Genomic DNA, 117,914 nt, shown 5'->3' on the forward strand with positions numbered 1-117,914 from the left:
ATTTTTCTCTTACCTGCTCATCATACTCAGCTAATTATGTTTGATAAATGTGGAAGTGTTTTCCCTTTCAAAGGTAGTTTAACTTCTCATCAAGAATGTTTCTAGATAAGGTTCTTACTTGCGATAATCTCTTTCAATGATAAGGTTATTTCAGATGTTGATTTTACTCATGTTCATTGAAATATATGTCTTTGAAACTTCTCTACACCTTTTATGTCCTTGATTTTTTCATGTGTGGTATTGAGTATCTGGTTGGTTTTCTAATCTAAGAAAAAAAGGATGAAGTTATTATTACAGATTTTCTTTTTTTTTTCATTTGAGTTTATTTTCAACTCATCATTTCATATATTCCTTCTACGTTTCAAAATTTATATTGATTTAAGACTTAAATACTATTATGGTTCTTATTTTTGTTGAATTTTTTTAATATGGTCCAATTTCCATTTTTTTATCAATTTAATCCATTCTGGTAATAACGAAGTAAGTAAACATAGGTCTCACGTGTCAATTCGTGATTTTTTTTTTATTTTTTATTATTTCTTTTATGTTTTCTTAATTAAAAGAATATCTATGTGTCATGTTATTAGGGTGTCACGTGACAATAACAGTGTCATGTGTCACTGTCGTTTCATGTGTCAATATCTTATATTTAATTTGGTCTTTATATATATATTTTTTTAATTTAATTTCAATTTAAAAAAATGAGCAATTTTTTACGTTCAACTTGAGTCCAAATTTAATTTTTATTAAATTTTATATGTATATTTTTATTAAAATTTCTCTAGTCCATTAAAAATCAACTCTATTGTTTTGCGTTTCTTCCCTTGTTTTAATCTATACTTGTACTTAGAAATTAGGATGTATAAAATTTGAAATATGCTTAAAGAATTTTTATTTTTACTAATTTAATTAAATAAAAATAAAGTTATTAAAATCTTACACCTTGATGAAAAAAATACAAAATAAATAATTTCTAATGCAGGTCGCAAGCTAGTCCGCAAACCGTGGGACAAACATTATGTGGGGTGGTTAGAGAAATTAGTCCGCATTTCTTATGCGGGGCAAACCAGGTCGACCTGCTTTTCGCTGGTCAAATGTGTGCAGGCCAAAATAGAGCTGACCATCCTGCATTGCCAAAATGACTTTGATTATGAATTGAAGCTAAAGTTCTACCCTTTTTTACCTCATATGAATATGCTTCGGTTAAAGGTTAAAGAAGTGAAGTTGAATTCCCAAAATAACTAGTGTCAAAGTCCTTACCTGCACTAGTGCACATAGGACATAAGTCCTCTTTGGCATAAATTATCTTTATGGTCACTTTATTCAACAACACTCTCCAGACAAGATTTGGGCAAGATTTAGGTTGATGGTGTTGTTTTAACCTTCTAAAGTTGCCTAAAAATCTTATCGTCTTCATAATTATCGTTATTATGCAATTTATTATATGTTGATCTAACCATATGTTTACAATTTGTTTTCTGATCTTTTCATAACCCTTTTCTCTTATCCTAATAGGATATTATCTATTTAATTCATTCAACTCAAATTGTTGGTTTGATTCCTCCTATTAACAATTTGGAGAAATAAGATTGATTTAGAAAATTTAGAAGGGAAGTCGGAGAGGTTATGCATTTGACTCCCCTGCTAACAAAAAAAACTAACACTTAACATTTGTCTATAAAAAAACAAAAATTCAAAACGTGATTTTTCTCATTCGAACATTTTTTTTTCCAATTCAAATATCATTCTCAAACATTACAATTGGATCTTCGTGAGACTTTACCATTACATTTTCGAAATAAGAGAATATAATCTCAAGAATACAAATGCTAATTCTCTTTCTCCCAACCATATATCCTCCCAAAATTTTATCTTTGTGTCGTTTTCTAGTATCATGTAGTATTTTTTTCGTATTAACTTATAATCTCTCCTTCTTGATATATTTGTCTTAAGATTCGTCCGCCATTGTTAGTCATTCTTTAACACTGTCGTGTAACCTCCAAAAGTGTGCCTAATCCATATTTGGAATCTAGAATATCTCTTCATAAGTTATGAATTTCAGTTTGCATTAAGAGCATAGTTAAACATGCTCAAATTTAAAAACATGTCAAATCTTACCTCAATTCATGTGCATAAGCACTTAGAACAAATCTAATAAAAAAATTCGATCATGGAGTATATTAAATTTTTCGATCATGGAGTATATTAAATTTATTCATTTTTTTAAGATAAATATATTTAAAATAATATTAACAATAGTTTCTAACAGCATAAAAATATATTATTACAATACATATTCATTAATCTCAACTATACACAGCCCCAATATACCACATCTTGTCGGCACCCCCTAGCTTGTATTTTATTTCTCCCGATTATTTTTTAAGAAAATAAAGAATATTAAATTAGGACAACTGACCCTTCAGAATAGAGAAATATTATTTCTACAATAAAATGTTATAGTAATTTTTCCATGGAGAAGAATAAAATAAACCATGTGATGAAAAATAAAATATAAAAAATAATGTATGGTGAAGGATGTTATTCTTAGAAAAAAAGAATGCGAGAACGTAGAAGAGAATTGAAAATAGTGTTTCCAATGTTTCTTTGTTTTCTATTATTGGCTTAATCTAACTTTCATTGCCCCTTGAAAAGAGTCACTCATGTCCCCTTCATCATATCCATTAAACATTCCCTACCTCTACTATTTTCTTCTGCTTCTTTCTCTTCTAACTTATGTTTTCTTCTTTTTAATTCATCGCCTAAAAGGAATTAATTGTTTCAACTTTAAAATCATATATATTCTTTGGATCAAGACCATATATATATATATATATATATATATATATATATATATATATATATATATATATATATATATATATATATATATACACATATATATATATATATGTATATATATATATATATGTATATGTATATATATATATATATATATATATATATATATATGTATACATATATATATATATATATATGATAGATCTTTTTCTCTTCAAAAATAAAAGAAAAAAATCTGAGAATGAGATATGAGAACAATTTGTAAGAAACTCAAGATATATAATGGAACCACAATTAAGATTCGGTTATAAGAAAACACACAGTACAATATTTTTTTTCTATATTCATGAAATAAACAATTAATATAAAACAGGATCATTAAATAAATTATTAAACTAATATTTCACGAGACCAAAGAATTACCTTCTTCTTCACTTCCATGAGAATGGAAGGAAGAGGACAGAGGATAAATAAAAGCAAAATTAATATTTTTTTTCTCTTCAAAAACAAGAAAAAACAGGTGAGAATGAAATATGAGAACAATTTGTGAGAAACTCAAACCATAATAAATAAAAAAATAAAAAATATCTTGATAAATATTTTTATTCTTTATTTTTTATTATGTTTAATTTAATATATTTTTATTTATTAACATTAATTATTATGTTTATGAAAAAAATAAAATATTTGATTTAATTATAATATATTGTTTAATATCTATAATATAAAAAAATTAAAATATATATAATATAAAAAAAAAATTTAAAACTTTGGGGGGGGGGGGGGCATGGCACCTCCTGCACCAAGCATGCTCCGCCATTTTATATATATATATAACTGAACACAATGACTCTGATAGTAGGTTTCAACAATGGCTGTGATATCATGTTAGGAAATGGATTTAAGTTTAATTCAACCTCACAAAATTGACTTCTAAGAATAAATTAGACTTAAAATTTACTTCTTAACATAATATCATAGTTATGAGTTGGTGTTTCTCCTAGCAAGATTACCATTTGTTCGGCCTATTGTGTCACTCACTATTGAAAAAAATTATTGTTTTTTGGATGTATTGTTCTACCCGCTATTCATTAAGGTCTAGTCTCACGCACGATATGAATATATACCTCGACGTGAAGGAGTCTATTGAAAATCAATCCCACATTGACTAATTATAATGCCACTTTAGAGTATATAAATGGGTATAAATTTCACTTTATAAGTTGATTTTGTGGAGTTGAGTTGGTCTTAAAGTATACTTCTTAATACATTTATCCTTAAAAAAACTATAATAATTAATAAAAGCTTAACCTTTTTTTAATTTTAAGAATATAATTTATGACTTTTTACCGGACACAAGAATTTGAAAGACTTAAAATAAATTTAAAAATAATTTTTTTGAGTTTCTTTTAGATGTCTAAAGTAATTAGTACCAAAATAGATTCAAGATTTTTTTTTCTTGAATGTTTAAAGCAACTAATACTAAAAATACTTTTTTGAAGTTTTATTTTTCTTAAGCATTAAAAGAAGGACTTTGCTTGCTTGTCCTGGCGGCATGCATGCGTATAGGATAATTAAACAAAGTAAAGTGATAGATTTATATGTTTGGAAAAGTGAGTTTTGTTTCTCTCTCTAAGTACAGATGTGAGAGAAGTTAATGAGAAATTTGAATGGTTTTTGGTCTTAAAAGTTGGAAACAAACAGTGTGTCACTGAAGTTGATGAAGATACGTTTTAAAAAGCGTTATCCATATGCTGGCCCCTCCTACAGCTATGCTCTCACATTTATGCCTTCAACTTTCTCTCTCTTATCTCTTTCAATTTCTCTTTGTCTCCTCATATTTCCATCTTTTTCTTTTTGTTTACTCTAATAATGTCCATTAATTATCTCCCCAGTTTCTATGTCTATATATCAAGATATTTTCATTTTTGTTTGTTTTTTACATATATGATTTGTTATAGTGTTCAAATATACAAAACAATTCATAAAAATATGTATGGAAGAAACTACAAAATATAAAACTACAAAGTTTTTTTTTTCAATTTTATTTTCATTATCTACATTTTATGCACTAATAACGTAAATATCTATCTTTTATCTCTAAATTACTACAGCTTCTATAATTATTTTTTATTTTGATCCTTTTTTGATTGGTAAAAGGATTAAAACGCTTTTTTATTTATTTATTAAATATAAACATAAACAGTGGAAAAAGAAAATAATGACAAATTAGAACCAGCATCTTCAAACTTTTAAAAACTAGTCTTAGTAATTTAGATTCAACGATGATTTACACATCGGATAACTATTTGTGTTAAACTAATATATATATATATATATATATATATATATATAATAAATTATGTGCCAAACTTTGTATAGAATATGCATGCGTATCATTACAATACACAAAAGGACAATTGACACTTGAATATCCTATTAAAATTATAATTGACTTTATTTATATATAATATATTATTGCATAAAAAAACTTATTCTTTTTGGTATATACATTTTTCAATTTTATTTTTTAATAAGTCATTATTTTTTAAATTGAAATAATTATTTTATCAATTATATCATTTAAGTGATTTTTTTTTTAAATTTCATCATTTTATCCTTTTTTTTTTCTTCAAAGGTTAACCATTTTTTAAATTACAATAATTACACGAGAATATAGCATGATCATTGACCTTTCTTTCATCAACCTCCATAGATAAAAGCTTTGAACTCCCAAATAACTTTATATATATATATATATATATATATATATATATATATATATATATATATATATATATATATATATATATATATATATATATATATATATGTCTTGTTATTAGGTTCCCACACCATTCTTTAGTCAACTTCTAATTCTTCAACACCTTTCATTCTTGAAGATTATGAAGCTAGCACACTCCATTATTGTTTAGTCTTAGTGATTATAAAAGCCTTGTTTTGTGAATTGTTTCCATATTAGTTTGGTAAGTTTTTGTGAACATTAAAATCCAGAATCCCAACCATTTTTTGTGAAGTAGGTAAATGATGGTAGATATTTATTCTTTGTGGGAGGTTGAGTTATGCTTTGTTCATACGCATATCACAATGGGGGGTTAGGATTCGGCAGCAGTAAACAATTAAGATAGTGGAAACATTTCGTGCTCCTTCTCTTACACCATCACTTATTGCTGGATCAAAATTAAATTATTATCAAACCTGGAAATAAATTAAACTTAAACACAGAAGTTTGAGCAGTGAAACATTAAATCCTGAATCATGTTGAAATCATTTACACTATAATTAGATGCAATCACTGAGGTTTTTACGTACGGATAAATAACGTTGATCCGTTGGCACAATGTGACCTACCAGAATACTCAATCATGCTCATGGGCCTCATTTCTAGAACAAATTCATTTCTTAAATATATTTTTTTTCTTTTTAACATCAGATTTTAAAGCATTTGGTTTTATTTAATCACTGCAAACTACTTTTTTTGTTTTGCCTAATGTATAATTAATTTGATCGCGATATAGAAATGAAATGGGTAAAATATAACGATAGGATATAAATATTTTATTGAAGGCAAAACAGTTAAAAAAAGGAAAAAAGAAAAACGAAGTTGTTGAAAGAAGTGTGAAGTGAGCGGTGTGGGAGTTGAAGAAAGAAAGAGTGAAAAAAGGTTATGAAATGTGTAAGGAGAAAACGGGAATGGGAAGAAGAAGAATAAAGCAAAGCGACAGGGTCACAAAAAGTCATGATTTCAAAATATAAAGTTCAAAAGTGTAATAAATAATAGTCGAAAAGGAGGGTTAGGAATAGAGAAGTTTTGAAGCAGTGGCATGATGGAATGGTATATGTGTGCTGAATTCCATGCAGCAATTATGGCTCTTGGATCGTTTTCAAAGTCTTCCAAGATCTAATCATGATCACATATAACATGGGACCCATTGTCTCATCTTCACTTTCATTCATCTCTTTCGTGGATTGGTTTGGTTTCGTTTGCTTTCGTTAGTTAGGTTTACAGTGCCAAATCGAATCTTCCTCCATCTTTACCAAACTTTTCCAACTACAATATTTCATCATCAAACAATGAATCACTTCTTATTTCTCTTTTTACAGAACACTTGTGTTCAGAGTCTTTTCATAAGGTTAAGAAAAGTTTTTTGAGAAAATTGATAATATTCTATGTTTCTGTCTCAAGGATTGGAAGGAAAATATATATATTTTGAATCATTTTTGAGGATATATTGTTTATTTTTTATTTTCAAGAGTAGACTAATGTAGTATTCTTTCTTGGCTTATCATCAAACTGGGCCTCTTTTCTTCTTACTTTTGGACTTCTTAGGTCCTTCTTAGATGGGCTGCTGTTTACACCCGTTTATTTGGTCTTCTGCTTGTCCATTTTCAGTATTCTTTTATAAAAATAATTAATTAATTAACTTTCATAATTGTATTTTTTGAAGGAAAACTTGACCTAGCATTTTAGCTGTATTAAAATCATAAATTAAGAAGATTGTTTGGTTTCAAAAACATTAAAAAAAAACATTTTTAAAAGAATATACTGTTTTGTTCTTGCACTTGAGTTATGAATTTACTTAACACTAAAATAAACCATATTTAATAGAGGTTGTTTACCAGTAATAGATTTAAGGGAGGTTTTTTTAACTTGTAAACTCCATAACATTTCTTTAGTTTTGTTTTAAACCTCAATAAATAAATAAATACAATTAAATAATTTTTGAATATTTTCTACAAACAAATAATTTTTATTTTATTTTTTTTTTCCTCTACTTTCTTTTTTCTTTTCCCTCTTTCTCTTCGTTCTTTGTTCTAAACCCTACGTTCCACATCAACACTCTAGCACCGCGCATCACCGCGCATCACCGCCGCACCGCTGCACTGGAGCTCGGATTAGAAGGAGGTCAGATTTTTGCGTAGCTTCCATAAAAAGGTTAGGTTTCTTCTCCATTTCGTTTGGATTCCTTTTTTGCATTGGGTATTGTATTATATATTTCTAGTGGTTGGGAATTTGCACTTGATGATTTTGGGTAGATGTGACGAAGAATTCATTTGTTGTTTAAAATAGTTGTAGCAGTGGTAGAAAAACATATCAGAGAAGAGTGAGTGAGTGAGTGGGGACTTATGAGAAAGAAAGAGGAGTTCAATTCAACAGAGAGAGAATAAAATCCATTCCGCTCGACCAGAAGGTGGTTTGGTTTGTCAGTAAACGGTGTCTTTCTTGGTTGTGGTTCCAAACTCTAGTCCTTTGTCTTGTATCAATCCCTCTTATAACCATAGAATAATTGTGTTTGTGCCATAGAAATAAAAAGAAACATTATTAGTTCAGTTCAGTGTCATTTTTAATGAAAAAACTTTTACTATTATTAATTATTTATTGGATATGATAAGAAGATGATCAACAAGACCAAACTAGTAATGGTAATTGGGATTCTGTGTGGGTTTTAGCATAACTGAGGTGTCAAAAGTGTATTTACAATAATAGTGGGATGCAGAAGAAATTGGCTACTGGCCTGAACTGTCAGAGAGGGAAGGTTCTAAATATATACATATTCTTTGAATGATCGCAATACTACAAATATTTCAGATGAAATATATACACTTACTCTGTTTTTTGTAATTGAAGCTCGTTTGAAAATCTAGTCTGTCAAATATCAGTTTATCATTTTGAGCTATATATTCATATTTACTAATATTTTCTCTGGGACACTCATTTGATTAGATGCCTTCAACATAAGGACCCTTCAAGTTAATGAATAAGATGGATTCAAAATAATGACACAGATATCAGCCTTTCTTTTACATGTTGGTTTGTTAACTATTTTCCTTATTCTTAAGGCCATCAAGATTTCAATTGCTTTATTTCTTCCCCAGTGCCACTTTTTCTTCTATGTCTTAGAGATATCATAATTTAGAGATGAGATACATGCGATCCCAATTTATTGAGGCCAAAAGTTACAGAGTGCAAAGAACATGAAAAGATTTTCATAAAAGTAACGCACTGTATTGATTGAATGAAAAAAGATACCAGTGAGTTCGATACATGCTCTATTTATAGAGCTCATTGAACTAGTAATTAACAACACCAAGTTAACCAACTAATCTCAACAGCCACAATTAACCAAAAACTTGTAACAAAAGAAAATCAGGTGAGTAATTTATTTACCTGATCCACCAATTTACTACCTCAGGTGTAAAAACACCTGCTCCTGACCATAACCCTAATTGGTTCTAGTTTTCTAGATGTATGTTTATTTCTTTTTGTTTCTTTCCTCTCTTGTTGTGGCATTATCTGTCATATAAATTAAAATTTGAGCTTCCAAACTACCCATTGAGATAATTCATGCTAACTTCGTTTGAACGCAAAGGTTTCACAACTTCTACCCACCAGAGTTTACTTGGCGGCTAATGGAAACACTTGAAACGAGGAAACTACACAAAAGTGCTTTGCTTGTTTTGCCCCAGAGACCCAAGATGGTCAACTTATGTTGAGCCAATTAGAAGGAAACATTCTTTATATTTTCTGACATGTTTACATATGACATTATTTTGAACATGGATAAGATAACGGAATAATGTCATAATATCATGTCTTAAAATTGTTAGTGGTAGGGGTATAGATTTTCACCGATTGTTGGCATAAATAGTAATGGATCACAACAAGCTCAAACATAACAAAAATAGCAAAAGAAACATAGAAAGCAGAGACCCAAAAGGGAAAGAGAGATGAGGCCGCAAGAACACAATTTTCTTGGCACTTATTACTGCTTTGATCAGAAATGAAGTCATGGAAGAACAGCATGTAGTTGGTGGAAGCCAAGGTTGGGATGCATCCACAGACTTTAAGTCTTGGGTTTCAGGCCAAACATTTAATGTTGGCGATCAACTTGGTATGTTTCTTACACATTTCTTAAATGATGAATTGGAATATTTCCCCAGACAAGCAGGGACCATGCTCCTTTATTATTGTTTTCAATTGAATATTAACACTTTCTTAAGCTTAACATTTCTTAAATTCATAATTTTGGTGTAGCCTCTATTATTATTTAGCCACACTAAATTCCGTAAGGAAGTTGAACCCCATTATTTATTAATGATCTTTGAATTCTAGCTTTTTCTAAGTAATATTAATGAATAAAGAAATGGGAAAATTTGGAATAATGAATTGTAGGTGACAATGTATGGCCATTGTTGATCACGTGGCAGACAACATCACTAACCCCTTTCCTCTTTCCTTTATTATCTTAACCTTATTAGTCACAAACAGATTACTGTTCTACAAATTTGTTTTAGTTACAATGGTATAACAATTGAGTCCATTTTTAAGGGCTGTTCACTACAGTTAACAAGATACCACCTCCAACATGATACCAACTCCTTATCTGCTCTAGCTATTATATATTCATCTTCCTCAACAATGTTAAATAAATTTTGATCATGCACACACTATACAACACCGTCCCCATTTTCTGGTAACAAAGTTTTGGTTTGCCAAATGGTCCGCATATAACCTAGGTAATACCTGTATGTGATTAAAGTATAAACGAGGGCTATTCTTCTTCATGATTTTGACGTCATACAATTGTAAAGTATAGGAATATATACGTGGTTGGTCACGGTCATGTCTATGGTTCAAAGTTACACTCTTGCAGACTTGAAAGCCTTGTGATGATGAAATGAAATTTTAGTTATAATATATATATAATTTATATACAAAATTATTAATTCATCATATATTAATTAGCATCCATTAAAATAAAATTAAAAAATTCCTTAGGATCTATTCCAAACATTAATAACTAACATGAAAGGATTTTCCTTTGCCCCTATTTGATTCTCAGTCTCCTCGTGCTTTTCCTTTGTCTCCCTCTTCAAATTTCTTATACTTTCTTTACCTTTTCAATTTTCGCTTCTGGAACCTTCCTTCCTTCTTTTGCAAACTAGGGTTTTATTTTCAATTAGATCTTGTTAAGGGGATCGTAGAGAGAGAGAGAGAGAGGAAGTAGAGTCCGCACAAAGTCTCGTGGCCTAGAGATTAGGATCGGAATTCTGCCACCGTTCTTTATCATTTCACCGTACTCTGTCGTCGCTCACCTTCAACCTTAAATTTGTAAGTTATCTTTTCTCTCAGTTTTTTGTTTACCTTAACCCCTAACCCCAAGATATTCAAAAGTTCCAAAAAATTTATAAAATGTAAAATTTATAATTGACCTCCTTTTTTATGCGTGATGCAACAATACAGCTAGATTTTTTTTTTCTAATTGAAATAATTTTTTCTCCCTGCTTTTCACTAGTGCTTGTCAAAAGAAGAGAAGGAGTAAGCACATTTATATCTCCAAGATATGAACTCCGTGGCAAGGCGTTTATCAAGCTTATTCGGAACTTCAGGTTACACAACTCAACCCTTCAAAATTCGGCATCATCAAATGCAGCAGCTTCAACAATGCAGAGGCATACGAGTTAGGGTCGTAGATGGGAACTTGGAAATGGCATTGGGATTGATGCAGCGTAAGATGCAAGGAAGTGGGATCGAGAGGATGATAAAGCAGGAGCAGAGATTCCATATCAAAAATTCTGAGAAGCGCGTTTTAGCCAAAAAGAACTTGGAGCGAAGGCTTCGATCTGAGGATTTTGCTAAGAAACTTAAAACCATTTTGGTCAAGAAAGTCAGGTATTTAGCGCTTACACAAAAGACCAAATTTTCTCCTTTATTAGAGTATTATTAAAATCTGCATCTTATCTTTACATCACACTGTTTTCAAGTAATATTTTAAATACATGATGTTTAGGTAAATTGCAATGAATTTCCCTCAACGACATGAATTATTTTAAGCTATGAAGCAGACATTTTTACTCGGGCACTTTGAGATGGTTAAGATCCAAAATGTAAGACACTAGCATAAACCACACATAACCTTCGCTGAAAAGGATAGTAAGGGCCACTATTTGCAAATAATGACTTTTTGTCATTGTAAAATAATAAAAAATAAGATGGATTTTACCATGTCACATGGACTTGTCTATATAGCCTACTCTCTAAACGTAGTGATATATATAGTTTTTTCATAAGAGATCAATTTGGCCTGCAATCTTTAACCTTGAAGATATTAATTTGGGATCGGTTGATTTGTTCCCTAGTTAGTTTGAAGGTTGGAAGTAATGGTATCTTACACGAAAAATCTTGAATATGCCCCTCTTCCTAACCACTGATAAAGTTATTTTATCATTGACATAAGGCTCGAAGGGGAAACATGCAACTTCTAGTCTCATGGACAGATTAATTTCTTATCAAATGTAAAAAATATTTTTTGGTTGTTTGTTTCCACTCATGCTAATGATTTTGTTTCTGTCATGATTTCGGTTAGTGTCATTGACTTTGGAACTGAAAATGTTATTATGTGGCATACAATAATATAGTTGGCCACGTGAGAACTTCATTTTGATAAAAGGCATATTATATCATATCATGCTAACATCTGGATTTTATTCCACTTCATTCCCTTTGCTTATATGCTTTTACCCCTTTGGTCTGTGATGTTCACATTTATAGGATTGTATTGCTTTCTATTTGTTCTGACATTTTGATTATTCTCTTGCAATATCACAGGGGTCTATGAGGAGTTTGCATTTTGCACAAGAAATGATCATCATGAGTTGCAGTTATTTTATAATTTTCATGCGATCACTGCAGTTGACACATTCTTTCCAATTGCCAGGATCGGGTCGTGTCATGTGTATTTTGTAGCTGTTATTTTGGTAGCATATGCATTTGCAAATTGCAACACAGAAAGTATCCATTTAATGATAAGTAAGACAATTGTGTGGTTAGTTCTTGAATCTAGGTCAAGACGTTGAATGTTGTTAAGTTGTGTTTGAAGCAGTTTTCAAGCAACTGTTGGATGCAGCATTTTCCTATGTTTTTTCTTTTTCTGGGATAATTTGTTTAATATGCTCCTTGAAATGGAATTGACTTATCTTATGACCGTATAAAGTAATCCAACAATAGATGTACACATTATACATCCAGATTATTTGTCATGTCCCTTGTTTGCTAGAACAGCTGGTACTCTGGAATCTATCGTTTTTTTTTTGTCAAATAGTGTCAGTGGGTGAATAATGAGTAGACTAGTGCTTACTTTGTGATAAGCTGAACAGACATTATTCGGAGAAAGTTGAATGAATACTGTGGAGAAACAAGGAAAATGAGGTTTTTTCAAAAAAAAATTTACAAAGTTGACAAATTTTCTATAAATAGGATTAATTTTTTATTATTTTCTAGTCCTAAGGATTATTACTTACTAAAGGACAACATCAGATTTTAGAAGATTCAACAGCATTTGCATGATTTATGTTTGAGGAAATACAACAGTATCACTTCCAGTTGTTGTAGAACTTTTCATCACCCCACATCAACATTCTGTTCAAGGGAATCCTAACACCCCTCTCCTTCAAATGCAAGTGCCTTGGCACAATCCTCTCCTTCAAACTGAACCCAAAGTACTGAGGAAACTTCTTCAACTCCTCCAAATCCCTCTCCATTTCCTTCACAAGATACACATACTTCGGCCATAGATTGTTCCCCACGTCATACCCAAAAAGGGCCGGCAACCTCGCACATGCTTTCAGTGCCTCCTCGTACTGAAACCCTAATTCCTGCAAGAACTGAACCTTCGCATGTAGTTTATGCACCCGCGTGTTCAGTAAGTGCGCGTTCCGCGTCGTGGGCTTGTTCAGCCCCTGGATGCCGATCTAAATGGGACTAATACATTAAATCTCAACTCATAACATAATTAAATCCAATCATTCTTCCAACATTTATAATAATTACTTTTAAAATATATATACACATAAGATAAATGGTGTGTAAAAATACACCACAACTAATAATTACTTATTTTATTTTCTTATAATTTAAAATAAAATATGAAAATGAAATTCATGAGTGCGGACCTGGCGGAGAAATTGGAGCGTGGGGCGGAGGCAGAGGTCGACGTGGGAGAAGAGCAGCCTGGGGCATCGGAGGATGAGATAGCGAGACTCCGACGCGGTGGCCGGGAGTTCGTCGGCCAGGAAGGAGAACACGGCGGCGAAGTCGGAGGGGACGACGGCGGTAGTGAAGAGCTCAGGGGTGAGGTAGTTGAGGCGGGGGATGTCGGCGTCGGAGAAGGAGCGTGACTTTAGGAACGTGAGAGTGCGGATGATGTGGTCGACATCGTTCGGGAGAGGGAGGTCCTCCGGTTTGGTTTTGGGGTCGATTATGGTCAACGTTCGAAGGTATCGCAGGTTTTCGCGGTACCTGGTTTGGAACTTTATGTAACCGCTGGTGTTGGGAACGCGGGTTGATTTGTGTGAGTAAGAAGATACAATTGGGAGATGAAGAGAGTAACAGAGAAGCATTTCCGTTATGTAGCGTAGAAGTGAAGTGATGATAAGCAAAGTGGATAATCTACAATGATACTATTCAATTTCATGTTTTTTTTCTTTTTCTTTTTCTTTTGGATTCACTTTAGAGAATCAAGTTACTCAAGTATAAATATCTTTGAAAACATTCATCCATCTAAATGGTCAACAATAAAACACATCTCCTTCCACTTATCATAATATAAAAGTAAATAGATTTATTATATGATACCTTCTTATAATATGAATAAATTGATCTCTTGTGCAAAACTATATATATCACTATGTTCAGGGTTTCAAAAATTTAAGAATGGCATGAATTGCAATATTGAAACCTGATAAGGTTACGTTTGTCCAAATCATTTTTAAAACACCCGACTCCCAAAAGCATTAAGAAGTGGCACTTGAAATTAGCTCTTTTATGATCTTCAAAAGCTACAAATTCATGTATGAATTATATAAACACTTAATTTGGTAGAGAAGCTCGGAGAAAATCTTGTAAGCCGTATACTATGGAACAAAATTTCAAATACATATTACAAATTTTGTGCCAAAAGTTACATGGGAGGATTCTGGATTGCTTAACATTCTAAGTCTTTCAAAAGTAAAAGGTGGTGTTATCTCTTTTACAAGAAAGAACTCATTTGTTCAAATCTTTGAGCTTTCTCTAGTTGACCATTGCGGGTAAGTAGTTGCACCAAAATTGCAAAGTGTTCCTTAGATGCTTCAATTTTATATTTAGGCATTAAGTTGAAGATTCTACAAGCATCATCAACAAATCCAGCTCTGTCACATATAGATAGAATGGCTGCAAAAGTGAAGTGATTCGGAGAAGCTCCCATATGATAAAAAAGGCCAATTGCATCGTGATACAGTTCATTATATCCATAAGCCTTTATAAGAGCAGTCCATGTTATAGAATCTTTAACGGGGACTGCATTAAACACCAACTTAGCCTTGTTAACATCTCCAAATAAGCCATACGTATTTATAAGTTCTGCAGAAACAAAAGGAACTGATGCAAAGTCCTTTTTCAAGATCTGCCCATGAATCTCCTTCCCAAGCTTTACAAGTTTTAGTTCACCACAAACACTCAACATCCTTGCTATAGCAACAGAATCAGGCCTGTACTTTGTCAATTGCATTGACCTCATCACACCAAGTGCTTCACAAAGATGTCCATTTTTTATTAATGAATCAATCATGGCGGTCCACGAAATCACATTCCTTTCTTCCATATTATCAAATAATCGTCTAGAATACTCAACAACACCACACTTAGAGTACATCATCATCAATTGAGAAGTTATAGAGACATTAGGCAGAAACCAACGTTTCAGAGCATAAGCATGAATTTGCCTCCCTTGTTCCAGAGCCCTCAACTGTGCACAGACTGGAAGAACAGTCGCAATCGTCACCACGTCAGGCTTGAATCCTTCTTGCTGCATCCAAATGGTGGACCTCAGTGCCTGCTCAAGTTTTCCATTCACAGCATACCCCGCCATCAGAGCCGTCCAACAAACCACATTCCTCTCCTTGGAACCATAAAAAACCCGTCTTGCCGAAATCATATCCCCACACTTGCAATACATATCAATCAAAGCAGACTGAACCGGCACCTGCTTAGAGTAAGATTTCGTCTTCAAAACATAAGCATGAAACTCCTGACCCAACCTCCTTGCACAAACCTCCCCAATCACAGGAACCGCAATTGCAATCACAACCGAATTCGGGTTCACTCCCTCCTTCACCATCCACCTCACATACTCCAACACTTCCCTCTGTCTTCTATTGTGTGCAAACCCAGCAAGCATCGCCCCCCACGCGACAACATCCCTCTCAGGAATTTCCTCAAACACACGGCAAGCAAGCCTAACCTTCCCACACTTGAAGTACATATCAATCAAACTGGTTCTAAGAATGTAGTTATCCACAAATCCATTCTTAATCAAAAGCGCATGAGTCTTCAGCCCTTCCGAAAACGCCGATGCGCCGGCGAAGCTCTTGATCACATTGGAGAAACTGTACACATTCAGCTGAACCCCCAAAGCCCTCATCTCGGCATAAGTCTTGAGCAACTCAATGTACTGCCTTTCCCCAGAAACCACAGTCCCTCTGAGCAAAGCGTTCCACGGGTAGACACTCTCACAGGGCAATCCATCAAACAGTTTACGCGCCTCTTCTGACGACCCACATGAGGTGTACATCTGAACCAACTTTGTCCGCAAGAAAACGTTGCTTTCGAGTCCATTGATTCTGATATGGATGTGAACTTCCCTCCCTTGTGCCAATGACTTGGTACGAATGCACGCGGCGATGACAGAAGAGAAAGTTGTGGCATCCACGGGAATGCCACGTTGGTCCACGTAGTCCAAGATGGTGAGAGCTTCCTTGAGCTTGTTCTGGCGAGCGAAACGCTTGATGTCTTTGTAGATGAAGATTGGGTTTTTGTTGTGGAGGGGTAAGGAGCACGGAAACGCGTCCTTTTCTGTGAACGGTTTTACCTTCTTGGTCCTGTGTTTTCTGGGAGTGGTGAATCTGGGAGGTCTCGTTTGCTGGGTTTTGGAAGGTGTAAAGCTGAAGACTTGGAAAATGTTGGGTGTTGGGTTTGGAGGGAAACCCAGAGAGAGAGATGAAACAGAGTTTTCCATGGCTAACTCTTAACTACCAAAGGATTTTTTCTTATGCATGTCTTTTAGCATAACATTAGATATCAGATATTTTTTTCTGATGCATGGTCTTTTAGCATAACATTATCAAACTGCTATTTTCTTTTTATTCAGTGTTTTTACTCCAATTACTTCAACCGCCAATAAAACAAAGAACAACTTAATCACAAATTTGATATTTTTACAAATAAAATAGATTGTATTTTTTTAATGAACGTGAAACAGGTGAAAGAAAGACATACACAAAGGAAAATATATTTTTTATGATTATTACAAAGTTATATTAACCATATTTTTTAGTTTTGTAACATTTTACATTGCACACACAAAAATGTAAACTCAAAGAAGGAATTTTGAGGATTATATTATAGTATTATCATCATTGAATGTTTGAATAAACTCGTGGCTAAATTCATTCAACAGTCTCATGCATTAAATATTCAACATCTGTAAGTTCATAGAAGGTCCCCAATTTTGACTTCATTTAGTTGCTTGCCAAATCTTCTACTAGGTGCCCTAATAACCTAAGCACTTAAACAAAAACAAATTATGAAACACTACATATTTTTATTACATTAAATTAATACAGTTCCTAAAAATATATAATTTTGTAAAAATAAGTTAATTTTGTATATTACTTTTAACTAAAAAATTTATATAACTATTTTTTTTAGTTTGACAAATGATACTGGTCTATTAAGTAAAAAATATTTTTATAATTTTTTATGTATAGAGTAGATTTTATAGGAGAATGGGATAATTTCTTTTCAAAATTACTAAAATGTGACGGATGTCAAACAAATTATAAAAGTGTGTAAGTTTAATCATAATTTCATTATAAAGAGTTCTTATCAATGCATTAAGGTGATCTGACATTAATTTAAAGTATTTTTCATGTTAAAGTTGTATCAAATTAGCATAATTTCAACGATAAAAATATTTTAAATTAAAATTATGTTTTTTAATACGACTTTTTCATAAAAAAAAATTGTGTCATCTTTGGCACGAAATTTTCAGTGTCTACTTATCTATTTTTTTTTTTTATTGTTTTAAAATATGTCCCATTTCAGTAATTTTCAAAAAAATTGCAAAAAGTGGTGGTTTTGCCAGATTTTCTACGCCCACCCTATTCATAATTTGAAACTCTTAGTATACGTATATTTCAAGTTGGATGTATGAAGATAGAATGAGTCTTCCATCCAGATTTAGCAGTTGCTATTAGCCCAATGCACACTGCATAATTTTCTTTGCCTCCCTTTGTTTTCTGCATATTCCTTCCATTTGGAAAACAGACGCAAACACTGTTACTTAGTATAAAACAACCTCAGCTGAAACATATTATACTTTGTACCAAAGTAATCTACAAAAAGGTTTTTTTTTAAATTCCAAATCTTGAGACTAATCCAACTTCACAAACAAACAGTTTTGCTCTTTCTCCCTAATTACCAATACTAAAGCAATTGTGATGCCAATATTAATATATCTATTAGTCCAGAACTAGGTAGTTAAAAATTAACCAATAACTACAGAGTTTTATGGTGAAGTTTGTATTCTGTGAGTAATAGTTGACTAAGTCCTCAACACGCAAATTATTTCTAAGTCTTCAAATTGAAAGCTGTAGTCAACCATCTATTCTGAGAGCAATTTCTATGATTCTGCTGTTTACATATTCTATATATGCATCAAGTTGGTTCAAATTAAACTCAGAAAGTTGTGAGCAAATTTTTCATATTATTAGATCTTCAAACTTTCACTTCAAGTGCCATGGCAAACTATGGAGCCAAACAGAGAATACCTTCCTCTCCACCAGCACCATCATCCACTGACCCTCATGAACAAGAACCAAAAGGGTCTCGAGAAATTTTCTATGCCAACTTCCGAATCTACTGCCCCATCAACATACCATCGACATCAGAAGCTGCAGGAGTTCGAATCATGAGAAACATAGGGAGTTTTGGCTTGTACTACACACTCTTTGTGTGGATCATACTCTTCATAACCCTCATCCCTGAGCGTAAGGTGTCCTTGATTCTGCTGGTGATCATGACCTATGTCACAACCATTTACTGTTTAATTCTGAGGGCGTTTCCAAACTCTGTTGTGCTTCACAGGATCATAGATAAAAGGGTTGTGTTGACTTTGCTGGCAGTTGCAACTGCACTGCAGCTGATTTTGACAGAGGCTGGTATTCATCTTGCAGTGGTTTTGGCTAGTAGTGTTCCTTTGGTTTTGGTTCATGCTGTTTTGTGGGCTAGTTTTGATGCCTTTGAGGTTGAGACTGCTTCTGCTAAAGGAGAAATGGTTCCTCTCACTGGCCATGATGAAAGTGTTGCTGAGAATTATTCTGATGCTGTTTAAATTTGTGTGGCCTCAGTCTTTACTGTCATTATTTCGTTCTATCTAGGTCTTTTTTACATAAACATGATGGATGAGTTTTTTTTGTTTTTTGTAGAAGAAAATCATTGTTATCCTTCAAATAATATTACTAAAAGAATTAAATACATGGTTGTAATAAAAGCAGGCAAATGCATCCATATGCCCCAAAGTCCAATTGATTGTGATGTACAACAAAAATGATAATTAATGCATCTTTTCAAAATTTCAGTTCCAAATAATTCATCTCAACAATTCCAATTATGTGATGTTTAGGACTTCTGGGATGGAGAATTTATTATACAGTTAGGAATATCTTTTTGTTAATCTCAGATTATAATTGTGATTACCATTAATTGTACTTTTAAGTCTACCTCACTCTTATAAAACAAATTTCTAAGATAAATTTTATATCTCACCAAACAACAAATTTCACTAGGATAAACTTATATTCTTAAGAAGTGAATTTTAAGTTTAACTTAACTTTATAAAATTAACTTCTAAGATGACGTTTGTATCCACGTATATATTATAAACTCTCCTTATCTCTAATCAATGTGGAATCTCCAACAATTAAAACTTATAATTTTTTCTTACTTGATTTTTTTGAGAGGACACTAAAGAATTTCAGTGGTTGCAAATCACCAGCTCGTTGGAGAAGATTGTTTTCAAACAAACAACAAAGTCATGTCGAAATTCTCATCATTCAAACCATATAATCACCATCTATACACAATGGAGAACCCATATTCCATCTTAATAGTGTTACAAATTCATTCTATTAATTGCATTACAAATGAGATTAGTCTTCCACCAAAAGATATGGCAGGAAAAAATTCAAATACCAAAAAATTTACCACAACACAACACTGCAAAGGCACCAAGAACTCATCACTTTGCTCCTTCATCTTGTTTTGTGCGTCTCCAGGAAGCAAAAAGCACAAGCAAGAGCAGAATAAGAAGGATCAAAGCAAAACCAAGAACCCCTAAACATGCAAACAAGATGCCACTCAATCTAAACGTGCCACAAGCGACATCAAATCCTGATGCTGCAGCAACCAACACAGATAAAGAGTACAGAAGAGCAATGCACAGCATAGAGATAATAGGTACTCTAAAAGCCAAAGACCAAACCACCACTATTGTGTACAAAAAACTCACTATGAACATTCCACTCCATATTATGGCCGGTAAGAACCCACTTGAGGCTTGCCACAGACTTAGAATTGGTGTCTTTGAAATGTTTGTTGAGCTTGTTATGGATTGGGATATATTCTGAAAAGGGTTACCCAAACCAGATAACAGTGCTACTTGAACTCCATACAACTTCACTGCTAGTGCAGCACGATGTTCTTGTGGACAAATTATCTCTGTTGAGCAGAACTGTATGAATGCCTTGCACATGGAAGCACTTGTGTGAGAATCATTTTTTGTCAATCCTAAGCCTCCACGCTGTGAAGTTTTGCATGTGTTTTTTATGTTTATCACATGGGAAGAGGAAGAAGATAAAGCACATTTCTTGTTTGTCTGTCCATAGTAGAAGGAATCAGTCAAATAAGTTACTATGATTCTCACTGATATTTATTCCAATACAATCAAAATTCTCATGTCACTTTGTGTGTCACTAAAAGTAAATATATAACATCTTTCTCCTTTATTTTCTTACGATGGATTTTTAAAATGAAAGTGTGATAAAGTTCTCAGTATAGTCGAATTCAGAATAATTACACTTGAATGTGATTTATCAATACTTTTCCAGAGGAAAAAACTATTCTGTATATTCAAAATTTATAGGTATTGGAAGTGTCCAACCTTAATTAATACTAAGGTACCTTTTTTTCTAGATTGAGCAAGCAAATTAATCAGATAACTAACATTGTCAATGTAGCTGCGTTTCTTTCTCTGGTTTTTGGTGAGTGTGTACGTAGAGTCGTTGTTGTTAGGCTTTTGAATTGACTTTTCAAGCTGCTTTTGGCCTTTTTCCTGGTCGCTTTGTGTGCTCCATTCTTCTTCATCTTCCTCCTCAGTAATACAGGCTTTATTGTTAGGCAATATTTTATCATCCTGCATGCCATTTGGAGTCAAAAATCATATATACAATTTAATGGTTTCAGCATCCCTTCAAAGTTCTATATGTAATTCAAAAGGGTACTGAAATGAAACAATGGTGGTGATCTTACCTCATAGTATATAGCAGTTCTCAAGTACGCTATTGTTCTCAGTAACTCCTTATTTGTAGGGTACTTTAAAAAACATGTACATATATGTTAGAATGAAAACAAAGAAATCAAACAAAACAGAGATGATCATAATGATAAACTTGATAAGAAAGAAGAAAATATCAGGGTAAGAAATGTTTAGACCTTTTAATTTTTGGGCAAAAATGGTCAAACTGATATTTTTGATACTAGTTTTGATATAAATCAATGAACTTGTCTGCTTCTTATTTTAGGGTCAGAAGATTCACATAAGAGAGACCAAGTTCATCATCTTTTATGATAAATATATGATCAAGTCACATTTTTTAAGATCTATGAACTAAATGCATTTTGAACCAAATTTGAAAAATCTAAAACTCATTTAACCTAGAAGATTGAATACATGCTTGAATTAAAGCTAAAAGAACTAATACTTTTATTGCAGACACAGCAACATTTTTCTTCTTCTATTCATACATTAGAATACACAATTCTATATCAAACTTCACTGTGTAACTTCAAATCAAACATATACTAACACTTTCAGACCTCAATTTGTTTCTCTGGAATTCTCCCAGCAGACCCTCGACGCAATTTCCTGTATATGATTGGATTTGGTTGTCTTGCCTTTGTTGTAATTTCGAGATTTGCAGCATAAAAAGACCAGTTAAAGCAAATAAGAGAGTCAATTTGTAATGAGAAGAAAGGTTCATAGAAACTATTAACTGCATAACTTGCAGAAAGCATAAGGCTTGTTTACAAAATTCAGTCCAATTCAACTCTGAGAGAAAGCAAGGTGTACAGAATAACTTACAGGTTTTCTTGGAAGCAAGAAGTTCTTGCTTACACTGTTCTCTCTGGCTTGTTCAGTAACCGAAGAAATACTCAAAGAATCCATGATCATACAAGAGGATTATCAAGATGAAAACATAAAATGTTTCGCTTCCAGCTTCCAAGATCACTCCACAGAAACTTCAAATCCTCTTGTCAATGTCAGTAGTGGAATTAATTTCTTTCTTACTGCTTAATTTCTTCCCCTATGCTTTGTTTTTCAACGACAACTTATGAATTTTCAAAGATATATATGGTGTGAACGCCAACTTTTTTACTACATAGTTTTAATTTTATGTGTACATTTTAGCAGTTTAATACTGACATTTGTTTTTTATTTACAAATTTTGCTATAATTTTACTGGTGTGACAGGGACTATGATTTAGACGTGCAGATGAAATTAAATAATATTCATATCTTTACTATAAATAATATAATAAATAAGAATATTATGTGTTTGTGGGGATAATCTTTTTATACTGTTTGAGATGATTATTTTACTGTTCGAGATGTCCCTTCTGAGTTATATACCAGAAAAGGGTAACTGTCTGCAAAAATATTGTCCTTTGCATGAACCTTGATCACCTATCTCCATTACCTTATGATATGATTGATCACATCTTAGTACCAAGGTTACACATTAAGCATTAAGAAATTTGTGAGAAGAACTTATGATTATGTCTGATTAAGGAACCTATGATTACGAATCAATCAAATTGGTTTATGTCAAATTTTGAGTACTAACAAAAGTAAAAGATAATTATTTGAATTGGTGAACTTTTCTTTTCATTGCTTGAATATTATTTTATAATCTTTGGTTTTTGAGGTAGAGGTAGTAAAATACATGACAACATTGAAACAGTAATAAAAGATAGGAATATACTGTTTTTGATAATTTTTCTCTAATAATGTTTTACCTCAATTGTGTGTGCACCTCATCTCAGTACAAAAAATATTCCACGAAATTATTCATTTTTATTTTGACTAACTAAATCCAATAATGAATTCAAAGGTTTTTAATATCCCATCAACTTAAGTAGTTGTTTTCTTATTACCAGATTTAAAAGTCAACACCGACAAATTTTTTTATTCAAAATGAAAGTTAGACTAAATTTAAAAATATATTTAAATAGATAGATATTTGAATTCTTAAAATTCTTTTTATGAATTTAAAAAAAATCAAAATTGGTAAAATTGTTTTATAACTTTTTAAAACATTAAAATTAGTTAAAATCAAGCACATATTTTTGTTATTACCATATCTGAAATCAAGAAAATAAATACTATTTTATCTAAAAATATTTTCTTAAACTATATAAGTCCCAGGTTACTAAAAAATTATATAAATCCTTATTAGTTTTCTCAAAATTTAAAAATTCAAAATTCAAAATCCACAAAGAAAATTATATACAAGTAGACAGAGATTATAAGTATGAACATTTTTCCTTTAACTTGCAAGAATCCACAACCACTGTCATCTTGCAATGGCAATTAAGACCATATGTACACCATTAATCAAACTTTAAACATTCTCTATGCCCTTAGCACCACATGTACATCTATTATTACTAGCAACAGGAGCAACTTCTCTGGTACAAGAATCATCCTCAATCTCAAAGGCATGGTGACTAACCCACAAAACTGCATGCACCAAAACCAAAGGCACAGCACAAGCCAAAGTCACTGCAAGATGAATCCCAGCCTCAGTCAAAATCAGCTGCACTATTGCTGCAAACACTAGCAAACCCAAGACAAATCTTTTATCAATGCTTCTGTGAAGGAAAACAGATTTGGGGTATGCCCTTAGAACTAAACAGTAAAGGACTGTCACATAGGTCATGATGACCAGCAAAATCAATGAGATCTTACGATGAGGAATGAGGACAATGAAGAGAATGATCCACACGAATAGTGTGTAGTATAAGCCAAGGTTCTCCAAGTTTCTGATGACACGAAGTGCTGCAGCTTCTGAAGTCAAGGGCATGTTGAAGGGCCAGTAAATTTTGAAATCAGTGTATAACTTTTCGTGATGCTCTTTTGGTTCATAAGTGTCTAAGGTGGATGATGAAGGTGTGGTGGTGGTGGAGGGTGTTCTTTGTGTAGCTCCAGAGTTTGCCATAAGATTTGAAGTGCAGTTTGGAGGATCACAGAATGGCTCAATAGCGATACCTCTTCTGTTGAACCACAAATTAGTGAAGTTTATTGCAAATGCACCACAGAAACTAGAAGGGTAGAAGTATGATGGGTACATGTTGTGAAATTGAATGAAATTCATATAGGTATATAGAAGCTTATCTCTTGATTTTATTTTCTAGTTCAGGACAAGACCTTTTTCTCATAAAGACTTGGAGAATGTCATCAAGGAAATTTCGTAAAGAAATGCACAACATTAGGAAGCTTCTTTGCTGTTTCTGATGTTGCCGTCTGAGTTTAACTTTTTGGACCTACGTGACTGTGTCCATCCAAAGTACCTTAAAACTTAAGAAATGTTGTTCTTAATTTATAATTTTAAGAGAGTAAGGGATGAAAATAATGTGTGTTTAGACAAACGAACTTGGATTTAGTGATATTTACACTAAAACTATAACATTGTCAAAAAAAATTCTATTTAATCACCTTGTCAGTACCAATTGAAATAAGTATTAAAAGAGGAGTTCAAACCATGGTTCATATTCAGGAATCCCACACTAAAAACACAGAGGGAGAGAGATTCAGCCCTTCACTTTGAGAAAATTATGGAAGTATTCCGAATGTAAAATTTTACTGAATTCTGAGATCATCTTCAACATTGATCTCCTAAAGAAGACGCTGTCTGAAACAAATAATGAAAACAAGTACATCCTTTTGGTCACACTCCTATCTAGTTTTGACTATGATGTGCAATGTTACAACAAGCAAAGAAATGTAACTAAATTGATCATAAGAATTTGAAGTCGAATTTAATAGGGAAGAAAGCCTACAACTAAAGGCTTCATTCCAAAATTCAAATATTCGAATATAGATAGCTTCATCTGAATTCAATTCATTTCCACGGCCACGGCAAATAATTAACATCAACAAGGAAAAATCTTAGTATCACCATGACTAAATATGATCCCTATCAATGATACATACAAAACAAGAACAAGTTTCTAATGGGTTTAACGATCAATTTTGACGAAACTTAGGCCACACTGTAATTACTCCTGGTCTCATCTCCTCAAAACGGTACCTGCAGCACAATATATACAACCAAATGAAATAAGAATTAAAGCAAACCTTGTTCCTAGAGACACACAATGGTATCTCATGCACTAGGGTACACTTTTTTTTACTTGTTTTCAGTGTTCTTAAACACAGATAAGAGGATGAGATGTGAAGCATGAGGAGATGTGCTACCTGTTTTCATTAAGGAAACTTCTGACAGCTGTAGGAAGGGAGGCCTGTCCCCGACTGTGATTACCAACGCCTGTAAAAATGAAAACACAATTAAGGTCCTCCTTAAAGATGATTGTTGGTTCCAACCAAGGACACAGGTTTGCTAAATGAATACTTAAATCCTAATTTTCTATTCAAGAAAATGATAAATTTTCAACAAATAAACAGATGCATTGAATGGTGCCAGGGAAGCAACAAGTATCATAACTAGAGATTTGGAGAAAAAGTTGAAAAGAATAACAAAGGAGAATTCATTTTGATAAAATGTTCCTTTTCTATAATTTTCCCAAAGAGACTGCAGGTAGAAGAGAACTATTAGCAGAAACAAGAGTGCGACTTACGACAATAAGACTAGTTGCATGCAAAATGATGATTAGTATTTTCACCTTCAAAATTGTTAGAATTCCATGATTAACTTATATGGAAAAAAAAGAAATAAATATTTAATCTTAACAGATGATTACATTATTCTATGAATCAGAGAAGTCTAAAAGTGATAAAATGTCAGATTACACTGGATTTTAAAACATACAGAAGCAAGGTGAGCACTTGGAGAATATGACATACTGACATCTTCCAAACGTTATCAAGAACTTACAAGAGAATACCAAGTAATCAAATCTGAGAATATAAATGGTTGACCAACAAAAAAAGAGAGAGAGCAAAAACAATGGATGGATGTTTATTTATATGACTAATGAAAGGTAGTTAGATTTTGAAGAATGTTTATTTATATGACTAATGAAAGGTAGTTAGATTTTGAAGAATGTTTGCTTCAATCAAATGACAACTAACAGACACTAACAAAATGTCCAAATATACATGAAACAAAACTGTTGAAAGAGAATAAACAGTATAGGAGATAGAGGCATAAAGAAAATAGAATACTACCCTCACAATAGCCTATGCGTATGCATGGTCAAAAGAAGCCAACATACCTGTTATGACATGTAATGCCAATGGTCTAAGCCGTAATGGTGCTTGGATATCCAATTTTGCACTGTTGATAAGAGCAGATTGTCCAAGCCCATTTTGTTTCACTCCATTGGCCGAACTCTTTGAGAAGCCTTGGCTTTCAATTCTGTAGAGATGTTCTTGCAATGCTTGAATAGCTTCAGTTGCATGAAGACCATGCAAATCAAGTCTCCAGATATCATTTTCATTATTCCTGATACTTAAAATTTTTCTGGCTGCATCAGAATTAAGCTCTTCAGCAGTATGCCATTCCACTTGAGCTTTCATTGAATGATGTTGAGCTGACAAATGATCCCCTCTTAAAAAAGCAAAAGAAGCTGCCCTAGAATGTCGCGATGCTGACCTGTTTCATTAAAAAGGTATGAAGTCTCAAGTCAGATTTATGATCTGAATACAGAAATGTGATCTTTCCAATATGACAACCATTGCAAAATTCTCAAATGTTGTCATCTCGAATTGTGGACAAGAATGAAAACCCTATGATTGAAAGTGTTACAAATGAAAATTTGTGAAGAGGAGATATATAATAGCACGGATTAGTCCCTTCGATTCTAAAAGAATGTGCAAAACTAGAAATGCTACCACATAAAATCAGTATTTCTAGGGCTCTTTCTCAAAACGTTATTGCAAATCAATCTAAAACCATATTACTATTTACTGACATAAAGAAAACAGCAGGTGCCACCGTGGAAGTTAACTCATTATGCAAGGGTGTTTTCATTGTAAATGATTAAGGTTAAGGTGAACTGTTAATTCGTTACTTAGTAGTAGTTTGACTTGTCAGACCAAAGACTCCATAGATATATCAGATAACAATAGAGGAATTTGTTCTAGCTATCAACTAAATTATAATGTGTTTAATTTGGAAACTTCTTGATAAGGTCAAAGTAACTCAAGCATTGAACAATATCTTTCACTCACTGCATGAAGATCCCATCTTTAGTAATGCATTTCACTATGTCATCCTATTGAAAATAAGCTACAGAAAAAAATACATAGATTCATACATAAATAAGTATATATATTACACGAGGGAGGGAAAGGCTGATAAATAAATAAACCTATTAAAGAAACACGTAAAAGCAAGTAAGACATAACAACTAACACCGTTTCCAGAAAGAATACAAGTGTTAGAATTCGTACCTCATTGTCCTTAATGCATCCTTTCGATTGCTAATGTAAATATCATCATCCTCCCATTCAGGCTCTACAGGAACAGAATTCAAGAGGTTTTGAATTGAGGAAACATTTCTATTCTCCAAGCCTTTATCGTTGTCTTGGTGCTTATCAAAGGGAATACCATCCTTGATCTTTTCCAAAGTAAGACTTTCATTAGTTTTATTCTTATATGGGGTATCATCTGTCGTAGCTATCACTGCAGATGATACTTTGTAGTCTTCAAAATTCACTGCAGAGGCCATTGTTTCCAATAAAGCTGAGGCCTTATCAACATTGTTATTAACAGCAGCCAATATATCATCTATCAAGCTATGTTCAGCCCAAAGATTCTGCTCTCTAAGCTTTTTGATAGCTAAATTAACATCTTCCTGAGCAGGAGCTCCACAGTATTTTTCATCAGAATCAGAACCTGATATTACCTTTTTGTTATTCAAACACTCTTTCAACGGTGGGAAATTTTTAGTCGGCAGAAGTACCGAAGAGAAAGGCTTTGCAGGAACATGGTTCTTCTTGACTGTAGAATCAGAAGTGCCTATAGCTGGGAAATTATCTTTATCAACTTCAGATTCAAAATTGTTGTTCTTTCTCTGCTTGAGATCAAAAGCTGTCCAACCAGAGGATTGACCCTTAGCCCACGACATCTTCTTAACAGAAGATTGGGCTGAAGCAGTCACCTTGGTTTTACAGCATAATTGGGTCTCAAATCACTTTGCAGTATCTCTGCCAGAATAATTATGCAGATATAGAACTCAGAAAGCCACGATGTCAAGATCTTGCTTGCAAAAGGTCCAAGTCAATAACTGCAAGCACAAAAGCACCATACCATGAATCAGTATGTTAGATAATCACGTTATTATATATAAATGAAAACATGATATGACAAAATATTTGATATCATAGAATGTAGTTTTTAAAATAAATCAGATGGTAAAATGAAGTAAGCTTCTCCTATAGGTTAAAATCAACCTGTGCCCCTTAACTTTTGAACATGTTAGATCATAGAACTTCTGCAGATGTTAATTACGTTAGTTCATTTCAATTTGGGAAAGAACTCAACTCATTTTTCAATTTTATTTTCTTCTCTTGTAATTAGTTTCAAAGAAGTTTATGCAAGAGAACCTCGAACTTATATCATGACATAAGTACTTGCGTATGTACGTGGAATATCTTATAAAAACAGCTTCATCAACTTATTTCAATAAATACAAATAACATCTTGAAAAACAATTTACAATTATGCAGCAACAATTTAAACTTACTCCTCTTTCATTATTAAAAACAACTTATATACAAGCTTACATGATAACAACTTATTTATCCAAGTACATCCTTAACCAGATAAAACTCTATCAATCGAAGCCCAATACAAAAAGTATGTTAATAATTTGAAAACAACACAAACCATATACATCGTTCCCAACAAACCCAAAACTAAATATAAAAAGACAATAAAAGAATCCAGCTAAAAGAAGAAAACCCACATGAAAACTAACCTTTTTTATCTTTTCAGAAGAAAAATTCAGGAGAAAGAAAGTAGCTTGAATGTTATCTGTGACTCAGAAAGCGTAGCCAAGGAATGAATCTATCGAAGGGTTGAAAAAGCGACGGAACCACAAAGTCAAACACTTGTCGGTGGAAAACAATTGCGACGGAACAGTGCTGCAGTGATTTGCACCTGTTATCCATAAATCTTCTGTATAGATATTGCAAAGAGAGGAGGAAGAACAAAACTTTGGGTGTTTTCTGGCGATTCTTCCCAAAGGGTCTCTCAGAGGCCACAAAAAGATTCCGGGGAGAGAAAACAAACACGCGAAAAAAGAGATTTGACAGCCGCCGCGCCGTCACCGTTACCGTCACAGAATCAATAACGACCGTCAAGGAATCAATACGCCAAGTGCAATCATTACTTGGGAATTTACGAAACTCGCCTCCTTGATTTCCGGTACCTATTATGGTATATCCGGTGATTGACAAAATAAATTGAGTTTTAATTGTTTTACTGAATTTTTATTTTATAATTAATTCTAAATATATTTAAATATTTATGATAAATTTGAATTATAAGAACAATATTTATATTATATGATCCACATATTAAGTTATATATGTTATTTAATTATTATAGTCCCATTAGTGTGAGTTAAATTTTGAAAATAGTTATGGAAGTCTATAGATTTAAATTTAAGGCACATGAAATTGAAACTGAAAATAAATACATTTTGAGGATTTTCCGTTTAAACATGTCTTTTATTTTATTTTTATTTTCAATTATAAGAATATAAATCCATTTTACTCCAGAAATCATACAAGAAATAACTGTAATACTTATATATTATACTAATAACTATAAAATAAAATTTATTTTCACAAATTAAAATACCTTATTTAGTTTAGAAATCAATAATACCATTCACTATGGACGGAAAATCTCTCGGAAAGGATTAATTTTCGTAAATAATGAATTAAGTTTCTTTTTCAAAAAAAAAATGTTCATAACTACTATGTTTTATACATTCATTCATACCAATGCTTTCATTATGCATAGAATATAATTATTTTGAAAACGATATCGGTGACAGACAAAAGTTTTACACAACATCACGAATCACAATTTCGGTTATAATAGTATATAATCACATTTGTGGTTATAATATGATAAGTTGGCATATTTAGATTGTTTATATCCAAATTGAAAAAATAAAATAAAACTTTAATTAATTCATTTTTAATAGTTTCAATTAATTTACTTTTTAAATTATAATTCAAACTAAATCAATTTAATTAAAAACCATTTGTATAGGGCACTTGGGATAAATTGTGTTTAACTATATACAAATATATAAATTTTGTTTTGAGACAAAACAATATTATATTATTTATCAAAAATAAAATAAAAACTTATATAGTTCTATTACTAACAATCCGTGATATGATTGGTATAATAAAAAGAAGAGGAAATTGGAAGTCACATTTGGATAATAAAAAATGTAAATAAATGGAGAAAAAAATGTATTTTGATCCACTGAAATAGTTTTCCACACATAAGTCTGAAGAGATGATAAAAAAATAGTGAAACCATTCGAAAAGATAAATATTTTTTTTATATTGTATTTAACTTAATAAACTACATAATTGTTAAAATTGTAAAAGTTATAAGTTTACAATAAAATTTTATATATAATAATTTGATAAAAAAATATCCTTTATATAATTTAACTTTGTTAGTTTTATAAATTACTAATCTTATTTTAAAATCAAGCAGAAAATCTAAATTTTCCAGATTTAATCGATTTGGATAGGATAAGATATAATTAATTTTAAGATCTAAATTAATTAAATGGTCTCGATTTTAGTTAATTAAGTTTATTTAAATCAATTAATATTTCTATTGTATCTATAACTATATATAAAGGGGATTCCCTCTTTTGTGTCCACATTTCATAATTCCAATTTTACCCTTTACAATTTAATTATTTATTAAATTTTTAAAAATTAACGGTTAATTTTACAAGTTTTTATAAAACTATTTATTTATCTCTTTTTTCTTTTTTCTCATACTATTCATCAACAATTATTTTTTTCATATTTTCTCCATACATTTCACTTTAATTTTTATAAATATACTTTTATTTTGTTCATTAACTTAATAACATTACAATATCATCAATTATAAATATAATTCGAAAAATGCGTACACGCAGGCGCGATAGCGCCTGTGTTTACACTAGTATTAAATAAAAGCTTTTAGAAACTAAAATTGGTATTAAGCAAAATATTTTTATTAAGTATTGAAATTAGATTATCAATTTATAACAAATAATGTATACTATGTTACAACAACATGAAGGATTCAACCATAAAAGCAATTCACCATGGAATGAGTTTGAATCCCTATTCTCTTCAGCCATTGAAGCACATCAACTAATTAATGAAGGACAACAAACAAGAAGCTTCACAGTTGATGGAAGATGGCAAGAGAAGGAAGGAGAAAAATGGGAAACTGGCGGAAGCCATTTGAAATGAAAAGGGAAATCATTTGGAAGAACTAAGTTATGAGAAAGCTTGGATGACATGTGTTAAGATAGTGGACACATAGTTATGGACATTTAGCATTGCATGACATGTGTTTGACGGCTTAAAATGTTTGATTAAGCTGAAGCCTCCAAAAGGCTCAGGAGGTGTTTTTAGAACTTATTGGTTTTCCTCCATCAAGATTGTATTGATCGAGCATAGCGATCAAATTATGATTGCTCAAGCAATAAAGTGGTCATTGAAATGAGGAGAACCTTAGGAGAGATATGTTTACAAGGTTGTATTTTACACAAACAAAATAGACACTACATTCTTTATGTTAAAGATATCACTTAAGCCACAATGTGTAAAGTTATATTTAAGGATGACAACGGTCGAGTCGGGTATGGATAGTGCTTACTCGCAACCTGACCCGTAAAAAAAAAATTCATCCGTTACCTGTCCGTTTACCTGTCGGGTATCCATTTAAAAAATACTCGCAGATATTTTTAAAATCCGCAGATAAATGTGGATACTCGATAATCGTAAATATTTAAAAAATATATATTCTATAAATTATTTAATATAAAAATATAAAAATAAAGTATAAATTAAATTAAATTAAATTAAATTTTAATTATAATTAAATTTGTCATAATAAAATATATTGTTAATTTTAATTTTAATTAAATTTAACTTAATAATATATAAATTAAATTTTAATTTTAATTTTATTACGGGTAACGCGTACCCGCGAGTATGGATAGTATGATATCTGCACCCGACCCGTTTATAAGCGGATATTAAAATACCTGTTACCCGCTACCCGCGGATAATAAATACCAGTTACTCGTGGGTACCCACGGGTACTAACTATCCGCCGCGAATTTTATCTGCGGATATCCGCGAGCACTGTAATGTTTTTTGTATTTTAAAAGTGCGTTTTATCATACATGTGGTGATGTTATGATATATAAAATGAGATTAATTATATAAATGCTATGAAAAGATATATGATTAATGATGAGATGTACAAACGACATATCCTTTTTTTTAATCGTAGATCTTTTATGGATTGTTTATATACATGTATATGTGTTGCTATATATACCCTAAATATGTGACGTAGAATTGGAAACTACATGACACTTAGTGGTGACGTAGGCACTAACACAAAAAAGTCTTTTGATGTTCGATATTTTGAGCATTTGACGTCTGTCCAAATCCCGACATCATATAGGGTAACGTCAAAATTAACGTCTGAGACAATGTCAGATGTCACTTAACGTCGATGGTGTGTTAGTCCGACATCTGATAATGTCAGAGAATGATGGTAGAGACGATAAATTTTGCGCCCTTTAGAGCCAAAATACAGCAAAATTTGACATCTGGTGTTGCACTGCCAAATGGGGTAGAAGAACACTACCAAATGGGGACGAAGTGTAAAATGGGCACGAAAACGAAAATTATTCGATTCAAATTTCCTAAGTCAATCCACAAATCAAAACCCAACAACTTTCGGTGGTGGAAAACGAAACAAACTCACATGCAGAGCACATCCTCGTCGTTGTCGGCGCAAAGAAGATTTGTGTTTGCGCTAGTTTTAGAAAAGAAATTAATGTCGGGGGATGGAGGCGTCACCGTTAATTGACGTCGAGCGAGACTAGGGTCGACGTTGTTTGACGTCGGGGAAGATGGGGTCTGATGTGCTTTTCAAAATGACATCGAGGACTACTTGGACCGATATAATTTGACATTGAGGATACCAATGATAGACGTTGAAATTTTCTATTTATTTACAAAAATACTACCGATATTTTTTTTACATTGGTATTCCTTTGTACTTATTTTAAAGAGGAGACGTTAATGAATTTTTTGTGTTAGTGAAGAGTACCCATGATAGTATGGTATCTTAGGTGATAACAACAAACATATAATTTACATTAGTTGAAAGTTCACAACTTTATTATCGTTTAATATATAGGTAAAACTATGAGAACAACTAGACAAATGATTTGATAACATATGTTTTAGGTGTTTTTTTCTTCTTCATAAATTATTTTCAGTTTTATGGAAGTTGCTAATGATAAATTAGCATATAAATAAATGCTTACTTTTTAAATAAATTAGAACAGTTTATTTTTATATAACAAGTATACTTAGATTGTTTACTTCTGTAAATTAATTTAATTAATACAAAAATATTTGCTAATATATTTAAAGTAATTTTTTAAAGTTTTGATTATAAACTATTAATAATTTATTTGATTTTGTTCACTATTATCATATATATTTTAATATTTTTATGAATTCAAATTAAAAAAAATTAACATAACAAATTAAGGTTTGGTTGATTTATTGAAATAAAAAAACACATGCAGACCTTTTTAACAATAAATAAAAATATTATTTTTTGAATAATAATTTAATTAACTTTGATTACTACATAATAATGCATTTTTTAGAAAATTAAAAAATTATTTATATATTATTCATTTTTATGTTGTTTTATATTTAGTTTTTTAATTAATTTTATTAACTTATTGTTTTGATAAATTAATTTATCAGTTCAGTTAAACATTTTTAAACCAATATCAGTTAAGAAGTTAATCAATTATTAACTAATTTTGGGACAGACCCTTAACAATTCCAAATTATAAAGACTAAAATTTTGTTATTTCTTCAATCTTATTAATAAGTAAATAGGTACTTATTAAACTTTCCATTAACATTCTTTATTGTGTTTATCGACAACATTTAATTTTGACTATAATTAAAATATAATTTGTAAATTTTATTAACTAATTCTAATCCGTTATTTTGAGTTTAAATTTAAAATGATAATAAAAATTTCGCAAATTTTGTAAACAATATATATTATTCTCTATAAGGAGTAAAAGTAGTTAGATTGATTTACTTCGATATTCTTTTTTAAAATGATTTTTATAAATATTCAAATACTTATTTACAACAAAATTTTATTCAATATTTAAAAAATCTAAATCTTTTTCAAAGTATTATAATTTCCCTTATTCTCTGTATAAAAACGTCTGTATAAATTATTCTGTTACAAGTTGTGCGTGATAAGCCATTTATTGTTATAAATTTTGAGTTTTAATTATCAAAAAAAACATTTGTCCTATGAAGTAGGTTTTTTTCTTCTTTCAGAAAAAGTTAAGGATAAAGATAAAAGCTTGCACGCATTCATTTACAGAACCATCTTTTACATTTTAATATCACACAAGTTATTATGACATTAAGAAAAAATTATTGTGTTCTCCTTAAAGAAGAATTACTTATCCTCCAAAAGAATCTTCACCATATATTCCTATTGGTTACTAATTAAATGATGCAGAAGTAAAAAAAAAAACAATTTTCATTAAATAAGACCTAAATCCAACTTTAAACAGTGTTGTTTTTTTGTGAAAGATAAACTTATATCAACTAGGATTATAAATTATAATTAGAAAAATCGTTTAGCAAAAAGGTAAAAATAAACTCAATTTAGTTTTGTAAATGTTGTTTGCTATAGTTTGAGACTTGAGTTATTTTAATAACATTGTTGGGAACATACCTTAAAATTCTGAAAAAAGAAGAAGAAAATACCTAAGACCTTGAGAGAGAAGAGAGAGGAAGTAGAGTCCGAACCAAGTCGCATAGCTGAGAGTTTAGGATTGGAATTCTGCCACCGCTTTTTATCATCTCGCCGTCGTCTCTCACCAACAACCTTAAAATTGTAAGTTACCTTTTCCCTCTGTTTTTTCTTACTTTATTATCTTTAAATTCCCATTGGGCATTAAAAAAAATAATCTTTTTATCCCACAATTTGTTTTTCTTTTTTCTTGGTACAACTGCTTTAGTTTCTTCCCTGAGCCTTTGATTGAATGCCCTGAAACCCATTCAAATTGGGTCTCTCAACAAAATTCCATTCTGGGTTTTGTTTCGTGTTGTTGGCTTGGCTTTATACATTTTTCTCCTTCGAATTTACGTGGCTGATGCGTAGTTTCGTATGAATTTTTCAATACATGTAAAGCTCTGGGGGAATTTCAGCATGTGTAATGATATCATTGATTCTTGGCATCGATTTATTGTTTGTGTAATGCTTTTTCTCTTGTATTTAAGATGATTATGTAGATTTGGGGCATTAACTTTACATCAAATTTTCTTCTTGATATTGTTTTGATTAGGGGATTGAAGAAGTTGTGGATATATATTTGTGGTGCTTGGTAGAGGTTACCATAGGTTATTATTCTTATTGTTCTGTTTTCTTTCTTGATTCCTTGCTTTGATTCTTTCTGGCTTTCTTTCTCTATTCATGACAGGAATACATTTTCTTTCTCCTGATGGAAATAAAGCTTTGTTTCCATCTCTTTAACTATTTGACCCAACCTGTATGGGTCGTTCCTCAATCATCCCTTTGTGAAATTGTAGAATTCTGAAATGCAGATTATCATGTCTTTCTTGGCTGGCTATGGAATGTCTTTGCTTAAGAAAAAACTTTTTTTTTTTTTCCTTTTTATGTTATTTGGTGTTTCTTTCAACTTTTATTAGGGCATAGTAATGGGTATGTATTTTGGAAAGCTTCTTTATTTTATTATTTACCTTTCTTCTAGCAGATATTGGCACAAACTTGGTTTGCTTCTATGAGCCAATCCTCGTCCTTTCTTCAGCTTCATAATGGTATTGAAGGGTTTATGTGAAAGGATTGTTGCTTCGAAATGCACTTCTAAAAGCTCAACAGAGACTGTAGATTCTACTCAGGTGCCTGCTTATTTAAAAGCAGGGTCTAGTGACAGTAAGTTTCCCAAGGCTTCCTTATGGTCAAGCATCTTTACATCTGGTTTTTCAGTGGTTGAATCATTTAGTGAATCATCGGCTTCTGAAAAGAAAGCAGTTCATTCTCGAAGTAGTGGGTGGGCAGCTGCTGTGAGGAAAGTTGTAACCAGTGGTTCAATGAGGAGATTTCATGAGCGTGTACTAGGGTCAAGCAGGACTGACATTTCAAGTTCTGATGGTGATATATGGCTTCTAGGTGTCTGTCATAAAATTTCACAGCAAGAATCAAGTGGAGGTGTAGATACTAATAATGGATTGGCATCATTTGAACAAGACTTTTCCTCAAAAATTCTAGTTACCTACCGGAAAGGTCTGATGAATATTTACTACTTTTTTTTCTGGAATATATTAAGATAATAGATATTAGACTAACAAAGTTTAATATGCATACTCTATAGGCTTTGATGCTATTGAAGATTCAAAGTATACTAGTGATGTTAATTGGGGCTGTATGCTTCGGAGCAGTCAGATGCTTGTTGCTCAGGTATTATGTCTACTATTTAATGATTGCTTTTGACAATAGAATTGTTATATAATCGCTGTCTTCTTTCATCATGTTTCTGTTGTCGTTCAAAGTGAGGCAACTAATGTGGCTTTCTTGTGGTGTGCAGGCATTACTTTTTCATAAATTAGGTAGATCGTGGAGAAAATCTGTTGATAAGGTCAGGTGATTGATATGCAATATGTTGTTTCAGTAATTGGACTGTGTTTTCTCCTCTACCCTTCTTTTGTTTATCTTTTTGCATGTCTTGTTTTGCCTTGAGATATATTGCACTTGGGTTGACTCATTGTTGTATTTTTTCTATTTCATTAATTTGCAGCCAGTGGATAAAGAATATTTAAAAATCTTGCAACTTTTTGGTGATTCAGAGGCTTCTGCCTTTTCTATCCACAATCTTCTTCAAGCTGGTAAGGGTTATGGCCTTGCTGTTGGATCATGGGTGGGACCATATGCCATGTGTCGCACTTGGGAAGTTCTTGCCCGTAGCCATAGGGAGAAAAATGACCTTGGAGAACCACCACTTCCAATGGCTATTTATGTTGTTTCTGGAGACGAGGATGGGGAACGCGGCGGAGCACCGGTTGTCTGCATTGAAGATGCCTTCAAACACTGTTCTGAGTTTTCAAGGGGCCAAGCTGCTTGGACACCTCTTCTTTTGTTGGTTCCTTTGGTTCTTGGACTAGATAAAGTCAATCCAAGGTGTGTTACATTTTCAAGGTTCATTGTTACTATTGAAGTGATCACTCAGGTAGACTCATGTAATTATTCATTCTAGGCCTGCAAAAGCCGTTGTTGGCTTAAACTTAATCCATTTTGTGCATACTGATGTAACCCAGATGATTATTGTCCGTCTCTCTAAAGATTTAGTGTCCAATAGGGATAATAAATAGGTGTATTAGGTGTTTGCATGTAGTCTCATAAGCATAGGTAAATTTACCTATATGTTATATGTTTGGCAGATGAAGTTTTTAAAATTTCAATGTTTACTGTAGTGCAACCACTGATAGTTGCATGTATGAGCTATTGTCAGGTATATTCCGTTATTGCACTCGACTTTTAAATTTCCCCAAAGCCTTGGCATCATGGGTGGCAAACCAGGTGCTTCAACATACATTATTGGTGTTCAGAGTGAAAAGGCATTCTACCTTGATCCACATGATGTTCAGACGGTAAGAAAGTATAAATTATGCTTTTTGCACCTTATATACTTTTGAGATTGTGAAATTTGTATCATATTTCTCAAATATGGATTAACTTATTGAATGTATAATTTACTGGCACGCTTTGCTCCATCTTGATTTCAAATCTGCTGTCAATTACTGAAAAAAGGCTATATTACATGTTTTTGTGTATTGATATAATAAATGCTTTCTTTTCCACTAAAAAAATTTTCTAACTTGCTAGTATTTATAGATATTTTTTTAATTTTTGTTGGCACTCTATTCTCAGTGATGACTACCACATATCATAGTTTGGCTTTTGACTATATAATAGAATTATCTTTATGTATGCAAATACACACACATTATATATATATATATATATATATATATAACTATATATATATAACTTTTCAATGATCTTCCTAAATGTTTTGCAGGAATAAAATCATGCATAATTTGTTAGTTATTGTGCCATATTGTGATCTTGAATTTGTAAATGGGTAGCCAACAAGGGCTCTTGAACTTTTGTTACAAATTGTTGACTATGATATAGGAAAAGGCTAGTAGAACTCAGTTGTAGTTATACACATATTTGGAGATTGGCAGAGCTTGCATGGTTTTTGGTATTTAGAGGAAATACGGATCTCTTTGCCAATCTTGAGTTCTAAACAAAATAACAAGAAAGAACCGGTAATCACTAAAAGGAAAGAAAGTATTCAAACAGTTGGATCCATGATAACCTAGTTGTTGGGAGGGAATGAAATCCTTTTTTTTTTACTATTTAAGCACGACTTCAATCATACAGTGTTTAGGTTGTTATTGTGTTGGTGAAGCATTAATAGTTCACTAAGTATGTCTGAAATGGTTTTCAGGTAGTTAATATCAGTGGGGATACTCAGGAGCCTAATAGTACTTCATCGTACCATTGCAAGTAGGCTTTATATGAGCATTTATTGATTTTATTTGATTCTGTTACCTATAATTCGTTCATTCTGGATTGTCTAAGTTTTTCAAAACTCTTATCAGTGTTATGAGGCACATACCCCTAGATTCAATTGATCCATCCTTGGCTATTGGATTTTACTGCCGAGACAAAGGTTTGCTGCTTACTTTGGCTTAATTTCTTGAGTTCAATAACTATGGCTAATATGTAAGCTTTCTCATCATCAATGGTGGTTGGCAGATGATTTTGATGATTTCTGCTCCCAAGCTTCCAAGCTTGCAGAAGAATCAAACGGTGCACCATTGTTCACTGTAGCTCAGTCCCGGAGTTTCTCAAAGCAAGTCTCTGGTAATGATGTCTCAGGTGACAACACCGGATTCGAAGAGGATGCTTTCCTCGGCACCGACCACGACGATAACGATGCAGGAACCAATGAGGATGATTGGCAACTCTTATAAATGCCATTGCCAGACAGAGACTATGACATAGATTCAAAGCACCGCATCAAAAAATTGTTGCTTGATTCTCACGGGCCTAATTGCCACTGCATGTGGGGTTGATCCCCCTGGCATGAGGCTCCCACTCTTCAAACATTGTTTAATAGTCCTGTAGAAAGTAATTTAAACTCATTATGATTCTTTGCCTTAAATCGTTATTTGCTCATTTGTTTATATAGCTAACCAGAATTTGTTGTACATTACAGCAGCTAGTTTGATCATATTTGTTGCCTTTACCCCTTTATTGGCTACAAAAAATGTAGTGGATAGTACTGTGGGGCTACAAATAAATGGTAGAAAGTGGTTCATGCTGAGATGGAATGTTTTCTTTAGAAGACAGTATAAACTAATCACTTGAGTCCCTTGATATAAACTATGGTTCAAGTTTTCTGCTAGCTGTTCTGCAGTGATGTTGCATTAGCCAGTCATGTGAATGATGAGTATGTGTGTTTGGTTAGACATTTAAGCATCACATGTATTAAGAAATCAAATGTGATAGAAGAAATTTGATGCATTTACGTTTAACACATATTCAACATCTTTATAATCACACCTTATGGACATGCCAATAATGCTGTCTATCACCTTGGTTACATAGTTTGACTTTCAACCGAATCTAATGGTTAAATTATAGTAACCCAGAGCCTCTCCAATGAACTTAACAATGACAAAAATATCTGAATAATTTGATGAGGAAAAATCAAAGTTCCAAACTGAGTTAAAGTTTTCCTTTGAAATGTTTTTGCCACTTGCAGAAAATCTGCATAAGCGAATATATGCTGTCAGCATTTGTTGTAAAGCAATGCATCATGTGCTGATAAAGTAGAATCAAATATGTACCTCTTTATTATATTCGAATGACTCAAATCTATCTAGCACAAGCTAGCTAATTAAACTGCTATTAAATGGAATGGAATGGTGGATTCAGTTTGAGCATAGCAAATTAGAAATGATTATAGTCTTCAAAGATACACAGAAGAAATAAGGACAAGAATAAGATGATAGTAAAATGATTCAAATGTGTTTATATTTTAAAAGAGATATATCATGTCACTCTTAATGTATAAAAGGGTATAATATAATTTTTCTAAACATAATTCAAGTGAAAAGATTTTTAATTTATTACCGAGTTTTCAAAATAAATTATTGAATTAAAATTGTTTGAATAGTATACTTGTGAGCCCCTTTTTCCAGCTTATAATTTGTTGGGCCTGGCTTTTTAGTAGGCCCAAGGCCAGCCCAGTAAGGGACCCCAATACCCCTTCCAACTACTCACTATTCCACTTGTCTCTTTTTTAGAAACAGTCCCTTCTTCTACTTCTCATATCTCCAGCAAGGTGCTATGCTAGGGAACAATATTCTTTCGTCTCCAAGCTAGCTCTACCCATTCCACCTCCGAGTAAGTTGAACCTCAGAGTCTTGGGTCTGTTTCCTCCTCTTTACACCGTTTAAGTGTGTTGGTCTGGTTAGGGTTTAATCTCACACCCTGGTTTATCTTGGTTCTATGTTTCAGCTCATTGTTCTAGCCCTTGGAACCGTGGTACTCCTTAGTTGTGGGTTTGTTGCGTTTTGTTAGCGTCTAAGCAAGGTAAGGGAAGCTAGGTCTCTTCTTTTTTTTGTGTCTTGAAGTATGTGGTCTGTTTCTGCTTCTGTTGTATGCATAAAGTGATTTAAAAATGCTTATATCTATTTTGAGTGAACTATATGGATTGTACTTGGCTGTGTTGGATGCTGCATGCGTGAAACAGTGGGAGAGAGTTGGTATTCTCGCCCAAGCGAGCTCGTCTCGCCTAGGCAAGAATAGCAGAAGCTCGCCCTGGTGCTGCTCGAGCATCTCGCTCAGGCGACCAACTCTTGTTTTGAGCGACGCATTACCTCGCTAAGGCGAGAATGGCTCGCCCAAGCGAGCACTCGAGGAAAGCCAGTGTGCTCTGCTCGCATCCTCGTTCAGGCGAGGGATTTTAGTTTTGGGCGAGTGGTGATCTCGCCCAAGCGAGGGCTCGCAGAGTGCCACTGTTACAGGCCTCGCCTAGGCGAGAATGCCTAGCTGAAGCGAGACAGCTATTGTCGCTTAGGCGAGGGCTTCTAGCCCAAGAGAGGACAGCGCAGGTTCAGGCTTTATGTTTCTGTTTACGTTGTGCGTGGATACTTATCTCGAACATACATGATTCATGTGGAATTGCATGAGTTGTATGTGTTATGTGAACTGGAGTTGGTATGCTAGAAGTGATTATTGCATGAAACTGTTAATTGGTGGTGTTGGCATGGGAAGTTGATGTTTGAAATGAAAGTGGTGGTTATGGTATGAGAAATGTGATTTTGGTTGTGAGATAGGCGTAATTCCATGAGTCTCGTGGGGAGATCTCATGGTGGTGTGTAGTGTATATATTAATATAAGAATTTAAGTAACAATTGCATACCGAAACTCTAAAGGGTCAGTGAATCTCATGTAGAGCAAACTGATCCAAGTGGTGAGAGTAGCGGGAGGCCCTAGTCTCTGGCAAGATAATGACCTTAAACGTTTAAAGGCTAACCTTGTGTGTGGTAGGGTGAAACCCATTGGCAATGGCTCTGCAGAGCAGTAGAGGCCACCACAAGTGCAAGCATCTAGTGAATCTGATTTTAATATATTTATCCGGATAATTGAGTCATAGTGTCTTGCTTGGTTGCTCTAACATGAATTGGTGCCTACTTTGCTGCATGCTTGAGAACTGTTTTAAATATATGTGTGCTATAATAGGTTAAATTCGTCTTTCACTAGCTTACCCTTTTGATTTCGTGTTTGTGCTTGTCTTTCTTTTTCTTTTGCGATGATCACCTCTTGGTGGGAGCAGATGAGAGAAACGTTCAAGGTGGGTCTGGTGGTAGCAACGGTGCAGCTTAGAGTATCCTGTTCTTGGTGGTTCTTAGGAGCAGTTTCACGGTCATGGGGCCTTTTTGTAATAGTTGTCTTAGTGACAACTCCTTTTGCAAACTCTTTTACTGTCAATTTCTATGTTAAGTCCCTGGCATTATGTTAGATATGCCCTAGTACATTCTAGTACCTTTATGGATGATTGTAAAAGTACATTGTTTGATTATGATGTTCATCTGATAACTCTGCTTTTTTTATAATGATGTGATGTTTTAATTTAGTTGAATTATTCTATTTAAATGAGATTTCACTGGTACATAATATAATCATGCATCTGTGAGTGTAACATACTCTTATGTAATCACCCTTTTTTTCAATATTTCTCTGATTTTTTGCGTGAAATATTGGTACATTATATTAACACTTATACTCTCACACACAATAATAATAATAATAATAAATAATAATAATAATATTATTATTATTATTATTATTATTAATTTTAGAATAAATAATGTTAAATTTTAAAGACTAAAATCTTAACCAAGATTGTTTTACTCTAATGCCTTAATTTAAGTTTTAACTCTATTATAAATTTGAAATATTTTTAACTGAGTTTCTATTAAATCTTTTAAAATATTAATTACTTAAAATTTGTATATCCTTCAATTAATTTTTTATTATTTATTTTTTCTTCGTTTAGTAATCCGGTTGGTATCCTACTTGTCACCTTGTTTACTTGTATTTTTTATGTTAAAAAACTGTAAGATTTTATGATTAATATAAAATAATATGATATTTTAATTAAATAAAATGATAAATAATTTTTATTATTTGATTACTAAGGCGTAAGATTATTTTATATTAGTAAAAAAATCTAACAATTTTAAATGAAGACAAATATATTAATTTAATTAATACAACAATTAAATGAAAAGAATTGATTAAAAAATGTAAAAGTCTTTACACTCAATTAACAAAAAAAATTAATAAAAATTAATATAAAAACATCTAAGAGACCTTACTCTTAGTTTTATACTTATATTTCTTATATAATTTTTATATAATATTTCCTAAAATTGAAGTGAATGTAAATATTGTCCCAAAATTGTGATGATCGACGAAACATTACTCACATAATAACTGAAACTCGATAGTAATATTTAGGAGTGATTCGTTGTACCATTATCACTGAAGAGAAGAAAAACAAGTTACGTGGTTTCTCTCTTCAGATCTGTCTCACTCTTTCACTCTCATTTTTTCACGCGTTTGAAAAGTCCTACAAACTTTCGTTACTTCTCAAACATTGTCGTGCTGAATTACTGCATCTTTTCTTACTTTCCTTCTTTGCAGCTTCATTTTCTGCAAGATGGATCCGTCGTCATTGCTGTTTAGTCACCTCAAGGTTCGTCTTTTTCTCGCTGATTATGAGTCTCTGGACTTTGAATTTTTCTGGGTCATTGGTACAACCTTTTTTTTCTGATTTTTTTTATGGTTTGTGTTTCTTGGAATTTCATCAGGGTGCAGACCCGTTCTTCCTGCTAGCGGGACCTAATGTGATTGAATCAGAGGATCACATTCTGCGGATGGCTAAGCACGTCAAGAGCATTGCAACTGAGTATGTAGCTATCTTTATTTATGATTAATGTTATTTTTTTTTGTCTCTGGGAAAATAAATGCCATTTGATGGAAATGCCTTAGGACATTGCTACTTAGCACTATGAATTATCAAACACTTATCAGGTGTTGATTTTAGAATAAAGTAGATTTTTTGCAACTCATCTTAGATGTTTCCTTTTCATGAGAAAAAGATGAATACTGGAGTAATACTCATCGGTTTGAAGCCAACTTTTGTTTTGTCTTCAGTATGAAGTTAAATACTTTCTCCTTGTTAATATTTAAAGTAAAAAGCAAATTAGAGTAACAATGGATAAGATTTATTTAGTTTGCGCATGATCTCGTGTTTTTTTAATGTTTACAGCTATCCCCTTATAGGGATACACACTATAATATGTTTTTTGGGTATCGAGGATGTTGATGTAGTATATTTCAAACAATTAGAGGGGTTCGTGTAAGATAAAAGAGGAAGGATTATTGGAGGGAATTAAACGAAGGTTATAAGTGTGATTGACTGTTAAAGTATGGGTATGAATATGGTAAGAACTAATTGAAAAACTGTAACATGACAATCACATGGTTTCCTGATGGTGCAGCAACTTACACATAATTGTCCAAGTAAAAATCGTGAATAAAAATGATTAGTAGATGTGATGTTAATTGTTGATGGCTAACAAGAATATATACGTGTCTTTCAGGGTTGGAATACCTTTGGTTTTCAAGTCAAGCTTTGACAAAGCTAACCGAACATCATCAAAATCATTTCGTGGCCCGGGGATGGTTGAGGGATTAAAGGTTCATATTTCTGCTGTTTTGTTATGATAATATCCTTGTGGTTGGTTTCTTGAGGATTCTAGGTGTTGTAATTGTCCAATAACTTGAGACTATATTAGATCTGTGTAAATTTTTCATGACTTTAAAATAACCCCAAAAGATAGCTTGTAGCCAGAGGTGTTTAGTTTCCAAATCATAGTGAGGGTACTTTGGCCATATATCTTGCCAATAATTTTTAACACGGTCCTTTATGTTTTTTCTGGTTCCACCTATCCTCGAGATTCTGGAGTTAAATATTGTCAGAGTTGGAGGTAGCTTCTGTACACTTTATTGCAGGGCCTTGAAAAATCTCATCTTTCTAGTTTCCTTGTAAGGACATTCAAGGTTCTGAATTAGCAGTGATGTCACCTTGCAGTGCCAAAACAATGAGATACTATACTGGTGGTACTAGTCAAATTAGGAGTCATCTTTGTAGTATGTGGGAATTATACAGAAGTCTTACTTAGGAAGGAATTATTTATGACCTATATAGCCGTTGACACTGGCACTGGTACAGTAATAGACATTTTGTGTATTTTGTTTAAAATGTAAGTTGCGTTACCTAAATCATCGTATTTGTGCTGGATAATGCTATTTTATCCTAGTTGAACGTTTTCCTTTTCTTATTTTTCTGTTTTATTCTCAGATACTCGAGAAGGTTAAAATAGCTTATGACATCCCTATAGTGACGGATGTGCATGAGACCATCCAGGTAAAGTATTTAGTTTTATTGAATTCATGTTTCATGGCCTTCTTGCAGGGGTTGAGGATCATATATAGTACTGACATTATTTAGCATAGGCTAGTATGATTTGAATTATATGTTGTTTCAAAAGGATATCATTATATGTTTATTAGTGCTGAAATAGGAAAATGGAAAAAAGTTTTCTTAATTGCTTCGATAAATGCAATGTGCATCATGAAATAGTTGATACCTTGTTTAAATTCTTATATGTTATTTTCCCTGGTGTAATCAATTTACGTAGAAACAGTAACTTGAAAAACATTTTGCTCAGATCTTCCATTAGTATGAAACCATATCTTATACATCCGAGTTTGGCTCTCTTATTAACGCTGATATTTTCCTTAACAATTTGTTGTACCCATCTAAATTTGAAAATTAAAATGGTTAGCGCCTTTATTATTAAAAATTTGTAATATTATCATATTGAATGATCAAATTTATACTTCCAGTTTATAATTGTGAATGGTGCGTGGTATTTTCTTATGTTAGATTCTGACTCGTAATCTACCTTGGACACATATATCTTTTTTGCCAGTGTGAAGCAGTTGGCAGAGTTGCAGATATCATTCAGATTCCCGCATTCCTGTGTCGCCAAGTAAATAGATATTGCATTCAATTTCATTATCCATTATAATGGGCAATTAAATTTAGTTGATGTGTCACCTTTACTTGTTTCATTCGTTTTGCTTCTAATGACAGACCGATCTTCTAGTTGCAGCAGCCAAAACTGGGAAAATTATCAACATTAAGAAGGGCCAGTTCTGTGCTCCTTCTGTTAGTATACTATCCAACTTTATGAGTTACAATTTCAATAGTTAGCAATGACTTAACTTAAGCCTGGGAATTAGTGTCTACTGACTTTTACCATTATTGTTTCGTTGTTTTCATGTCTATAGGTCATGGCAAATTCAGCTGAAAAAGTTCGGTTAGCTGGAAATCCTAATGTGATGGTTTGTGAGAGAGGAACAATGTTTGGATACAGTGAGTAAATAGCTACTATGTAGAGGTTTTCTGTATGTTTCTGAATTTTGTGAATCTTGCAAGAACCAGAATAATTGATGAGTAATTGCTTTTAAGTGGAGAAAATTAATTGTTTTTCTTTTCATTCTCTAATGCTTCATTTCTAGAGCATTTTGTTGTACTGCAAGATGTGATTTCACTAAGAAAATCCTATCAAGTGATGATAGTTATTGCTGTATGCCCACCTGTTGTATTTTCATAGTAGTCTTGTGTTCTTTTCACTTGTCTAATTTAACATTGCAATCTCAATTTTGTTTTCCTAATCTGTTATCTGCCTTCTTGGCCTCTCATTTTTAATCAAAACTTTTAATGTGTATATGATGTATAATATTGCCTTAGAAAAGCAATCATTGAAATCAGTTGCCTTTTGCATTTTTCTTTACAAAACCCAGAATTGATTAAAATCTTTTCCCTTTTCATGCAGATGATTTGATTGTTGATCCACGTAACTTGGAGTGGATGAGAGAAGCCAATTGTCCCATTGTAAGTAGACCTTTCTTTTATAGTATGTTTTAGGATAAAATATTTGAATATTTATATCCTTTCTTATTAAATGAAAGGTTAAAGTGGAGAAGGGCAGTTTCTTCCAGCAGCTTTTCTTGATGGCATAGTCCCAATCATTTATTTGATGAAAATATTTTAGTTGATTGAATGACAAATCCCTGTGAACACAATCAACCTGATACACAACTTTTGATGTGGACGATGTTGCTTCAATTGCTTACCCTATGGACATTTTCTCTCATGCTCCTATCTCTCCTTTCTCTGCAACTCGTACTGACTTAGGATAAGGTTGATTCCATAGTTCCTGAAAATATTTTTTTCTTCGGCCGGATACATTACCCAGGTTTTAATATGTAGATGACTTTCATTAATAGTCTTTAGTAAATATCCCTAAAAAGCTAGAATTAGAGTGTTTTATTTTGAATATAAAATTCAAAGAATTGATTCTTGTGTGGTTTAGAGGATCTAATTCATTTTTTATTGATCTTTTAGTCAAAGAGGTGTATTAAAATTTCATTTTTTTGCAATCTCAAATTAATATATTAGTTATTTACTCAATTGATGAAATTAAAAATAAGAAAACCAGAGTGCATGCATTTATTTTTAGTATCTATAAGAGTGATACTTAATTTAGTTCTTTACTATATTCCCTTATCATGTAGAACTATTCTTTTACCCAGTCTTTTGTATCAATTTAAATTTCCTCATGGTGAAGTTTCTTGCACCTATCTCTGATGCTGTTTAGTTTTTGGAAAACCCAAATATTTGATATTGGTGCTTGCCTTAGGTAGCTGATATAACACATTCGCTACAACAGCCTGCTGGAAAGAAGGTATGCTTACTATTGTTGACTCCCATATTTGTTTGATATTAACTTCGTTTTGAACAGTCTATTTCATGTGATACTATTTTAGCTTGCAACATAAAATAGTGGAATAAACACTGCTGTAGTATTCGTGTTGACAGTATCTGTTAGAATATTTGAATTGTTATTTTATTTTCCAAGTCTTATTATATTAGCAGTCTTTTTGGGCTATAAGCTTATTTAAGTTTGCTACACTAGAACATGACCGAGATTAAGAGTAAAATCATACAAGTTGGTTCTTTGCAGTTTGTATTTTCCAACACAGCACATTAATCTTCTATCAGCCATTGACAAGTTTTTTCCTCCCTTTCTCTTTCACATCAATTATCTCAATTTCAACCGTCTCTTTTATATATTTGCGTTTGGTATGTTGGTACGTGAATATAGCATAGGCCAAATGTCACTCAATTAATTTCGCTGGGAGAGTTACAGATCACAGTTTTCAGATTTACATTGTCAAAAGCGCATGCATTGCTTCTATGCTTTGCTGATTTATGAGGAACTGAGAATCATTTAGAATCTTTGACCGATGAGATTTTCACTCTCTGTGGGTTTGTTGTATAAACTTCTATGCTATGCTGCATTAATATGTTTAAGTATATTCACTTCTATAGTTCAAGGATTTCATTGACATTCTGAAATGACCTTTCCAAGTCTTACACCAGTTTGGTTGGATTAAGATTCTGTTTTCATGTATAGTTGGATGGGGGAGGTGTTGCAAGTGGAGGTCTTCGAGAACTAATACCTTGCATTGCAAGGACCGCAGTTGCCGTTGGAGTGGATGGGATCTTCATGGAGGTATAGAGAATAGCCTATGCCAATTACAATTTAGTAGTACTTTATAAAAGAAGGTATTTTAGAGTAAAATTTCAGCTATATAATTATGGCTTGCAATTCCAAGATCTTCCATTCAAAGAGTATCTTTATCTGTTTAGTTTTGTCTATTGCTGAGCTTCTAAAAGCTTTCTTGGGCTTTCAGGTGCATGATGATCCACTGAATGCTCCTGTTGATGGACCAACACAGTGGGTGAGTTGTTGCTTACCGCAGTTATTCAGATTAATACACATAATTTCCTCAATATTTCCTTTCCTTTGGATGGTCCCTGTATTTTTTTTTTCAACTAGGGCACTTAACTATGTTCAATATTATCTTATGTGACAGCCTTTGCGCCATTTGAAGGAGCTACTTGAGGAGCTTGTAGCTATTGCTGTAAGTTGTTACTTGAAATTTATGATTCTAAGTCGCATGATATAACCTCTAAATAGGCAATTGGGAAGAGTCTTTATATCCCTATGGCCTAGGAAATATCTTATTGTAAATATATGAAATCTTGTTTGTTATTAAACATCTTACCGACAAAGATGATAGTAAATACTCTTTTAGTATAAATTTCCAACTCATACTATTCTGTTCTGTGATTGGGAGGTTGGTTGATGAGATTGGTACGTCAAGAAGGTTAGGGTTCTAGTTATGAGATCAACAGTGATTGACCAATAAGAAAACGAAGGGTTGATAATGAATCTACTTTTGATTAAGTTAGATTTCAACAAGCTGAATTTGTTACTCTCTTCAGTGAATCCTAAGTTAGTCTTGGAGATCAGAAGATTGTTACACATAATTAAAAGGATTGAGCTTCTCTGTTTTCTATCGGTATAAAAATTTAATGGACTCATGGGATTGGTCTTTATTCCATATTAGAATATGTTTCAAAATAAACTCCTTTGAGTTCAATTTTTTAAAGAGATATACTACTTACTGGCAAATTCAACTTCCTCTCGGAAAGGCTTTAATCTCTTGAATTTGGATGTGATGAAAAATCAGAGTTCCTAGTTCAGTTGATGTATATTTCATATATATGAAAAAAAGGAGTACATTATAAGGAAAATTTTTATCTTGTAACACTCAACCCTTTGTACCCTGTGTTGGTACGTAAGGAGAGGTGGTGGAACAATGTCAAACTATTTTTCAGTTGGTGGAGTCAATAAGCTGCTTTGTAGTTTTGAACCTGAATTCCACTAACACCAGTTTGATATCTTGTAGAAGGTAAGCAAAGGGAAGAAACAGTTCAAAATTGACCTCACGCCATTTCGTGAATAATGGTAAGAAATGCTTTTCTTTCATCATATATTCATTTATGTTTTTTTTTCTCCAGCCAGTTAAGGTTCCTTTTTCTTTGTTGATTTTTGACTAAAATTATATCCTGCAAGCATGTGATTTCACATCTTATTGTGAAAGCATGTTCTTAAAGCCATTTTCACAGGGTCTAAAAATTTTATGTACTACATGAAATATCCATTGATAAAGATAAAACCAAAATCGAACTTTAAAGTCAATCAGTTGTATAAGTTATCCTTGCACTTAATTAAACACTGACCAATTGCTAGATTGTTATCAAACTTACGGAAACATGGAAATGAGATTTTAAATAACCAGAAACTTCTAATGCAAAACCCGACCAGGATTGCAACACATTAATATGAATTCAGAACTAATTATCCTGTTGTGATTTGAGTTAAATCAGAAGTGCTTTACCTATTTTAAAGTATAAATGCATACACATCTTCTAATCCAGACTTTGTTTGCAGGTGATGGTTTTCGGTCATGCTGAATATGATTCTGAGTTTTGATCTTTTAAGATCTCTCAAGGTTGAATACAAGGAGATCTAGTTGATCTCAAAAATATTATTTGATAATCTATGCTTGTTACTCTGAAGTGGTAACACCACCAACTAATGTTGCTCAAATATCATGTGTAGCCTTAATCATATCAGTTGTTAAAGTTGAGACAATTAATTGAACACTGTTTATTAACTAAGTTTATTATCAGGAAATGAATTTATTTTCTGCCATTTCTCCAATTACTTTATTTAACGCTTTCCAGCCATTACTATAAAATATCTCAAAGTAAATTGGCTCTAGTGTACAAAATGTTAGCCTAGTGGCTTTAGTATATTCTTAACTTTTTAGGAGAAATTACAGAACTGATGATGAGTAAATAGTCTATGCAAGTATGATAAGCTTAAATATTTCAATAGTAAATATTTTAAATGTTATATTTAATGTGCTTTTTTTTTAACGAGTGACTCGGTAAATGTTTTCCACTCAGTACATATTAAATTCAATTGACAATATCTTAAAATAACAAGCGAGGATCTTCGTCTTATCTGGTGGCTTTGTGAGTGTCCATCACCCATATCTATGTTCATGTGTGTGTGAGCGGGAATAATCAATTTTATTACAGTAAATATTCGTTTAAGTCTGTATTTTGATCTTAAATATTTAATATGAATTTATAAAAAATTAAGAATTATATAATTACAATATAAAATATAAAATATTATAAGGGTTGAGATCTTGCAGAGATTATAAAAATATAAAAGATATAAAATGTATGATAAATATAAAAGATATGTTACAAAATAAATTTTTTATTTTGTTTTATTCATATTATATTATATATATATATATATATATATAATAAAATATAAAATCAAATGATTTTATGTGATTATTTAAAAAAATTAAGTTATAAAATTATTAATTTGAAAATTTTTCACATTAGATGGTATGCATACTTGAGGATTGAGCGATTGTTTATCAATTCTTGAACTTGTATTAAAGGATGTCGTGTAAAATGGAAAATAGATTAATGTGTGTTATTGTGTGTATAATAATAATAATATATATATATATATAATAATAATAATAACATATATGTATAATAGTATATTAGTTTTTACTATAAGACTAATATAATATATATTATATTATATTTTAATTTATTCAAAACAAAACTATTTATTATATCAGTCAAATAACTCATAAATTTACATCATTTTTATTTTCAAATTTACATATTTTCACTAAAAGTACAACACAAACTTTATCTTCCTTCTATTCAAATTCATCTGCTTTCCTTCTTCAAATTCATCGTGAAGTATATGTTTCTGAAGATGGGAAAAATATGATTATTATACTGTTTAGAAAGAAGTAAAGAAAAAATGCCGAGGTATAATAAAGAAACAAAACTAAATAATGTTGTCTCCAAACTTGCTGAAAACTGAAAAGATTTACTCTAAAATGAGTTATAGTGGAATAAAATTATAATTGATTATGTAGTTAATTTTTTATTAATAATTACATTAATAAGATAAATTATTAAAATAAAAAAATTAAATAACAGATGAAATAAAATTAATTAACTTAAATTTTAATAATTTGTAAACTAATTTATTTTAATATATTAATATTTTAAAATACAATTTTTTATTTTTTAAATTTTATAATAACTTTTACTTTACTTTAACTTTCTTTTTTAACTCCAATTTATGTTTTTAAAATATTTTTACGTCGAAATATTTTTTAAAAATAATTTTAAATATATTAATACACAAAAATCACACCTATATTTTCTATTATTTTTTTATATTAATGTCTTCAAAATTCACTAATTTTAATAAATTAAAACTTTTAATATATTTTGAAACATTGTACATTCATATATTTTTAAAGACACAATATACAAAAAATAAATTAAAGAATTCAAATTTCGCTTTTTACTTTTTTTTTTTATTTTAAACCCTAAGCTCTAAACTTAATATTCCCAAAATTTACTTTGAGTATACAATTTGCTTATTTTATCAAAACTTTTTATGTGGAGGAAGTGTTTGGGTAAAGTTTACTTCAGTTATGCTTTTTCAGTGGTTTTTTGACTTTTGAAATCTAAGAAATAGTTCTTAGGGGGCATAGGAAGTATCTTTTTGGTACAAATTGTACTTTCTTGGAAAGTTGAAGTTGTCATATATATATATATATATATATATATATATATATATATATATATATATATATTTACAACTTTTTATATCTTTTGACCTAAGTTTTGTTCCAATGATATAATATCATAATGCGCTTGTGTTTAAGTTAATATACATAAAATAAGTTTTTAAAATATTTATTATAAATAAAAAGAATATTTTTAAAATAAAGTTAAAAATAAATATGTATAAAATAATTAATTTTAAAATAAAATTGAAAAAACTTCTTTATGATATGTTTTTTTATTATATATTGTTATAGGTAAAAATATTCATTCATTTCACTAGCGTACACACAAGCGCTATCGCGCCTGTGTACGCATTTTTAAAATATTGATGATAGCATGTTAGTAGGTGATAATAATATAATGTTATTAAGTTAATATAAAAATAAATTTATATTTATTAAAAATAAAGTGAAATGAATAAAAAAATTAATTATTGATGAATAAAAAAAGATAAACAATTTTATAGAAAATAAGTAAAAATAACCGTTAATTTTAAAAAAAATTAATAAGTAATTATATTGTAAAGGGTACAATTGGTATTATGAAATGTGGACACAAAAGAGGGAATTCTCTTTATATATTGTTATAGATATTAATCAACATCCATTAAAATAAAACTAAAATAATTCTCTAGGACCTGTTCCAAACATTAATAGCCAACGTGCTACTTATTCCTTCTCAAGGGTTTTGCGTTTGCTTTTGAGTTTGCTCCCTATTTGATTCTCAATCTCTCTCTCTCTGCTTTTCCATTGTCTCCCTCTTCTCCAAATTTCTTATCTTTTTTTCACATTCAGCATTTGGTTTCACCTCAATTTTCATTGGTCTTCGACTTTAACCCTACCTTCCTTCTTCTGCAAATTAGGGTTTTATTTTCAATAGGGTCTTTTTGTCCGGGGATCGTTTCCTCGATCTGAGTCAATAACTCTGCGACAATGCCTCCGAGGGTAGTGAAGAGAGGCGCTGCGGCGAAGAGGGTGTCGAGAGGATCTTTGAAGGCTGCACCTGAGAACCCGGGTGAGCCTGAAACTGCCGAAGCGGGGGCGAAAAATCATGCAGAAAATTCAGCTGTTGATGTTGGAGGGGAAGAAAAACACGTTGACGTGGACCAAGAGCCTCCGGAAGCTAGAAATGGGTCGGCTACGGTGGAAAGTAAGCCTTTTTTTTTAATTTATATATTTTTTAGATTTTTTGTTTGGTTCTTTTGAGGGTGAGATGCGTGCAGTGTTATATGTATTTCATTCTTTGCTGTATGTTCTGAATTATGTGTCATGGGGATTGTAAAAAGTTCAAAATTTTACTTGGAATTTAAGATGGGTGTCGTGTGAATTTCGGTTCTGCAAAGGTTTTAAATCACGGTCGTAATTATTGTCATAGCTTCCTCCCAATACTTGACACTGGGGAAAAAATGGATACAGTTGTGGTTTCATCACAATCGAAGGTTGTGGTTTCCTCACAATCCTTGGCATGTGGGAAATTGCAGACATGGTGGTAGTCATTGTTTCATCACAATCATCGGCTTTGCGGAAAATTGCAGACAAAGATGACCACAGCTGTGGTTGACAATTGTGAGATTGTGGAGAGCCCCAAAACCTTGACGATGCAGCCATAATTATGGTTTCAGACAGTTTTTTAAAGCCTTGGGTTCTGCACCCGTGTATTGGTTCTTTGTCAATATCTTAATTTCATTAGGAAATAACTGGTGAAAATATAGTTTGGCTGTGGTAAGGGAAATTGATACAGCCCTTTCACCCAAACCATTTTTGAAAGTTATGGAAAACATTCTTACGATGGATTAGTTTGGATGGTGCTGCCTCTTATTGCTCCTTTTTGTATTCATTGTGTAACTTAAGATGGAAGCTGTTATATTGGATGGATATGTTACGAAGATGGGTTTTATTTATTTATTTTTTCTTTAGTTCCTTTCCTGATGCATATTAGTGCTGTGTTATGCACTGGTGGACATGAGTTAGACCAAGAATTATGAGGATTGATTGCGAAACACGGACTTCCTTATTTTATTAATTAATGTGATGATCGAAGGGTTGTGTATTTGACTGGGGTTTTAAATATTTATTTTTTGGCAGACAATGAAGAAGAAGTTAAGGAGTCTATAGATGAATATGAAAAAGGTGAACATCTAGATTTAGAGGATAATTATCCTGAGTATGAAGCAGAAGAGTATGGTGGTGTTGACTATGATGAAAAGGAAATTGAACAAGATGAAGGTCAGGATGAGGCAGATGAAGTAGAGGAAGAACCTGAAGAGATTATAGGTGACGAGGAGGGTGATACAGGTGATGAAGAAGTTGAATATGTTTATGAAGAAGTTGAGGATGATGATGATGGTGAACATGCTGGTGAGGAGCATGAGCATGCCCAGGTGCCTGACGTGGAGGAAGAGGAACACCGCGAAGTTGTAAAGGAGAGGCGAAAGCGTAAGGAATTTGAAGTATTTGTAGGGGGACTAGATAAGGATGCTACTGAGCATGATCTGAAGAAGGTTTTCAGCAAAGTTGGGGTAGTTACTGAAGTCAGGTTGATGATAAATCCCCAGACTAGAAGAAACAAGGGATTTGCATTTTTGCGTTTTGAAACTGTTGAGCAAGCAAAAAGAGCTGTGGTGGAGCTAAAAAATCCAGTGGTAATTTTTTATCTTATTGTTGTTAAAGCAGGTTTAAAATTGCTAGCATATTAAATCATGTTTTCTTCGCTCCAATTTCAGATTAATGGTAAACAATGTGGTGTTACTCCAAGTCAGGACAGTGATACTCTCTACTTAGGTAACATATGCAAGACTTGGAAAAAGGAAGCTGTAAGTTTTTCTCTTGGTCTATTTCTTGCTGCCTTTGATACTCAAGTTATGCATTCTAGTATTATTTCTAGCCACTTTCGAGGCTTGGCATTCTAACTGCTAAATGCAACTTCTGGTGCCAGTTGAAGGAGAAACTAAAACATTATGGAGTTGAAAATGTGGAGGATTTGACTTTAGTAGAAGATGATACCAATGAGGGGATGAACCGAGGATTTGCATTTTTGGAGTTTTCATCTCGTTCAGATGCTAAGGAAGCATACAGGCGATTGCAAAAGAGAGATGTTGTGTTTGGAGTTGATAAGCCTGCAAAGGTTTCCTTTGCTGATTCCTTTATTGATCTGGGTGATGAAATTATGTCACAGGTATCTTTATGAATTTGATTTCCTTGCTTTTGCCAAGGGTCATTACATAGGAAATACAAAGTATGGTTCTTTGATCTTATTGAAGCATAAAATCTACATTGACTTCCAACGTAGTGCTTCAGCGGTTTTTTGATTGACAGTATTTTAGGGTTATGACTTTAGTTTTCTACTGATATATAAAAACAGTACTGTGGCTTAACTTTACCGTTCGATTAAAAAATTTCCACAAATTTAATCCAATTTACTCTGGAAGAAGGTTAAACTTTAGCATATTTAAGAATATTTTCTGTCTGTGTGTATGTAACTGCAGGTTAAAACTGTATTTATTGATTCACTACCTCCGTCATGGGATGAAGATTATGTCCGGGATCTTCTCAAGAAATATGGAGAGATTGAAAAAATTGAGCTTGCTAAGAACATGCCAGCTGCTCGCAGGAAGAACTATGGATTTGTTACATTTAGTACGCATGCTGCTGCCGTGGAATGTTCTGATAGCATAACTAGTGCAGGGTTAGGTGAAGGTGACAAAAAGGTTAGCCTGACTTTTAAATTCATTTGCAACAGTTAAATGTGTCATTATATAATGCTTCTTGGTTGTTTCAGGCAAAAGTTAGGGCTAGATTATCACGGCCTCTTTCAAAACCTCTTCAGAGAGGCCGTGGGAAACATAATAACCATGGAGATTTTCGTTCTGGTCGCAACTCTGGAAGATTGGCAAGACCTTCACGGGGTCGACCTGCTCCACGTAGTTATCCTACCCGCGTGGTTAGAGGCATTGGAAGTCGTGCTCCACCAGTTAGACCTGTTAGTGTGAGAAGTAGACGTCCTGTCCCATCCATGCTAGATAGAGTCAGGCCAGTTGCTCCTCCAGCTAGAACCTTTGAAAGGAGATTGACTGGTATGAATTATATACCTATCTATACATATGTGCGTGTGTTACCTCCCCTTGTTAGTGTGTCTTTATGAATAATATACTATAATATTGTCTTGTTGCCTGTTAGCTCCTGCATATCCAAAAAGTGGCATGAAAAGAGACTATAGTAGACGTGAGGATCTACCGCCCCCAAGAAGCAGAGTTGCTGCAAATTATGGCTCTAGGGTAGCTTCTCAGAGGCACACATCTTATAGGGATTATCCTGCCCGTGGTTCTGACTACCCCGAGCTACATAGAAGTACGTCTCGTGCTGCACCAAAGAGAGGTTATGTTGATGATGGCTATGGCCAAAGATTTGAGAGGCCTCCTCCTTCCCATCTAAGTTATCGTGAAGGACGCCCCCGTGACTATGAAACTATAGCTGGCTCAAAACGTCCTTATACTGCTATAGTAAGTTTTATTTCTGAAGTCTATTCATTTATTTTAATTAGATTGTTTTAATTGTCATTTCAGTTGTCTTTTTGATAAATGAAATATTTTTTACATTAATTTCTCTCATCAGGATGATGTTCCTCCACGGTATGATACCGGTGCTCACCAATCAAGATCCCGTTTAGATTATGAATATGGAGGTAGTACTTCACAGTATGGAGATGCTTATGGTGATAGGTTAGTTTTTATCTGAACAAGGTTCTTGCATTCATTCTCCTTTGCCTCAACCCTGGTGTTTTTTAGTAACTTATCCCGCATTTTTGATTGGTAGACTTGGAAGATCTAGTCTGGGATATAGTGGCAGCAGAACTTCCATTTCTAATCAAGAATTACATGGGACATATGGCAGTCGACAGGGCATGAGTTATGGTGGAGGTGAATATTGTGGCACATATATTCTTAAGTGTTATCTTAAACATCAATTGTTAAGTGCTTACATCTTTATTGTGTGTTGCATGTCAGGTTCTTTTGGTGGTAGTGATGGTGGTATGTACACATCAAGTTATGGTGGTGATTACGAATCCCGTGGAAGTGATGTAATGTTTCTTGTCTTTCTCAATTGGAATTAGTGTGTTTTATATTTATCTATCTGTGACATTCTCATGTTTGAGTGTGTTGTTGATGTTATAGGGTGGTGGCCGCTCATATTCATCCATGTATTCTGGTAGAGGTGTGGGTGGTGGTGGCAGCAGTTATATGGGTGGTGGTGGCTCTGGGTCTTATTATTGAGGTAAGTTTTCTAACTTGCTGCCATTGCATTTTGTAAAGTACATGCAGAAGCACCAGACTTTGTAAATCTCATTTTCTCTGAGGTTTCTCTATCCTCGAATGGCATCTCCATATTTTTCGTAAGGGATGACTGGAAAAGGTTGAACACCTGGTCACTAGTGAATTTGTCTATGAACAGATCTAAATATCAAAAAGACTGCTGTAGGGTGTGGAATTTGAAGCTTATACTCAATATGACGCCCTACCATTTGGAGCTGAACATTACTAAGTAATTGCCTGGTTTGGGAATGTCACTAATTGAAGGGTTATGTCAATTCAAGTCTTCTCTCGATGGACAAGACAAATTCCTCCTTGTTGAATTTGTGCTGTAAGCTGAAGTTGATTATAGATGGAAAGAGAAATGCTGAGCATATGATGTATAATTTAACTTCGTATTATAAGGTTGCCTTATGGGTGGGAAATGTGAAAGATCACACTCCATGTCCTGTACATTTGGAAAGAACCAAGGCCCTGGATATTACTTTTTGATTACGGATTATTGGATTTTTTCCTGCTGTCATAAAGTTGGTTTTTTTCGTCACAACAGAGATATATTTCTTTGGATTGATTATATATTCGCCAGTGCATGATCACGAACAAGAATGACCCACTCTGCACTTTGTGGAGCTACCATTGGTAGTAGCAATATGAGCACCACTTCGGCAATAAATAAAGGAAAGATTACGAAATAGTAACATCCTAGAAAGCATGATGCACTGATAGTGTGTTGCTGGAGTGTTTAACAAAATATCTTGTACGGAGGGGGAGTACAAGATACAAATGGAGCATTGCATAATTTTCCTTGAGATTCTTTACTTGTCCCCCTCAGAAATTTTCTTTTTCTTTTTACGATGCAACTCTTTTCCGCACTTCATTACTATCCAATCCAGTTGCGTAATATCTGGAAGACCAATTACCCTTATGCTATATCATTGGAAAATGCAACTCTACGAGGTTGTAAAGTAGCTGAATGGATTCAATATCATCTGTGTTACTGGCAGATTTTGAATTTCAAGAAATTAAGGGGATTGGCGCTTTATGTCCAGGTTATATACCCTGCATGATTTAACTAAACTCATGCCCCAATGACAAACAAGAACTAACCAAAATATCATACTCGTGATTTTTTTAATCTCCAGTTGGCTAGTTAGTTTACAAGTCGCCTTAAGCAGCAAATACTTTTTAAGTATTTAATATGTTTGGAGTCTTAAAAGGCCTTGGAAGCTGTGATGCCTTCCAAATGAGAATATCAGATTACTGACTTTTTTATATTTAAAAGTTTCTTAGGATTTTTTAACAGTTCACCTGCCTTTCAAAAGTGCTTCTAATCCATACTAGGTTTAATATAATGATGTTTTCTGTTATATTTCATGCAAATTCGAATTCTCTACTTTGCTTAATGTTTATTTGTGCTGCTTGTGAATGATTGGTCTCTCTCAGTCAGGATTTTCATTGTGCTTAGATTTTTTTTGGTGAAAGGCTTTCATTTCACTACCCTTCAATGATGTGTGTGATCTTAACTGACTTGTTGGAGTTTAGTTTCCAGTGTGCTCCTTTACTGCACTGCAGGGTGTTGCCCCTCACCAAGTTCTTTGATAAAATCTGTTTCTGCATTGCTCTAGAATTTTGTGTTTTTTATTTGACATGACGATCTCGTTACAGATTATGTAAATTGTTCCATTCATGACATTGTAATTCTGGGTAAAATACCATATAATGCTAAGTTTCGAATTACTAGTCTTGTGTTGTGGTTATATAGATGCTATTACACACTCTCGAGCTGCTATTGTTTTTTATGGGGTTTTTGTAAAATTCGTAATGGGCGCAAGTTATGTTGCTTTTGGATTAAGTACAGATATGGTTGTTAACATTTTGTAGTTGATGTTTGACTCATTTGTCAAATCAATCATCAACTGTTAAGAGTAAAGCATAACCAATAAAATCTCCGAAACTACTAAAGTACCAGATTCTTAGATTGGTTAATGGTGCACATTCTTTTAATTTAGGTGATCACTGTTGTGGAATCCAGAAAAATAAATGATGATAGATACTTTTTGCTGAGTATGAATACAGTTGAGCTTCTACTGAATGAATCCAAACACGAAGTGTGGTGAGTACTATTAAAGTTGAATTAGAATAGAATTAATTTTTAAATTTGATTTTGGTTAAAATGAACTTCGAATAAATTGGGGTTAAATGATTTTATTTTTAAAATAAAGTATTGAAATTTAGTATATCATTCTATTTAAAATTTCAATTCAAAATTAATATTGAATATAAAGGTAATTATTTAACATAGAGCTAAATATGAAAACACTTCTTTACATTAGCATGTGGACGTTTGTTGTTTTTTTCTGCAGTCAAATTCTTGCGCATTACTCGGTTTTTCCCTTCAGTCATATCTGAAATATGTAATTTAAAATGTGATTATAGATTAAGTAATTCAAAATACTATTTAAATTGTATAATCTAAAACATAATTATTTAATTCGAAATATAATTAATTCACAATTATATAATATACTATTCCAAATTTTGTAATTTAAAATAGAATAATTTAAAATTATGTAATTCAAAGTTGTCTTGGATTACATATTTTAGAATAGGTTTAATTAGTCGGATTGTATCTAATTTTATGTGTCAGTTTGATTTTTGCTTTTAAAAATATGTCAATTGAGTTCCAATTTTTGAAAATATGACTCAATTAAGTTCATTTTAGATAAAAATTATTAACGTCGTTAACGATATTAATATTTAAAATGACTTACAAAATTAAGTATTGATATTTATATTACAAAATTAAGTATTGATATTTATATTAAAATTTAGTGGTAAAAGTCATGAATAAAGTTAATAAAGTTAATAATTTTGTCTGAAAAGAATTTAATTGAGTCATTTTTTTCAAAAGTTAAGACTTGATTAACATTTTTTAAAAGTGAGTATCAAATTAACACGAATAAAATTGAATATCATTTGATTAATTAACCTTTTATACTTGAATTGATTATAGGATATCATAGCAAGTCGAATTCATTAGAGTATGAGATATTACATCAAGGACATATTGATATTTTATATATATAAAAAGTGAGAGAAGAAATTATGAGATAAATAAAAGTATAATCTAAAAGGTTTATTTAGGAATGATAAGAATATATATATATATATATATATATATATATATATATATATATATATATATATATATATATATATATATATATATATAAGGTGATGAAAGGTAAAAAGGCGAGTTTAGGATGCACTCCTTATACTCAGTTATCAAATTACGTTGGACTATACCTAACATGCCCAGTGATTTTGGAAGACCAAGTAAAATTAAGTATTCACTATTGAGAAACAACAAAACCCTTTATTTCCTGAACTTAAGCTCCTTACGCATTTCAAATAATGGAATTGTGCCATTGTCACAGCTCAATTCGTTTTTCAATATTTTGGTAAAAAAAATGTCCATACAATAATACAAAAATATCATATTCTCCAAAACTTCTCACATTGTTATCAAAAAGTATTTTGTAACTTAAATAAATTGAATTGCGTTAATTCAAATACCTTGCTTTCTACTTTTTCATTTTACTTTAGTCTTTTAAAATTATGATATTATAATTCATCTCTTGAAATACAAATATCATATAATCCCCGAAAATATTAAAGGTATTTTTTTTACTCTGAAGCTAAAAGGGAAAAATGATAGGTATTTAATAATTTTAAAGACTAATTGTAGAGGCACTGTCCTTAATTAGCAAGCTTTCATTTCTGGTAAGAGAATAAGATTAAAATATAGTTAAGAATTAATAAATTAAGTTTGAATGGTAATAAACACTATTTTATAGGATTGCCGTTTAGTGTTTTTATAAAAGAAAATTATTAGCGAAGCAATGCGTCATCATTCCCTGGGTGTAAAGTAGGTTGTTGTCAAAGGTTGTACTGTAATTTTGTTTTGCATGGACTTTGCAGGCACGCAATGTGAGGTGAAAATAGTGACAAGAGTCAGAAGACAAAAGTGAGTGCATAAATCACAAAGAAAGGAAAAGGAAAAAGAAGGAAAAGAGGTAAAGATAGATCGATGAGAATTAACATGTCGTTTTTATTTGCGGTGGAAGCATCACCTTTCTGTTTGTTGCAGCTTCATAATGAAAAAGCCGCCAACGATCTTCTCCTCTGCGCTGTTGTTGATGTTCACGCTTCCTCTGTTATCCATGCCCCAAACGTAGAAAAAAGGAAAAACCAAGAACAAAGACACCCCTTTTCATTTTCTCTGCATTCTGGAAAATGGGTCGTCGCCTAAACGATTCAGATTTTGGAAGGTTCGCGCTTTTCGCCCTCTTCTTGATTGGTGCAATCTCCTGCTCCGCGGTGTACCTTTTCCTTACCGTGTTCGTGAGGCCCGACAGTGAATCTCTGCCTTCGGTGGAAGATGAGGGTCCAAAAGAAGAGCAATGTTGCAGAGGGGTCGAGCATTTGGAGCTTTGGGGTGACGCTGTCAAATGGGGTTCTCAATTTGTTTTGAATTCCTCTGAAGAATGTTGCATGGCGTGTAAGAGAATGTGTAACGGTGATGGAGGACCCTGTTTGTGTAATTCCTGGGTTTATTGTGGCGATAGAGAGGCGTGTGGATCTAGATTTGGTGAGGTATCGTTGCATTTCTTTTGGTTTGCCACTTCTAGGATATTTAGCGTGTTGATTAGCTCTTGCACTTGCTTTTGGCGTCACGTGTGGTGTTTATTTATCATTAGTGTGCAGTTTTAATTGGGTATACTTCCCCATGATAGATCTTGCCTAAGATTCAGTTTTTGTGTCACTTGTTCCCAAGGCCTGACCCTAGTGGTTGTGCATTGGGTACTCCGTATTGGAGGTCCGATTTTCTGTTCTGCCAATGAGCCTAAAGCCAACATTCGCTATACTCAGAATTTAAATGATACTGCTCTTAATTTTTTCCTGCTTTGAATTGGGTTTTATCGTACCTTATGTTTTGATTACTGAATACGTGGTACATGGCGAACTCTTGGAGATTATCACAAAGTACGAACCTAGTTGCTTCATGCCTTTGTGCTTTAGTTTAAGGGCTTGATTTGGGAATTTGGTTGGGCATAAGAGTATTATCATTGTAAAGATTGCTGTTCTAGCTGGTGTAGTTTATCATTGCCTTGAATGAACAATTGAATAAGAATGAAGTTTTAGTCCCTTTTTTTAGCATAGAGTTTTGGATGTACTTGATAGTTGATTCTAATTTCCTGCTTTCGTTTCAGTGTTGGTTAAAAAAACAACAGGATGCTTTAAATCCAGATCGACGAGACTCGGGAGATCTAGTAATGTGGACTTCTGGGTTGGTCTTTCGTAAGGGAGAGGTAGGAATATTATTTATTGTAGTTTGTTCTATCAAATTATTTTATCTGGTTTGTAAAAGTATTTTCTTTTCTTATTAAAAAAATCATTGCAACAAAGTGAAAAACTAGAAAAAAAAAAAAAACAAACTAGAGATGTGTCATGGAAACCTCCTCAAGAATACGGTGTTAAGCTTCTATCAAATGCATTAGATTGTAGAAATTTTATGTCATGGAGTAACCTGTTTATGGATGAGAAACAAGGTAGAAAGAACTGCAAAATGTTTTTCCTCTTTGGATTGTTATAAAAGGCAAATAGTTTTGCTGTACAAATAAATATGTAGTACTGTATTTCCTGCCAGTTAATCTGTCAATGTTTCGACCTTAATGTTTTTAAATCTTCTCAATTACTTTTGGAGGATCTTCTGATATCATGCCGCATTACTCCCTATATGTATTTTGAGAATCCTGCTTTATGTTAGAATCACTTCATTCTAATGTGTTTCTCAGTTTTTGTCCTTAATTGTATCCCATCTTTCTGTTCATAATTGAATTGAAGTGTAAGCATTAGGCAATGCTTTATGTTCATTATAATTTTCTCAAATATATATTCTCAACATCCTTTTGTTTTCTGCTCAGCATGAAGCTATGTGATTGTTGACTATATTTTAGTTTCTCTAGATCTTTGAGCTATATATAACTTTTCCTTATACACTTGTATTTTTAGGAAATCGTTGGTATGGAAACGGACCATGGAATTCTTCGTGTAAAAGTAAGTAATTCTCTACATACCACTGTATTATATCATTTACATTCATTTCACCTTTTTACCCTGGCTATTTTACATCTGGTATGCCAGATATGTTTTCCATTTTTATCTTGTTTCTATCATGTAATTCTTAATGTTTAATCTAACAAACAAATGAGGCACGTCCAATGTGTTTGAAAAAATAAAAATCATCTAGCTCTTAATAAGTTGCTTCTCTTTCTGTATTTATGTGTGTGAAGGGGAGGAACCAATAGGTGCCATATATGTTTTGGTTTATCAGTGTTGTTTTTTGTATCATTTAGAGTTATTTTACAGATAGACTAGGAGAATTTTGACTATGCATAAGAAGTTTGTTGATTGGCTTGCTAAGAGAGAAAAATAAGAAAAAGAAAGGGAAAGGAGCTTCTCTAAAAGCTAAAATTAGTTTATGCAACAGAAAATAAAAATTTAGGAAAACTATATGAGGTAGCTTCTACAAATTAGCTTATGCATAAGTTAGCTTTAACTCTTAGAAAAACTCATTTCCTTTTTTCTTTTTATTTTTCTCCCGTACTTATCTTTGTGGTGAGAAGCTTTTGTTCAAATGTACCTGGAGATAAATAGAACACAGATTTTTACACTTTGTTTAGAATTTCTAGTAACTGCACCCATTTGTACCTTTTTTTCCAAAGCAGTATCTGATCACATGCTTTTCACATACTGATTATTTTTCAGCTTGAATCATTCATCTATTATCTACTTTGGTCTGATTATTTTGTGAAACATTGCATAAGTTGCAGCTGATAGCATTAGCCAAAGATTTGAACAGATTATGTAAAGCAGGCTATTGGAAAAAGATAATTTTGGGCAGATTATGTGCATATGTGACTTTTTAAAGTGATTTAGGTTCAGAAACATTTGAAAAGGTAGTTCTTTAATGCATACAAGCTTGGAAGACAGGATTATCTAGTTCCAAGGAAGATGGCTTTTTACTAGGGTTGATGCTAAGTGCACTTGTCGACCAGTGTTCAAGGCAAGCTCAATATTAAAAGTGCAATTTTGGATAGACCAGTGAGGGATTTCTATGTTTGACATAATCTGTATTAAGTTGTAGGTGTAGATTGAAGACGTTGCACATACTGTCATCTAGCCTTTATTTTAGAGTGTCACTGGATAGGAGGGGGAGGGATTGTTTAATTTTAAATCTGCTTAATCTTTTGCCCTTATTAGATGAAGAATCTGTCTTCTCTGAGTCCTAATCATGCTGTTAGTAACATTAAGAGTTATGTCATGACCAATATCTAGATATAATGGCTTGACGTGTTCTAAACTGAAAAAAACGTGTTCTAAAATTTCATTGCCACAGCTTTTGCCCGAATGCGCTCCAAATTCTGTCTTCTACATTCTTGAGCTCTTGGCACTGCCTCACTGCGTTGGTTGTCAGATTCATAGAGCTGAAAACCGAGGAAACTTTTGGGATTCAAAAGGAAATCACATAAAAAGGGTAAGGTTTATGATGTCAATAACTATAAAAAATTGTGCATATGTTCTGCAATAGATTTGCTGCTTTTTTGTAATTGTGAATGAATTGATTTTGGTTGAGAAAGAGTCTGCTCATCTGCTCATCACATGACTGGTTGTTGTATTTTTATACTACCTGCAAATGTTGCTTAAATGATTTTATTTTCCTTTTCGGGATTCTCTATAGCAATATTTCCTGGTAATTATTTTTGACTTGGTTACACTCTGTTCTTCTGCATTTTATTCATGGTTTTAACTAAACTTTTTGTGGCCCTCTACTTCTATAGGCCATTTAAATGAAAAAAAAGGAGGATAAATCAACTAGTGGATCCATTTGTGTTTAATACTGGTTCTATCCAATACCTGCATCTACCTAATTTTTATAGTAGCTTTCTTGTTTTGAAGTAGTTGAAGTTTGTTCCTGAATGGTGGAAACTTGTCCTCTGCTAGCTGCTTTGTTCTTAAATCTCATTTCTGTACAACTTACCTCCAGATTATTGATTATTGACACCCCCATTTTTTCATTTTATGTTTCTGAATTTGAATGTTGATGTAGACTTCATATGGTCCTCCTTTTGCACTTATTCAAGGAACATTGGGATCTCATGGCTCTATTTTCAAGGATATTCCAAAAGAGCACTGCCCTACCATAAGAAGAGGATCTGTAGCATGGGTTGGTTCCGGTCCAGAATTCTTCATCAGCCTTGCGGATCACAAGGAATGGAAAAATCCATACACAGTTTTTGGCTATGTTCTATCTGAGGATATGGAAATCTTAGAGAAAATTTCTCAGCTTTCAACAAAATCTGAAATTTGGAATAGCATTAAGATCTCTATCTTGGAGAACCCAGTTTCATTACGGTTTCGAAGAATGAACACAAAGTCTTGAATCCTCAGTTTCATTCATTTGTTCTTTCAAAATTTTCCTCATTTGTTAAGTGATAAGTGGTTCAATATGGATCTTGGGCTCAAGTTGCTTAATGCTAGGTATTCAGACATTCTAGTTGATTGCAAATCAAATAGAGTAGAGTGAGTGAGTATACAAGTTTGATAGGTATGTCTTTGTGGATATTTCATGCTTCTGTTATTTCTTATTTCCTTGCACATAACTTAGTGTAGAAGAAAGAGCAGCATCATTCTCATCATCCTAGAAAACAAAAGCACACCCATTTGCAGGCATTATTGTGTGCTACACAATTAGTGAACATTTCTTGATTCACCATCAGATTAGGTGGAGCCATAGAATAGAATTATTGACTCATTGTATTGAAGTTGTGCCTTGCACTTCTTGCCTTTCATCATACAAAAATAGTTTTTGGTGAAGTTTTAGTATTTTCTCTTGTTAGGTAATATTTTGTACATCTCTGGAAGGAACTTCAATTTTTGACATATCAACGTGGCAAGTTACATAAATAAGATATTGACAAATATTGGAACATTTATCTATCCTGATAACTTCTAATATATCCTAAAGCATGCAGTTTTCATGTGTTTGTAACTTTCTGGGAACCTAGAAAATCAATCTATTTAAATTAACAAATACTGGTTCAAGTAAGTGGTAAGGCTACACAATGACAAGCTTATAAAATCAATACAAATATACGAGAAGAATAAAAAAGTGCTCCGTAAAAAATGTCAAAAGGGAATAACATAGTTGACAAAACAAATACACCGTCACAGAAGATAGAGTTTAACTCTATTACATACCGTAACAATTTTGAAGCGTGTAATTATGTCGGTTTGAAAACTCGAATTTCGTCGTGGTTATAAGGAATAACAACTACTCTTAGTTTAAAATAAATTTTACCAAAATAATTACATGAAATATTTGAGTAACGAAATGTTTGTTCGATTATAGGATACATTCCGGATAATATCAACAACAACAGTTCTAAATATTTAATAGCAACTTAACTTTTTAATATTTGTAGAAATATTAAATGTTTAAATATTACCAAAACACGAAACCTTTAATTTCTATTAGTATATAAGAAACAAATAAGTAGAAATTTAGGTAAAACTTGTTCGACCTTTATATATGTTGGGTAGGATTGGGCAATCTTAGCTTTTGACACGTGCATATATGATCGTAACAAGGGTGATTTTAGGTGTAACCCGCCTAGGTTTTCACTTTAACATGGATTGAGAAATATTTTAGAAAATATAAAAAACTTTAATGATATATAATTTGAGAAATGAATTTGATGGCACGTGATGGGCATGGTGAAGGAGAATTGGATAGAAGAGAAGAGAAAGAGAAGGTGTTGTTGTTGTTGTTGCAGTGGAGTGGCTGGGTCAACGAAGCATTAAAAATGTTGGTGTTGTTGGGAAAAGCACAAAGCCCACCCTTGGCGGTGGGTAACTTTAATAACACCCACCAAGTGCCCACCCCACAAACAGCTAATTTAGATGATAAGGGGAAGGGAATTGGTCATGGCCAAAGTCAGAGGTGGACCTCTCTCCCCCGCGGCGCACGTTAGCCCCTCTCCATCTCTCCCAAGCGGTGGTGGCCTCCTCATCCACCCACGTCACAAATTCAGCCGCACATCCCTCACCACTTTAACAACAACAACAACAACCATGCCCCTTTTCCTCCACCACACCCAACAACAACAACAACCCATTCACTCTCTTCTTCTCCTCTCTCCACCCTTATCCTCCGCCCCTCTCCTCCCTATCCTTCACCCACCCCCTTAACCTAAAAACGCTACCTTTCTTTTCTTCTTCCCATGGCCTCCCCATCTTCCCCCACTGATTCCAACCCCCCCTCCGCCCTCCCCCTTGCTCTCGCCGCCCCTCCCTCCACCTCCTCCCGCCGCCTCCCCCCGCCATGCTGGACCCCGGAGGAAACCGCCGCGCTCATCGACGCCTACCGCGACAAGTGGTACTCCCTCGGCCGCACCAACCTCAAAGCCACCCACTGGCAAGAGGTCGCCGATGCCGTCACCGCCCAGTGCCCCAACGCCTCCCCCACTGCCAAAACCGCCGTCCAGTGCCGCCACAAAATGGAAAAACTCCGCAAACGCTACCGCACCGAAATCCAACGCCTCCGCTCCCTCCCCCTCCCTCGCCTCATCAACAACTCCACCACCGCCTCACCCTCCTCCTGGGTCCACTTCAAATCCATGGACTACATGGAAAAAGGCCCCAACAAACCCCACACCGACACCACCACCGCCACCAACCCCAACACCCCCACCCACAACCTCAATTTCCCCGACGACGACAACGACGACGACGATCTCTACGAGGAATTCAAGAACGCCCCCGGATCCAACACGCGCAGCCTCAACAAACTCTACAAGAACGGTTTCGGATCCGGCTCCGCCTCCGGGTTCCGGATCCGGATCCCGGCGGGGGTGCCGAACCACGCCTCTTCCAAGTTCTTCAATACGCCTCCCCCCGGCATGGTGCCGCGCAACGGCGCGAAGAGGGAGCGTGAGAGCGACGCGGTGGCCGAGATGGTGGGCGCGATAAAGGTGTTGCGCGACGGGTTCGTGAGGATGGAGCAGATGAAGATGGAGATGGCGAGGGAGATTGAGAGCATGCGGATGGAGATGGAGATGAAGCGCACGGAGATGATCCTGGACTCTCAGCAGCGGATCGTGGAGGCTTTCGCCAGGGCCGTTTCCCAAAAGAGGAGCAAGGGCAAGTCCACGCCTTCTCCCTCGTCGCAACCCTGATTATGAATATTGGGTGCTTTATGCCTATAAGGTGTTTGATAAATCGTGATTAGTATGTTCTCTTTCTGTTTTAGGTAGGTTCATATTACTATACTCTTTTGCTGCAACTTTTGCTCTTGTGTTGGATCTGTTGATTCATGTTCAATACTCTAGGCTCGGTCAATATGCTTTTAAGCCTTTCATCTTCGCCTTAAGTGTAATTCTCTGTCTCGTTAAGAATTTCCTTCTCATACTTTTCTTTCATTACCTCTAACTCTCTACTTTTTCATTATTCTAATTACCTTCTTAGTCTCCTCGTATGTTTATATAATATTTTCTCCTTCAATAACATTTTTCTGTTTGGAAGACCAGAACCATTGCCTTGACTAAAGAGCTAAAGTTGCACGCAGACTCTAAAAATGCAATTCAGGTTGTAGTGAATTATGTGGTTGCCTTGTTTTCAAAAGAAAATTGTTCAAGTGGGGACAATAACTGAAAGGATTTGGCAGAGGATTTCTTCGCTAAAAAATTACTGAGTTAACAATTTGAAGCATTTAAAATGAGTTAAGATGGAAATTGAACTGAAAATACATATGAATCTCTTTTTGTTTCATGTGTATCAGATTAAACTGGACGACAAAAAAATACAAACATATCATAAAAGCCTAACTTAAAAAGCACAGGGTTATCTTTCCTTTAACCCAAGGAAATTATATACATTTTGTTAGAAATGATTTCAATAATACCGTCAAAATAACTCTGTTAGTGTACCAAAAAACATGTTCAGAGAAAAGTGCTCTGAAGTTGCATATTCAGAGATCTTGTCAGCCAAAAGAGTATCAAATAGAAAAGGATTGTTATGCGTGAAATCTTTACTTGTAAAACCTTCATATTTGCTGAAACTTTTTACTCAGCAAGAGAATTCTTATAGTTAAAAGTCGTAGTTAAAGACCAGTTAAGAAAATCAGAAGTGACGAAAAATGTGTCTCTCAAACTCAAGATAATATAAGGAAGATAACAGAGTTTGTAAAGGAGTAGACATAGATAAAACTCCAAATGTTCTGTTGCCTCCATTAGTACACTTGCAACACTTGTACAAGTACCTGTCTTTAGTTAATTTTTTAGTTATTTTATACATTTTCGAAATACTTTTTAACCGTCGAATGATCATCCTTTGGGGAACATTTTTTTTTAACTTTCAAACGAATCTCCTCTTCCACTTGTGAAAATTTAGAAGTTTTATTCAAAGATGTTTTTTCTTCTTAAATTTGGTATCTTTATTTTGAAACTTTCAATTTTCAATGTTTATCTTTCATCCCATTATACTAATCAGAGTTTTAGGAAGAAGAAACACATAAACTGAAACATTCTTTCAAAAAATAGATAACCAAATTAAAAGTAAATACAAGGTAAATGATTAGCAGTGTGAGGGAAGAAAAAAGCAGAGATAGTGCAAGAGCTCCCCACAACACAGGATGCATCAATAATATGTGGAAAGAACTCAGTGAATGCTTCCCCCAATATCAAATCCGAAGTGAAAGCTTTTGGCTTGGTTGAGGACTTTTTGGATGTAATGGGAAGAACATGTTTTTGTGTGCTTACCTCACAAAACCAACAAATCGAAACCTATTAAAACGATGCAAACAATGGTGTGTTAAAAGATAAAAACCAGTGTTTTCACTGCTGCAAATACACTTTTTGCATTGCTTCTCTTTACGGTACAGTAAAACAAACTTATCCAATGAATGATGACAGATTTGCAAACAAACATTTAAGATCCACCTCACTTTACATTTATTTATTTTTTAACCAAAAAATTTAAAAATGGTGCTTAACTTTTCTATTTTACTAATACTTGAATTTGCTGACAAGCTTTGAATCTCTCCAACTGCCATGATAAGATATACGAAAATAGTCTTTTTGTTTACAATATTTTAATATTAGTTTAGACAAATTTATATAGCCACTCCTACGTATATTAGTTTTAAAAACATTTAAAAAATATTATTAAATAGTGCAAAAGTCTAAAAAATGTTACCATTTACAAAATCAACATTTCTATATGTATCTAAAAGATTTTAGTAATATTTGTATGTTTTATTAGTATCATTTTTGTAATTGTTACAGGTAGCATCTTCAATATTATTACAAACATAACATTTTAATATTTTTAATTAAAGATATGCTTGGATCCAACAATTAAGTAACTTGTTTTTTAATTTCAAAGGATACAAAATAAGTTTTTGGAGACCAACATGTTATTGTTTTATGCTTTGCAAGTTATTTCAAAGTCGTGAAAGTTTATTCAGATATTCAAGTGCTAAATTGTTCACCAAATTTTTGGTATCGTAATAAGTTCAATGATCTTAGAAGGCGTTTGGGATTAGATATGTTTAAATTGGTAAAAAATCATTCATTTCTGTGTTTTCCAAAAAAATTTGTGACATAATTGATTGATGTGTCTACAAAGATCATGGACACGTGCCAACATCTTATTGGTCAGTTTTGTGAGTGGAAGATACTGCACACATGATTGTTTGTTAGTGGACAAATTTTGGAAGTAAAGATTACCACATGACATGATTTGGTTGAATAGAGTTTAAATGATAGGAGGTGTGAAAATAGACAAAGACAAGGATGTAGAAGTAGGTTTTGCGTGATCCATCTAAAAATGGTGGTGTATGAGTGAAAACTAGGAGTTCATTCAGCTCCTTGTATACTTCTTTCCAGAAATTTACTAACTTTGGCCTTATTTTGTAATTTAGAATAATTCAATTTTCATATCTTTAGTGAACCAAATTTAACTTTAACTGCATCAACATGCTAGAATATCCAAAAATATTATGCAACTAAAATTACTTTTTAAGCCATATTAAGCCAAATTATCACAAATCTTGATTAAATCAATCTTTTAAGTATTAAAATTCAATTAAATCTCCAAATTTAAACATTAGATGAGGACAAAAATTTGTACTCATCACACCCCCACACTTATCCTTTTGCACTCTTGGACAAAATTGAGCAATTTTAAAACTCTAGTCTAGGTTATTTTATTTCATATTTACACTGGATCAAAGGAATGAACATCACTGGATACAATTCAATCTTTGGAAAAGTTCTATTTTTCAATCATGAGTTAATCTTTGGAATCCACGAGACAATCAAATATGAAAGATATCACTCAAGTTTAAAATGTATGTTTTCTCATCAAAATTCGCTAAGTATTTTCACTCAAAATACACATGCAAGTAAACACTCATATATTTAACAAAACTTTAATATTCACAAACTTTAAGAAAACATTCTTTCAAAGATTATGAAGATTTTTCGTATGTTATAATGAGATTAAGGCAAAGATAAAAAAGTTGTAGCACTTTTGAGTTTTTAAAATAAAAATATAGAAAGAATAGCGGAGTATAATTTTAAAAACAACACTTTTCTGATTGTTCCTTTTTTTTTAGAAGGCACCATTTTTCATTTTTCTACATTTTTTTCCAATACTCTTTCATTATTTTTTTTCAAAACTCTTTCATCATTTTTTTTCTTCATTTTTACCATTTTTCTTAATTTATGGGTGAGAAACTCCTTTCAAAATTTAACAAAGTTAAAGCTGTGATCAATTCAAGTCAGATACGATATTTTCACTATTGAAGCCTTCTTGATTTTGTTCTTTATTTTCAAAGTATAAAACCCTAAGAGCATATGCAAATATAATGGGCCACATCACAAAATGTTTTCCAACTCACACAAACAGTGTCAGGTTGTCTATTGTGCCGTTAAGTATTTTAATGCCGTTTAGGAAAAGGACTTAATTAATAAAAAATTATAAAAATAAGACCAAATTAATCACAAAATAAGAATAAAAATCAAATTGAATAAAGTTAACGAAAATAAAAACTAAATGTGTATTTAAGTTTTTTTTTTCTTTTTTTAAGATAAAAAAATAACATGATATAAAAAGTTGATTGAAAAGAATATATATAAGAACTTATTCGTGTAATCACAATTATATATAATCACTTTACATATAATAAACGGTAAAATATTTAATGAATGAATATTGACGATTTTAATTTACATATAATATGATTTATAACAAATTTGATTATTTTACTTTTTAAAATTAAAGGATTGAACTTTAAAATGTTATATGGTAGGATTTTTAAACTTGAGAAATAATTAATTATAAACAATTATTTTCTTATGTTTTTCTTGTATTTCGTTTTTTTTTTGTGTTTGATGAGCAATTGATTCTCTTTTATGAATGTTTTTCTTGTTCATGTTAAGGATAATAATACTAGGAAGTATATATTAGAAAATATAAACTTATTATTATTGAACACCTCCAAGTTAAATCTTGTGTAAATAACAAACTCTCATATAAACGTGTCTGCAGCTTAAACTTAACCATAACTAATTGTAATTATCACTATTATTATCATGCTGCAACCATCATTAACACCACTTAATAACTTTTTTAAATTGGAATTAGTATATATAGCGATATATTTTTAACGACTACAGTAAAATAAAAGACTCACATAAAAATAATTACCTAGAAAAAAAAAATCACTCGACACAACTTCAAGTAATCTTTCTTAACTTCATTAACCCTAGTCCAATAATTAGCAGTAAAGTTGGTAATTAAAGTTTTGCTTCACTTCTAGGGTGTAATGTTTGTTGATCAAGGTCATCGTCAAATTGTAATAATAGGTATGCTTCCCTTCATCAAGTACTACTATATATCTTGGATCATAAGACAATGTTTGATCCACACAACATGTTGGACTGGGATGGAAAAACGGCTTCACAACTGCAAGACATGTCCAATGGTTGGAATCTAAACAAGTACGAGGAAGTAGAAGAGTCTGTGGTTCCAGACAAACCATGCAGCGTGTTTCATCTTTTGTGATAGCGTCCACTGTGTTTCTTTGGATTATCATGGACATATGCAGCAAGTTATCAATGTAGATGGTGCGTTGTCCACTGTGTGCCTAGGATTCTTCGCAAAATTCTTGTGCATTGTCAATGTAGATGGTGCATTGTCCAATTTGCGGTGTTATCCGTGCGATAACCATCATATATATTGCATCGTTCCCGAGCATAAAAAATAGGATCATTTCGATCGTGTCAGTTTTGTGATGTTGCCATCGATAAACTTCACTTGGTCTTGGACGACAAAAGAGCACGTTGTTTCATTTTCTTTATTACAAGAGGGATGATTTGTTCCATTTAGATGAGGAGTAACAAGAATTGGTAGGATTCTCACTTGAATATGTAAGTAAGAACTCGAAGGGTTTTGTGAAAGATCAATGTTCCCATTGTTCGTTAAAAAGAAAAACTAGGAACAACTGAGCACAAAGATAGGGCAGGAAGACGGTCCAAGAAATAATAAAGAAGAAGAAGGCACAATGGAAAAAGGAGAGAATCAACCTGCTCTCTGATACCATATTGAGAATTCATACACACCTTCGTGGAAATGAAAGAACGAAGATAAACACAAAATGAAAAAGACGAAAAAGCTAACATACACAAAACAAACTATATCAGACACGAAGTTCTATCATACACAAAACAAACTATATCAGACACGAAAGCAAAAGATCATTATTGTTCATAAAATACATGCAAGATAAGATATAAAATACAAGCAGAATAATAACGAAACTCATGAGTTATTGGGCCTTAAGAAGCCAATACTAAAAGCTGGATACCACAGATCATAAGCAATGAGTTTCAACATCATGCAAACAAAACGAAACAAGGTAAAACACATGCTGTAATAAGTTTTGAATTACGTCAACCAAATAGTGGGTTGTTGTTGTTGAGAGCTTAATCAAGTACGACATAAAGCTATTTGTATGATTCAACTTCACCACCCATCATCCCCTGAACAAATACCGAAAAATCTTCGAAAGTAAAACCAGGTTCTCCCACTTTTGTTTTTCCTGCACCTACATATCTCTGGATAAGGTAAATCATGAGCAACATCATAAAACAAACAAAGAGAGAAAGGGCAAAAGCCGCTGTAGCAGTAAAGCAGATGAGAGGAAGCTTGAAAACACCATAAGCCACATACACCCCCGACAACTTGCCGAACAACTTTAGAACATAGTGAAGTGATTCAGAAATCAATATTAGCATGATTGAAATCTGATACACTGGTTGCAGTGGCCAAATCAGCAACAAAACCAGAAGATAACCCACCATGATTGTCATTTCATCTGTGATCTCTGGATTAAACACTCCTAAGGCTTCCCCAAAGCTCAACACCACTATTCCTGTGTCAGATAAGTCCTCCAGTTTGAAATCAAACTGAGTTGTCAACTTTTCTGCTTTGAATTTTAGAAAAGCACCACCCGACGCTAGCAACATGTAATGAAAATGATCAGGAATGTCCTTCATACTCAACACTATATATTTCATACATTTCCTGAAGCTGATAGGAGGGTGTCTTGGTGGTGCTTCAGGTGGAGGGTTTCTTGGTGGTGTTTCCGGAGGAGAATCTCTAGGTGTTTCAGTAGAAAGCATAGAGCAGGCGCGGAATTTTTCTGTGTTTTTTACCTAGCAAAAGAAAGAAATCCAATCAATATGGTTTCACCCTTGAAGAGATATGATTAATGTAGTTCAACTTAATGATTCCTTCTAAATGTTTTTTTTCTATAAGAGACAGTTTAATTTTGTGCCCTACCTTTATATTTTCAAACTAGAGAAATTTGTAATGCACTATTATTAGAGAATAGTAGGAAAATTATCTACATAAAATAAGAACTTGACAGCTGCAATCAAGCAAACGTTTGATTTCTCTCTTAGAATATCCTTCTAACGAAGTGGCATTAATGTTTTTGATTGATCTAAAACTTGTGAAGAAAGATGTCATGCAATATAACTTTCCAATTTTCTTCTCTTACAAAAGATAATTATGAAAATTGTGCCTTCGAAAGCATTGCTGGGGTTTCACTGTATAAGAGGTTTCAGTGAAAATTGTGTAAAAAATGTTAAATTTAGCACAAGGGAGTGCCATAAAGGAACCAAGTATAGTTACAATATCAAAAAATTGTATTCTTGTCAACCATATCTACCTACAGGCAACAAGGTTTTCTAGTCCAACAGTTCTACTGCAACAAGCAACAAAATAGTTCTGTGAAAAATCATTTTTTCAAAAACTTTTACATAAACATTGGTAAAATATTTACAAGAAAATAAAAAAGATGGATAATATAAGTAGAATGGTCATACCTAAGTAATAAATGAACAATTAACCTTAATAATAATAAACTATTCATTATAGTTTTCACAGTTACTCCATACACACCAGATATACTTTCATTACTTATTCAGCTATAGTATTTTTCTAGATTCATGAGTGCACAACGATAGACAGTTATGTTAGAAAACAACGATGGCGATTAAAACATTAAAGAACAATGAAATGGTTGTGATGAAGAACAAGTGAAATGGTCATATGTTATCCAAGATCAGACAGATTCGGTTTCAGTAATTACCAGATCTTGTTCCTCGTCCCGCGGTATCTACAATCATCATCAAATATAACATCTATCAGCTATGAATTGCAGAGTGTGCGTAAGCAAAGAAAGCACACTAAATAAACAAGAAAAACAGATTTGCTACTGTTTATTACGTTTATGCCGTGTTCTTCATATTGGGTCCACATCTCATTCTCCATATGCAAATATACCCAAGGTAGTGCTGTTAATCAGAGCACAACAAGTTTTTCAAAATACAACTATAATGGTAAATAAGATTTAGCACTAAACGACTACTGCAACATGAAGACGATGAAGAAATAAGTGAAATGCACATGTCATATTCATGATCACAGAATAGATTCAGTAGGAAGATTTTTCATTACTTACCTGATTGAGTGCCTAATCGGACAGTATCTGCAAAGAGTTAACAAATAGTATATGTAAGTTATCGAACACCAGCATCAATAAAGAAAACACAGACAATTAACCTACGAGATAAAAGGTACGTTATACTGTTAGGGTTGTTGTCTGTTTCAGGAACGGTCTTCGTCTCCAACTTTGTGTTAGAACCAACCTCCTCCAGAAAGCAACAACAGAAGCTTAAGGGTCTGTCAAACACAAGTTGCAGATTTGAAAAAGGACAAAGACAACATTTTGAAGTCAATCAAACAAAACAAACGCGTTTGCGTGTGGGGTCAATTGCCAACGAAGTTTCAGACAACATTCACTGAAAGCACAGACCTTCGTCACCTTAGACCAATTCCTACCCGAACAAAACACGTTCAAATAAAAAAAAATGGAAGTTTGATGAGATTACTCATTATCTTATTCTTCGCTTGTAGTGAGTTTCATTTTCAAACCCCGCGGTTTAAGGGTCCCTCTTCTTTCTTTTATTCTGAGTCTTCATCAGCCGAAGACTTTTGCAATAAACTAACTATTTTTCATCCTCCCTTGAATTTCCCTTGATGCAGATTAACGCGTTTTCTTAGCTTGAATTCATCGATCTTGATCATTTTAGAAGGCCACAAGGAGGTATTATCATTTTTTTTTCTGCAATATTGGTTTCTCATTGTGTGGAAATACTAGAACTAAACTAACCGCTTGTGTTTTTGTGGATCTAGCTCAACTTATCAAATGTCTGAAATAGACGTTTTCATTTCTTTCCGTGGGACGGATCGTCGATCGGAGAAGTGTAGATATTTGATAGAATGTCTCCGTGAAGAAATAGTATGTGTTACTTTATTTACATCCATTCCAACTGTTTCTATTTTTTCTGTTTTCTTCTTACTGATTACTGCTCTCACTTGTTCATCCGTAGTTCACTTTTTTGTTCCGAATTTCTTAAGTTTTGTTAATTTTTTTTTAAAAAAGCCTTTAATTTGTAATGATTGCACAATGTTGTTTAAGGATTCAGTTGAAAGTATATGTGAATTACCACTTCTACTTCTTCTCGTGCCTCAGATTGAAAATGGAAAACGGTTATTAAAGCTTCTTGAAGAACGAAAACGGTGGTATACTTATGAACCTCTGATGGAACGAGTGCATTGCCCTTGGAAAAATAATGCCAAGGAAACCCGTTGCTTTGAGGATAACTTGTTTTTTGAAGCTGAAAATCTATGCTCACGCATGGAAGGTATAATCAAGGCTCCACTCTGCACAGATAATGTTGAATATCACAGCACAACACAGAGCCACACGGTAAGTTGGTAAGATTATAGCTTTGTGAATAATTATTCTGTATGCTGTTGTTTTGCTTTCTGATATATGTTCTCATGTAGGAGGATATATAAGTAACACATCAATTAAGTTTAAGTTGAACAAAAATTATTTTATTATTTTTCACTATTTCTTATTGTTCTCTTAATGTTTAGAAAAGGGGTTAAACATATCCTTAACTTGAAATATTTAAATAATTTAGAAAAATACTGTGATTTCTAAATTCTAACCAGCCTGCTGTAACTACGTGAGATTTCTGTAACATTTTTAATCCTTCTTGGGACTTTCTATATGCTGCAGAAATGGAGTACAACTTATGAGCTTCTTAGTCTGAGTAGTTTCTGTTACATGGACATGAAAAATCAAAAGGTGAATCAAAGAAACACCTCAGAAAACGAGTTATTGGAGGGTATCAATGAACCATATGATGGTAATAACACTCTACACAATACTATAGCATTAAATACTTCCCAACTGCATTACAATTTCACAGGTTGTGATCTAAACAACAATAGCGAACTCTTCAGTCATGAAAAACGCAAGAGAATCGTACATAATGTTTCATCTACTGTGATGGCGTCCACTGTTTTTCTTTGGGTTGCCATGGAAATCTGCAGCCAGTTATCAATCATCCAGCTTCAGCCAAAATCTGGCACCATTTTGTTTTTATCCACATTTCTGAAGCTCTTCGGTTTCATGGCTTATATATCAGCTACTGCAGCGATGATTGTTAATGGTGCACCATTCTCTAGCATGCAGAGCATTATGCTCATGTTTTGGGCAATTTTTATGCTTGTCAATTCTGCAAAATCACTCACAGAAGTGTACCTTCCAATATTGGGAATCATTTTCACAGGCTGTTATGTGCTCGTGCCAAGTAGCCACCACCACACTCACATGAAGGTCAACAATGAAAAAATTTAAGAAGCTGAGCTTCTAACTTAAACCAATCCTATATATATATATATATGAGTTTATCTTCTGCGTGCTAGTGTTTATGTTGCTATCTAACATGCGCCTTGATGTTGAGGGTGCATCCATGGTCCAACAGCTTATAGCCATAGATTTTGTTTGAAATAACTTAAACTTTAAATAACAAATAAATCTATGACTGTAAAGGTTGTTCCATTCCCCAGACTCAAGGTGCATTTAGAACCCCGTGTGTTTGTTCTTCTTGTTTGTGTCAATAATTCATAGGCGAAACACCGTACTTTCGGTGCAGTGCTGTACTGTATTGCTGTTGGATTTTACTTTCTTAACATTATGTTGAAAAATTTCATATTCCAATGATTTAATATGTGCAAATACCATATACTAATTGTATTATGCAGTCATCAGAAAGGTAAATTAGACTCTTGTTTTGATTGATATTAAGTAAGCTGGTTATGCTGTTCTTGATATATATATATACAAATAAGAACTTTTGTAACATTTAAGATTAAAACATACATGTCATATGTTGTTAACAATGAAATTCTTCCGACACATTGTACAACAGAAAGTACCTCAATCTTGAGTGAAATTGGAGATTTATATGAAGAAGCAGTATATGATGAACAGGTGAAGTATAGAGAATGAACATATTATTTGGACAAAAGCATTGAGAGTTTGCAAGCAGTGAAAAGAAAGAATATTCGAAATTGTGAAAATGATTGAAAATTGTGAGGGATTAAGTTGCTAAGATTTGATAGGCATGCCCTGTCTTTTTTGGAAGAAGTAAAAAGTGTAGAGATTAAAGGTAGTGGAGTAGGCAGAGGAGTATTAGTGGTTCTTAACTGTTATCAAAAACTGGTATTGAGGGACCACCATCGTCTTTTGTATAGGCAAGAGAGTAGGCCAATGTCTTACTTTGTCCCCTTCCATTATTTCTAATGGACTTTTCATACAAACACAGATACACAATTGCATATGCAAAATCAGAGTATTACTCTGTACACAAAGAAGAAGAGAGAAAATAAATAAACAAATAAACTCATTCTAGAAACCTATCTCTCGAATGTATGTATTTTATGTGTTTCGAAAACCCTTTTCAAAATACATTTCATAAGGATATTTTTGGGAAAACTCATTTTAAAAAAGCATTACAGATATGTATTTCGGAAAGTTTATTTTGAAAATTTCATTTCAGAAAACATATCCCAAAAATACAGTTCATACGTTCTAAAAGTTTCATTCCAAAAATTCTAATAAGTTTTTTTCACAAATTTCCAAAATGTATATTCTAGAAGTCATTTTTGAATACGTGCGCAAAGCAATTGTGGGAGCAATAAGTAAAAGGCTAAGTAAAGATATCAAAGGTCTACTAAAAACAGAATTGTAATATTGATGATTGACTAAGATCCAAAATAATAAATGTAAAAGTAATAATTTCAAATAATCAAGGATTATTAACAAAGGTCCAAATAAAAATAAAATTAATTAACTTTTACACCAACTAAAAGAAGTTAGTTTAATTTAATTTTTCAAACCACATTTAAAACAAATAAGTATCTTTTATGTAAATATGACGTCAAGAATAACAATATTGTAGCACCCATTTTTTTCTACCTAAAATCTATAATCAACACAAATTACATAATCTAAAATAAATTTTATTTTTATTGGATAATGATATTTTGATTCACTCTTCTTGATTCATTTTTAATTCATCATTCTCATCAATATTGGATTATTACATCACTACAAAAATTAAAATAAATAATCTAAGTGTTTAAAAGTGAATAAAAAAATTGATTAAATATCATTATTCATATCTTATTGAATATCTCAATAAACAAAAACACACATTATTTTACAAAGAGACTTTATTAGAAAGGAAAAACATAAGACTAAATAGATTATTCCAAATTCCAAATATCTCTGATATTAATTACTATCTCTCTGTTATTGTGCATTTTCCTTCCTCAACACGTGATCATTTGCTCCCAGATAAATTAGGATCATGGTAGGTTAAAACTACAATCACAAACAACTAAAATAAGAATGACAACTAAAAGCACTTTTTAGACCGTCTTTAATGAATGTAACATTGTTTTAATCAATAAAAATGAAATATATATGTTTAAAAAGGAAGAGTGAGAACATTTTAAATAATTACAATTTTAGTAGGCCGTAATTTCTTTAAAAAAATCATATAAAAAGGAATGTATTGAATTAGAATTTTTATATTTTACTTTTAAATTAAATAGATATAGTAAAATTAATGAATGTAATAATTAACCAAATTATCAAGAATTCATTTTTCTGTCCTTTTCGTTCTTTATTAAAAGGACACGCTTTATCTCACCACTTGTTAGGTTTATAAAGGAGGAAATATTACTACTCTCAATCCAAAATCCTAAGGCAATAGATTTATGAGTCTTTATTCTTATATAGTACTTTACTTTCTCAATTCTGATCAATGTGAGACTTAGACTCACACTTAGATTCCTAACATACATAATACTATTATATTTAATCATACAATGTAGCATATAAAAAAAAGTAATTAATACAAAGCAGGGAAAGATGTTTTTATGTTATATTTATGCAAAAACACTGTACATAATAGATCTATAGGAAAATTCTTAAATTGAATAGATAAATATAGTAACTAGTTTATCAAATATTACAGCAATGATTTAGTTTGAGTGTGTTTTACTTTCCTCTAGCTGTTCAGATTAATGAGTGGATGCAACCTAAGTATATATCACTGACTTGAATACATAAAAATCAGCAAAAGATCTCACAATAATTGTATTTAATGGATTTAATCCAGAGAAGATTAGATATGGTAGCTGTTACACAAAGCAAGCATTTGTCGTTTTTTTAGGACTTTGGATTATTTAATTTGTTTTATAGAAAATGTCTGAAACAAGGGTTTCCTCCTCAGTGCTGACTTAGACATAGTTGTAAGGAATTGGACAAGAAGCATGAGGAAATGGATCACAACAAATATTATACTACCTCTCTGTTTTCTAGCTCCATAGATGCCCATAAAAGCTCTTACAAAAAGTTCATGTCACCATTTTCTATTTGCAGTTACAGCCAATTGTTCCAGCTTGGTTATCTAATTTGTAGCCTAAATCCACCTCATTCTACCTGTAATTTTAAGGTAGTCTATGTTTTTTGTTTCAACACAGAATGTTCAGTAATTCCACAAAGAATGTAACTTTAAGATACATTCATAGTTTAGTTTTCTACATACAGTAATGGGATATTTACTGTCATTAACTTCCCTCTTGTATTGTCTTGATAATTCACCAAAATTCACCAACCCATTTGAAAAACTAAAGGACCCTATTAAGATGCCAAATATCTAAATCTATGTTGAATCCAAGCACCACCTTTCTCTCTGCTTTGGTTTTATAGGGTATGAGCAGAGAAGAAGGAACAAAAGCAGCACATACTAATGCCATGGACCAACACAGCAAATCCATGTTATGTCACCCCACTTGTTCAGAATCAAAACACATGCAAAGGTCGCCTAAAAAGTGGGACCCTTAGTATACCATCTCAAATTTCCCACATGTAATCACATGATGGGTATGGAATGCCCAAACCCTTGTCACAAACGAACCACCACACAAAAAAACACCACACTGTTCCTTTGCACCAAAGAGACACCACCAATCCACAACCCTCTTTTTTTTCCCTCTTTTGCAAGTCAAGTTTTCAAACAAAGAACACCAAAAACTAAAATCATTCATTACCCAACTCAAACCCCCAAAACTTTTTAAGCCGAAAAGGACACAAGCCACCACAAATGCCAACTTACACAGATAATTTAAATTACAAAGGGGCATTTTGGCCAACAAAAGTACCTACCTTTAACAAACAACCTCTTTCACTGGTTTATCATACACCTTCTGCTATATATACCCTCTCTCTCTCTGACATCAATTCCAAGCACTTTACTACTCCCTACAATTGATTCCATGGCAGAGCTTGAGAGTCCTTCTGTTATGCCTAAGTTGATATCTTTTCTCTCTTCTCTGCTCAAAAGGGTTGCTGAATCTAATGATCTCAACCACCAACAACAACTCCACCAAAAGATCTCAGTTTTCCATGGCTTGACCTGCCCCACCATCTCCATTCAGAGCTATCTCGAGAGAATTTTCAAGTATGCAAACTGCAGTCCTTCATGCTTCATTGTTGCATATGTCTATCTTGATCGCTTCACTCAAAGGCAACCCTCCTTGCCTATCAACTCCTTCAATGTGCATCGGTTACTCATCACCAGTGTTATGGTGGCTGCAAAATTCATGGATGACTTGTGAGTATCAGTATAATTAATCATCAAATCACTCATACATTTCCTTTTCTTATTCAAATCTGTGAGAATTTTAAAGCTTAGTCCACTCTGAAATTTCTGTGAGATGTTCTTTTCATCATGAGGTGAACATAATTGACATGGAATGGAAGAGCAAATTTAAGACAATTCTGCTGGGGGGTGCTTCAATTTCCTAGTAACAAATGGTTCTGATTAACATGGTGTGATGGGGTGTGATTAACAGTTAATCATGTGATTTAAGTATGTTGTGGTAATTTCTGAATGAAGTAAGTTACAACGTTTGTTGGAAGAGATCTTATGATCAGATCCTTTCAACCAGATCAGAGAAAAAACAATAGAATTGCTCAGTCATTCATTCCTGTGTTTGGAGATTGATGTTTCTCAGGTTGATTGTGAAATACTTCATTTCAGGAGAAAAACAAAAACAAAATTAAATCTGTAATAAACGCAGATCTTGCATGTTATTTTTTTTTTTTCCTGTAAAATTTTCATTTTCTACCATGATAATTCTCTGGTGCATAGTTTTAAATTGAAAACGACCATGTTTCTTAAAAGAATATAGTCTTGCTTGTGAACACTACTATGTCCAGGCTGGCTTTACCTTGGAAAGAGACAACCCACCCATGTGACCCCACCACTTTATTGCATGTACGCAGCAGCTAACTTTTAAAGACAATCATGAACTTCCTGAAAAACAATGTCTCTACACAAATCTATGGTCGGATTTAGCACAAGACATAAAAGGAAATGCCAAACTCTTAATGATTATTGACTTGCTTGTTTCATCTCAACAAATTTACATGCTATTCACCAAATTCCTCACTCTTTCACTTTTCTGTCACTCTTCAAATCCTCAGGTACTACAACAATGCTTACTATGCAAAAGTTGGGGGAATCACTACAATAGAGATGAACTTTCTTGAGGTGGACTTCTTATTTGGCTTGGGTTTCCATTTAAATGTAACCCCTGGCACATTCCAAGCTTACTGTGCACATCTCCAAAGAGAAATGTTGCTGATGCAGCCACTGAATTTAGCAGATTCTTCCCTAAGTTTAGGAAAATCACTAAAGGCACATTTATGCTTCAACGAGGATGAATCATCTTCACATCAAAAGCAACAACAATTAGCTGTTTGATTTTCTTGCATTTTCTCAATGCATGTAATCAGAACTCTAGTTGTAGATGTAGTGAACCTATTATAGATTTGCAAATTAAATCATTTTGCTCCTTTCTTTGTGTCTTTAATTAGCTTTTTGTTTTCTGTTTCTGAATTCTGGTTGATTAAATTATTCGGTATTGTACAGAGTTACAGATAATTGTCTCTTCTTTACAGTCTGGCTAGATAAGTGTGGTATTTTAGTTCTTCTGATATAATAATCAATGGTTTTTCTTCTTCTTCTTTTTTTTTTTTTTTTGTATGGTTGAGACCGATTCTCGTCCACCTTTGGATTCCATAGGGGATTTGCAAACTGCACTGTCACATAAACAAAGGGAAAGCTTTTAACAACATTTTGGACAAAAATGTGTGGTGAATGAGGAGTACATGGCCATTTTGGCCATTAGAAGACAAAAGAATGATGTGCACAGTTCAATAGATAGGTACTATTTTAATGAAACTCTGTGCTAGTCTACAAGGAATAGGGTCCAGGGATCAATTACAGATTCAACATGTTACTTCAATGGAAAAAGACTGATGAAACCTTAATTCCAATTGGCATGAAAAAAAACGATAATATAAAAAATACTATATACATGTTTCTATACTTCTGCTTTTCTATGCTCAAGTGGGAATATGAATTACTTGCATCTTTTTTAGAATATTCAAGATTATCTTGGGATTATACTTTATATGACTGTGCCTTGTCTCAAAAGTGTCTTTCACTTTGTATCCACACAAATTCTGTGAATTGTTAATCTACTGATAAATATATATATATATATATATATATATATATATGTATACTTAGAAAGCGTTTGATACTATACTATGGTAGCTATACATCATAAGCATAATCACCGACATTCCATTCAACATCAAACAGAGAGTGCAAGGTAATTGACAGTTGGGCTAATTCTTCGGAAGTGAAGAAACATGTGCAATAAAGGTCAACCAGAATTAGTTGGCTGCATGTATATAGAATGAGACAGAGAAAGATAATGGTGCTGCTACTACCACCAAGTGGGAAATTTGACTGCTTGGTATAAGTTTTTTTCAATACATATATAACAATTTGAGTTATTAAAAGACTGTTACAACATCAACAAATCAAAGTGTATTTTTCCACAGTAATGATGTAACCGTATATTTGGAAAAGAAATAGAAAAAAAAAATCCTTTTGTGCTTGACAAGATTTTGTAGATAAAGTTTGTTGTTTTAGAAACAATGAAAAGGTGAAGTGAATACAATAGAGAAGTGTGGGATTTTGGTTCATCTGAGGTGGTGAGGCTTAGAAGCATATGAATAAGTGTGAAATGTCTTAAAGTGATTTTGGTACATCAATCGATAATACTGATATTACAGTGTGAATCATGAGAACAATATTAAATATTAAATATGATTGAAATATATTTAAAAGATAATAAAGTAATTAGTTTAGAATCCATTAAAAATAAGTTTAGTATATTAAAATAGTGTTTGGTATTATGTATAAAACATGATTTTTCACCTTTACCGAGAAGTTTAAAATTATAATTTCTGTAGTATTCTTTTTAAAAATTAATATTATCGATGGTCACAATAATATCTAAAATCTGTTGAAAAATTAAAATTATTGTTAGACTACTAACTATCAAAAATCCATAGATAATATAATCGTAGATAAATTTTTATTAAAAGATAAAAAAAAATATTCATCAATAATTTAAATATTGTGATTTAGTTCTTCTTTCCCTTCTTTTTTATTTCTTCTTCATTTTATTTTTCTTTTTCATCATCTTCTTCATTGTTTTCTTCTCTTTCTTTTTCCTCCTCCTCTTCTCCTCTCCTCCTTCTTTCTTAACAAAGTTGCCACTATTATTACTATTGTTGTCACATTGTTGTCATCGCTGTATTATGTCGTCAGTCAGCCATTGTATGTAGTGTCTCCTCCTCCTCCACCTTCTCTTCTTCTTTCTTCTGTTTCTCTTTTCTTATTTTTCTCAAACATGTCTAATTAATTTATTAACATGGTTTATAACATTTGACAAAAATATTAAACACCCATTTTACCAACTAATTTTAAAGACAAATTTTTAAAAAATTTAATTATTAACATATTTATCGACGAATTTTACAATAAAATGGTTAAAGCTCAAAACAAAAAATATAGTGCCATTTTATCGACAGAGCATCAAAATTTCATTAGTAATAACAATTCGAGATTATTCAGAATTTATAAAAAAATATCTATCAACAGATATTTCGGTTAGTAATTCAAATTTTAATTTATTGATAGATTTTGCTGACAAATTTATTTTTATTGGTAAAATTTATTAATAAATTTTATTTTACTAAGAATTTATTTCTATTGATAAAATTTTGTTAATAATTAAATAATTTATTATAATGATAACTTGATGCACTTTTTCACTTTTACGATAAGGGTCCAATCAAGTAAGAATGTATTTAATTTTATATTCAAACATGTTTTCTTTTGAAGTATAAAAAAATAGTTTAAATGTTATCAATTTGTTACTCCAAAAGAATCTTACAACTAATACTTCACTGCACAATGAACTAAAACTAGTTGGTAACACAAATTCTTTAATGTTTGCTTTTCTGTTGAACCAGTATTCTGTTTGAGATAAAATTAACATAAATTATGGATAGAAATCACATGTTCTATCCTATTATTCTATTATGTTATGTCTACCACTCCCTTCCAAATTAAAGTACACTATCGAATATCAGTTTCTACCTCCTTCCAGAATAGTTGGTAATTGCTGGATCTGCAAGTCATATATTCAAGAACATAATCATGTTCAGTAATTATTACATTCAGCAGCTTAGAAAATTCACAAGAAAAATAAGTTCAACCAATAAATAAATAAATTAAGAGGTTAAATTGCATAATTAATTATTGATAACATATCTGTCATAAGAAATTGGTATAATTGTAAATGATGATTAGTGAAGTGATTTTACAAATATGATCAGTTATAGTCTTTAATGTTCTATGATAATGTAGATTATAAGAGGAAGCCTGTTAAAAAAGAAAATCAATGATCTTAAACATTGTTTAATAATTTCTTAACAATAAATGACTTAAAATATGCATTATTAGAGAAATAAACAATTGTCATATAATATTCTTTAAAGGATGCATTCTAATTAATGTTCTTATAGGTATATAAAATTGTTTGATACTATATTAATACATATTAAAATGTCAATCAAGTGTGACATGATTAACAAATAATTTATCTTGATTAATACAATGTAGAAACCAAAGTCACACTCCTGCTTCCACTTAAAACGCAAAGGAAACTTGTCGTATTGTATTGTAGACAGAAAAATTTTCACGTCGGTCTTTTTGTTAGAAAACAACTTGGGCCTGAAACTTTTTTCTTCATTTTGTGCTACTTCTCTCTTTTTTTTTAGCCCAAGAAGCTAAACCAAGCAGAGTTCAAGCACAAAAGAACTAAAGAAAAGGATATGTTTTTTCCCATATAAATTCAAATTTATTTGATCATTGTTTTTTAATGACAAAAAAAGTAGTACAAAGTCAATAACACTCAAGTTAAAATATAAATTGAGAAATAAAAATTAATTATTCATAAAAGAAAACATTTTGCATCATTGGGAAGTGGAAAGTGGTAAGTTACAATTACAAAATTTAAAATTTATCAAAAATATATATTTTTTAAAATGGTACGAGAACAAAGAACTAATAAAAATAAGTCCTTATTTACTCAAGATCTTTTAGAGAAGGAATCCTATTAATTATACTTTAAACTTATAAAATTAGAATAAATTATGTCACTCGCGAACTTATAATTACTCGCAAAATCTTTTGAACTATAATAAATTGTGTTACTTATGAGTAAGAAGACCAAATTCGACGCTGAAATATACAAAAGTATGAACAAATTGCCACGACCAAAAAAATGTTTGTTGAACAACACTAATATGATGAAAGGAAACATGTATTCTGTTTATTGGTCTATTTGTTGGTGTTTATTATGCAAGTTTACCTTATTTTCACTATGGTTAGCTTTGAACCTTAATATGTTATTGTGTTTGTTCTTGGTGTTTATTGAGACAAGTGTTTATTGTGTTTGTTATGTTAGTACCAGAGTCCTAAATCTTCTTAGCAAAGAAGTGACAAGAGTGGTATCAAGACAAAGAAAGACACCAATGCAGGAAGGGATTTTGATAGTGATTGTTTTTAATATTTTGTATCGGTTCTCGAACCGAAGCATATTAGGGCGAGACTAAAAGAATAACACTTTTAGCCTCGGTTTCAAAATTGATATAAAAAGTCTTTCCTAACTAACATATAAAACCTTTTCTAATCCATGTAAAAAATCTTCGTTGCACTGGTGATCAAATTTCAAGCAATTAAATTTTAGTGTTTCAATATTTATTGTATTGGTAAATTTTCAATTTAAAATCGACATAAAGGAAAGGTAAATAGAGTCAATGTGAATACAAATTTAAATATAATCATTTATAACATATTATATAACATCCTTCCAATAACTCAACCATTGAATCCAATCTTCCTGGTGCAAAAATGCATCCATCAACAAACCTAAATTTATATGAGTTAAATATGTTTTTGGTCCCTTAACTTTCAGTAAATTTTGGAATTAGTTCATTTTAAAACTTTGGACCAATTTAGTTCTTCATCTTTTGAAATACGTGGATTTAGTTCTTCTAATCAAATTTTATTAGGTTTATTTGATATTTCATACGCATTTCATGATTGTATTTGAATTGTTTATACTATTTGATACATTTAATTTTAATGTTAAGTCAAATACTATTATGACACACGTTTGAAATGTCAAATAAATTGAACAAAATTTGATTAAAATGACTAAATTCACGTATTTCAAAAGATGAATGATTAAATTGATACAAAATTTTGAAATAGACTAATTCTAAAATCCACCAAAAATTAAGGGACTAAAAACATATTTAACCCAATTTATATTCATCATGCACCGTACCTTTAAATATAAAAAAGAATGTAACAGTTTCAATAAAAGTTTAACTTTATAAGCAAAAGGAAAAATAACTTTTTCATAAACTAGAACTAACTTATGAATAAAACCAAAAATTTAGAAAAATTGTATAAATACTCCTATAAATAATTAACTCATAAAAGTTACTTTTGATTTTTATTCTTATTTTTCTCACGTATAGAAAGAGTTTATAGAGAAAACCGCTTCTGGCAAATTCATAAACAAACATGGAATTCTTCTAGCACATAACATAGAATTTTTGAACTATCTCAGACCTATATAGTATCTACAATAAAGTACTTATACTGAAATGCAACAGTGCTGAAATAATAATCCATTGTGAATTTTAACAGTCACTGTTTCACCCAGAAGAGACAACAAGTTTTGGAGTATATTTCATCCAAAATCCATTCCAAACTATAGAAAAAACAAGGAAGTCCTTGCTAGTTTTGCACAAAGTCTGGTGGAGGCTGTGTGTCCTTCACAAAACGTTTCCTTAAGAACAAGTTGAACATAAGAACCAAAAATCTAAGGGCAAAGGGCCCAGCGGCAGCGATAAGGACATAGCGTAAACGGATAGCGGCCTTTGGAGAGACTGCAAAAATGGCTGATCCGTAACTCACACACATGGAAACACTGGCTGCCCATATCTCCAAATGGAAAGGAAACTTGTATGTGAGTGAGAGAATGATGAAGATGGAATTGGAAAAAGCCAAAGTGTTGAAGATGAGGAAAACATAGTAAGCTTTTTTGTCCAAAGCATATATTGCTTCTCCTGCTTTTTTATCACCCTCATTTTGTTGCCAAACTCCACCGGGAGGATTCACCGCAGCCTGAAATGTCACTGCAGCAACCAAAGCGAACACGATCAGAAGAATGTTTCTTGTGTCGGTTGGTGTGTCTCTTCTTTCTTCATACTGAAAGTATCTTATCCAGTTCTTCCCTGTGCCTGGAAGAGTAACCATTTTTTTGCTTTGCCAAAGGTTATTATTCAAGCTGCTTAGTTCAGTGTCGTGTTTATAGACGATATTTCACAGGTTGGAAAAGTCCAAGAGAAATGTATTGGTGTTAATTTCTCATTGGAGAAATTTGATGTTGAATTTTGCAGCAAACAAAATGCGGAGGAAATTCCAATGCGTACGCCATGCAGAGGAACCACAGAATAGGGATAGGGTTTACCATAAACAGTGGATAAGAATAAGACAAGAAGAATTATGGAAACAGATGCTACGTATAAATGGAACTATTCTCTAGCAATAATTTTTCTAAGGTTTACCAAAAGTCTTCTAGTAAGGACAATGTTTTGTGCATAGAATATATATATATATATATATATATATATATATATATATATATATATATATATATATATATATATATATATATGGTGTGAAAATAATATTATTAAGAATCTAAATATTCCTTGAAAGTGACCCATTGGTTAGAAATAAAAATTTTAAATTAACAAAAAAAATTAAAAATACTTAATTTTAATATTTTGAATGGTTTAAACCTTCGCTTGATTTTAGTTTTTGTTGGAAAATTTCAATTAGCTTTTCAGATTTTGATTAGTTTCAATTGGATCATATTTTGTAATAAGTGAAGCAATTTGATTCTTTCTATTAGCACAATGATATTAACTTATCTGTCACATGTTAGTTCGTGGTTTATTTATTTATTTTTTAATTTTTCTTTTAAAAAAATAAATTTTATCACGTGTCAAATGATAATTCTGTCACGTGGTAGTGACAAAGTCACGTGTCACTATTGGGACAAATGTCATGTGAAAAAATTCAATTTAGTTTTTGTATTTGTTATTTGTCTCAATCCAGTTCTCATATTTTTAAACTGGAGCAATTTCATTCATCTCCAAATTAAAACTAAATTTAACTTTTATATAGTGTTATAATGATATTTTTATTAAATATTTGTAACTAGGTTAATTTTATTTGAATTTATACTTTTACATGAAACTTCATTTAAATTTTTTTCAAATATTTATGTATCAATAATTTCAATACAAATGTTAGAGCTGGTTTAAAATTAACAATTTTATAAATTCAAATATAAAATTTAAAATCGAAATTTAAATAAATTTTAATGTAAAATATAAATTTAAATAAATTTAATATTTTTAAAATATTTAATAAAAATATCATTATAATATTTATATAGAAGTTAGATAAGGTTTATCCTACCATGTGACAAAGTCATGTGAAATTATTGATATATAAATATTTGAAACAAAATTTAGATAAAGTTTAATGTAATACACTAAAAATATCAATTATAATAAAATTATCATTATAACATTTATATAAAAGTGAAATTTGGTTTCAATGTGGCTAGAGATGAAATTGCTCAAATTTAAAATAAAATTATGAATTAATTAAGTCAAAATAGCAAATACAGAGATTAAATGGAGATTTTACACATGAAACTTGTCCCAACAGTTACACATGACACTATAGTAGTATCACGTCACACTACCTTTGTTATGTGATAGGACCCCTCATTTGACACATGGCAAAATTTATATTAAAAAATTCAAAAAATTCAAAAAACATGAACTGAGACGTGGAACATGAATTAATGTGATTAGTACTACACTAACAGAAAGGACCAAATGGCAACACATTTGCAAAAATGATAATACAATTGAGATTAATCAAAATCTGATGACCTTATTGAAAATTTTGAACAAAAACGATGACCAACTAAGGGTTTAAACCTATTTTGAATCAAAGATTATGTCATGATTTATGATGTCAAAAATTTATAATTCATTAGATCACGAATGTAGGAGATATAGTAAGAAATAAGAAATACATAGGTTGAAAGACAAATGGAAGATTAATTTTGAATTTAGAGAAAAATTATATTGTGGAAAAGAAAAAAGTGGAGATAGAAAACAAGATTAACTTCCCATCTTTGTTGTTGTTACATGAACTCTTGTCACCACAACATATAACACGTAAGTCATACATCGATGAATGAAAATAGATTTTTACTTTGATGAAGTCACACCTTGGCGGATGGAAATAGTTTGCTATCTCTGCGGGTAGTATGCAAGTCACACCTAAGGGAGTGGAAAAAATTTATCTCAACAGGTAGTATGCAAGTCACATATTGGTAGGTGGAAATAGTTTGCTACTTCGATGGTTAGTATGCAAGTAACACCTCCGTGGGTAGAAATAATTTGCTACTTCGCTGAGGCATGACTTGCATACTATTTGTTGAGGTAGCAAACTATTTCCACTGAGGTGTGACTTGCATACTACCCGTTGAGGTAAAAAAATATTTTCATTCATTAAGGTAATAATTACATATTACCCACTAGGTAGCAAATTATTTCAAGTTGACAAGGTGTGATTGACATACTACTTGCTGGGGCAGCAAACTATTTCCACTCGTCAAGGTGTGACTTGCATACTATCCACTGAGGTAGCAAAATATTTCCACTCCATTTGAATGATAATTACGTATTATTCGCTAGGTAGCAAATTATTTCCACCCGTCGAGTTGTCACTTGGATACCATTCATCAAGGTAGCATACTATTTTCACCCATTGAAGTGTGACTTAGCACTACCAACCGATGTGGCAAACTATTTTCACCCGCAAAAGTGTGACTTGCATACTACTCATTAAGGTAGCAAACTATTTCCACCTGTTGAGGTGTGACTTGCGTACTACCCACCAAGGTAGCAAAATATTTCCACCCCATCAAGTTGATAATTGTGTACTACCTTCTTAGGTAACAAATTATTTCCATCCGTTAAGGTGTGACTAACGTACTACTTATTGAGGTAGCAAAATATCACTATCGAGGTAGCAAAAACGTACTACTTACCTAAATAGCAAATTATCGCTATCCTCCAAGGTAGCAAAAGTGTACTACATGCCTAAGAAGCAAAACATCACTCCAATAAGGTAAAAAAAGTGTATTATCCGCTTAGGTAGCAAAGTATCACTGCCAATCAAGGTAAAGGTATCAAAGATGTTACTATCCATCGAGATAGCAAAATCATTACTACCCAATGAGGTAAACAAATATTAAACTACTCACTGAGTTAGAAAGCTATCAAACTACTCGTCGATGTAGCAAAATCAATTATACCTATAGAGGTAGAAAAATATTAAGTGTCCACCAAGATAAAAAATTAAAACTTACAAATATATAGACACACTCTGCTCGATTGCACCAAACCAAAATTACAAGTCTCTTCACTCATCTTGTAGAACTAAGTTTGGGAGCTCATGTACATATTATTCTTGTAATAAATACAATTATACTATATCACAAAGGATAAAGATATTTTAACCCACTTTTTTGAACCAACTTTTAACCTATTATTTCAATCACCATTAGACCATCTATTTTGATTTTTTTTAGTGATGTGATGTGATGATCTAATGGTGATTGAAATACTGGATTAAAAGTGGGTCAAAAAAATGAATTAAAGTATCATTATCCTATCACAAAATATTACATATTATTACGAATATAATATGTCATAAATCTCATTGAATATATAATTGATATACACATATAAAAATTACATATTAAATAAAATATAATGTCAATCAATGATATTAATAAAGTATAATTTTTCAATCAATAATATTAATCATTCAATTATATCAACTATCCACGACTTCTTACAAATATGATGCATTACCACATAGAATAATCATTCTTTCATAAATATTATTTTTCCTCACTTTATTTTTTAGATTCTTATTAACTTGAGAATCAAAAATATTCTATAAATAAATCCCTTTCTTTGATAATAACATAACTACCACTTTTTTAAACTTTAATAGTATCATATGCCAGAGAGAATATTATATGACTCAAAACACATATCATATGTAATATTTATAGTACTCTATTATTTTACAGTTACAAAGAAAACGGAAAACTTAATATTAAATACAATATTAAAATTTCTACACCATAGTGGTTTAAAATGTGTGTTACATTTTACATGTGGATAATTTCTCCAACAATTTTTCTAGGCACGGATTAAAAAAAGACGCATATTGGCATACAATGTCATCTGATGCACGTGACTTTGGTTTCCTAATGTAGGTGGATAAAATATTTAACCCTTACACGATAATTTATAATTTTTTAATATATTTGGTTAAATATTATATAAATAGATAGATTAAAATAAACTAGGAATATGAACGGGTCATATTTTAAAAATATGATTTTTTTTTCATTAAAGGTAGCAATTTACTGTTCTAATTTTTAAAATACTTAAATTTTGTTTCAAAACACGACTTTAATAGCTATTCAAAAAATAAAATTAAAAGTAATAATCTTAGATACGAATTCTTTTTTTGAAAAAAAAAATTGAAAAAAAATTCATTATAAATAATGTTTGAAAATACTGCTTACACGTAACTACCTTATTTTATTTATACTGATATTTTTCAACACTGCTTAATGGCTTGTATAGTTTGTTCGTTGTTTGAGTATAATTTAATATTTTATTACTATTATATGTAGACTTTATTTTAATCGTTTAGTTATACTCACAAGGATTTATTGTTTTTCAATGTCAATTTTGGGATTTAAAAATTTCAGAAGAATTTTAAAAGTAAAAAATATCCAAATTTTAAGACGGGGTAGACTTAGGTTTTAATATATGATATATTTTAAATGATATTAATGTCAGATTAATAAAAGATTATATGAAATACTATTACAAAATAAAATTCAACTAAAAAGTAAATATAAAAACTAAAATGAAATAAAAAGTGTAAATATAAAAATTAAATTACTAATTAAATATATTTTTTTTATATTTGTCATTCAAAATCTATAAGAAAAAATTTTGTTAAAACCAATTTATTTTAGACTTGTTCATCACTATTTCTTGCTCATCACTATTTTTAGACTTGTTCATTTAATCAAATCATATCCAACCCAATTTTGTATTTGGAATGAAATAAGTATGATATTAAAAAAAATTACTGAATAACATAAGATTCTTTTAATGATTCAGTAATAAGTTAAGTTTGTCCAAAACTAATCATGGAATGTGTGTATCTATTATACCTATATATAACTGAAATTCTCCTTTTCTGTTACATATATATTTTTTAAATTTTATATATTTTAAAATAAATTTTTATTTTCTAAATGATTATTAATTGAAATTTATTTATTTTTAAATTAAAATAATTATGTTATCATTTTAATATTTTGAATCATTATTTATTTAAATTTAATTATTAAATTAATTATCTAGAAGATACATGTATTTCCACGTGTATATATAAATCTAATGTTCTTATTGCTGGAAACGGTGTCGTAGTACTGGGGGTTGGTTAACTTCAAAGTATAAAACCCTAAACCACTCGCAGAAGGAGAAGACGCCGCCTTCTTCACCGCCACCACTCCTATTCCAGCTAAAATTCTCCATTGTTCTCGCTGTCACGCACTCTTTCTCTCTGTCTATCTCTCTCGCAGACACACACAAAGCACGGCACTATCCTCAGTGGAACAAAGTTGTAACAATTTCAAAGCAGTAAAACCACACGGAAACAATGGCTGGTGGTCGATTCCGCGAACTGATGAAGAAATACGGCAAAGTGGCCCTCGGCGTTCACCTGAGCGTTTCCACAGTTTCCATCACGAGTCTCTACGTCGCCATAAAGAACAACGTCGACGTCGAAGCCATCCTCGAGAAGTTCCACATGGGCGCCGTCTCTGACCAGGAAAACCCTAACCCTAACCCTATCGACGAAGACGCCTCGCAACCTCCCAAGAACCGGACGGCGCAGATCGCCGCATCCGCCGGCGGAGCCTTCACGCTTGCGATCCTCTGCAACAAGGCGCTGTTCCCCGTGCGCGTTCCCATCACCGTCGCACTCACTCCCCCAATCGCAAGGTTCTTGGCACGGAGGAACATCATCAAGAGTGGTGTGTGACCTGGATTCGGTGCGTGGTGTATTCTTCTTGCTTGTGACGAGGATCGTGAGATTATGTTTACATTTGTATACCTTGTTGCATTGGTGGGGTTTTTGAGACCTGAGAGTGGAATAGCAAAAGGGTTTTACTTTTCTTAGAACTAGTTTTTCTGCTTAATAAAGGTCCTGGTATATACTTAGTTTAATTCATTGGAATGGTTGGAGTAATCGAGTGGACAAAACTTGCTTGCAATTCTGGTTATTTTGATATTGTTCTATCAAAGAATTGGAGTCTTGGTGGGAAAGAAATACACACAAAACTAATATAAGTGTGATGATTTTGAGGGATGGGTTTGTGTGTATCTCTCTTCAACTTAACATACCCTGTACTAGAGAGGATGCACTCTCCTTATGTAGAACTTTTATTGTGCAACTCAATGCAAACTTTTATGATGCAAATTGCCAACTTAAAGCTCCATTGATGTTAGAGGTTATCGCTTCTACATAGCATTGTTTCAGGTAAATAGAAAGGGAAGAAAGGGAAAAGAAGTAGATGGGATAGAAATACCAAATTAGTTGTATAGGCTTAGGTGTATTTGTGATGAGAGCTGGATAGATTTTAGAGTGATATGGTGATATTTTATCCCAAGAATGTGGATAGTTTAGTGGACAGTTTAGTGGACATGATTGTAAAGATTATTTGATTGCTACTTGATTAAACCCTAAAAGTAATGTATTTTGTGTTTTATCTGTTGCATCCTGCTTTATTTTGGACTGAGATGGTCTAAAGTTATCAATGGATGGTACTTTTATATGCTCTTTGTATTGAAGTAATGAATTCTGGATGATTGCTAATTATCTGTGCCCGACGGGAACTAGACTTGGTCTGGTCGTAGACTTCCTAATTGATATATCCAATCTTTGATTGAATTCAACATCCAATCCTTGGGTGAATGTGGAGTTTATCAGTGTGACCTTTAGGTGATTGAAATTGAGCTACCTCAAAATGGTGCTGGTACACAGTAAGAATGTTCTTGTCCTGAATAGAGCAGTAATATCATATCATATGCTCATTTCGATTTAGCCAACAAAGAGTATCCTCAATTGTTAAGATGATCACTATTTCTTGAAACCTTGTCATGGTTTATTTCAAGATATATTTATAGTGCAATTGTTCCTTGTTCGCAAAACCTTGGTATGATGATCACATAAAAAACTGTTTTGCCAAATCTCTGAACTATTTTGATTGGCTGAAAATATGCTATGCTCTCCACCTTCCTGTTGGATCAGATTCTCAGATGGCAACTCACCTCGGTAACTTAAAACAAACTCATCAACATGAGCCAATTGTTTAACTGCCTTGGACAGAAAATTGTTTAATATCATGTCAAATTAAGGCCTTAGGAGCCATACTTTTTGGGTTTGGGGGCTGGTTGTGAAGGACTTAACTACTCAGTAGTCAGGACCGCCACCAGCTAAAGCATTCATTCAGCACAAGTTTGAGTTGATTTTATTTTTCCATTAGTAACTTTATTTGATTTTGTTGTTCCTCTATCTTTCTAAGGAGAAAAGTGACTTGGATAATAATAGTTTGATAACTCTTTTTTATCTACTTTTAATTCATTACTATAATAATTCATTATATTTTGATCAATTTTTTTATCTATTTTTAATTCATTACTACAATAACTCTTTAATTATTACATCACACAACTGAAAAAAAAAATCAAAATAGATGATGGAAGGTCGATGAAAGTTAAAAGTGAGTCATTATTTAAGTGATTTAGCTATTCTAATTCACTCTCCAAGTTGAAGTTTCATAAAAAAAAAAAATAAAGGATCAGAAGGATGTTAAAGAGTCTTTAATAAAGTGGAATTTTCGATTTAAGTATGATAAAATGTCTAGACTCCTTGACTTTTTGTTAGCTTAGTTTGTCCAGATTGAGGTTTGTTTATAACCTATCTCTTAACTGAGCCTCATTACCCTTTTGGCACTTTTGATTAATTCAATGCAATGTATATTTTATAATTAAAAAAAAACAATTATGTATTAATAACACAACTTCTTAATTTAAAGCTTTTTCTAGCACAATATTATATGTATAATGGCATAATATTGTAGGAAAAAAAATTATATTAAAATAATATTGTACAAATTTTCCTTTTCATTGTAAACTAATTTACATATCTAACAACACAATTACACAATAGAGATAAAATAAACGAGTCTATATCTTATAATTTTTTTTTAAGACTTTGAAGTCTTTGTTTTCAGTTGAGTTTTTATTAATTTTTTATTAGATATTTAACATTTTATTTTTATACCTTTTCGGTGGATGTTATATTGTTTCGTCATTTTATCTAATTAATATAATAATAATATCGTGATAAATGTAGAATGATTTACTTATTTGTTTTTGTATAATAAAAAAATTGAAATTATTTAATTAATATAAGAATAGTATTGTGATTAGAAATGAATGTCGTCATGTTTTACTTAAGAATGAATGTCTACATAAAAGTATAAAATTAAGTTAAATATTTATGTTCACATAAATTTATATAGTTCATACTATGGTCTATATAAATAATAATTATATAATTTATTCATGATTTCTTTTGTGAAGTTAATGACATGAAGACTTTTCTTTTCATCAACAACCTGAAATATTTATCTTTACATTTTTTCAATCTTGGAGAAAAAAACATGAACATTTGGTATGGAACAATATTCACTTGTTATTCTTAAGGTGAATTTTCATATAGTATAAACAAAATTTATCCACATGAGACATAAAATATATTGTTTCAGCTCTCGGGATCAGTGTATTGAAGTGAAAATTGTGTAGGAGTACACTCCCTGTTTATAAATAAATATAAACATTTTAAACACCAATTCAAAAACATTTTGGTAAAAATCCAAATAAAAAATTTAATGACAAAATTTAAACATAATGTGTAGTTTAATTCCACTGGACCCGTGCACACCAGAACACTTCTTACAAGCCTTTTCCTTCAGTTCACTGATTGGGTGGGTGCGGGTGCAAAGAAAACCGGGTAGATTCTGATCGGCCATCGGCACACCGCCGGAGTACAACATGATTGTCTGCGTTGCCGTCGTCGGTCACCAGGTGAGTCCCCTTCGACTTTCATACTCGATTTAAGTTTCGCCGGAAAATTCCGGTTTTCTGATCTCCCATCTGAACTCAAACTCTCATTTCCTATGAAATCGTGCAGAACAATCCGCTATACATACAGAGTTTCACGGAGGCCGATGATGCTCTCAAGCTCCACCACATCGTCCATTGTTCGCTGGATGTGGTCGACGAGCGAGGTGTGTTTCGTTTACTGTGAACTGGGGATCCCTAGGTTTTTATTTGAGATTTCGTAAATTTTAATTTATCTGTGATGTTTTGTTTTTAAGCAAATGGTTGGGGTTTTGAGATCCTTAAGCCTGGAGATAATTCAGCGAGAGGATTCAGTTTTAGGTGGAACTCCGAATCTGATGTAATGTGTTGTTTACTTGGCAGTGAACAATCCTAAAAGATCTGGGCCTATGCTCAATGAGACGTTTCTTGGACTGCTTTATCCCATCGAGAATTACAAAGTGTGAGTGCATTTGTTTTCTGTTAGAGTTTTGTTTGATTCATGCTTAATCCAACAACTGAAAAGTTTGTGGGTTTGCCTGTGACGAGATTTGCAGCTATGGATATCTAACTAATACAAAGGTGAAGTTTATATTGGTGACCACTGATCTGGATGTTAAAGATGCCGATGTAAGAAATGTGAGTATGAATTTTCTTTCATTTCGTCGGTGTAATTTCCTGTCTTACTGGAGTAGATAATTTGTGATGTAATGGTTCTCTTAGCAATGGTATCTAGGATATGCTGAAATAAATACTGATGGTGGTACTAGTAGTACTTTGATCCCAATATTGTGGTTGAAAGATATTGGATATCTTGTCTGTCATGTAATTTGACTACTGTTACCAATTACTTTTTATGAATAGGAGCACATTTCAATTCTGGCAAAGGCAATGCTGATGTTTCTTGATCATGATCTGTAAATGGTATTATGATGTTTGAAATGTGTAGTTGCTATTGTCATCTTTACCTATTATATGTAGAATCTGGTCTTGTTTGGCACAATTATTAAAGTGGGTGTTACAGGAAATAGAAAGGGTGGCAGTGGATTATTAACCCGTAATGGTGATGAGGGAAAGTGCAAGGAGGGAGGACCTTAGTTATCTTAAAAGTAGCCAGTTAACCTGCATGGCTGCACCCATGACAGGCTGGTAGGATTAGGAAGTAAGGGAGGGGGAATCAGGTAGAATATAAAAGGAGGCTGGGAGATAATAGAGGTAAGAAACAATAGGGTGAGGGAGGTATTACTGCTTTATGTATATTTTTTTCCCTTTCACTACTTGTATAACTCTGAACAGCTACGTGAATTAAACTAATTATAGTATTGAGTGCAATAGTGTCTTATATCATGTAGAAGTGATTCAGTGTTTTGAGGTGAGAGACTAGCATGTTTTCTGATAGGTTCATTTTCAAGGCTATTTCATTGTTAAATTGAGAAATGCAAAGGGATTTGTACATTCTTTTGCTGATGGATTTTTCTTGCTTTGCTGTATTTCATTCTTTTCGACATCCTTCTGTTTATTAATATTTTTGTTTTATAAAAAATTAAAAAACTTGAATTATTCGTTTTAATTGTTAACAGGGATGTTTCACTTAGGAATGCGATGTTTATGTGATACCCTGTTGTCATTTTCTCCGTTATGAAATAGTTTATTTTGTTTATGAATTTTGCAGTCTACATTTAAGATCCTTTATATTGTTTTCCTTCAATAAGTTGGTTAAAATTTTACAATTTTTAGTGCCACTATGTTATGATTCCACTTTTCGTGTGCATTTTTTGGTTAATTGCAAACATAAGGGTATTATTTATGTTGTAGGAGATAGAAACACGTAAACTTAGATACTATCTTTCCATTGTCACGTTACTCAGAAATTTGACTCGTATGGATGAATTATGGTTCTATTTGATGTTATTTTCTTCTTGTTAACTTCTGGTGGATTGTATTTCTGTACAGTTTTTCAGGAGGTTCCATGCTGCATATGTAGATGCAGTTTCAAACCCATTCCATGTGCCAGGCAAAAAGATAACCTCCAAAACATTTGCAGAAAGAGTGAGCACAATTGTCAAGTCATTTGGCTTCAGTTCGGCTGGATGAACATTTTCAACTGGTGCGAGTTACAATGCTTTGTTTATATCTGGCACAAAACTTTTCTTTCTTATTCTAAGTTCTTGCCTTGTAGTTTTAGCATTGGTAAAATGTTTAGAGTTAGGAACATTTTCAAGAAAATTCTAAGTTCAAATTGATACCATTGCACTTGATTTTACACAAATTTGAGTTTTTAATATTTATTCATATGATTGAACGTAAATCTGTTATTGACCCCTACCTCTCTGAACAAAATATGTGGGCATTAGGCGGAGAGGTTATTAATTTATTCTCTTACCAGTTTTCTATTCTGCTATAGTAATGCGCCATTGTGACTTATGGCACAACTATTGTGGGTCTCTCATCACAAATTGTCTTTGGCAGCTGTCAAAAAATCAGCCACGCCATTAAAACATTTTCATCAATAAAATATCATTTCTAAAGCATTTAAGATGTTCCAAAGTTGTATCTTCATTTGAGTCTTCTATTTTTATTATCGGTCAATGAATTAACTCCCTTCTATACACCATCATTGCGATTCTGGACATTCTTTTGTTCTTTATTATTTTTAATTCTAAAGCATATTAAATATTATGAGACAATAATTTTTTAAAATGTCAGTCGTATAAATATTACTTACTTTTGTCCAAAGCACAACTTAATTATAAGTGAGATCAAACGTCTTTATACACAGGGATTGAAATTTTTTATCATTGAAAAAGTTGAGCTGTTTAGGTTCCTATGAACTTCCCTTATCCAATGTTATGATAGGTTCCCATGAACAATTCACTATTTATAGAGTTTATTAAACATTGTCTTCTAAAACTTATTCAAGTATATTTTTCTTTTCCATGATGCGAGCAGAGTGGGGCCACCATTCAAATTGTTTTACAATTCAATGATTTTGTACTTTTCTGTTTGTCTATTAATATATTTTCCTTTCATTTCTGGATTTTTTTTTTCTGGAAACATTCTTGTAATGGTTGTGTGTGTGGTCTGAAAAGAAGAAAGAATGTTGTCCAGAGAGAAATAGTAGGAGTCTGTGTTGCTTTTACACTATCATTAGTGTCAAAAGATGAAAATGGACCAAGTCATTTGTGATGTTTGAGTAACCTACGTTCAGATTTGGAAGTTCGACATAAACTTTAAATTTATTTTTAAAAAATTATAGGATCTAATAATTTTATTTTTAAGTATAGAACAACGTCTTTTTTTTTTTTTTACTTCAAAAGATTAAATTTAATTTTTCTAATAGACAAGAAAGAGCTGGTCAGTTCTTGTTAAAGTCATGTAAACATCAACCAACTATTTGACCTACTTTACCCTTTAATGATTATAAAAGACAAATAGCGTAAAAAAGTGATTGTACTACTGTTGATTCAGAAAAAGAATGAACGAGGAATTGGTGATTCATTTTTATATACGAGCAATATTGTAATATTGAACATAAAAAGGAGTAAAGAAAGATCCAGTGAATGCCTGATTAATAAAAAAATATTGTTCACTGTTTAATATTTTTATTTTATATCAAATTTAAATCAAATATATAATTGTATTTAAGTTTAAAGATTTTTTTTATGTCTATAGATATCACTTTTTTTTTTCTTTTCATCCATCTATTTTTTATTTCTATTCTTTTACATGCAATATTTGTAGTCCACGTATTATAACATGATGATATTGTCGTGATATTTTATATAATATAAACACGTGATGGTATTGTCAATAGATTAATATTATTGGAACAAAGCTTGGTATGGGAAACTAAAAGTAAAATGTTGGAATTTATAGATATAAATTTATTTTTCATTTATTTCACTTGAATTTTCTTATTTTCCTAAGTAAAAACAAACGAAGCTATGTTCTTTACTCTTCTCATTTTAAATGTGTTCATATGAACGTAAAAGAAGTTTCGTGCCATTCTAACTAGGTTCTCTGAATGCGCATTTTAACAAGCCAATCAATATATTTTCAGAAATATAATGGTTTTAATATTTCGAAATCAATTTTTCACTTGATCAAGATTAGGATGAATTTAATTACTTTTGTCTTAGTCACATCATTTTTTTCAAATTCAGTTTATCATAATAAATTTTTACTCGTAACAAATTAATAGGAATTATTAATAAGAATTACGGGTTGATCTAAAACTCTAACTAAAGTAGAAATGATTATAAATTATTTGAGTCTTAATCTATTCATTTTTTAAAATAAAAATAAAGAATTAAGGATGACAAAATTAAAAGAGAAAACATATAAGATTAATGGTAATTTTTTTTCTGATATTTAATAATAATCTTAACAAAAATCAGATACACTAGTACATTCTCATGTACATCTAAATACATTAATAATAAAATTTTAAGATATTTAAGATGAATTTCGAATGATATGAATTTTTGCATAATAATATTATTGTCTTCGACCTATCATTTTACTGATGAATTGTGCTTATGAGATTTTTTATTTATTTATAAGAACTAAATAAAATTATTAAAAATATATAATAACTCATATCTCGATCAATTAAATTAATTTATTTTAGAGAACTTTGTGCATCATGAAAATTAAGTTAAATATTTCAGTTTTATTGTTGAAAATGGAATATAATATAAATACAATATTTTACTACTTCAAAATTTGCCAGATACTTTTTCTCTATTTTCCTTACAAAATGTAGTTTCCTATTATTTTAACAATTAATTTTTAATGCACCCTTTGATTCACCATCTATTTAACAATGTATTTAACAAAATTAGAGTAATGATGTTCTATTACATTGTGGATATTAATATTTATTAATGTTATATGTCAAGTTAGCATATATATACAAAATATATAATTAAATTAAAAGTGTTTCGATTTCAAGTTTATTAATTATTAAAATATAGTAAAAATTAGTCACGATTTATAAGGTATTATTTGTTTTAAAATTTCATCATAACTATTTTTTTTAAATGTTTCACTGAATAAGAAAGAGAGTAAATATAAATTAATTTTATTCTCGAGTTCTTAACACTTTTGTATATACTGTAAAAAGATAAAAATTAAATTAAAGATGAAATTCGGAAATTAACCATAATGAAAAAAAAAAGAGATAATAGTAAAATTCATATATATTTAAAATTATTATCTGTTTCTGACAATAATTGTTATTTCCAGGATGGTTCCTGAATTTGTTTGGCCCATCAATTAGATCTGTCACATACAACCACATCAACCATCTCTCTGAATCTCTCTCTCTCTCTCTTCCTCTTCAGATCAAACCATCACAGTTAACCTCTTCAAATCAATCTCTTTTCAGGTTTTTCTTACTCTCTTCATTCCTTCAATTATCGTTTTTCTTTTCACACTCTAATCACTCACAACTTTTCTTCTTAAGCTTTTCCTGTTGCTCTGCTCAATTTCTCACTCGCTGTGTTTTCACCTTTCGACTCTTTCTTCCAGTTCCAGAAATGGGTGTGGCTCAAAACGGTTATGATGCGGAGGAGGGAACCTTGGAGATTGGAATGGGTGGGTGTCGTTTCTGTTTATCTATTTTGCGTTAGTTTTTCTATTATGATGTTTTGGATGTATGCACCAATGGTTGGTAAATCAACGAAGAGCTTTGTTCTTTCATTATGGAAAAAAAATGACATTTTTTGAAGGGGCATTGGATTTGATCAGTTTTTTAAATTGGTAACCTTATGAGTTGTCTCTTTGTGCTGCAGAATACAGAACTGTGTCTGGAGTTGCCGGGCCATTGGTCATTCTTGATAAAGTTAAGGTAATGGCCTCAGTGTAATACTCTATTTGCCATGCCTTTATATTGCTTATTTTATAATTTTGGACTTTTTTTTTTTTACATGGTGACTGAATTTTGTACTGATCAACTGCATCAGGGACCCAAATTTCAAGAGATTGTTAATATTCGCTTAGGGGATGGAACTACTAGGCGTGGACAAGTGCTTGAAGTTGATGGTGAAAAAGCTGTTGTTCAGGTGAGTGCCCACTACTGCCCTATTGTAGCGTGTCTCTAACAATCTGTTCTCCTTTTGAGACTGGTGATGATAATTGCCAAGTCGGTTGTCATGAGGAGATACTTCACCTTATCTTTGATATGATGATTTCTTTATAATTTTAATCATTACCAAATGTTCTTATTAGTTAGAAACCCTTCATTGTTGTGTACTTTGTTCATATATCTGTACTGACTTCAATGTCTAATGTTTTCTCTGTCAATTTCTTATTCTTAACTGATGCTATCACAAACAGCAGGCTTGCTTAGTTACCATTTTGTACCATTTAACAGGTCTTTGAGGGTACATCTGGGATTGACAATAAATTTACAACTGTGCAATTTACTGGAGAGGTATACTTGTCTTTAATTATTTACTTAAATTAAACGTAAATTTATGTAAGTGAAATTTGTTTGGAATTTTTTTGTCAATATACCTGTTGATTGGTACTTGGTTTAGCAGCATTGTAATTCTAATGGTGTTGCACCTAGATAACATGTCAACTGTTAGTTTGAGAGTTTTATTTTGTTTTTTGTTAATGTAGAATTGGGTCAATCAGTGGCTAGTCTTTCAATTCGCTCTGTGCTAAATTACAGTAGTAAATAAATTATATTGATTAGTTCAGAAAGCATGTCCAAACTTTAGTTCAGAAAACATTAAAGGGTGGTTTCCTTGGTATCCATATTGATTAAATCATTTTTTTTTTTGTATTATGAGTTTGTTTCTAAAAGGGTATCTTGATATATTTACTGGTTAGCCTTATAATAAGCTTCCAAAAAGAAAATTTAGGAAGAATTATGATTTGCCAAATTTGTTGCATTTTAAAGTTCAGCTTCTGTGTACTGTTTACATATTAAATTTGTTCCAGAAGGATACTTTCCAAGTCTTATCCTTTCCAATCTGATTACCTTATGATTACTTTATCCCCTTCTACCACTCTATTGACGTTATTGATTATTGAATACTTTTTCATTTTGAGTCTTTGGTTTTCTTTGAACCAGTTTAAATGTTGACTCCCATTTTTCTCTATTATTGGTGTTGTTCACAGGTGTTAAAAACTCCAGTGTCACTGGATATGCTTGGTCGCATCTTTAATGGTTCTGGAAAACCAATTGATAATGGTCCACCCATATTGCCCGAGGCTTACTTGGACATATCAGGTATACTATTTCTTCTGAGGAGGTCTGAATATGCATGTTTACCTTTTCCTTTTTTAATATTTTTTTTTTTGTAATTCAGGAAGTTCTATCAACCCCAGTGAACGAACCTATCCAGAGGAAATGATACAGACAGGAATATCTACCATTGATGTCATGAATTCTATTGCTAGAGGTCAAAAGATCCCTCTATTCTCAGCTGCTGGTCTCCCCCATAATGAAATTGCTGCACAGATATGCCGTCAGGCTGGCTTAGTTAAGAGACTAGAAAAGACTGAAAATCTTCTCGAGGTATATCCAATGTATTAAAGTGAATTTACTATGTTCAGTGCTCCTGAATTATAAGTTTAGGACTTCACATTTTGTATTATTACTTTCTTAGAAATGTACGCATCATTCAGCTGCACATTTAAGGACTTGAAAAGAAAATGGACTTGTTTGGCTGACATCTTGTCCTTGGCCATAATTTCTTACCTCGCACCACCTGTTAGTGCTCATTGTGCGTGCATAACTTTAGTCGCCGATTTTCATGCAGTGGAATAGTTGTGCCCTTTTTTAAAGAATTAATTTCTACAATAAAAGTTGAGTTCATTCCTTGTACCTATATTTTACGAATAGTTTTGTTGCTTTAAGGTTTTTATATGGTGTATAGTAACAGGTGTATTGTAAGATGTGGTTACTTCATCAATAAATGTGGATTTTAAAACGTTTGCTATGTTTGAATATTTCTATCAAAAAATTAAACCTGTATTGCTTGTTACACATGTATTAAGCACACGGCTTTTAATAAGCTTATTTCTGGTTGTTTCCTTGGGACTTTAAAACCAATCAAAATTATATTATTACCTTTACCTTCATGTACTTAAAAGTTGAAGTTTAAACATAAACGATCTTGCTTCTTTGTTTTATATCCCTTACACATTGTGTAGTTATCTAGCTTTCTTCTTATGGCCTTCAAATTAGTAAGGCTATTTCCTGCTTATTCATTTATTTGAACATATTATTTTGCAATAACATGAAGATAGTAAATTTTCCATGAAACCTTGTCTGAATACAGGGCGGAGGAGAAGAGGACAATTTTGCCATTGTGTTTGCAGCCATGGGAGTTAACATGGAGACTGCACAGTTTTTCAAACGTGACTTTGAGGAGAATGGCTCGATGGAGAGAGTGACCCTTTTCCTTAATCTGGTATTCTTTAGAGCCAGTATGCAATTGTTCTCTTGTTCATATTTATTTGTTTTCTTGGCTTCTCAATTTCTTTTTCTGTAATTTTGTCTATGTGGTCTGGGCAATTAAAAAATTTTCCTTGTAGCAGTAATGTCTTGTAATTGGAAGTTACATTTTGTTGATTTTTCTGTGGTATGTTGAACTTTTTCTCGGTCTGGAGAGTGTGAAAAGATTATTGTAATCCGTAATTGTTTGTGTTCAATGAAGACAAATTGATACATTAGTGATAATGTGTATGATTAGTACAAAACAAATCTTTTTTGTTTTGTTAAGCTGAATTACTTGTAAAACTTTGAAATAGAAAAAATAAGGAAGTACCATTTGGTGGATTTGTGACTCTACAAATGTTTATTTATTTTCCTTTTATGGATGATCGAAGTGCTATTTTCAAATTTGATTTCATGACCTGTATGCAGCAGCTGATCATTAAAAATATCTCTCTTGCTTGTGATTTATTACAGGCAAATGATCCAACAATTGAGCGTATCATCACTCCTCGTATTGCTCTTACAACTGCCGAATATTTGGCATATGAATGTGGCAAGCATGTTCTTGTGATACTTACTGATATGAGTTCTTATGCTGATGCTCTTCGTGAGGTACTGTATCTAAAACTGTAGCTTCTTCAATGATGTGGCAACAGAAAAGCAAAGAGATTTGGAATCTTTTGTAGCCTATTTCATTCCCTTGGCATTATAGTTTCCCTGTTTGCCTACGAATAGTATTTTAGGCTTGCATAATCATTACTAATGGACTTCTATTTCTGAGTATAATAAGTAACTAGTTTTTTTGCAAACAGTTAGAATTGACCCTGGAACTATTGATCCCTTCTGGATCCTGTAGGTGTCTGCTGCTCGAGAAGAAGTACCTGGTAGACGTGGGTATCCCGGTTACATGTATACAGATCTTGCAACAATATACGAACGTGCTGGAAGAATTGAGGGGCGGACAGGCTCTATTACACAAATTCCTATTCTAACCATGCCTAATGATGGTAATGCAATATTATAGAATCTCTTCGACTGTATTGCATTATGCACTCTAAATTCTGTCTGATTATCTTCCTTAAACTTTTTTCTGTACAGATATTACGCATCCAACTCCTGATCTTACTGGATACATCACTGAGGGGCAGATATATATTGACAGGCAGTTGTATAACAGGCAGGTGGGTTCTATTTAAGCATTTGGTTGTTATTATATTGTATAAAAGGCTGGGTTAGTAGTAAACTGAATTATGTACAAGAGAATTCGATGCAGAAGGAATCCTAGCATTTACACATGATATTACTTGAAGAACGGTACTTTTTCCCTAACATGTAGATTTTCTTTTTAACTTTACATTGCCTGAACAAATATTTTGAAATGGTTTAACTTCATTAATGGTCCTTTTGATTGAGAGGAGACGAATAGAGGAGATGGAAATAATAAGGATGAATGAAGAGAAAATTAGTGAAAATTAAAGGTGTTTGGTTGAAGAGAAATAAAGAAGATATGAGGAGACAGATAAATAAGTAGAAATAAAGGAAAATAGTTTAGTTGGAATCATAAATTAAACTTGTTTCTGTTCTAATATTTTTGGTTCCCCTTGGTAGAACGAAAATGTAGCCTATTTTTGCCTCGTGTTCTATCCCATGCTATTTTTAAAATGCAGCAAAAATAAATTAGACATCTCATTTTAACACGTTTACCAAACACTACTGAAATTTAAGATGGAAATGCTATGACCAAATAGGGCTCACCTGTAAAGATCAATATCGAATTATTACGGTCATTCTCCATTATTGATTTATTTAGGTATCAAATAAGTGTAAATCCACTCTGCAAATTGTTTGTGAAATATTAGCTTGAAACTGAACATTCAATTCCTTTTGTATTGGCAGATATATCCACCAATCAATGTCCTTCCATCATTGTCTCGTTTGATGAAGGTGAGGTTAACTCTTGTTTCCTGATATCAACATTCCATCAACTGATACATTTTTACTCTGTTTACTCATCGATGGGTGAGTGACCAAACACTAACAATACCCATGTTAGTTCAATCAACACCCTTGTTCCTTCCAACAATCACTATCAAAATTCTGTTTGCTTTTTTTTTCCCTGGCTAAAGCATCAACACCCTTGTTCTTAAAGTTATAAGGTTTCCTCTGCAGAGTGCCATTGGTGAGGGCATGACGCGAAGGGATCATGCTGATGTCTCCAACCAGGTCTGCTGTTTCTTTGTTTTCACATTGCTACTTTTCACTTTTTACAAACCGTCTAACCGGTGTGCTTTTGTTTCCTGAAAGCTCTATGCAAATTATGCCATTGGAAAGGATGTCCAGGCAATGAAAGCTGTGGTTGGAGAAGAAGCACTTTCATCTGAGGATCTGGTCTCTTACTAATCTTCTCTTGTCTATTATTCTCTTTTGAGTATAGCGATATGATATTGTTCTTGAAGTGGGGTACTAACTATGATTATTCCCTTTGATCAACAGCTATATCTGGAATTTTTGGAAAAGTTTGAGAGGAAGTTTGTTGCCCAAGGAGCTTATGACACACGCAACATCTTCCAGTCACTAGATCTTGCATGGACTTTGCTGCGGATTTTCCCTCGTGAACTCCTTCATCGTATCCCTGCAAAGACTCTTGATCAGTACTACAACCGAGATGCCGGTAACTGATGACATGTATGTAGCAAGGTGGCATATCTTAGTCACGTATTCAATCATCTTGTAATGATCATGGCAATTGTTTTATTTCTTAGCTTTCTCATCCAACAATATTTGTTTCTTCTATCCAGCATATTCATTATATATAATAAAAGGTTTGAGTCTGTTTGAGTGCCTCATATTTTGACAGAATAATCACTTAGTTGGAATGAAGACCCCATTGATAGTTTATCTCCTTTGCCATTTTGTTCTGTGGTTGGAAAATTAGTTGTTCGCAGTTTGGGATGTTCATTCACTGGTACGAGGAATTTTCATCTCCCTTCTATGTTGCTTGTTTCTTTAGTGTCTGATACATTTTTGTTACTTCATTCTTCAGATTGTTTATAATCAGGAAGAAGCTTTGAATTTATACATATCAATCTAACAATTTCTATAAACCTCAATTTATACATCTCCATAATTACTATATAAACATAAAAACAAATAAATATCCATCATCAATTTATTTTAGAAGCAAAAAACCTATATATTAGAAAGAAACTAATGTCAAACACAAATAGCACTCAGTTTTAGTTAACCAAGTGTATATAATAAGGCGAGTTTTGAAAGTTAAATTTTTAAGATTTAAGTTTAATTCATTTAAATAATCATTGAGGCCATAGTGATGATGTAATAGAGATATTAAAAAATAATTTTCTTTTGTTTAATTGTCCTTCGTTTGAATTTGATGTGAAATGATATAATTGAATAAAAGATAAAAATAATTAATATTGTTCTCAATGTGATTGTGAAATGAAAGTGTCTCTTTTGAGGAACATATTTAAAACGAGGCTTTTTTCTCTTACCAACTACTTGCCCCACCATTGCAACCCCACGCCAACACACCCAACTCTTCATGTCTCAGCTACCTCCTTTGCCAAATTCTATATATCATAATTTATATTTGTTTTATCTTAAACTATTCCAAATATGTAATTTTATTTTATCCCTCTTAATCTTTTAAAAGTTATTTTATCATCTAAGAACTATAAAAAGGTAAAGATATTTTGCAGCCAACTTATTAAAACCCACAAACTATTGTTTTAATAAATTTTGCACACAAATTAGTGTTTCATATTTATTTTAATTTATTTCACCTAAATCCGTTACTGAGGAATGATTAGGTTATACAATACATATAATTAATATTCACAGGAGAATAAAAAAATTGGTTATAGAATGATGTTATTAGTATTTGACATTTAAAAAATATATAAAATAGGTTTAATTTTGAAATTCATATAGAAAAATTGACGAAATTGAATACTCAGAAGGAAAATTCAAAAAGTTAAAAATTCAACAATAAAATTCTTAAAATTGAAAGTTTAATAGTAGAAGTTTTAAAATTGTAAAAGCAAAAAAAAAAAAGAAATTAATAGTTACCAAACGTGCAATGCATTGGTATAGTTACGATTAATCTTTAGTGGTGAAAGGGTGTAAAAGATTAAGCATCCCTTGTCTGAGATCATCAAGAAAATAATAAAATGGTTGTTAATGTTAGACTTAGAGCTGACATAACATTATATAATTTTATATATGGTCAAAATAAAATAGTAAAAGCATGTATACATAATGATAATATATTTTAAATTTGGATATTCATGGTATTGGTTTGCGATGGTGACTCTAATTATTATTAGTGGGATTGGAATCCTATACTATATAATTAATATACTATAACCTTTCTGAGTTTGTGCTTTCATACGTTGTCTCTACCAGTAATGTCAACTTTACAATTTGTATAATTAAATTTCATTAACACGACACAGTAACAGTGGTAAGATTTACAGGAGATGAAATCCTGGAACTAATTTTTCTAGCATCTTATGTTTAACACTTTGATATATTTTTAAATTTGTTTATTATTGATTGGGTTTGTTGTTTTTCGTAGAATTTCTAATATAATTTCATTTTTAACTCGTTAAACATAATATAATCTCATTGTTGTTGAAAGTCAATTATGACGGCGTTAAAGTTAAAGAAAAATATTTAAAAACTTAGTACGTTATAGAACAACATCCTGTAAAAGAGCAAATACAAAAATTTTATTTTTATGTATAACTAGTAAGTACCCTATGCAATAGCATCTAGTTGCGTCGATCAAGCAATTGATACTTTATTTTTGTTATGTTAACTAGTATATATGATTTTAATTTAAATTTATACAATAAAAATTATATTTTTTATTATATTTTTAAAAATTATTATATATTTTTCAATATATATATATATAATACGTATGATATTTTATTATCTTCAAAATAAATATATTGACATATTACATATGTATCGTATCTGATAAACATATCATATCCGTGTATCATAAGATGAAATAAATAGTTTAAAAAAATATATACAATTTATAAAGATTTAAATATAAATATCATTATAATTTTTTATTATTTATTGTGATTTTTTTTAACATTAGATTTTATAGATATTGTGTTAATAATCTAATAATTTAATATCTTAAAAAATTAAATTGAGTCATGTTCCGACTCAAAATCAGTTGAGATAACATTTTTAGGATTAATTATCACGTCTGAGGTATTATCACTTTTAAAGCTCGAATATCGTCACTTGTTCTATCCTTAAATTAAGGATAAAGGAATGTCTATTTAAATTATTTTTGATTTCGACTTCTAAACGATATTAAACTAATAAATGTACCGAAACAAATCTTTTAATCGAGGTATAAAGAAAATGAGGGTTCACTTACAATAATATAAAGGTTAAGGAAAGAAGATGTTTGAATCCTTGATTTTATCCTACAATGTAAATATCTCGAATCCAAATCTATTAAGATAACGTATTTACGATAAATGATTGATGAACATTTCTCTCTCTAAATATAACTTACATTAGAAGTTGTGGCTTTGTATTGCAAAAAGAAATTTGAATACTAAAATATTTACTCAACAGTTGTGAGAGGGAGTTGTTTTGCTTGATAACCTAAAATGCAAGAGCAGGATGCAAATTTATTCATCTATTCATCTAATAAGGTTTTTCTTAGATGGAACATAAGATATATAGTATCGAGCAATACATTGAGTTTGTTAATGAAAATTGCGCTTTAGTATCTATTCAAAAAATTTGATATAAAAACTCTTCACTTCTTATACTTTGACTTATTTTTCCAATCTATTTATAGTTTTTTTTTTAATATTATTGATTTCATAAAATATGTGCATTAAGAAATTTCAAAACAAATTATATAATGAAGTGAAAATGAATATGTTGAAAAACATATTTAATTAATTTAGTTTAAAATTAATTCTAAGAAACCCGATGAAAACTTTTAAAATAAATATACTAAAATTTAAAAATATATTAAAAAGTTATTCTTAATTCTTATAATTTCGATAGTCATATTTGATAACATAATAATTCAATTTTACATATTTTTTCCAATGATGAATTATAAGGAGTCTCGTCAGATGCAGTTGAATGGTTTGATAGTCAGATGCAAAAACAACATTTATATATAGATTTGCATAAGGTAATGTTTAAAAAAGAATAACAAAGTTAGAGCAAATAAAAAAAAATCCAATTTCTATATAAAATAATAATGATAATAATAATTCTATAACTGATTGTGAAATCCAATAACTCAAATAGCATATAAATATTGCTTAAATTAAAAAAAAAATGTCTTAAATTGAAAAAAGAAGAACTTTGTTGTTGCCACGGTTGGCATTGAGAAAATCCTACATGACAGTAAAAAAATATAAATGAAATGGAAAAGTTATAGATGCATTTTGATGAGATTGTTTTATGAGAATAACATTTATATATACAAATAAAAAAATCACACCAAATTCATTAAAATCTTATTAATAAAATAATCCATTACAACTTTATATAACTTTGAATACCAATATTCTTGTATAATATTAAACAATATCGCTCGAATTTATTGCCCTCTAAAAAAAAGTCCTGATATTATTTGTTGGATATTATAATATATTTTTTAAATATTTTTAAATATTTATTAAATAATGATATTTCCCATAAAAACATATTTTGAAATTCTAATCGTATATACCCTTAAGTCACCCAGAGGACATATACAATACAACCAATTTCACAATATTAATAAAATAAATTAAAAGAGTTAAAAATATGAAGAGTAGGGATTTCCCCAAACACAAGGGCTAGAGTTTTCCCTGCTTTTTCTAAATTGAAAAAACTTGAAGTTTGAAAAAATATCAAATCTTTACTCTTTTGTTCAAGCTTGTATATCAAATTTGAAACCAGAATAATCATGGCTTGAAATATGTTTTATCAATATAACAATAAAAAGTATGTACTTCTACTTTTGATGAAAACCTAATTATTTAAAAGGTATGTCATTATTATTGAGTAGTTTAAGAAGTCAATGTGAGAAAATAATATTATTCAAATTAATTAATCTCAATAATTCAAAATGATCTTCAACTTCTCTAATCATATATATATATATATATATATATATATATATATATATATATATATATATATATATATAATTTGGAGTCTAGATTCTCATTTCCTAACCCTAATATTACAAAAATAAAACTATTTCTACATAACAAATCCTGTATTGTAATATAATAACTTATATCTCTTCAACCCTAAAACAATACAAAATATAGTCTAAAGTCTATATAAACAAGAATAAAATAATTCGACAATTTAAAGAATTTAGACAAAACCATAAAAACTTGAACATTTTATGGATAATATGCTGCAGTAGATTTGCCCCCACAGAAATCACATGCAAAAGCCTATCTTCTAATATCTTATTTATATGACATGCAAAATTAATCTAAGATTATTGAGAAATAAAATCTAATTACAAAGATTTAATTTGCTCTTATATATCTCTTCATTGATTATGAAAAGATTGGCCAAAAACAATTTCTTTTTTACGAAAAAGAAACACAAAAATAGAAAAGTGATTTTAGTCACTTGCTCAATACTCTTGATGCTCAATATATTATAAACCCTAAAGTATGTTGAAATCTAATTATTCCTTCTTCTCACCTATAAACATGCGTAGGTATCTAGTATTGGCATATCTTCTTTAATTCATTTTGCTCCTAATTTTTTATGCAAACGATTCTCTTCTTCTGTTTTGAATTTTGTCATAGCAACCAATGAATATTTTCTCTTCTTTTTTTTATCTCATTTTTGTAATATTTTTACTTTACTCTAAATTCTAAACCCTAAATCTTAAATCTTCACATTTACGTATCTAAATGAGTCCTAAAATTTTCATTTTATCTTATAATGGCTAAAAGTCGATAAAGATTTAAAATTAATTGTTGACAATGCCAAGAAAATAACTGGAAAAAGAGAAAATAAATAAATAAAAAGGTTTTATTAGTAAAGATAGATTAAAGCATACTACATATTAAATATTTGAAAGAAAATATATAATATAACATGTCAAATCCAATGAGAAAACAATGCATATAAAGTGAGCATCTTTTATACCAGAGAAAAGTGTGATTTATACACTTTATTTATTAAACTTGTGACATATATATATATAAATTGATAGTCATAAATAATGCTTCCAATAGTTATAATAATTATACTACTAACAAACTTTCTAATTGTTTTCGACCTTTGTTGTGAAATAACAATAAACTAATATCCGTAAATTAACAAAACATAAATCCTCGTCGGGCTTGATGTCTTTAAAAATCAGTCAAGATTGTTTTCTATGAAACACAATATCCAAACATATATATACACACAAAATCTAAGCTATTACAAGTAAAGGGTTTTGACTTCTCTCACGGATAAAAAGAAACATGTAATACTAAGAAGGTAAAAAAGTGATTAAATTTTATTTCGGGAAAGTGACAATATATTAATATAGTTCACTCCATAAACAAAAATACACTTTACGAATAATTTTTTTCTTCTTTCCTTCTTATCAATCACCCCTCTCTTTTATATATATATTTTCTTTTTAGCAGTGTGTAGGGCAGAGTCTATGAATACATTGATAGATCATGTCTTGTTCTTATTTTACAAACAGTAAAAACTTTTTAAAATTTCAAATTGATGTAAAATAAATTAGTCTTAATTTCACAAGTTGTATATTAATTTAGTTTTGCCAGCTGGTATGTGAAAGCAAGCAAATGACAAGGTTTCAAATGGGAATAATTCAACCCTAATTAACAAGATATACACGTGGAGTCAAAAGCTCTTGAAATAAGTCAAAAAACTGTTATAAACCGATGAAGAACTATTTGTAACCCTTGGGTCAACAACCCTGTGTGTGTATGTTCATTGATGACCTAGAGAAAACACAGACACACATAAACACTATATTATTACTTTTAGTAAAGTAATTGTTCAACATGTGCAAGAATTACTTATTAGCTAAGGG

The 117,914-nt window shown here is 31.9% G+C and overlaps 19 protein-coding genes and 1 long non-coding RNA gene across 33 annotated transcripts; 13 read left to right on the plus strand and 7 right to left on the minus strand.

Moving 5' to 3' along the window:
* The first annotated feature begins 7,454 nt into the window (after positions 1-7,454).
* On the plus strand, positions 7,455-12,817 carry LOC114184824 (uncharacterized). Of its 2 annotated transcripts, XM_028072138.2 has the most exons (4): positions 7,607-7,759; positions 10,789-10,936; positions 11,121-11,497; positions 12,434-12,817. In XM_028072138.2, exons 3-4 carry the CDS (start codon positions 11,169-11,171, stop codon positions 12,441-12,443), a joined length of 339 nt encoding a protein of 112 aa, XP_027927939.1. In that variant the 5' UTR covers positions 7,607-7,759; positions 10,789-10,936; positions 11,121-11,168; the 3' UTR covers positions 12,444-12,817. The 2 variants fall into 2 exon arrangements, with proteins under 2 accessions (XP_027927940.1, XP_027927939.1); XM_028072139.2 differs by lacking the exon at positions 10,789-10,936 and having other exon boundaries at positions 7,455-7,759.
* A 250-nt stretch (positions 12,818-13,067) lies between these two features.
* Positions 13,068-14,363, minus strand: LOC114184823 (Mitochondrial transcription termination factor family protein). Its single transcript, XM_028072137.2, has 2 exons — positions 13,777-14,363; positions 13,068-13,575 (listed from the first exon to the last, which is right to left on the minus strand). Exons 1-2 carry the CDS (start codon positions 14,221-14,223, stop codon positions 13,198-13,200), a joined length of 825 nt encoding a protein of 274 aa, XP_027927938.1. The 5' UTR covers positions 14,224-14,363; the 3' UTR covers positions 13,068-13,197.
* Positions 14,364-14,713: 350 nt separating this feature from the next.
* On the minus strand, positions 14,714-16,961 carry LOC114183630 (Pentatricopeptide repeat (PPR-like) superfamily protein). The gene has a single exon (XM_028070711.2). It carries the CDS (start codon positions 16,875-16,877, stop codon positions 14,853-14,855), a length of 2,025 nt encoding a protein of 674 aa, XP_027926512.1. The 5' UTR covers positions 16,878-16,961; the 3' UTR covers positions 14,714-14,852.
* A 1,526-nt stretch (positions 16,962-18,487) lies between these two features.
* LOC114183658 (uncharacterized) lies at positions 18,488-19,496 on the plus strand. Its single transcript, XM_028070747.2, has one exon. The coding sequence runs from the start codon at positions 18,660-18,662 to the stop codon at positions 19,251-19,253; it is 594 nt and encodes a 197-aa protein (XP_027926548.2). The 5' UTR covers positions 18,488-18,659; the 3' UTR covers positions 19,254-19,496.
* Positions 19,497-19,997: 501 nt separating this feature from the next.
* On the minus strand, positions 19,998-22,531 carry LOC114184240 (uncharacterized). Of its 2 annotated transcripts, none has more exons than XM_028071524.2 (5): positions 22,281-22,531; positions 22,016-22,093; positions 21,449-21,511; positions 21,144-21,332; positions 19,998-20,651 (listed from the first exon to the last, which is right to left on the minus strand). In XM_028071524.2, the coding sequence occupies exons 1-5, from the start codon at positions 22,368-22,370 to the stop codon at positions 20,160-20,162; spliced, it is 912 nt and encodes a 303-aa protein (XP_027927325.2). In that variant the 5' UTR covers positions 22,371-22,531; the 3' UTR covers positions 19,998-20,159. The 2 variants fall into 2 exon arrangements, with proteins under 2 accessions (XP_027927325.2, XP_027927324.2); XM_028071523.2 differs by having other exon boundaries at positions 19,998-20,795; positions 22,281-22,529.
* Positions 22,532-23,722: 1,191 nt separating this feature from the next.
* On the minus strand, positions 23,723-24,686 carry LOC114185300 (uncharacterized). The gene is made up of 2 exons (XM_028072955.2): positions 24,168-24,686; positions 23,723-24,035 (listed from the first exon to the last, which is right to left on the minus strand). The coding sequence occupies exons 1-2, from the start codon at positions 24,571-24,573 to the stop codon at positions 23,821-23,823; spliced, it is 621 nt and encodes a 206-aa protein (XP_027928756.1). The 5' UTR covers positions 24,574-24,686; the 3' UTR covers positions 23,723-23,820.
* A 525-nt stretch (positions 24,687-25,211) lies between these two features.
* On the minus strand, positions 25,212-29,641 carry LOC114185299 (smr (Small MutS Related) domain-containing protein). Its single transcript, XM_028072953.2, has 5 exons — positions 29,363-29,641; positions 27,834-28,669; positions 26,654-27,033; positions 25,677-25,746; positions 25,212-25,509 (listed from the first exon to the last, which is right to left on the minus strand). Exons 2-5 carry the CDS (start codon positions 28,508-28,510, stop codon positions 25,446-25,448), a joined length of 1,191 nt encoding a protein of 396 aa, XP_027928754.1. The 5' UTR covers positions 28,511-28,669; positions 29,363-29,641; the 3' UTR covers positions 25,212-25,445.
* A 5,732-nt stretch (positions 29,642-35,373) lies between these two features.
* LOC114185541 (cysteine protease ATG4) lies at positions 35,374-40,216 on the plus strand. 8 transcript variants are annotated; one of them, XM_028073331.2, is made up of 10 exons: positions 35,374-35,616; positions 36,494-36,675; positions 36,775-37,026; positions 37,115-37,200; positions 37,328-37,378; positions 37,538-37,917; positions 38,249-38,387; positions 39,254-39,312; positions 39,408-39,478; positions 39,565-40,216. In XM_028073331.2, the coding sequence occupies exons 2-10, from the start codon at positions 36,558-36,560 to the stop codon at positions 39,780-39,782; spliced, it is 1,374 nt and encodes a 457-aa protein (XP_027929132.1). In that variant the 5' UTR covers positions 35,374-35,616; positions 36,494-36,557; the 3' UTR covers positions 39,783-40,216. The 8 variants fall into 8 exon arrangements, with proteins under 8 accessions (XP_027929132.1, XP_085530258.1, XP_027929131.1 ...); XM_085674132.1 differs by having other exon boundaries at positions 35,445-35,616; positions 36,497-36,675; positions 36,772-37,026; XM_028073330.2 differs by having other exon boundaries at positions 35,445-35,616; positions 36,497-36,675.
* Positions 40,217-41,133: 917 nt separating this feature from the next.
* LOC114183415 (uncharacterized) lies at positions 41,134-42,919 on the plus strand. Its single transcript, XR_003604361.1, has 3 exons — positions 41,134-41,220; positions 41,335-41,409; positions 42,656-42,919. It is a non-coding gene; the product is annotated as an uncharacterized LOC114183415 (long non-coding RNA).
* Positions 42,920-43,790: 871 nt separating this feature from the next.
* LOC114183413 (2-dehydro-3-deoxyphosphooctonate aldolase) lies at positions 43,791-51,089 on the plus strand. Of its 2 annotated transcripts, XM_028070426.2 has the most exons (15): positions 43,791-43,885; positions 44,029-44,080; positions 44,196-44,293; positions 44,991-45,087; positions 45,752-45,817; positions 46,386-46,445; positions 46,550-46,624; positions 46,747-46,831; positions 47,295-47,353; positions 48,162-48,206; positions 48,939-49,037; positions 49,219-49,266; positions 49,402-49,449; positions 50,281-50,339; positions 50,826-51,089. In XM_028070426.2, exons 2-14 carry the CDS (start codon positions 44,045-44,047, stop codon positions 50,335-50,337), a joined length of 873 nt encoding a protein of 290 aa, XP_027926227.1. In that variant the 5' UTR covers positions 43,791-43,885; positions 44,029-44,044; the 3' UTR covers positions 50,338-50,339; positions 50,826-51,089. The 2 variants fall into 2 exon arrangements, with proteins under 2 accessions (XP_027926227.1, XP_027926226.1); XM_028070425.2 differs by having other exon boundaries at positions 43,844-44,080.
* A 2,653-nt stretch (positions 51,090-53,742) lies between these two features.
* On the plus strand, positions 53,743-58,897 carry LOC114183475 (uncharacterized). 2 transcript variants are annotated; one of them, XM_028070500.2, is made up of 12 exons: positions 53,744-54,214; positions 55,150-55,706; positions 55,788-55,877; positions 56,000-56,239; positions 56,550-56,771; positions 56,843-57,137; positions 57,241-57,563; positions 57,676-57,782; positions 57,877-57,980; positions 58,068-58,141; positions 58,236-58,335; positions 58,513-58,897. In XM_028070500.2, the coding sequence occupies exons 1-11, from the start codon at positions 53,998-54,000 to the stop codon at positions 58,332-58,334; spliced, it is 2,328 nt and encodes a 775-aa protein (XP_027926301.1). In that variant the 5' UTR covers positions 53,744-53,997; the 3' UTR covers position 58,335; positions 58,513-58,897. The 2 variants fall into 2 exon arrangements, with proteins under 2 accessions (XP_085529889.1, XP_027926301.1); XM_085673763.1 differs by having other exon boundaries at positions 53,743-54,214; positions 57,877-58,141.
* Positions 58,898-62,294: 3,397 nt separating this feature from the next.
* On the plus strand, positions 62,295-67,310 carry LOC114183581 (uncharacterized). 2 transcript variants are annotated; one of them, XM_028070654.2, is made up of 6 exons: positions 62,295-62,446; positions 62,521-63,026; positions 63,644-63,742; positions 64,446-64,490; positions 65,833-65,970; positions 66,544-67,310. In XM_028070654.2, the coding sequence occupies exons 2-6, from the start codon at positions 62,667-62,669 to the stop codon at positions 66,874-66,876; spliced, it is 975 nt and encodes a 324-aa protein (XP_027926455.1). In that variant the 5' UTR covers positions 62,295-62,446; positions 62,521-62,666; the 3' UTR covers positions 66,877-67,310. The 2 variants fall into 2 exon arrangements, with proteins under 2 accessions (XP_027926455.1, XP_085529801.1); XM_085673675.1 differs by lacking the exon at positions 62,295-62,446 and having other exon boundaries at positions 62,453-63,026.
* Positions 67,311-68,208: 898 nt separating this feature from the next.
* Positions 68,209-69,902, plus strand: LOC114186350 (uncharacterized). The gene has a single exon (XM_085673676.1). The coding sequence runs from the start codon at positions 68,717-68,719 to the stop codon at positions 69,668-69,670; it is 954 nt and encodes a 317-aa protein (XP_085529802.1). The 5' UTR covers positions 68,209-68,716; the 3' UTR covers positions 69,671-69,902.
* Positions 69,903-75,233: 5,331 nt separating this feature from the next.
* On the minus strand, positions 75,234-77,787 carry LOC114183535 (uncharacterized). Its single transcript, XM_028070587.2, has 5 exons — positions 77,632-77,787; positions 77,527-77,553; positions 77,292-77,359; positions 77,155-77,181; positions 75,234-76,213 (listed from the first exon to the last, which is right to left on the minus strand). The coding sequence occupies exons 3-5, from the start codon at positions 77,334-77,336 to the stop codon at positions 75,503-75,505; spliced, it is 783 nt and encodes a 260-aa protein (XP_027926388.1). The 5' UTR covers positions 77,337-77,359; positions 77,527-77,553; positions 77,632-77,787; the 3' UTR covers positions 75,234-75,502.
* Positions 77,788-77,961: 174 nt separating this feature from the next.
* LOC114183534 (uncharacterized) lies at positions 77,962-80,150 on the plus strand. Of its 2 annotated transcripts, none has more exons than XM_085673788.1 (5): positions 77,962-77,980; positions 78,111-78,171; positions 78,261-78,366; positions 78,601-78,837; positions 79,156-80,150. In XM_085673788.1, exons 3-5 carry the CDS (start codon positions 78,274-78,276, stop codon positions 79,777-79,779), a joined length of 954 nt encoding a protein of 317 aa, XP_085529914.1. In that variant the 5' UTR covers positions 77,962-77,980; positions 78,111-78,171; positions 78,261-78,273; the 3' UTR covers positions 79,780-80,150. The 2 variants fall into 2 exon arrangements, with proteins under 2 accessions (XP_085529914.1, XP_085529915.1); XM_085673789.1 differs by lacking the exon at positions 77,962-77,980 and adding an exon at positions 77,996-78,013.
* A 3,562-nt stretch (positions 80,151-83,712) lies between these two features.
* LOC114183548 (cyclin-U4-1-like) lies at positions 83,713-85,523 on the plus strand. Its single transcript, XM_028070606.2, has 2 exons — positions 83,713-84,109; positions 84,985-85,523. Exons 1-2 carry the CDS (start codon positions 83,772-83,774, stop codon positions 85,262-85,264), a joined length of 618 nt encoding a protein of 205 aa, XP_027926407.1. The 5' UTR covers positions 83,713-83,771; the 3' UTR covers positions 85,265-85,523.
* A 4,960-nt stretch (positions 85,524-90,483) lies between these two features.
* Positions 90,484-91,412, minus strand: LOC114186018 (uncharacterized). The gene has a single exon (XM_028074010.2). The coding sequence runs from the start codon at positions 91,259-91,261 to the stop codon at positions 90,740-90,742; it is 522 nt and encodes a 173-aa protein (XP_027929811.2). The 5' UTR covers positions 91,262-91,412; the 3' UTR covers positions 90,484-90,739.
* A 5,224-nt stretch (positions 91,413-96,636) lies between these two features.
* On the plus strand, positions 96,637-97,688 carry LOC114183313 (transmembrane protein, putative (DUF1279)). Its single transcript, XM_028070287.2, has one exon. The coding sequence runs from the start codon at positions 96,860-96,862 to the stop codon at positions 97,241-97,243; it is 384 nt and encodes a 127-aa protein (XP_027926088.2). The 5' UTR covers positions 96,637-96,859; the 3' UTR covers positions 97,244-97,688.
* A 2,494-nt stretch (positions 97,689-100,182) lies between these two features.
* Positions 100,183-102,676, plus strand: LOC114183868 (SNARE-like superfamily protein). Its single transcript, XM_028071028.2, has 5 exons — positions 100,183-100,353; positions 100,460-100,556; positions 100,753-100,831; positions 100,926-101,007; positions 102,322-102,676. Exons 1-5 carry the CDS (start codon positions 100,321-100,323, stop codon positions 102,460-102,462), a joined length of 432 nt encoding a protein of 143 aa, XP_027926829.1. The 5' UTR covers positions 100,183-100,320; the 3' UTR covers positions 102,463-102,676.
* A 2,938-nt stretch (positions 102,677-105,614) lies between these two features.
* LOC114185495 (V-type proton ATPase subunit B 1) lies at positions 105,615-111,654 on the plus strand. The gene is made up of 15 exons (XM_028073243.2): positions 105,615-105,757; positions 105,901-105,966; positions 106,164-106,219; positions 106,335-106,433; positions 106,745-106,804; positions 107,500-107,611; positions 107,691-107,899; positions 108,666-108,797; positions 109,298-109,435; positions 109,680-109,830; positions 109,922-110,004; positions 110,720-110,767; positions 110,993-111,046; positions 111,128-111,211; positions 111,317-111,654. The coding sequence occupies exons 2-15, from the start codon at positions 105,909-105,911 to the stop codon at positions 111,500-111,502; spliced, it is 1,470 nt and encodes a 489-aa protein (XP_027929044.2). The 5' UTR covers positions 105,615-105,757; positions 105,901-105,908; the 3' UTR covers positions 111,503-111,654.
* The last annotated feature ends 6,260 nt before the right edge of the window (positions 111,655-117,914 follow it).

Source organism: Vigna unguiculata, chromosome 5 (genome assembly GCF_037176805.1).
Source record: "Vigna unguiculata cultivar grain cowpea cultivar isolate G323 ecotype 2 chromosome 5, ASM3717680v1, whole genome shotgun sequence".
NCBI classification, from domain to species: Eukaryota; Viridiplantae; Streptophyta; class Magnoliopsida; order Fabales; family Fabaceae; genus Vigna; species Vigna unguiculata.

What these genes read in the sequence shown, in the direction of transcription:
- LOC114184824 (XM_028072139.2), top strand. Translation starts at nt 11,169, where the DNA reads ATGAACTCCGTGGCAAGGCGTTTATCAAGCTTATTCGGAACTTCAGGT.
- LOC114184823 (XM_028072137.2), bottom strand. Translation starts at nt 14,223, where the DNA reads ATGCTTCTCTGTTACTCTCTTCATCTCCCAATTGTATCTTCTTACTCA. An exon ending in CGCTCCAATTTCTCCGCCAG is followed by an intron (nt 13,576 to 13,776) that starts GTCCGCACTCAT and finishes AGTCCCATTTAG; the next exon opens with ATCGGCATCCAGGGGCTGAA.
- LOC114183630 (XM_028070711.2), bottom strand. Translation starts at nt 16,877, where the DNA reads ATGGAAAACTCTGTTTCATCTCTCTCTCTGGGTTTCCCTCCAAACCCA.
- LOC114183658 (XM_028070747.2), top strand. Translation starts at nt 18,660, where the DNA reads ATGGCAAACTATGGAGCCAAACAGAGAATACCTTCCTCTCCACCAGCA.
- LOC114184240 (XM_028071523.2), bottom strand. Translation starts at nt 22,370, where the DNA reads ATGATCATGGATTCTTTGAGTATTTCTTCGGTTACTGAACAAGCCAGA. An exon ending in TTCCAGAGAAACAAATTGAG is followed by an intron (nt 21,512 to 22,015) that starts GTCTGAAAGTGT and finishes TGTTTTTTAAAG; the next exon opens with TACCCTACAAATAAGGAGTT. An exon ending in GAACTGCTATATACTATGAG is followed by an intron (nt 21,333 to 21,448) that starts GTAAGATCACCA and finishes AATGGCATGCAG; the next exon opens with GATGATAAAATATTGCCTAA.
- LOC114185300 (XM_028072955.2), bottom strand. Translation starts at nt 24,573, where the DNA reads ATGAATTTCATTCAATTTCACAACATGTACCCATCATACTTCTACCCT. An exon ending in CATTGTCCTCATTCCTCATC is followed by an intron (nt 24,036 to 24,167) that starts GTAAGATCTCAT and finishes TGGGTTTGCTAG; the next exon opens with TGTTTGCAGCAATAGTGCAG.
- LOC114185299 (XM_028072953.2), bottom strand. Translation starts at nt 28,510, where the DNA reads ATGTCGTGGGCTAAGGGTCAATCCTCTGGTTGGACAGCTTTTGATCTC. An exon ending in GATGCATTAAGGACAATGAG is followed by an intron (nt 27,034 to 27,833) that starts GTACGAATTCTA and finishes TTAATGAAACAG; the next exon opens with GTCAGCATCGCGACATTCTA. An exon ending in AGTTTCCTTAATGAAAACAG is followed by an intron (nt 25,510 to 25,676) that starts GTAGCACATCTC and finishes ATTGTGCTGCAG; the next exon opens with GTACCGTTTTGAGGAGATGA.
- LOC114185541 (XM_028073329.2), top strand. Translation starts at nt 36,558, where the DNA reads ATGGTATTGAAGGGTTTATGTGAAAGGATTGTTGCTTCGAAATGCACT. An exon ending in GTCAGATGCTTGTTGCTCAG is followed by an intron (nt 37,201 to 37,327) that starts GTATTATGTCTA and finishes TGTGGTGTGCAG; the next exon opens with GCATTACTTTTTCATAAATT. An exon ending in ATCCACATGATGTTCAGACG is followed by an intron (nt 38,388 to 39,253) that starts GTAAGAAAGTAT and finishes AATGGTTTTCAG; the next exon opens with GTAGTTAATATCAGTGGGGA.
- LOC114183413 (XM_028070426.2), top strand. Translation starts at nt 44,045, where the DNA reads ATGGATCCGTCGTCATTGCTGTTTAGTCACCTCAAG. An exon ending in GGATGGTTGAGGGATTAAAG is followed by an intron (nt 45,088 to 45,751) that starts GTTCATATTTCT and finishes TTTTATTCTCAG; the next exon opens with ATACTCGAGAAGGTTAAAAT. An exon ending in AGGAGCTTGTAGCTATTGCT is followed by an intron (nt 49,450 to 50,280) that starts GTAAGTTGTTAC and finishes GATATCTTGTAG; the next exon opens with AAGGTAAGCAAAGGGAAGAA.
- LOC114183475 (XM_085673763.1), top strand. Translation starts at nt 53,998, where the DNA reads ATGCCTCCGAGGGTAGTGAAGAGAGGCGCTGCGGCGAAGAGGGTGTCG. An exon ending in TGGGTCGGCTACGGTGGAAA is followed by an intron (nt 54,215 to 55,149) that starts GTAAGCCTTTTT and finishes ATTTTTTGGCAG; the next exon opens with ACAATGAAGAAGAAGTTAAG. An exon ending in CTTTGAAAGGAGATTGACTG is followed by an intron (nt 57,138 to 57,240) that starts GTATGAATTATA and finishes GTTGCCTGTTAG; the next exon opens with CTCCTGCATATCCAAAAAGT.
- LOC114183581 (XM_028070654.2), top strand. Translation starts at nt 62,667, where the DNA reads ATGGGTCGTCGCCTAAACGATTCAGATTTTGGAAGGTTCGCGCTTTTC. An exon ending in TGGTCTTTCGTAAGGGAGAG is followed by an intron (nt 63,743 to 64,445) that starts GTAGGAATATTA and finishes TTGTATTTTTAG; the next exon opens with GAAATCGTTGGTATGGAAAC. An exon ending in ATGGAATTCTTCGTGTAAAA is followed by an intron (nt 64,491 to 65,832) that starts GTAAGTAATTCT and finishes TCATTGCCACAG; the next exon opens with CTTTTGCCCGAATGCGCTCC.
- LOC114186350 (XM_085673676.1), top strand. Translation starts at nt 68,717, where the DNA reads ATGGCCTCCCCATCTTCCCCCACTGATTCCAACCCCCCCTCCGCCCTC.
- LOC114183535 (XM_028070587.2), bottom strand. Translation starts at nt 77,336, where the DNA reads ATGGAGAATGAGATGTGGACCCAATATGAAGAACACGGCATAAAC. An exon ending in ATGAAGAACACGGCATAAAC is followed by an intron (nt 77,182 to 77,291) that starts GTAATAAACAGT and finishes TGATGATTGTAG; the next exon opens with ATACCGCGGGACGAGGAACA. An exon ending in GGGACGAGGAACAAGATCTG is followed by an intron (nt 76,214 to 77,154) that starts GTAATTACTGAA and finishes TTCTTTTGCTAG; the next exon opens with GTAAAAAACACAGAAAAATT.
- LOC114183534 (XM_085673788.1), top strand. Translation starts at nt 78,274, where the DNA reads ATGTCTGAAATAGACGTTTTCATTTCTTTCCGTGGGACGGATCGTCGA. An exon ending in AATGTCTCCGTGAAGAAATA is followed by an intron (nt 78,367 to 78,600) that starts GTATGTGTTACT and finishes CTCGTGCCTCAG; the next exon opens with ATTGAAAATGGAAAACGGTT. An exon ending in GCACAACACAGAGCCACACG is followed by an intron (nt 78,838 to 79,155) that starts GTAAGTTGGTAA and finishes TATATGCTGCAG; the next exon opens with AAATGGAGTACAACTTATGA.
- LOC114183548 (XM_028070606.2), top strand. Translation starts at nt 83,772, where the DNA reads ATGGCAGAGCTTGAGAGTCCTTCTGTTATGCCTAAGTTGATATCTTTT. An exon ending in GCAAAATTCATGGATGACTT is followed by an intron (nt 84,110 to 84,984) that starts GTGAGTATCAGT and finishes TCAAATCCTCAG; the next exon opens with GTACTACAACAATGCTTACT.
- LOC114186018 (XM_028074010.2), bottom strand. Translation starts at nt 91,261, where the DNA reads ATGGTTACTCTTCCAGGCACAGGGAAGAACTGGATAAGATACTTTCAG.
- LOC114183313 (XM_028070287.2), top strand. Translation starts at nt 96,860, where the DNA reads ATGGCTGGTGGTCGATTCCGCGAACTGATGAAGAAATACGGCAAAGTG.
- LOC114183868 (XM_028071028.2), top strand. Translation starts at nt 100,321, where the DNA reads ATGATTGTCTGCGTTGCCGTCGTCGGTCACCAG. An exon ending in TTGCCGTCGTCGGTCACCAG is followed by an intron (nt 100,354 to 100,459) that starts GTGAGTCCCCTT and finishes GAAATCGTGCAG; the next exon opens with AACAATCCGCTATACATACA. An exon ending in GGATGTGGTCGACGAGCGAG is followed by an intron (nt 100,557 to 100,752) that starts GTGTGTTTCGTT and finishes TTTACTTGGCAG; the next exon opens with TGAACAATCCTAAAAGATCT.
- LOC114185495 (XM_028073243.2), top strand. Translation starts at nt 105,909, where the DNA reads ATGGGTGTGGCTCAAAACGGTTATGATGCGGAGGAGGGAACCTTGGAG. An exon ending in TCATTCTTGATAAAGTTAAG is followed by an intron (nt 106,220 to 106,334) that starts GTAATGGCCTCA and finishes CAACTGCATCAG; the next exon opens with GGACCCAAATTTCAAGAGAT. An exon ending in TGACCCTTTTCCTTAATCTG is followed by an intron (nt 108,798 to 109,297) that starts GTATTCTTTAGA and finishes GATTTATTACAG; the next exon opens with GCAAATGATCCAACAATTGA.